The following is a 144179-nucleotide window of genomic DNA, read 5'->3' on the forward strand; positions in this document are numbered from 1 at the left end:
ATGGCAATAAAAAACTGTGAGATCTGCAGTGCGAAAATCTTTAAAGAATTACGCTGGGATTATGAGTTGAAAGTAAACGCGATTGCTTGAGCACAACTGCGGTTTACGCTAGAATGATTACTGTGACCTCAGAGCTCTGGTTAACTGTTTCGCAAAACAAAAAAGTCTCACAAAACACATAAAAAATACATTACAAAGTACTGTTAGACTCATAATAACACTATTTAATAACAAACATCAGAAACAAATATTGTATGTATATATGTGTGTGTATATGTGTGTATATTTGTGTGTATGTATGTATATATGTGTGTATATGTGTGTATATATGTGTGTATGTATGTATATATGTGTGTATGTATGTATATATGTGTGTATGTATGTCTATATTTGTGTATGTGTGTATATATGTGTGTATATGTGTGTATATATATGTGTGTATGTATGTGTATATGTGTGTATGTATGTATATATGTGTGTATGTATGTCTATATGTGTGTATGTATGTATATATGTGTGTGTATGTATGTATATATGTGTGTATGTATGTATATATGTGTGTGTATGTATGTATATATGTGTGTATGTATGTATATATGTGTGTGTATGTATGTATATATGTGTGTATGTATGTATATATGTGTGTATGTATGTATATATGTGTGTATGTATGTCTATATTTGTGTATGTGTGTATATATGTGTGTATATGTGTGTATATATGTGTGTATGTATGTATATATGTGTGTATGTATGTATATATGTGTGTATGTATGTCTATATGTGTGTATGTATGTATATATGTGTGTATATGTGTGTATATATGTGTGTATGTATGTATATATGTGTGTATGTATGTCTACAGGGAGTGCAGAATTATTAGGCAAGTTGTATTTTTGAGGATTAATTTTATTATTGAACAACAACCATGTTCTCAATGAACCCAAAAAACTCATTAATATCAAAGCTGAATAGTTTTGAAAGTAGTTTTTAGTTTGTTTTTAGTTATAGCTATTTTAGGGGGATATCTGTGTGTGCAGGTGACTATTACTGTGCATAATTATTAGGCAACTTAACAAAAAACAAATATATACCCATTTCAATTATTTATTTTTACCAGTGAAACCAATATAACATCTCAACATTCACAAATATACATTTCTGACATTCAAAAACAAAACAAAAACAAATCAGTGACCAATATAGCCACCTTTCTTTGCAAGGACACTCAAAAGCCTGCCATCCATGGATTCTGTCAGTGTTTTGATCTGTTCACCATCAACATTGCGTGCAGCAGCAACCACAGCCTCCCAGACACTGTTCAGAGAGGTGTACTGTTTTCCCTCCTTGTAAATCTCACATTTGATGATGGACCACAGGTTCTCAATGGGGTTCAGATCAGGTGAACAAGGAGGCCATGTCATTAGATTTTCTTCTTTTATACCCTTTCTTGCCAGCCACACTGTGGAGTACTTGGACGCGTGTGATGGAGCATTGTCCTGCATGAAAATCATGTTTTTCTTGAAGGATGCAGACTTCTTCCTGTACCACTGCTTAAAGAAGGTGTCTTCCAGAAACTGGCAGTAGGACTGGGAGTTGAGCTTGACTCCATCCTCAACCCGAAAAGGCCCCACAAGCTCATCTTTTATGATACCAGCCCAAACCAGTACTCCACCTCCACCTTGCTGGCGTCTGAGTCGGACTGGAGCTCTCTGCCCTTTACCAATCCAGCCACGGGCCCATCCATCTGGCCCATCAAGACTCACTCTCATTTCATCAGTCCATAAAACCTTAGAAAAATCAGTCTTGAGATATTTCTTGGCCCAGTCTTGACGTTTCAGCTTGTGTGTCTTGTTCAGTGGTGGTCGTCTTTCAGCCTTTCTTACCTTGGCCATGTCTCTGAGAATTGCACACCTTGTGCTTTTGGGCACTCCAGTGATGTTGCAGCTCTGAAATATGGCCAAACTGGTGGCAAGTGGCATCTTGGCAGCTGCACGCTTGACTTTTCTCAGTTCATGGGCAGTTATTTTGCGCCTTGGTTTTTCCACACGCTTTTTGCGACCCTGTTGACTATTTTGAATGAAACGCTTGATTGCTCGATGATCACGCTTCAGAAGCTTTGCCATTTTAAGAGTGCTGCATCCCTCTGCAAGATATCTCACTATTTTTGACTTTTCTGAGCCTGTCAAGTCCTTCTTTTGACCCATTTTGCCAAAGGAAAGGAAGTTGCCTAATAATTATGCACACCTGATATAGGGTGTTGATGTCATTAGACCACACCCCTTCTCATTACAGAGATGCACATCACCTAATATGCTTAATTGGTAGTAGGCTTTCGAGCCTATACAGCTTGGAGTAAGACAACATGCATAAAGAGGATGATGTGGTCAAAATACTCATTTGCCTAATAATTCTGCATTCCCTGTATATATGTGTATGTATGTATATATGTGTGTATATGTGTGTATATATGTGTGTATATATGTGTGTATATGTGTGTATATATGTGTGTATATGTGTGTATATATGTGTGTATATATGTGTGTATGTATGTATATATGTGTGTATGTATGTCTATATGTGTGTATGTATGTATATATGTGTGTGTATATGTGTGTATATATGTGTGTATGTGTGTGTATATGTGTGTGTATATGTGTATATATATGTGTGTATATATGTGTGTATATGTGTGTATATATGTATGTATATATGTGTGTATATGTGTGTGTATATATGTGTGTATATATGTGTGTATATGTGTGTATATATGTGTGTATATGTGTGTATATATGTATGTATATATGTGTGTATATGTGTGTTAATGTATGTCTATATGTGTGTATGTATGTATATATGTGTGTATATGTGTGTATATATGTGTGTATATGTGTGTATATATGTGTGTGTGTGTGTGTATATGTGTGTATGTGTATATATATATGTGTGTATGTATGTATATATGTGTGTATGTATGTCTATATTTGTGTATGTGTGTATATATGTGTGTATGTATGTATATATGTGTGTATATGTGTGTATATATGTGTGTATGTATGTATATATGTGTGTATATGTGTGTATATATGTGTGTATGTATGTATATATGTGTGTATGTATGTATATATGTGTGTATATATGTGTATATATATGTGTGTATGTGTGTGTATATGTGTGTGTATATGTGTATATATGTGTGTATGTGTGTGTATATGTGTATATATATGTGTGTATGTGTGTGTATATGTGTGTGTATGTGTGTATATATGTGTATATATATATATGTGTGTATGTATGTATATATACTGTATATATATATTACAAACCCAGTTACATTCTCTTCTCATTCAATACAAGTAAAATTACAAACTGAGAAATAAATTTTACGCTGAGCATCTGCATTGTAGACAGAGAATACGGAAGAAGCTTAGAGACAAATTTAGCTGAATAGCCTTGTTCACTGGACTGTGGGAATATTAATCACATGGATGTTACAGCTTAGCGTTTAAACTGAAGGATATTACAGAATTATGTGCTCCTTCTTCATCTTAACATTTGTAAAATACAGCATTAGTCAGTTGCCAATTTTATGAGCTTAAGAATCGGGTAAGCAACTTTCTTTATGGTTCCCAGTAACCCTATAATATGAAATGAAAAAGAACTGGAAGAGATGTCTTCACTTGTGAGTATGATTATCCTTCTGCACCTGCTGAGAGTGATGAGATAGTCTGCAGAGCGTGGCGCACAGTCCTATCAGGTTATAATGCTCAGTACACGCAATAAAGTATGTTTAGGTGTATATTAGCGCTTTATTAAAGCAATGAATTTAAATGGAAGAAGCTACTTTTGTTTTAAGAGCTACGTACTGACGGCTTCAATTGTAAATATTCGGTGCTTGAATCACTTTGAAACGCTGTTTGTGTTTTCAATCTCAGGCCATGTTTATGGAAACATCCACAATGTGGCGATATATTCAAAAGTGTTCCATTGTGGGATCGAGATTGCCGCTGAAATATTCAAAACTACTGATATCCATTTTTGAAGGCGTCTCAACGAGAGGCGGTTTACTTCTCAGTGGGTGGCGATACTGGTGATATATTCAAAGCAGCATTGCTACCTACATTTAACATGCAATTTAAATGAACCCTCTACACAATATTGTATGGCAGTACAATTTACATGAGTCAACAGAAACTTAACCTCTTTACTTACAACAGTCCTTCACTGGCTTCCTCTTGCCTCCAGGATTAAACACAAGATTCTCACTCTGACATACAAAGTCCTCAACTGCACTGCTCCCCCCTATATCTCAGACCTTGTCTCCATATACTCTCCCTCCCGTCCCCTTCGCTCTGCTCATGACCTCCTCCTCTCCTCCTCTCTCGTTACCGATTCACATTCCTGTTTACATGACTTCTCCAGACTGGCCCCTATCTTATGGAAGTCTCTGCCTCGCGCCACAAGACTCTCCCCTGGTTTTGAAAGCTTCAAGCGCTCCCTAAAGTCTCTACTATTCAGGGATGCATACAACCTACACTAACCTTTCTTTATACCAGTTCCTCTCCTCCATTGCTATTTGCCATGAACCCTCTTAGAATGTAAGCCTATGAGCCCAGATCACCTTCTTCAGAGCTGACTACAACAGTGCGACTCTTGGCAGGGCCCTCTACCCGTTTGATCCCTATAAAAGTTTCCTTGTATTTTGCATATGTTTATAGCGTTGCGGAATCTGTTGGCACTCTACAAATAACCGATAATAATAATAATAGTCGAATTATGACATCAATAATACACGTATAGGAGCTGGGGGATTGTGGGTATATGATAGATGTATATAAACACCTAGATTACAAGTTTTGTGTTAGGAGGGGTGCGGTGATGATGAGCAGTTTATGCTCACCGCTCACTTACAGACAATGCTGGTATTACGGATTTTTAGAAACCTGGCGTTAACCGCAAAAAAGAGAGCGAAGAGCAAAATTTTGCTCCACATCTCACCTCAATACCAGCGCTGCTTACGTTAGCGGTGAGCTGATAAAATGTGCTCATGCACGATTTCCCCATAGGAATCAATGGGGAAGAGCCGGCTGAAAAAAAAACCTAACACCTGCAAAAAAGCAGCATTTAGCTCCTAACGCAGCCCCTATGGGGAAATACTTTTATGTCTACACCTAACATTAACCCCGAGTCTAAACCCCCCCACCCCTAATCTTACACTTATTAACCCCTAATCTGCCGCCCCCGAAATCGCCGACACCTGCATTATATTATTAACCCCTAATCTGCCGCTCCGGACACCGCCGCCACCTACATTATATGTATGAACCCCTAATCTGCTGACCCCAACATCGCTGAACCCTACATTATATTTATTAACCCCTAATCTGCCACCCCCAATGTCACTGCAACCTAACTACATTTATTAACCTGCCGCCCACAACTTTATTAACCCCTAAACCTAAGTCTAACCCTAACCCTAACACCCCCTAATTTAAATATAATTAGAATAAATCTAAATAAAATTACTACAACTATCAATAAATTATTTAAATACAATATCTACAAATAAATACAATGAAATAAACTAACTAAAGTACAAAAAATAAAAAAGAACTAAGTTACAAAAAATAAAAAAATATTTACAAACATTAGAAAACAATTACAACAATTTTAAACTAATTACACCTACTCTAAGCCCCCTAATAAAATAACAAAGCCCCCCAAAATAAAAAAATGCCCTACCCTATTCTAAATTAAAAAAGTTCAAAGCTCTTTTACCTTACCAGCCCTGAACAGGGCCCTTTGCGGGGCATGCCCCAAAGAATTCAGCTCTTTTGCCTGTAAAAAAAACACATACAATACCCCCCCAACATTACAACCAACCACCCACATACCCCTAATCTAACCCAAACCCCCCTTAAATAAACCTAACACTAAGCCCCTGAAGATCTTCCTACCTTATCTTCACCATACCAGGTTCACTCATCGGTCCTCAGAAGTGTTGATCCAAGCCCAAGTGGGGGGCTGAAGAGTGACGTCCATCCTCGGGCTGAAGTCTGGATCCAAGCGGCGGCTGAAGAAATCCATCATCGGGCTGAAGTCGGAAGTACATCATCGGGATGAAGTCTTCTATCAAGCCGCATCTTCAATCTTCTTTCTTCTGGAGCGGAGCGGAGCCATCTTCTTCCAAGTCGACGCGGAACATCCTTTTCAACCGACAACTAGACGATGAATGACGGTTCCTTTAAATGACGTCATCCAAGATGGCGTCCCTCGAATTCCGATTGGCTGATAGGATTCTATCAGCCAATCGGAATTAAGGTAGGAATATTCTGATTGGCTGATGGAATCAGCCAATCAGAATCAAGTTCAATCCGATTGGCTGATCCAATCAGCCAATCAGATTGAGCTTGCATTCTATTGGCTGATCGGAACAGCCAATAGAATGTGAGCTCAATCTGATTGGCTGATTGGATCAGCCAATCGGATTGAACTAGATTCTGATTGGCTGATTCCATCAGCCAATCAGAATATTTCTACCTTAATTCCGATTGGCTGATAGAATCCTATCAGCCAATCGGAATTCGAGGGACGCCATCTTGGATGACGTCATTTAAAGGAACCGTCATTCGTCGTCTAGTCGTCGGTTGAAGAGGATGTTCCGCATCGGCTTGGAAAAAGATGGCTCCGCTCTGCTCCAGAAGAAAGAAGATTGAAGATGCGGCTTGATAGAAGACTTCATCCCGATGATGGACTTCCGACTTCAGCCCGATGATGGATTTCTTCAGCCGCCGCTTGGATCCAGACTTCAGCCCGAGGATGGACGTCACTCTTCAGCCCCCCGCTTGGGCTTGGATCAACACTTCCGAGGACCGATCGGTGAACCTGGTATGGTGAAGATAAGGTAGGAAGATCTTCAGGGGCTTAGTGTTAGGTTTATTTAAGGGGGGTTTGGGTTAGATTAGGGGTATGTGGGTGGTGGGTTGTAATGTTGGGGGGGGTATTGTATGTGTTTTTTTTACAGGCAAAAGAGCTGAATTATTTGGGGCATGCCCCGCAAAGTGCCCTGTTCAGGGCTGGTAAGGTAAAAGAGCTTTGAACTTTAGTAATTTAGAATAGGGTAGGGCATTTTTTATTTTGGGGGTCTTTGTTATTTTATTAGGGGGCTTAGAGTAGGTGTAATTAGGTTAAAATTGTTGTAATATTTTTCTGATGTTTGTAAATATTTTTTTATTTTTTGTAACTTAGTTATTTTTTATTTTTTTGTACTTTAGTTAGTTTATTTCATTGTAGTTATTTGTAGGAATTGTATTTAATTAATTTATTGATAGTGTAGTGTTAGGTTTAATTGTAGATAATTGTTGGTATTTTATTTAATTAATTTATTGATAGTGTAGTGTTAGGTTTAATTGTAACTTAGGTTAGGATTTATTTTACAGGTAATTTTGTAATTATTTTAACTATTTTAGCTATTAAATAGTTCTTAACTATTTAATAGCTATTGTACCTGGTTAAAATAAATACAAAGTTGCCTGTAAAATAAATATAAATCCTAAAATAGCTATAATATAATTATAATTTATGTTGTAGCTATATTAGGGTTTATTTTACAGGTAAGTATTTAGATTTAAATAGGAATAATTTATTTAATAAGAGTTAATTAATTTCGTTAGATTTAAATTATATTTAACTTAGGGGGGTGTTAGTGTTAGGGATAGAATTAGCTTTAGGGGTTAATACATTTATTAGAATAGCGGTGAGCTCCAGTCGGCAGATTAGGGGTTAATGTTTGAAGTTAGGTGTTGGCGATGTTAGGGAGGGCAGATTAGGGGTTAATACTATTTATTATAGGGTTAGTGAGGCGGATTAGGGGTTAATAACTTTATTATAATAGCGGTGCGGTCCGCTCGGCAGATTAGGGGTTAATAAGTGTAGGCAGGTGGAGGCGACGTTGTGGGGGGCAGATTAGGGGTTAATAAATATAATATAGGGGTCGGCGGTGTTAGGGGCAGCAGATTAGGGGTACATAGGGATAATGTAAGTAGCGGCGGTTTACGGAGCGGCAGATTAGGGGTTAATAATAATATGCAGGGGTCAGCGATAGCGGGGGCGGCAGAATAGGGGTTAATAAGTGTAAGGTTAGGGGTGTTTAGACTCGGGGTACATGTTAGAGTGTTAGGTGCAGACGTAGGAAGTGTTTCCCCATAGAAAACAATGGGGCTGCGTTAGGAGCTGAACGCGGCTTTTTTGCAGGTGTTAGGTTTTTTTTCAGCTCAAACAGCCCCATTGTTTCCTATGGGGGAATCGTGCACAAGCACGTTTTTGAAGCTGGCCGCGTCTGTAAGCACCGCTGGTATCGAGAGTTGAAGTTGCGTTAAATATGCTCTACGCTCCTTTTTTGGAGCCTAACGCAGCCATTCTGTGAACTCTCAATACCAGCGGTATTTAAAAGGTGCGGCCAGAAAAAAGCCAGCGTTAGTTACGCACCCCTTTGGCCGCAGAACTCTAAATCTAGGCGTAAGATAGCTACAATGTAGTTATATTGTAGCTAGTTTAGGGTTTATTTTATAGGTAAGTATTTAGTTTTAAATAGGACTTATTTAGGTAATTGTAGTAATTTTATTTAGATTTATTGTAATTATTTAGGTTAAGGGGGGTTAGGGTTAGACTTAGGTTTAGGGGTTAATACATTTAATATAGTGGCAGCGACATTGTGGGCGGCAGATTAGGGGTTAATAAATGTATGTAGGTGGCGGCGATCTTAGGGCCCGCAGATTAGGGGTTAATAATATTTAACTAGTGTTTGCGATGCAGAAGTGCAGCGGTTTAGGGGTTAATATACTTATTATAGTGGCGGCTATGTCCGGTTCGGCAGATTAGGGGTTATAATATTTATTTTAGTGCTTGCGATTTGGGGGGTCCTCGGTTTAGGGGTTAAAGGGACAGTCTACACCAGAATTTTTATTGTTTTAAAAGATAGATAATCCCTTTATCACCCATTACCCAGTTTTGCATAACCAACACAGTTATAATAATATACTTTTAACCTCTGTGATTATCTTGTATCAAAGCCTCTGCAAACTGCCCCTTTATTTCAGTTCTTTTGACAGACTTGCAGTTTAGCCAATCAGTGCCTGCTCCCAGATAACTTCACGTGCATGAGCACAGTGTTATCTATATGAAATACGTGAACTAACACTCTCTAGTGGTGAAAAACTGTTAAAATGCATTCTGAAAAGAGGTGGCCTTCAAGGTCTAAGAAATTAGCATATGAACCTCGTAGGTTAAGCTTTCAACTAAGAATACCAAGAGAACAAAGCAAAATTGGTGATAAAAGTAAATTGGAAAATTGTTTAAATTACATGCTCTATCTGAATCATGAAAGTTTATTTTGGCCTAGACTGTCCCTTTATTAGCTAGTTTATGGGTGTTAGTGTACTGTTTAGCACTTTAGTTAAGCGTTTTATGCTACGGCGTTGTAGTGTAAAACTCTTAACTACTGACTTTAAAATGCGGTACCAGTCTTGAGAGGAGAGGGTTTGCCGCTCTCTTTTTGTCAGACTCGTAATACCGGCGCTATGCAAGTCCCATTGAAAATATAGGATATGCAATTGACGTAAGTGGATTTGAGGTATTTCTGAGTCTGACCAGCAAGCGTTAAAATGCAGCGTTGGGACCTCTTAACGCTGCTTTTTAAGGCTAACGCACAACTCGTAATCTAGTCGAAAGTGTTTAAATTATTTAATTGTATAATGTTATAATATAATGTAAAGTAGTGTTGTGATTGTAAAAATTTTATATTTTTTGTTTTTAGTGTGTTTTTTTGTTTTTTTAGGAAGAAGATTTTGCGTTTTGCGTTAATAATATTTGATAGAAACTGTCACTGTTCTGAAAGTTTTATACTTATAATAATTTAATCGCACTGTAACATACGCGTTATGCTTATAATATTCTGACAGCACTGTAACGTACGCGTTATACTTATAATATTGTAACTATACTGTAACATACGTGTTATACTTATAATAATGTCACTGTACTGTAACATACGCATTGTACTTATAATAATGTGTCTGTACTGTAACATACGCGTTATACTTATAATATTGTAACTATACTGTAACATACGTGTTATACTTAAAATATTGTAACTGTACTGTAACATACGTGTTATACTTATAATAATGTCACTGTACTGTAACATACGCGTTGTACTTATAATAATGTGTCTGTACTATAACATACGCGTTATACTTATAATATTGTAACTATACTGTAACATACGCGTTGTATGTCATGATAATGATACACCCATAGGTATATGTCATGATAATGATACACCCATAGGTATATGTCATGAAAATGTATCTATCTGGATCACATTGTCATGATTGATTGGACCATACCAAACACTATTACAAATTATCTAAATATATACATCCATAAAAATGCTTAAAAAAATAGTAATATACAAGCACTTCATTTTGCATTGGTTAGGTGGAAGCCCCATTGAACATAGTAATTATTTTGTTTAATTAGTTTTTTTGTTAGATTGCCATGTATACACTTGACATAGCATCAGGTTATCATGTATAGACTCGATAGCCAAAATCTCTATTTGGCTATTAGTAGCCAAATAACCTATGCTAGATGAACATACTTTTAGATCCGAAGAGACCACTTATAGTTATCGGCGATAACGCTACCATTGCACTCCGATGCCTCCTAGTTACCAATAGTGAGTGTGTAGCTTTCTATCCATTTGCAGACTGAAGGCAGAAGTGTCTCAATGGAGACGGCATCTCCGTATGTCTAGAAGCGACTCCGCCTATTTGACGTCATGCTCCTTGCCTAGAGCGTCATTCCCAAATAAAATACAAAGTGTATTTCATACTGACACGGCCAAGCTATCTGATAGGTTAATATGTTATTGTGTCCCATTGGTGTGTTCACTAGGAACACTCTCTCGTTAAAGTGAAGGTAAACTTTTATAAATGAAAGCCCGTTTTTTAAAGATACTATTAAAAACAGGGGCACTTTCATTTATCAAAGTTTACAAAGCAGCCGTTTTGTTTAAAAGCTTACCTTTTTTTTCTTTTCACAGCCAGAGCAGTTTCCCCCTCCTGGAAATCCTCTCTTCACACGTCAGCAATGAACAATACGGCTTCCTCCAATCAGAGCATGGCCTAAGGCAATGATTACCCTGGGGGGAAAGCCGTAATTGGAGGAAGCTGGATTAGTCATTGCTGACGTGTGAAGAGAGGATTTCCAGGAGGGGGAAGCTGCTCTGGCTGTGAACAGGGCCGGCGCCAGTGTAAGGCAAACTAGGCATCTGCCTTAGGGAGCCCCCAGCAGGGGGGCGTTGGATCTGCTTGCCAGCATTGGCAAATCAGCTTGAGTTTTGTTTGGAAAAATGTATGAACACAAACACAAGCACGCACGGCACACAATGTTCACTGAAAGTGACTATCACTCAGACTCAGCAGGAGTCAGGACACTGTTGCAGGCAGCGAGCCAGCGCAGCATTATGCATGGCTCATGGGCAGGGGTCAGAAGGGCGCTGGGCGTGTGTGGGCACAGTACTGGTCTGTCAGGGCACTGGGCAGTTCAGAGACTCAGAGCTCCAGTCACTTGCGGCATAACGGTGTTGCGCTGCTGCCTGCTGCTCATAGGCACTCCACTGACTCAGGTCACTCAGCGTGTGTAACTGCCACCTATCTGACTGAGAGACTCAGACTGTCACTCACTGCGACTGTGTCACGTGCACAGACTGTCTAAGTCTGTCAGTCATTGACGTGAGAGACTGGAGGTGGCTCAGGCAGTGGAACTGTGACTCCTGTTAAAGAGGGAGGGAAGTACACGTGAGGATGCTGGTGCCTTGTGACTACTCAAGTTGTGTCACATTCTCACACATTATGATTTTTAACTTCACCAAAAGACAGAGACAGACCAGGATTTTTTCAAACGTGGAGTAAAATTTATTGACGTTTCGGGGAGTAAACCTCCCCTTCCTCAGAACATAGAGTGCTTACAAACACATGTGCTTAAATAAGTGAACAACGACACAGTAAACCTCCCATTTCCTGTCTCAAAAAAGGTGCCAATATTACATCATATCCTGTTTACAATTCAGTGACCCAGGAAGTTCCCATCTACAATTATTTCCGGTATCTACTCTATTAAACAAATAACAAAAAATCACTCAAACTTTCTTAATTTTAGTGTGCATCAAAAATAAATACAACATCATTCTGTAATAAACATAAACAAGGTGTAACTACCTAGATCTGATCTCACCACTGTTCCGGCGTACAACCACTACGTGTAAGTCAAATGACTGGAAGTGACATCACTTCCGGTTCCGGTGTACACAGACGTGCGTCCTTTCCACTATAATAACGTGTATATTTTCACCCAACAACATGTTATATTGATTCCATAACAATTAGCCATGATGTAGATTAGCACCTTAGAAGAAACAGGTAATACATATATAAACAGTGTATAAGTGCATTCCTTGGATACTAAAAAACTCAAACTTCGCAAAACTGTGCATTCAGAATATGATACAAATGTAATAAAAAAGCTAGGAGGATGGATATTGTCAGACATAATACATACGTCACTATGGAAACTAGTCATAGTTACCTACTACTAGGAGAAATACCCTTCTTTCTCGTTGGATTATCAAAAAAATATCATACGACCTGTATCGATGATACATATACTGTTAAGGTACAAAATGTGGTTACTATTCAACAGGGGAATAAAGTGCGACCATATGATGCTAAAGAGTGAGTAGTATATATAGCATAGTCATAGTGCACAAGGGTTGAACCAGTAACGACAACACTGTCACCAAGGTTTAGGCCTTTAGGGAGTGCAAAACGTTGGACCACATGAGTCAAAATGATCCATGCCACCCACCACCACACACTATACTGTTAAAGGGTAGGCACCTCGCACAAAGGCAGAAAACCACCCCCACAGTCCCCCTCCACAACCTGCAGGTGCTAGCATACTAGCCGGCCCATATACACACTACCTAACACCACATCATATCAAAGCACCAAAGTCCGGTGGAGAGTTGAGTCCCTTAGGGTGCATTGTCCCTAAATGGAACATCCATTCTGCTTCTCAACTTAGCAGTAGTTTATTCCTATCACCTCCAAGTGTCAACTTTGGAATATGGTCAATAAGGATAAACTTGATAGCAGACACCGCATGCTTCGCTGTCAGCCAGGGGCGTGCCACTGGTTGATCAGATTCCCCTTTCTTAAAGGCTGATCTGATCGCAGCTCGATGGTTAGCCATTCTTTCACGTATCGTCCCTTGAGTCTTTCCTATGTAGTGTAGACCACAAGGACAGATGATCAAGTAAGCTACAAAAGTAGTAGTGCAAGAAATCGGATGGTTGATGGTATATACTTGGTTTCCATGTGGATGATTAAACTTTTTAGTGGCTATGATAGCATTGCAAGTTGTACAATTGGGGCTTTGAAAGCATCCCTTCCGTGTGCCTTGACGTTCTTCCTTGGTATAGCTCTTGACCGGATCTGTAATCACCAAGAGATCCTTGAGGTTAGTACTGCGTCTGTACCCAACCAAAGGGCGAGTATTTTGTACAAATTTAAATTTTGGATTGGAGAATAAAATGTGCCAGTGTTCCCTGATAGACTGTCCCACCCTGGATGTATTGGGCGCAAAAGTAATTAAAAAATGACATTTCTGTCAAGGTCCTGGCTTTGATCTTTCTTCAGCAGAAGTGTTAGGGGTAATATGAACCTGACGGCAGCCATCTTGTTCCCTGCAGCCATCTTGTGATGATTAGCATCCATTTTGTAATGATTAGACTTTTATTATAGTGGTTTATTATGTAGTAAGAGATATGCTGATGTTAGGGAGACTTGCATAGATATAATAGCCCTGAGAATGACCCTGAAGATGTGCATTGTTATCTCTACAAGATGTCAAACGGCTGTGATTTGTGCTGGGCTAGGAGGCCCAGTTACTGTGTATTCCTGTAGAAATGACTCCCTAACACTCCTTTTATTCCAATTATATTTTCTATGAGTTTCTTTGTTCTTATAGAAATACCATGTGAAATGATGTAATTATGAATACGTCACTTGTTAAACCTATATGCTGTAACTCTTATTGTAAGAATATTATAATATCTAGGGAGCATATATATACATTGTATCATTTTATATGTTATGTTTAATTGTAATGTATCTTAATGTATCTTTTCTGTATCCCTTTAATATTCAATTGTAGCTAGACACATAGTGACCTTTATACACACATTTTATATGTACTTTTGAACCATTGGGCTATGTGTGAGAAAACACTGCTGATGTAAGGAATTTTAGTTAGGTCAAAGGTAGCTATACATCAGATTGAAATATTTTGAGATCCTACATTACTCCTTTTTTCCTGTCAGTCATAAATTTACTTAATATCTTCAAGGATATCTGACAAATGTGATGTACAACTTACAGGATGCCAGATGTTTTTCCTCATCGTAGAAATGAGCTAATGACTACAGATTTCAATGTATTCTGAAAGGTATATAAGCTCGCTATCCTGAACAATAAAATTAGAGCTGTTCAACAAACATATTCTTGTGTGTTCTCTGAATGGCTCTCCAAGTACTTGAAAACACTTTGCAGGGTAGATACCAGAGTCCTGAAGCAGAGGAGAACAAGAGGGTCCTGGTCCTAGAGGAGTCTCCTAACAAATGGTGTCTAGAAGTGATAGCTTGTCAAGGGGTGAGTAAAACACTTGTTTTGCACTGTTTTTTGCTTACCCATTGTCAAACTAGAACCCTATAGGACCAGACACTCAGGTTATCTATAAAAACAAAATATAGTGGGGAATGTGTATGTATGTTATGCATATCTGTGTATGTTGTGTATATATGTATATTTAAGGTGTTTTTAAGGTGTTTTTTTTTATGAAAATTTTTGGTAAAAATTGTTTTTGGTTATAAAGTAGTATCTGAGGTTAGAGGCCTCCAAGAGATACATGATTACATGGTATCTGAGGTTAGAGTCCTCTGAATGATACATGTTAATTGTTTTTATTTATTAGATATGGTATCTGAGGTTAGAGTCCTTTGAATGATACATATTTATTGGTTTCGGAGGTTAGAGGCCTCCAGTGACATATGATGAGGTTAGAGGCCTCCAGTGACATATGATGAGGTTAGAGTCCTCTAGAGATATATGTTTTTATTGGTTAAAATATAGTATTTTAAGGTTAAAACGGAGTTCGAGTCTCTGTTGGAATATAAGGATTTAATGTGGTATATAGTGTTGTATGCGGTATATATGTTGTAAAATAAAGGGGTATAATTCGTAAAATTTATTGCATATTATCCATAAACTCTGGTATCAGCCTGGAAATTGTTTTGCTATCTTTGTCTATGCGCAATCTGTTGCTGTATTGCATTTGTTTTTCTGCTTGCACACTTCAAATTGCTGTATTGCCTTTGCATTTTCTAATTGCTTTTAAAGTTTGCTTTTTTTTGCTATATACTTACTGTGCTGTTTTGTGCTTAAAATATATATTAAGTGACTGTGCATTTTATTACTGCTGCTCTTTTTGTGTTGTTAAAGAAGAAGTTTATTTCAGGCAGAAAAGCACCCACTCTAGAGAGGGAGGGGGGATCATAAAAAGATCTGTCAGTGAGCAGCTGTATAGAGTCAGTGAAGAGAAATTTAAAAAAACTGTTCCGTTGTATGTGTGTGCAGTAATGAAAGGGAGATTTAAGTGTAACAGATTTAATTATTTGAAATGTATTTATCTGAATTTGTGAGGAAATGGCCAATCTTTTCAGACTCAGATATATACAAATACATTTTAAAATTGGAGGAAAATTAATAAATATATGTTTTCCTGAAAAAACAAAACAAAAAAAAAACACAAAGAGAGGAGGAGTGAATCTCTGGTATGCGAGATGAAATGAGCTTGTCTGTATAGCTGTATAAGACGTTTTAAGAAAATATGTTGTAATGTTATTTTATATACCTGTATTTTAAAGTCACCAGCATGTTTTAAGTACAGTATGTGGTATTCATGTGCAGTTTTAGTTTTAAGTGATAATTGTGTGGCAAGTAACGGCTTTGAGAGTGGCTTTGAAAGTGCGATGGTGTGTGATTTTTTTTTTGTCACGCTCTGGTAAAAATGAAACTGTTTTTGGAATGATTAATAGGTTGACGTATGTTGTATTTGTAAGGTCTGTGCACAGAGTTGGTGCACCCAATGACATATAGTTATAAGCTGTAATTGAAAGTTTATTTAAAAGTGCGTCCGTTTTTGTTGCAAGTAAATTAATCTGCAGGGCATGCTACAAATACAGAGGTGAAATTTGTGTGGTAAATCATACAAGCAGCCTAAATTATGGTTAGAATATACATATGTAATTTACGTAATGAATGGTTAGTCCTTAAAGGGACAGTGTACTGTAAAATTGTTTTATATTAATGTATTTGTAATGACTTGTGATATAAGCTGAATAGTTTCAAATGTAGGAGAATTTGCATTTGCAAGTTTGTGTATATATAAAGTAAATTGTAATGGGTTGAATTGTTTGTCTGTAAAATCAGAACTCAGTGTGTAGGCAGAGCACTAGAAAATTGTCATTTTATTAGCAGCAATAACACTGTATTAGTAGTTTGCAAAATATATATTTTTTGGGACCTTTCTTTGTATTCTTTTTAAATCTACCATTTAATTAGCAGATATTTCTTTTGCAGTGTAACTGAATTCTCTCTGTAATGCAAACTAATTGATAAGTTGTCTACAATCTTAGTGTTACGATCTGTGAGACTAAAAAAAAAAAAAAATGAAGACAAACAGAGGAGTGAAAATATTTAAAGGGATATAAAATCTGAGATTTTAAGGAAATATTTACAGAGAAGACAATGAGGTTTACTGTAAGCCTAACACTAGTATATTTAACTGTGTCAGCAGTTTCAATTAAAGATAATTTTTAATTTGAGTAAAATGTCCCTTTAACTAGCCTGCATCCCACTGTGTGTTTTTATGCTGGTTATGCTTGCTTAGGCTATTTAATGAATGTCAGTATACATGTTTATTATAAGTAAGGCCAATGACTCATTGGGAATAATTTAAAGGGGAAATTTTTATTATTATTTTTTTTTTGTAGAAAGCTTATTTTATTTTTTGTTATATACATTTGTTACATTTGGCTAGAGAGCTGCAGAATGGTGAATATCAAATTGTAAACAGAGTTAAATCAAGTAATTGTGTTGTTATTGAAATTTTGGTTGTGTAGGAGTATAGCCTGGATTCTAGCAGCTTTTCACAAATTTGTGCCACATCTGATTTACTTAAAGGGACAGTCTACCATATAATTGTTATTGTTTTGAGGATGGATGGTCCCTTTATTGCCCATTCCACAGTGTTGCATGGCCAACACAGTTGTATTGGTATGCTTTTTGCCTCTGTAGTTGCCTTGTGTCTAGGAACCTTCTTCCAGCTCCCTGGTCACATGACTGTAACTGTTTATGGTCTGTTGTCTTAAATTTAGCATTGTTTTGTGCTGAATCTTAAATGACCCCCTGTGCCTGAACACAGTGTTATCTATATGGCCCACGTGTATTTTGTCTCTCTGTGTTGGAAAGAGATTTAAAAAAAGCCTGTGATAAGAGGCAGCTCTCAAAGGCTTAGAGATTAGCATATGAGCCTACCTATGTTTAGTTTAAACTAAGAACACCAAGAAAAAAATTTGATGATAAAAGTAAATTGGAAAGTTGATTAAAATTAAAAGTCCTATCTGAATAATGAAAGTTTAATTTATACTAAAATGTCCCTTTAACAGTGGATTTGCATGGTGCATGCGAGCAGGAGCTATATAGAACAGTGGCTGTATCATTATCATCTAATTATTCCCAAAATTGGATACTTAGGTGTTTGTGTGTTCTTTTGTAAATTTATGGTTAGGGATTTTATTTGTAAATATGCAACTGGAGTTTATTGATCTTCTGAGGTGATTGCATCATTAGTATGATATCATAGAATTGTACATGGTAGAATTTGCAGAACCACGGTATAGATGGTTGTTTGGGAATGGCAGAATTGGTTTTGAATTTCAGGTTAATTTTGGTTGTTAAAAGTTTGTGTCGGCTGTTCATGTTTTGTTTTGTAAAATGGACAATTGGTTTAAGTGTTTTCTAAGAGAATGTTGTGTTTTTATTTTTCGTGAATGCGTGTGGTAAGGTGCTGTATGAATGGAATATTGCATGTGGAGGTGTATTTGATTTTGCTGGCTATTGAGAATTGTATTCTGCATGCATGAGCGGAGTGGATAATTTGTCTTTTTGTTTTTTGTTATGTTGTGTTTGCATGCCACATGGGATGTTTCACGCAAACAAGGGGGAAGTATTGATGTGTATTGATGAGTATCTTTATGTGATAGGGGTGATTGTTTTTAGGTAAGAAGGTGAACCTAAAACGTTTTGAATCTTCTCTTACAATGTTATTGCCTAACCACCAGCTGTGCCCTATATTTTTCTATATTTGGTTCTTAACACTATATTTGTATTTGCAGGATGAGATCATGCAGCTGTATCCAGAAATTCAACAACACTAACGGAATTATTTTTGAGTTTTTTCCATATTTAGGTAAAATCTGTACAGATAAACTTCCATAAGTGCACTCTTCAAAAGATTAAAGATTGAAAGCAAGTAAACCTTTAAAGAAAGAAAAAAAAAGAAAATGAAAGACCTTTTGTCAAGCTTGTTTTAACCACCATACTGCAGTAAAAAAGTTACTGAACTATCTTTGGATCCATTCTTTGCTTTGCATGCTGGTACCAGCCCCAGAACTGGACTCTGGGTAATCCATGACTGTCTCCTCTGATGTGTGTCTTCAGGACATAAAGACTATCCTTCTCTGGACTGTGCCTTATCGCTCGATATGGAGGTCCTGTTATGCTGTTACAGGGTCAACCAATTAAATTAGGGGAGTATTGTTTTAACTTGATTCCTTATACTGCTTGTTTTGTATTCTCTTGTAGTTGTTTTATTTTTATTGAACATATTAGGTATAAGAGGTCATATGCTTCATTGGTATTAATGCACATTGTAGTTTATGTGCTTAACATAGTAATTTTTAGATAAATGTAACTGTGAACTGTGCAGTATTGTACCCTATTGAATGGCCCACTGAGTATAAAAATATGTTTCAGAAAAATGCTGCAATATATCATAATATCTTAGACCCTTCACCCTTTAGAACATAAGGAGGACACGTCTAAGCTAGAAGTTTATAGTAAATATACAGAGAAATGTTTGTTTTAGGGAATAGCATAATTATAGTTTATGAAAGTAAATGTATTTTTCCCTTTTATTAATTAGTATGGTATCTTTTCACTTGCGTAGTATTCATGAAGTATCATTTAAAAGTGTATAGAGAAGTTGTAAATTATTCTTTGAGAAATGTCAATGTATTTAGTTTGTATTGTATATCAACAATGTTTTGTTTGATTTTGAATGACATAGGATGAAAGTGACGTTTTATTTGGTCATAATTGTGATTGTATTGCGGTGTGTACTCATCCTGTACTGTTTCTGTTTGCTTCCTAGACTCCCTGTGACTCGAGTGTTTGCTTGCCATGGGTATCCACTGGTTGCCTTGTCTACCCCATGAACAAACCATCAGATTTCCAGTATCTCCCTGCGGAAGAACCGTGGATAAGCACCCCTACTGCAAATGAACTGTTGGAGAACTGTGTTATAGCAAAGTGTCAAGGTGCAGCGCTCTCAAATGGACAAAGACTGTTCTTAAAGTATTCAGAGGCCACCTAGAGACAGTTGTGCTGTTGCTATGTCATGCTTTAAAAGGAACTGTTGGACATATTGGGGGTGCTAGCAATGCAGGTGGAGAGATAGACGATGCAGCGTTGTTTGGGGGTAGATGGGGGGCTGGTTGGGTCTCTGTGCCGGTGGACCGGTAGTTTTGGGAAGGCTGGAAGATAGATGGAAGGTATTGGAGGGACTGTACCGATATGCAGTGACAATTAGCCTATAAAAGTATATCATAATATAAGGTTTTACTACTTTTCTATGTCAGTCTATTTTTATGTTATTCTGTTAGAATAAAAGGATGGTATGTTAGGGGTAATATGAACCTGACGGCAGCCATCTTGTTCCCTGCAGCCATCTTGTGATGATTAGCATCCATTTTGTAATGATTAGACTTTTATTATAGTGGTTTATTATGTAGTAAGAGATATGCTGATGTTAGGGAGACTTGCATAGATATAATAGCCCTGAGAATGACCCTGAAGATGTGCATTGTTATCTCTACAAGATGTCAAACGGCTGTGATTTGTGCTGGGCTAGGAGGCCCAGTTACTGTGTATTCCTGTAGAAATGACTCCCTAACACTCCTTTTATTCCAATTATATTTTCTATGAGTTTCTTTGTTCTTATAGAAATACCATGTGAAATGATGTAATTATGAATACGTCACTTGTTAAACCTATATGCTGTAACTCTTATTGTAAGAATATTATAATATCTAGGGAGCATATATATACATTGTATCATTTTTATATGTTATGTTTAATTGTAATGTATCTTAATGTATCTTTTCTGTATCCCTTTAATATTCAATTGTAGCTAGACACATAGTGACCTTTATACACACATTTTATATGTACTTTTGAACCATTGGGCTATGTGTGAGAAAACACTGCTGATGTAAGGAATTTTAGTTAGGTCAAAGGTAGCTATACATCAGATTGAAATATTTTGAGATCCTACATTACTCCTTTTTTCCTGTCAGTCATAAATTTACTTAATATCTTCAAGGATATCTGACAAATGTGATGTACAACTTACAGGATGCCAGATGTTTTTCCTCATCGTAGAAATGAGCTAATGACTACAGATTTCAATGTATTCTGAAAGGTATATAAGCTCGCTATCCTGAACAATAAAATTAGAGCTGTTCAACAAACATATTCTTGTGTGTTCTCTGAATGGCTCTCCAAGTACTTGAAAACACTTTGCAGGGTAGATACCAGAGTCCTGAAGCAGAGGAGAACAAGAGGGTCCTGGTCCTAGAGGAGTCTCCTAACAAGAAGTGTGTCCTGTGAGATATCCTTGATCTGTTCTTTAACTGCTTCCAGAACTGCAAAAGGATAGCCTCTTCGGGCAAATCTAGTTTGCATCTCTCGTACCTGTGACTCCCCCTTCTCTCTGCTAGAATTATTTCTAATGGCCCTTATATATTGTGATTTAGTAATCCCTTTCACCAACAATGGTGGATGACAACTCCGGGACATCAATAGGGAGTTGCGATCAGTGGGCTTAGAGTACAATGTGCTCTCCAGCCTTGTCAGTTCCTTAGTGATCATTAAATCCAAAAATTCAATTTGATGATCCCTAAACGACATCTTAAACCTGACCGTAGTGTTAGTGCTATTAAATTCATGGAACCACTCCTGTAAACTCTCAGGGCTCCCTCTCCAGATCATTAAGATGTCATCGATGTACCTCTTGTAGAAAATCACTTGAGGCACATCGTGACACCATAAATAGCGGTTCTCAAAACCTGCCATAAACAAATTGGCATATGATGGGGCCATATTCAACCCCATCGCAGTGCCCGCCACCTGGAGAAAAAAGGATTTCTCGAACTTAAAGTAATTTTTTGTCAGACAGAATTCAGCCAACTGTATAAAAAATTCAATAGGTGGACCAACATATTTATATGACGCTAGTAAGAGTTCCCTCATGGTTTCCAAACCCAACTGGTGTGGAATAATTGTGTACAGACTGTTAACGTCAAGTACTACCAGTAAATCATCTTTCTCCACTTGGATCTCTCTAAGTAATCTTAATAGTTCACTGGAGTCTAATAAAAAATCTCTGGTGTCACGTACCATAGGTTGCAATAAGAAGTCAACGTACTGAGCTATGGGCTGTAACAATGAATCACTTGATGAAACAATTGGGCGGCCCGGTGGATTTATAAGGGTTTTATGTATTTTGGGAATTGTATAAAGAATAGGAATCACGGGAGCAAGAGTAACCATCTGTTTGCCCAATGATTCTGTCAGAAATCCCTGTGTAACCCCTACATCTACCAGGTCCTGCAATTGTTTTTTGAATTTGTCAGTTGGGTCAAATGTCAGTTTAAGATATGTGTTAGGATCATTGAGCTGTGATATTATATCATCACGATAGTCCACATAGTTAAGCAAAACGATAGCACCGCCCTTGTCCGCAGGGCGGATCACTATGGTGCTATCATCCTGCAAACTTTTGATAGCATTACGTTGATTCTGAGTAACATTATCTGTGGGCACAGTACTGGTCTGACAGGACACTGGGCAGTTCAGAGTCAGAGACCAGTCACTTGCAGCGTAACGGCGTTGCGCTGCTGCCTGCTGCTCATAGGCACTCCACTGACTCAGGTCACTCAGCGTGTGTAACTGCCACCTATCTGACTGAGAGACTCAGACTGTCACTCACTGTGACTGTGTCACGTGCACAGACTGTCTAAGTCTGTCAGTCATTGACGTGAGAGACTGGAGGCGGCTCAGGCAGTGGAACTGTGACTCCTGTTAAAGAGGGAGGGAAACACACGGGAGGATGCTGGCGCCTCGTGACTACTCAAGTTGTGTCACATTCACACACTATTATTTTTAAATTGAGGCTGAGGGTGCCACCACGTGAGGGACACCCACCTATATATATATATATATATATATATATATATATATATACACACATACACACACACACACACACATATTTATATATATATATATGGAGTTTTATTATTTTATATATATATATATATATATATATATATATATATATATATATATATATATATATATATATATATATATATATATATATATATACACAGAGAGAGAGAGAGAAGCACACTCACAGGAACGAACAACTGGCTCAATACTATTGTTAGCCTGTTCTATGGCCACCTGGGTGCAGCTTCTTTTAGCCCAGTAATGCTTTTAACAGAGAATTTGATCTGTTTGATCCCGCCTATTATGGTCAGTCCAGCGCCAAAATACCAGGCAATTCCTCTCTGAACAAGGAACACAGCAACCCCAGATGATCGTTTCGTCCTTCATTGGGCCTCACCAGTGAGGTGTAGCCATATTCCTCTAAGCACACTGAGCAAGGAGACCACGTCTGGATTCCCCTTTTTCCCATAGGGAGACTAAATACACACAGAGAGAAGCACACTCACAGGAACGAACAACTGGCTCAATACTATTGTATATATGTGTGTGTATATAAAATTAAATTCCATATATATGAGAAATAAATAAATTGGGGGGGGGTCAAAATGCACTTTTGCCTGTGTAGACAAAAATCCTTGCACCGGCCCTGGCTGTGAAAAGAAAAAAAGGTACGTTTTTAATCAAAACGGCTGCTTTGTAAATTTTGATGAATGAAAGCGCCCCTGTTTTTAATAGTATTCTAAAAAAACGGGCTTTCATTCACCAAAGTTTACCTTCACTTTAATATTCCCTAGCATAAAGGAGGCCAAATGTATTGTACCGTGATATATAAATATATAAATATTTAGTTAGTGTGTCTCTAGTTAATACATGATATGTTCAGCTCACATTAAAAAGCGTTAATGATTAATATACCTCTAATGGATACATAAGTATATATGATACACAATTGTAATCTCTAAACAATACAAGGAATAAAAAATAAAGGATAAAAGCAGATTTCTGAAGGTAATTTCTAATAAAAGTAATAGTGATATAACATATACCTCTATTATAGTGATGTAATGATATAGTCACTTCTAAAATATAATTAAACCCATATATGGTGGATCGATATTAAGGAGTCTATATAAATATGCAACTTATATACAGAAAATAAATGAAATACCAATGTGAAGTATGTCCTAAACTTGATATAAAGTAATACAGAGAGTCTGCAATCAACGTGGTATTTAGTGTGGTAATATTCTTAATCACTAAGTGTGATATTCGTGGAAGTGTAATTTGATATATTAGAGTGATTTTATATTTATAATACTGTAATGTATTAGTAATCCTATATAATAAAAAGTCAAGTGTGTTTGTCCGAAGCTGTCATGTGCAGTAGAGACAGCATGAGGACAAACACACCTGGCCTTTGAGTCCCTAGCTGATCTGCGGCAGAAGTGGGCATGGCCGGGCATGAGCGGGGGGCGGGGGCGTGACGGGCGTGAATGGCCGTGAAGGGTGCGTATCCGGGCGCTGTCGTGCGATAGAGGAGAGAGAGATAGAGAGGGGAAAGAGATAGAGAGGGGGGGAGAGAGGGGGGAAGAGAGAGGGGCGAGAGAGAGGGGGAGAGAGAGGTGGGGAGAGAGAGGGGGGAGAGAGAGGGGGAAGAGAGAGGGGGAGGGAGAGGGGGGAGAGAGAGGGGGGAAGAGAGAGGGGGGAAGAGGGGGGGAGAGGGGGGGAGAGAGGGGAGAGAGAGAGCAAAAAAGAGGGGGAAGAGAGAGCACAAAAGAGAGGGGGAGAGAGAGTGCAAAAGAGAGGGGGGGGAGAGCGCAAAAGAGAGGGGAGAGAGCGCAAAAGAGAGGGGGGAAGAGAGAGCGCAAAAGAGGGGGTAGAGAGAGAGGGCAAAAGAGAGGGGGGAGAGAGCGCAAAAGAGAGGGGTGGAGAGAGAGTGCAAAAGAGAGGGGGAGAGACAGCGCAAAAGGGAGGGGGAGAGAGAGAGCAAAAGAGAGGAGGAGAGAGAGCGCAAAAGAGAGGGGGAGAGAGAGCGCAAAAGAGAAGGGGGAAGAGAGAGCGCAAAAGAGAGGGGAGAGAGAGAGGGAGGGAGATAGAACAAAAGAGATGGAGAAGAGAGAGCGCAAAAGAGATGGGGGAGAGAGAGAGCACAAAAGAGAGGGGAGAGAGAGAGCGCAAAAGAGAGGGGAGAGAGAGAGCGCAAAAGAGAGGGGGGAGAGAGAGAACACAAAAAAGAGGGGTGGAGAGAGAGTGCAAAAGAGAGGGGGCAGAGAGAGCGCAAAAGAGAGGGGGGAGAGAGAGCGCAAAAAAAAGTGTAGAGAGAGCGCAAAAGAGAAGGGGGAGAGAGAGCGCAAAAGAGAGGGGAGAGAGAGAGTCTGCAATCAACGTGGTATTTAGTGTGGTAATATTCTTAATCACTAAGTGTGATATTCGTGGAAGTGTAATTTGATATATTAGAGTGATTTTATATTTATAATACTGTAATGTATTAGTAATCCTATATAATAAAAAGCCAAGTGTGTTTGTCCGAAGCTGTCATGTGCAGTAGAGACAGCATGAGGACAAACACACCTGGCCTTTGAGTCCCTAGCTGATCTGCGGCAGAAGTGGGCATGGCCGGGCATGAGCGGGGGGGCGGGGGCGTGACGGGCGTGAATGGCCGTGAAGGGTGCGTATCCGGGCGCTGTCGTGCGATAGAGGAGAGAGAGATAGAGAGGGGAAAGAGATAGAGAGGGGGGGGGAGAGAGGGGGGAAGAGAGAGGGGCGAGAGAGAGGGGGAGAGAGAGGTGGGGAGAGAGAGGGGGGAGAGAGAGGGGGAAGAGAGAGGGGGAGGGAGAGGGGGGGAGAGAGAGGGGGGGAAGAGGGGGGAAGGGGGGGGAGGGGGGGAGAGAGGGGAGAGAGAGAGCAAAAAAGAGGGGGAAGAGAGAGCACAAAAGAGAGGGGGAGAGAGAGTGCAAAAGAGAGGGGGAGAGCGCAAAAGAGAGGGGAGAGAGAGCGCAAAAGAGAGGGGGGAAGAGAGAGCACAAAAGAGGGGGTAGAGAGAGAGGGCAAAAGAGAGGGGGGAGAGAGCGCAAAAGAGAGGGGTGGAGAGAGAGTGCAAAAGAGAGGGGGAGAGACAGCGCAAAAGGGAGGGGGAGAGAGAGAGCAAAAGAGAGGAGGAGAGAGAGCGCAAAAGAGAGGGGGAGAGAGAGCGCAAAGGAGAAGGGGGAAGAGAGAGCGCAAAAGAGAGGGGAGAGAGAGAGGGAGGGAGATAGAACAAAAGAGATGGAGAAGAGAGAGCGCAAAAGAGATGGGGGAGAGAGAGAGCGCAAAAGAGAGGGGAGAGAGAGAGCGCAAAAGAGAGGGGGAGAGAGAGAGCGCAAAAGAGAGGGGGGAGAGAGAGAGCAAAAGAGAGGGGGGAATGACAGCGCAAAAGAGAGGGGGGAGAGAGAGAACACAAAAAAGAGGGGTGGAGAGAGAGTGCAAAAGAGAGGGGGCAGAGAGAGCGCAAAAGAGAGGGGGGAGAGAGAGCGCAAAAAAAAGTGTAGAGAGAGCGCAAAAGAGAAGGGGGAGAGAGAGCGCAAAAGAGAGGGGAGAGAGAGAGAGTGCAAAAGAGAGGGGAAAGAGAGAGCGCAAAAGAGAGGGGGAAGAGAGAGCGCAAAAGAGAGGGGAGCGAGAGGGGGGAGAGAGCGCAAAAGAGATGGGGAAGAGAGAAAGCGCAAAAGAGATGGGGGAGAGAGAGAGCACAAAAGAGAGGGGAGAGAGAGAGCGCAAAAGAGAGGGGGAGAGAGAGTGCAAAAGAGAGGGGGGAGAGAGAGCACAAAAGAGAGGGGGAGAGAGCGCAAAAGAGAGGGGGAGAGAGCGCAAAAGAGAGGGGTGGAGAGAGAGTGAAAAAGAGAGGGGGAGAGACAGCGCAAAAGAGAGGGGGGAGAGAGAGCGCTAAAGAGAGGGGGGAGAGAGAGTGCAAAAGAGAGGGGGGAGAGAGAGTGCAAAAGAGAGGGGGGAGAGACAGCGCAAAAGAGAGGGGGAGAGAGAGCGCAAAAGAGAGGGGGGAGAGAGAGCACAAAAGAGAAGGGGGAGAGAGAGCGCAAAAGAGAGGGGAGAGAGAGAGTGCAAAAGAGCGGGGAAAAGAGAGAGCACAAAAGAGAGGGAGAAGAGAGAGCGCAAAAGAGAGGGGAGAGAGGGGGAGAGAGCGCAAAAGAGATGGGGAAGAGAGAGAGTGCAAAAGAGATGGGGGAGAGAGAGCGCAAAAGAGAGGGGGAAGAGAGAGCGCAAAAGAGAGGGGGGAGAGAGAGATCAAAAGAGAGGGGGAGAGAGAAAGCTCAAAAGAGAGGGGGAGAGAGAGAGCAAAAGAGAGGGGGGAGAGAGCAAAAGAGAGGGGGATGGAGAGAGCGCAAGGGGTGGGACCGCTGTACTGCAAAAAATGGCCCGTGTGAACGGGCTTTAGGACTAGTAGTTAATAAATTAAAAAGACTATGACACATATTGTGTTAAATAATCATAATGATGCCTAATATGTTGTCAATCGACTACTTGTTGGGGATACCAATAACTCCATTGGAAATATTCTCATCTAGGTTGTACCTACATATAATAAAATCAAATGAATGCTGCCATATCGAGATTTTCATTAAGGCCCTCAGGTTGCAATGTTCTAAATTTAGAAATCCAATAGGATTCTCTACTTCTAAGGGTCATAAATGCCTCACTGTGTGTTCTAGAAATTTGTTTGATAGGCGTAAGCCTTATGGGGCTTTTAAGTCCCTTATGGAATTGTGCACAGTGTCTGGATACACTATGAACCTTGGAATTAGTTTTGATGCTGTATGAGTGTTTGCCCCATCTTTTTTTCACCTTACGGCAGGAGTGACCAATGTACTGGACCCCACACTCACAACTCAAGAGGTATATGACAAATGAAGACTCACAAATTATAAACCCCCTGATACTAAATATTTCACTGGGGACATATACTTACATACACATTAATCTGCCTGCTGTCAGGGGTTTTTCCCTGCTTTGTTTGCCATGTGCTGCTGGCAGCCATTTTACTTACCTCTTACTGAATCTGGTGCAGAGTGTCTGATGCTGCTCATTTCCTGCACTCCCTCTTATGGCCGGACTGGTGTACATCATCCGTGTGAGACAGGTTGCAGTCTCAGTATTGTGATGTCATCACTTATTATTTAAAGGGCCTCTGCTCAGTATGCTTTGCCCTTGTGTTGTCTCAGACCTGTTTGTGAGAGCTCCTGTGTATTACCTGGCTGTCTGACGTCCCTCCTGGTTCCTGATCCCTGGCTTGTTCCTGACTCTGCTGTTCTCTTTGTTCCTGATTCCGGCTCGTCTGACTATTTGCTTTGGCTCCTGACTCGGCTCGTCTGACTATTCGCTTTGGCTACTGACTCGGCTCGTCTGACTAACAGCTCTGGCTCTGACTCCTGGCTTGTTATTTGATTTGGCGACTTTTTATTATTTCTTTGTTATTAATAAAGGTGTGATTATTTTTGCACTTCTCGTCTCAGTCTCATTCCTGGCACCCTGACACCTGCATTAAAAGATTACTTATTGCAAAGTATGCGCACAAGTGGAAAACAAATAGTGCTCCACTTGTAAACTAGCCCATATAGTGTCATTATTAAATGTAGTGACTTCCACTTACAGCTAAATTACATCCAATAGGAAGAGACACATTAGTCCACCATGGAAATGAAAAATACATTCTTGTTTAGAGGTTGTTAACATATTGCGGTAGATTTACCAAGCAGCGGATGTTGCTATCTAACCCCGTACTTTCCAGCTCACCGGAAATTTAAGTTAAGACCGCTGCTTCTTAACTCGTCCACCACCTCTGAGGCGGCGGACAGCAATCTGGATGATTGACACCCCCTGCTAGCGGATGATTGGCCGCGATTGTGCAGGGGGCGGCATTGCACAAGCATTTCACTAGTACTGCTTGCGCAATGATAAATGCCGACAGTGTATGCTGTCGGCATTTATCGATGTGCGGCAGACACGATACACTACAGCGAATCATGTCCGTCCGACATTTAATAAATCGGCCCCATTGTATTTAATGCAAAAGAGATTTTTTTTTTAAGAATTTATTATAGTTTTAAAACATTTTTGTGCCTCTGCTTTGAAAAATCCTTTTGTTCTTTGTTTGTTTTATGCTGCCTCTATCTGCCAATGAGCAATCTATCCCCAGGGATCAGTTGTGCACAAACAGGCACTTCCTGTTGGTTTCAATAACATTTTAAGAGCTGAATTGTAACCTTTTTCCAGGCAAAAATATTGTGATGCTGAAATCGCACTTTATAATTATGTTTTAAGTGTCTTTAAGAAATATTTTTGTAGATTTACAGTATATTAAAGTCGCCTGAATAAAGTCATTTCTGAAATACATTAATAAAATCATTTCCCTGTTTATAAAGATCATAAATGATTCTTACTTATTCTAATTTGTACATTAAAAAAAAGACAAAATGAAAACTTGCAATAGTCTTAACAGCCGAAAAATAAATACTTCTCATGCCAGGCTCCAGGTACTTGCAGCCAACGCAGATGGTTTTAATTTGACTTGATAAAACATCTTTATAGTGTGAGTTTAGCGGTAATCTCTGCTGTCTTCCAGTTATAATGACTTGTTTTTGTCCTTTGGGGTTGTTTTGCTTTAATAAGTGCTAGATTTCTACTGCTACCAAATTCAGATACATAGAGCACATTTCTGTAATACTTTTCTTGGCAGAATTTTTTATGAAAATACCCAGGAGTTGTGCACAGGTGTGTAATGTTGCAGTGACTGTGTCCCCTTCCTGCTGCTGAGGTAGGATTAGAACATGTCAGTAGGTCTTTCTGTTTAAAGGTCTCATGGTAACTATTCTTTGTTGAAGAGTATACCTACATAGGTAGCATGCACTGTCTGATGCACTACATAGCCGCAAACACTACTGCCATCTAGTGATCTTGCAAAGGTATAAAATTGTTAAAAATACAGGTAGCCCTCAGTTTACGCCGGGGTTAGGTTCCAGAAGGAATGGTTGTAAATCGAAACCATTGTAAATTGAAACCCATTTTATAATGTAAGTCAATGGGAAGTGAGGGAGTTAGGTTCCAGGCTCCTCTCAAAATTGTCATAAGTAACACCAAATACATTATTTTTAAAGCTCTGAAATGAAGACTTTAAATGCTAAACATCATTATAAACCTAATAAAATAATCACACAACACAGAATATATAATTAAACTAAGTTAAATGAACAAAAACATTTGCTAAACAGCATTATAAACCTAATAAAATAATCACACAACACAGACTTCACTTGCATTTTTCTGCAAACAGTTCTTTCTATGCATTCCAATCTGGACTGATTTATAGACAGGAAGATCTTGTTCCTTTGAAATCTGCTTGATAGCTCAGGTCTGGTTAAACTGATTAATTTCAGCTTGCTTGGCTTTGCTGCAACACTAGCGGACAGCTCCACCTACTGGCTGTTTTAATAAATGCACTGCTTCTCAATGCTTTTCAATAGCAGTCACATGACTGGAAAAAAGGGTTGTTATTCTGAAACGGTGTAAATTGAACCGTTGTAAAACGAGGGCCACCTGTACTGTATTTGTCTAAAACTACTGCCGTATAATACTCTAGACATAAGCCTAACTACCTGTTTTTCAACAAATTATACCAAGAACACTTAGGCCTAGATTTAGAGTTGGGCGGTAGCCGTCAAAACCAGCGTTAGAGGCTCCTAACGCTGGTTTTTACCGCGTTTGGAGTCAGTCATTAAAGGGTCTAACGCTCACTTTTCAGCCGCGACTTTTCCATACCTCAGATCCCCTTACGTCAATTGCGTATCCTATCTTTTCAATGGGATCTTTCTAACTCCGGTATTTAGAGTCGTGGCTGAAGTGAGCGTTAGAAATCTAACGACAAAACTCCAGCCGCAGAAAAAAGTCAGTAGTTAAGAGCTTTCTGGGCTAACGCCGGTTTATAAAGCTCTTAACTACTGTGCTCTAAAGTACACTAACACCCATAAACTACCTATGAACCCCTAAACCGAGGTCCCCCCACATCGCCGCCACTCGATTACATTTTTTTAACCCCTAATCTGCCGACCTCCACCTACGTTATCCTTATGTACCCCTAATCTGCTGCCCCTAACACCGCCGACCCCTATATTATATTTATTAACCCCTAACCTGCCCCCACAACGTCGCCGCCAGCTACCTACAATAATTAACCCCTAATCTGCCGACCGCCACCTACGTTATCCTTATGTACCCCTAATCTGCTGCCCCTAACACCGCCGACCCCTATATTATATTTATTAGCCCCTAATCTGCCCCCCTCAACGTCGCCTCCACCTGCCTACTCTTATTAACCCCTAATCTGCCGAGCGCACCGCACCGCTATTATAATAAAGTTATTAACCCCTAATCCGCCTCACTAACCCTATAATAAATAGTATTAACCCCTAATCTGCCCTCCCTAACATCGCCGACACCTAACTTCAAACATTAACCCCTAATCTGCCGACTGGAGCTCACCGCTATTCTAATAAATGTATTAACCCCTAAAGCTAAGTCTAACCCTAACACTAACACCCCCCTAAGTTAAATATAATTTAAATCTAACGAAATAAATTAACTCTTATTAAATAAATTATTCCTATTTAAAGCTAAATACTTACCTGTAAAATAAATCCTAATATAGCTACAATATAAATTATAATTATATTATAGCTATTTTAGGATTTATATTTATTTTACAGGTAACTTTGTATTTATTTTAACCAGGTACAATAGCTATTAAATAGTTAAGAACTATTTAATAGCTAAAATAGTTAAAATAATTACAAAATTACCTGTAAAATAAATCCTAACCTAAGTTACAATTAAACCTAACACTACACTATCAATAAATTAATTAAATAAAATATCTACAAATAAATACAATGAAATAAACTAACTAAAGTACAAAAAAAATAAAAAAGAACTAAGTTACAAAAAATAAAAAAATATTTACAAACATCAGAAAAATATTACAACAATTTTAAACTAATTACACCTACTCTAAGCCCCCTAATAAAATAACAAAGACCCCCAAAATAAAAAAATGCCCTACCCTATTCTAAATGACAAAAGTTCAAAGCTCTTTTACCTTACCAGCCCTGAACAGGGCCCTTTGCGGGGCATGCCCCAAAGAATTCAGCTCTTTTGCCTGTAAAAAAAAACACATACAATACCCCCCCCCCAACATTACAACCCACCACTCACATACCCCTAATCTAACCCAAACCCCCTTAAATAAACCTAACACTAAGCCCCTGAAGATCTTCCTACCTTATCTTCACCATACCAGGTTCACCGATCCATCCAGAAGAGCTCCTCCGATGTCTTGATCCAAGCCCAAGCGGGGGGCTGAAGATGTCCATGATCCGGCTGAAGTCTTCATCCAAGCGGGAGCTGAAGAGGTCCATGATCCGGCTGAAGTCTTCATCCAAGCGGGAGCTGAAGAGGTCCATGATCCGGCTGAAGTCTTCTATCAACGGCATCTTCAATCTTCTTTCTTCCGGATCCATGTTCATCCCGCCGACGCGGAACATCCATCTTCACCGACGACTTCCTGACGAATGATGGTTCCTTTAAGGGACGTCATCCAAGATGGCGTCCCTCGAATTCCGATTGGCTGATAGGATTCTAGCAAGTAGTAAGAAGTGAATACAGCGCCAACAAGAGGCCAAGGGATAAATATACTCACAGAGAGATAAAAGAAGATTATTTAATGAACCATGTTAAAAAGCATCAGTAATAAAAGACTATATATAAAAAATGTAAAAAGCACATATAAATAAAATTACAAATACAGGAATATCTTACAGAAGCGGCTCAAAGGGCCAAAGCTGATAATTACAATAAAAACAGAGGTAATAACAGGTGATCAGTGTGAGTGGTACACCAGAATAAGAGTGTATACTAATAAAACAGAATTAGCCTAAGTACAACTGTAGCAAGTGCATCAAGCAAAAAACTAATAAACAATAATACAAACAATAGTGTTCAAAATTAGTGTTACAAAAATAGTGTTCCAAAAAATAGAAAAATGCACTGCAGTGCAAAAAAAGGGGGGTAGCAAAATAATTGTATAGATACAATCAAATAGTGAGTGAGTGCAAATGGATATAAAAATGCTAGCTACTTAATCCAGTGAGGTTAAGATATAATTAAATAAAATACACAATATGCAATAATATAAAAAATAAAATACACAATATGCAATAACATAAAAAATAAAATATAAAATATAATCCAAAAAAGTATTCAAAAAGTTGATCAACAAATGTTAGTGAAGAACAAAAATAAGTCAATCAAAACAAAAAAATGGAAAAAATGGGTGATGAAAAGCAAGGTGAAAGTGAGGAAATTGATTCCTTCCAATGTTAGTTACTTTAACAGATCCAAATTCCTGAGTGTGGTTGCTGAAGTAGCTGATTGGATCCTAGCACCTGTCAGCTGCTCCTATGGTATCCTAAAAAGTGTCCCAATATGTCAACGCGTTTCTGCCCTCAAAAAATGGCCTTTCTCAAGACTAGAGACTAGTCTTGAGAAAGGCCATTTTTTGAGGGCAGAAACGCCCTCAAAAAATCCGTCATCGGTGAAGATGGATGTTCTGCGTCGGCGGGATGAAGATGGATCCGGAAGAAAGAAGATTGAAGATGCCGTTGATAGAAGACTTCAGCCGGATCATGGACCTCTTCAGCTCTCGCTTGGATGAAGACTTCAGCCGGATCATGGACCTCTTCAGCTCCCGCTTGGATGAAGACTTCAGCCGGATCATGGACATCTTCAGCCCCCCGCTTGGGCTTGGATCAAGACATCGGAGGAGCTCTTCTAGATCGATCGGTGAACCTGGTATGGTGAAGATAAGGTAGGAAGATTTTCAGGGGCTTAGTGTTAGGTTTATTTAAGGGTGGTTTGGGTTAGATTAGGGGTATGTGGGTGGTGGGTTGTAATGTTGGGGGGGGTATTGTATGTGTTTTTTTTTACAGGCAAAAGAGCTGAATTCTTTGGGGCATGCCCCGCAAAGGGCCCTGTTCAGGGCTGGTAAGGTAAAAGAGCTTTGAACTTTTGTCATTTAGAATAGGGTAGGGCATTTTTTTATTTTGGGGGTCTTTGTTATTTTATTAGGGGGCTTAGAGTAGGTGTAATTAGTTTAAAATTGTTGTAATATTTTTCTGATGTTTGTAAATATTTTTTTATTTTTTGTAACTTAGTTCTTTTTTATTTTTTGTACTTTAGTTAGTTTATTTCATTGTATTTATTTTTAGATATTGTATTTAATTAATGTATTGATAATGTAGTGTTAGGTTTAATTGTAGGTAATTGTAGGTATTTTATTTAATTAATTTATTGATAGTGTAGTGTTAGGTTTAATTGTAACTTAGGTTAGGATTTATTTTACAGGTAATTTTGTAATTATTTTAACTATTTTAGCTATTAAATAGTTCTTAACTATTTAATAGCTATTGTACCGGGTTAAAATAAATACAAAGTTGCCTGTACAATAAATATAAATCCTAAAATAGCTATAATATAATTATAATTTATATTGTAGCTATATTAGGATTTATTTTACAGGTAAGTATTTAGCTTTAAATAGGAATAATTTATTTAATAAGAGTTAATTTATTTCGTTAGATTTAAATTATATTTAACTTAGGGGGGTGTTAGGGTTAGGGTTAGACTTAGCTTTAGGGGTTAATACATTTATTATATTAGCGGTGAGGTCCGGTCGGCAGATTAGGGGTTAATTATTGTAGGTAGGTGGAGGCGACGTTGTGGGGGGCAGATTAGGGGTTAATAAATATAATATAGGGGTCGGCGGTGTTAGGGACAGCAGATTAGGGGTACATAGGGATAATGTAAGTAGCGGCGGTTTACGGAGCGGCAGATTAGGGGTTAATAATAATATGCAGGGGTCAGCGATAGCGGGGGCGGAAGAATAGGGGTTAATAAGTGTAAGGTTAGGGGTGTTTAGACTCGGGGTACATGTTAGAGTGTTAGGTGCAGACGTAGGAAGTGTTTCCCCATAGCAAACAATGGGGCTGCGTTAGGAGCTGAACACGGCTTTTTTGCAGGTGTTAGGTTTTTTTTCAGCTCAAACAGCCCCATTGTTTTCTATGGGGGAATCGTGCACAAGCACGTTTTTTAAGCTGGCCGCGTCCGTAAGCACCGCTGGTATCGAGAGTTGAAGTTGCGTTAAATATGCTATACGCTCCTTTTTTGGATCCTAACGCAGCCATTCTGTGAACTCTCAATACCAGCGGTATTTAAAAGGTGCGGCCAGAAAAAAGCACGCGTAGCTAACGCACCCCTTTGGCCGCAGAACTCTAAATCTAGGCGAAAGGATGTCTGATAATAGAAGCAAAATTGAAACTTTTTTAAACAACTTGTATGTTCTATGTGAGTAGTGAAAGAAACAGTTTGGAGTTTCCTATCTTTTTAAATCAGGTGTAGACAAACTACGGCACGAGGGCCAACAAAGTTCCTACACCTGATTCTTTTACCGTTTTAAAGACTTAAAGAACATTAAAAGAAGATTAATATTTGGTAACACAGGAAAATGAAATGAAATTCTAATTTAAGTGTCACAAATAAAGTGTATTGAGTCACAGTCACTGTTATTTCTTTATGTACTGTTTGTGGCTGCTTTCATACTACGACAGCTGAGTTGAGGAGTTGCCGCAGAGGCTGTAGGTGACGCTCTCATTTTGTTGCACTGCTAGGAAAGCAAATTTAAATCAAAATATTTGCAGCTGTAATCAAAGTAAGTTTCTAAATGGATTCTTATGGGATTTTGCGATTTCAAAAATGTACAGAAGTACCTTCATAGGGTCAGATTACAAGTGGCGCACTATTTTTAGCGCAAGAATAAGCAATATCGCACTCACGCTAACTGGCACACATATTACAGGTTGGAAGCAAAACGCATTCGTTCCAGTGCAAACAAATTTAGCACATATAGGGACTGTGCGAGTGGAGACCTAGGGGCATATTTAACAATGTGCGAGCTGACTTGATACGATGTAGGGTATCATGTCCGCTGCACATCGATAAATGCCGACTGCGTACGCTGTCGGCATTTATCATTGCACCAACAGTTCTTGTGAACTGCTGGTGCAATGCCGCCCCCTGCAGATTCGTGGCCAATTGGCAGCTAGCAGGGGGTGTCAATCAACCCGATCGTATTCAATCGAGTTGATTTCTGTCTGCCACCTCAGAGCAGCCGGACAGGTTATGGAGGAGCAGTCTTTAGACCCCTGCTTCATAACTCTTGTTTCCTGGCGAGCATGAAGGCTCACCGGAAACAAGGGGTCTCAAGCTCCATACGGAGCTTGATAAATATGCCCCCTAAAGTGTTAGAGTTAAAAAAATGTGCACCAAACACAACATGAATACATTAAAATAGGATTTTTTCACCTTTAATTCCGATTGGCTGATAGAATTCAAGGGATGCCATCTTAGATGATGTCCCTTAAAGGAACCGTCATTCTGGAAGAGTCTATAAGAAAAAGAAGCACAGAGGCGCCAACATGGCCTAGTAATGTCACGGCAGTCGGATACAAAACATCAGCAGGATAGGAAATATACTCACAAGCGTAGCGCACCCAAATGGTGCTATTGTGGCATGTGATAGCCTGAGGAAACAGCCTGTGGTGGCTGAGAAACATGTCACTGTTTTTAAAATAAAAGTTTTTAAATATACACTTGCTTTATCACAATTATTCTGCTCCTGTTTGGGGGCAGAGTGTGTGTGCTAGTCCTATCTTCCAAAGTGGTGATTTTCTGCATCCTGCAAATTGGATTCCACAGTCCACTGGGCGGCTGAGAGGTCCCAGTACTGCTGATATTGCACCTGGTGGTGCTTTGTTTCCTGTAAGTACAACCTTGAATCCTTTTTTATCTGGTGTACAAACGTTACTGGGCTATGTGTGTGCCTTTTTTGCCCTTATAGGCATCATAGGATAGGCCCTCGCCAAGGATCATCTCTATCTGGCTGGAGACACCAGTGAGCTGGACCACTGTTTGATGTTCCAGGCTGCCACAATAGCACCATTTGGGTGCGCTACGCTTGTGAGTATATTTCCTATCCTGCTGATGTTTTGTATCCGACTGCCGTGACATTACTAGGCCATGTTGGCGCCTCTGTGCTTCTTTTTCTTATAGATCACGCCACACCAGGATGACCGTCCTATGACAGAGAGCTGCCTTCTTTCTTTTGGACTATTCTTTGTGCGGACATTTTATTATTTGATTACACCAATATCATCTGTGAGCATATCATCTCTAATAATCTGATATAAGTGTGCTAGGTTTATTGTATATTCTCTTAATTATCTGTATATATTTGCTTTCCTGTTTGCTGCTTATTGTTAGCGCCCCCTAGGAGTGTGGTGTATGTTCTATATGCACCACCCTCCTTATATATTCTGGAAGAGTCGTCGATTGAAAAGGATGCTCCGCGCTGGATGTCTTGAAGATGGAGTCGCTCCGCGCCGGATGGATGAAGATAGAAGATGCCGTCTGGATGAAAATTTCTGCCGGCTTGGATGAAGACTTCAGCCCGCTTGGATGAGGACCTCTGCCACTTCGTTGAGGATGGATGTCGGGTCTTCAAAAACTGTAAGTGGATCTTCAGGGGTTAGTGTTAGGTTTTTTTAAGGGTTTATTGGGTGGGTTTTAATTTTAGATTAGGGGTTTGGGCTGAAAAAGAGCTAAATGCCCTGTTAAGGGCAATGCCCATACAAATGCCCTTTTCAGGGCAATGGGAAGCTTAGGTTTTTATTTGGGGGGTTGGTTGTGTGGGTGGTGGGTTTTACTGTTGGGGGGTATTTGTATTTTTATTTACAGGTAAAAGAGCTGATTTCTTTGGGGCAATGCCCCACAAAAGGCCTTTTTAAGGGCTATTGGCAGTTTACTTTAGGCTAGGGTTTTTTAATTTTTTTTTGGGGGGGGGTTATTTTGATAGGGCTATTAGATTAGGTGTAATTAGTTTAAATAATTGATAATGTATTTTTTATTTTGTGTAATTTAGTGTTTGTTTTTGTAATTTAGTTAATTGTATTTAATTAATGTAATTTGTTTAATTTTATTGTAATGTTAGGTGTTAGTGTAACTCAGGTTAGGTTTTATTTTACAGGTAAATTTGTATTTATTTTAACTAGGTAGTTAGTAAATAGTTAATAACTATTTACTAACTATTCTACCTAGTTAAAATAAATACAAACTTACCTGTGAAATAAAAATAAAACCTAAGATTGCCACACACCCCTCCTTCTCTGTTGTTCTGCGGGAGGTTTTTCACGCCTCCTCTACACTCAGTCACGTAATCAGCCCTGCCTCTCTGTATTGTTTACTACGGAGGTAAATCTCTTTGTTGCGGCTGTGTTTCTGTGTGGAAACTTCAACGCTCATAGCGCTATATGGAGAGGACAGAGCAAGCAGTGGTGGTAAGGAGGCATCTCAGTATACTGAGTTGTGGAGGGAGTCTTTAGTCGGAGCGATAACGCTCACTCAAACATAGCCTGTCTATTAATCTAAAGTAGCGGTTTTATTTTTATTTTTGCCCGCTTTAGTCAGAAATAGAGCTTGAAGCAGGTCATTAACTGTTTACCAGCTCTTTTCTTTTGTTACGACTTTTCATGGGCATTATTCTGACATACGGTTAAGGCCATGGGGATAGTGACAAGCATGTCTGACAAGGATCAGGAGCCTGCTCAATTTAGCCCTTGTTTATTGTGTTTAGAGGCATAAATTGCAGCACCATTGCAATTCTGTTCTTCCTTTGTTAAACTTACATTACATGGTAAAGATAAGTTTTTTAATGTGGAGCCTAATGTCTCTCAGGAGGATGCTGTCCAGGTGTTACCAGGGCCATCTCCAAGCCTCTTTGGCATCTAACACTGTGTCCTGCGGTTCCTCGCTAACTCCCAGTGGAGTGTTTTTAAAGGCAGAGATTGCTGTGCAGGTATTCTCAGTGGTATCTGCAGTATTAGCCGAGTTTCCCAGGTTTTCGGGGAAGCGCAAGAGGAAATCTAAGAATTCAGAGAATAAGGTGTCTGTCCCTGGCGATGAGTCTCCTCATAGATCTGAGGATGAGGAAGGCTCTCATTCTGAGTGTGAGATCTCAGATTCAGACAGTACAATTCCTTCGTCTGATGGTGAAGGAGTTTCCTTCAGGTTTAAGCTTGAACATCTTCGGTTACTATTAAAGGAGGTTTCAGCTACTCTGGATGATTCAGAGATTCAGGCGGTAGTTACGCCTAAGAAGTCTAGTAAACTGAATAGCTTTTTTCATGTCCCTTCCTCCTCTGAGGTGTTTCCTGTACCAGATTAGGATAAGGAAATCATAACTCAGCAATGGGAGAAGCCTGGAGTGCCTTCTACGCCTTCACCGGTGTTTAGAAAAATGTTTCCGGTGAAGACCGCTATCAAGGAGTCTTGGTCTACAGTCCCTAAGGTGGAAGGGGCCATCTCCTTCCTAACTAAGAGAACCACTATTCCCATTGAGGATAGTTGCTCTTTCAAGGATCCAATGGATAAAAAGATGGAAGCATAGTTAAAAAAGATTTATGTACATCTTGGTCTCCAATGGCAACCAGTAGTTTGTATTGCCACAGTGACTAGTACAGCTTCCTATTGATTTGATGCCTTGTCTGATTCTCTTCAGGAGTAGAGGCCCTTAGACAAGATTCAGGATAGGATTAAGGCTCTTAACCAATTCCTATATTGCAGATGCTGTTCTTCAAATTCCTAGACTGGGAGCTAAGGTTTCTAGTTTCGCAGTGTTAGCCAGAAGGGCTTTATGGTTGAAGTCTTGGTCAGCCGATGTTTTGTCTAAGTTCAAACTTATGGCGCTTCCTTACAAGGATAAAACCTTGTTTGGACCGTGACTGGCTGAGATCATTTCTGACATTACAGGTAGAAAGGGATCTTTTCTGCCTCAGGATAAAAAGAACAGACCAAAGGGACGTTAGAGTAATTTTTGGTCCTTTCGGAACTTTAGAGGAAAGTAATCCTCTTCCTTGTTCAAACAGGACAATTGCAAGCCCTCCTGGAAACCAAATCAGTCTTGGAACAAGGGGAAGCAGTCTATAAAACCCACTACTGACTCTAAGTCAGCATGAAGGGGTTGCCCCCGATCCAGGCTTGGATCAGGTTAGGGGCAGGCTCTCTCAGTTCTCTCAAGTCTGGCTAAGAGACGTTCCAGATCCTTGAGCTGTGGAAATTTTCTCCCAGGGTTACAAGTTGGAGTTCAAGAATTGCTCTCCCAGTGGCAGTTTCACCTTTCCAGATTATCTGCAGACCAGATAAAAAGAGAGGCATTCTTGAATTGCATTCAAGATCTCTTGTCACTGGTAGTGATTGTACCTGTTCCAAAGCAGGAACAGGGTCTGGGGTTTTACTCAAATTTGTTTGTGGTACCCAGAAAAGAGGGGACCTTCCAACCCATTCTGGACTTAAAATGTCTAAACAAGTTCCTCAAGTCCTCATCCTTCAAGATGGAAACCATTTGTAAAATTCTTCCTCTGATTCAAGAGGGACAATTCATGACGAACATAGACCTAAAGAATGCATACTTGCATTTTCCCATACACAGGGATCATCACAAGTTCCTGAGCTTTGCCTTCCTCGACCAACACTTCCAGTTTGTGGGCCTACCTTTCGGTCTAGCCACTGCTCCCAGGATATTCTCAAAGGTTCTAGGAGCTCTCTTAGTGGAGTTTGGTCCAAGGGGATTGCAGTGGCTCCCTACCTGGATGACATTCTGGTACAGGTGCCGACTTTTCATCAAGCAACATCTCACACAGAGATGTTTCTGGCTTTCCTCCAATCTCATGGATGGAAAATAAATTGGGGAAAGAGCTCCCTGGTCCCGGCGTCAAGGGTGGTTTTATTAGGAATGATCATAGATTGGGTTCTGATGAAGATCTTTCTGACAGAGGCCAGAATAGCAAAGCTCCTTTCCACTTGTCGAACCTTGCTGGGGACGGCTCTACCTTCAATCGCCCAATGCATAGAAGTAATTGGTCTGATGGTGGCCACCATGGACATCGTTCCATTTGCTCGATTTCATCTGAGAGCTCTGCAGTTGTGCATGCTCAGTCAGTGGAACAGGCACTATGTGGATTTATCTCCAAAGTTAACTCTAGATCAGAAGACGAGGGTCTCTCTTCGGTGGTGGCTGTCTCTGGAACACCTGTCTCAGGGTACCTGCTTTCGGACGCCTTCTTGGGTGATAGTGACCCTGGACGCCAGCCTAGTGGGCTGGGGAGCAGTCTGGAATTCATTAAAGGCGCAGGGGCTTTGGTCTCGAGAGGAGTCTGTGCTGCCGATCAACATCTTAGAGTTAAGAGCAACTTTCAACGCACTGTTGGCTTGGCCTCAGTTGGCCTTGAGCCAGTTCATCAGGTTCCAATTGGACAACATAACTTCAGTGGCTTACATCAACCACCAGGGGGGAGGTGTCTCGGATCATTCAGTGGGCAGAGGCTCACGGTTTTTGTCTTTCTGCTATCCACATACCGGACGTGGACAACTGGGATGCAGATTTCTTAAGTAGACAGATATTCCATCCCGGGGAATGGGACCTTCATTTGGTGGTGTTCTCCAGGTTGGTCTCCAAATGGGGGATACTGGAGTTGGATCTAATGGCGTCTCAACAGAATGCCAAGCTCTGAAGTATGGTTCCAGAACAAGGGATCCTCAGGCCTGCCTAATAGATGCATTGGTAGTCCTTTGGAATTCAGCATGGCCTGTCTGTTTCCTCCATTTGCTCTCCTTCCTCAGGTGATCGCCCGCATAAATCAGGAAAGGGCATCGGTGATCCTAATTGCTCCGGCTTGGCCTCGAAGGATCTGGTATGCGGATCTGGTGGAGATGTCATCTCTACCTCCATGGAGGTTACCTCTGAGGAAGGACCTTCTTCTTTAGGGGCCCTTCTTCTACCCAAATCTCGTTACTCTGAAGCTGACTGCCTGGAGATTGAACGCTTGATTCTATCTAAGCGTGGGTTCTCCGAGTCAGTAATTGAGACTATGATTCAGGCTCATAAGCCTGTTACTAGGAAGATTTACCATAAGATATGGAGGAAATATCTTTATTAATGTGAATCCAAGGGCTACTCATGGAGTAGGGTTAGGATTCCAAAAATGTTGTCTTTTCTTCAGGAGGGTCTGGAGAAAGGGTTATCTGTTAGTACTCTGAAGGGTCAAATTTCGGCCTTATCTGTTCTGTTACACAAGCGTTTGGCAGATGTCCCAGACGTTCAATCCTTTTGTCAGGCCTTGGTCAGAATCAGGCATGTGTTTAAACCTGTTACTCCACCTTGGAGTTTTAATCTTGTTCTTAAAGTTTTGCAGAGGACTTCGTTTGAGCCAATGCCTTCTGTAGACATTATTGTTGTCCTGGAAAGTGCTTTTTCTTTTGGCTATTTCTTCTGCGCGGAGGGTTTCTGAACTCTCCGCATCACAGTTTGATTCCCCTTATCTTATCTTTCGTGTGGATAAGGCGGTTCTTCGCACTAGGTTGGAATTCCTTCCCAAAGTTGTTTCCACTAAGAATATTAATCAGGAGAAGGTTGTTCCATCGATGTGTCTGAAGCCTTCTTCGGATAAAGAACATCTGTTGCACAATTTGGATGTGGTTCGTGCCCTTAAGTTCTATTTGGAAGCGACTAAGGTCTTTTGCAAGTCTTCTGCTCTCTTTGTTTGCTCTGCTGGGAAGCTGTCAGTTTACTTTTGTGTTTAGCCTCTGAATTTAGAATATAGCAGTTTAGAATGAGTTTTATATATATGGGTATGTAACACAAAGTTGGTAACTGGGTCGCCTAAGTGACCAACTGTGTGTGTTAATATTGCCCAAGTAACTTATATCACATATATATGTTTACTTTGTATGTGATGAGAGTTTAGCGGGCATAAATAGAAGTTACAGCACAAAAGATGTATAAATGTAGCGTGGAGAGCGGTACAGCTATTTGACAATTGTAGATTGACTTATAACAGCGAAGAACACTAATAACAAACTTTAGCGTTATTTGGTTATGAGCGTATAATTTGTAACAGTTCACTTTTAAACAACCTGAACCCAAAGTACAGCGTGGAGAAGTTACTGCGGTCGGCAATAGCTGATGACGTCAGCCGAATACACAGTGTGATGCGGGTGAGACAAGGTAGGAGCTGCGTCGCACAGTGTGTAGATGTGACAGGCAGCACAGGCGGCAGAGATTAGGAACTTCGTTGGTGAGACGTAACTCGACCTCCGGTATTAGCTTGCTAAGGAACAGCAAGCAGGCAAGGGAATTTCTGGGCTAGTAAGGAATTTACTAGCAGACACGAAAAATTAACCAAGCAATGATGAGTGGAAGAGGAGGTGCTTAAATACCAGTGGTTAAGAGTGGAAGATGAATCCTTAAAGGGACAGAGGAGGCAAACCCTGACAGAGCCCCCCCCCCCAAGGAAACCACTGCGAGGTTTCATGGCACTGGTCTATCTGGGTTACGACGATGGAATAGGGAGACCAGACGTAGAGCCATGACATTAGTCGCAGGCTCCCAAGAATCTTCAGAGGCATCATAACCCTGCCAGTGAACCAAATATTCAAGACGTCCATTCCTCATACGAGAGTCAACTATGCTCTGCACCTCATACTCTGGATCATCTGAGAGGTCGTAAGAGGCAAGGACATCAGACGAGGAGCTGGTAGATGAATCACAAGGCTTGATGAGTGACACATGAAAAGTCGGGTGGATTTTATAAGAGTCCAGTAATTTCAAAGTTACCGTAACAGGATTGGGCATGGCCAATATCTGAAATGGACCAACAAAGAGTTTAGCAAGTTTCTTTGATGGAACACGAAGCCTGAGGTTTTTTGTAGATAACCAAACCCTTTGTCCAATGCGATAGGTGGGCTGTTGTCGATGGCGGAGATCGTACTGTCTCTTGTGAGATGCCTGGGCATGTTTTATGTTGTCTTTTATGATTGTGAAAGCTTTCGAAATGTCATTGATTGTGTCATTCACAATGGGGCAGGCCGATTCAACTCTGGGTAGCATATGACTTCTGGGATGCAAACCATTATTAATGTAAAATGGACTATACTTAGTAGAAGCATTAGGGGTGTTATTGTACGTGAACTCAGCGAGAGGTAAGAAAGTGTACCAGGATTCTTGTTGATGTGAACAATAACACCTGAGGTATTGTTCCAACCACTGGTTTGTTCTTTCAGTTTTCCCATTACATTGGGGGTGATATGAGGTAGTTAATTTTCGGTCTATACCTAAAGCACTACAGAGTTCTTTCCAAAATCTTGAGGTAAACTGAGTACCCCTGTCGGAGAGTACACTGGTAGGTATGCCATGTAGTCGGATTATCTCTCTGATGAATAACTGAGCTGTAGTCAGAGCAGTAGGTACAGTGGGGGTCAGAATGAAATGTGCCATTTTAGAGAACATATCAACAACGACCATGATACATGTATGAGACGATGATTTGGGGAGATCTACTATGAAGTCGAGACTTACATCAGTCCAAGGGATATTTGGAACTGGATAAGGTTGTAGGAGACCCACGGGTTTCAGATGGGAAGGTTTGGAACTGGAGCAAATGTCACATTTGGAGATGTAATTTCTTACATAGGAACCCATGGAGGGCCACCAATAAGAACGTTTGAGAATTGAATACGTTTTATGGAAACCAAGATGTCCAGCTAGCGGAGAATCATGTACTGTTTCAAGGAATCGGGACCTGAGATCTGTAGGAATATATAGTAATTGGTTGTGATAATACAAACCATCAGGAGCCAGATAGAGGGATGTGGTTGGTTTAGAAGAGTCATTAGCTTGTGAAGTTCTGAGATCTACAGGTACAGTTGTGAGAGAGCCCAATACATTCTCCTTTGGGATAATGGTAGAAGGAGTATTATCAATGTCTGGTCGTTGATATAGGCGTAAGAGGGCATCAGCTTTGCCATTCTTGGATCCAGGCCTGTATGTTATGATGTATTGGAAGCGGGAGAAATAGAGGCTCCATCTGAGTTGCCTTGCTGAGAGAGTCCTGTTGGTTTGGAGATATTGTAAGTTCTTATGATCTGTCAGGATGACGACTGGGAAAACTGATCCCTCGAGGAGATGACGCCAATGGTCAAAAGATACTTTTATAGCAAGCAACTCCTTCTCTCCTACTGGATAATTTAGTTCTGCTGTTGTTAATACCCTTGAAAAAAATGCTACAGGGTGTATAGGCTCTGTAAAAGACTTCCTCTGTGAAAGAATTGCCCCCAAAGCAAAGTCAGAAGCATCGACCTCTAAAATAAATTGTGAATTAGTATCTGGGAACTGAAGGATAGGTGCAGTGGTAAAACGATCCTTTAAGGTATCAAATGCCTCTTGAGTAAGTGGGGTCCAATCAAATTTATTTTGTAACTTTGTTAAATCAGATAAGGGTTTTGACAATGAGGCGAATTTATGGATAAACTTGCGGTAAAAATTGGCGAAACCAAGAAATCTTTGTACGTCCTTCCTATTTTTTGGGATAGGCCATTGCTTAATGCAAGAAACCTTGGTTTCTTCCATCTTAATACCTGTGGGGGTGATGTGGTATCCCAGGAATGATACTTGGGTAACGTGGAACAAACATTTTTCAAGTTTGGCATACAAACTATGTGTACGTAAGCGGGTGAGGACAGTTGTAACATGTTGTATATGTTCTTCAAGATTTTGTGAGAATATGAGTATATCATCTAAATACACCACGATGTATACATCTAATATGTCACGGAAAATATCGTTAATGAAATTTTGAAATGTAGCCGGTGCGTTACACAAACCGAAAGGCATAACAGTATACTCAAACAACCCGTAACGGGTTCTAAATGCTGTTAGCCATTCGTCACCGGCACGGATTCTAATGAGGTTATAGGCCCCTCTTAGGTCCAATTTGGTGAAGACCTGAGCACCACGTAACCTCTCAATTAATTCGGGGATTAAAGGTAATGGGTACCTATTCTTAATTGTTTTCTTGTTGAGTTCCCTATAGTCTATGATAGGCCTGAGTGATCCATCTTTATTCTTTACAAAGAAAATACCAGCACCTGCTGGCGAAGTGGAGGGTCTAATAAAACCCTTATCCAGATTTTCTTGTAAATAAGTTTTTAGATGATCTAACTCTGGTTTGGATAAGGGGTATATGTGTCCATATGGTATACTGGAGCCTGGGAGTAGATCTATAGGGCAATCATATGCTCTGTGTGGAGGTAATGATAATGAGTCTTTCTTACTGAATACATCTCTGAAATTATCATAACATAGAGGGAGTTTAGGTTCTATAAGTACTGCAATGTGTTGTGGTGAAAAACAGTTATTAGTACAATAATTGGAGTTAAGAGCGACAGAAAAATCTTTCCAATGGAGTGTAGGTTGGTGGGTCTTTAGCCAAGACATACCTAAAATGATAGGGAAAATAGGTGAGGTAATCACATTAAATGTTATGATTTCTGTATGACCTGTATCAGTAACCATAAGTAAGGGTGTTGTTTGTTGTCTCACAGGACCTGAGGAGAGAGGTGAACCATCAACAACGTTAAAAGAAAGTGGAACAGGTTTTAATTCAACAGGAATTTTATTGGTTCTCACATACTCTAAATCGACAAAATTACCACATGCACCTGTATCGATTAAGGCTTCAGTTTTGTCGATGCCACTGTAATGAAAGAGGTAGAAAAAAATAAGTGTTGGATTTTTCTTTTACGTTATGATTATATATAATTCTTCTGAACCTACCAGTCTTTTGTTTTAATAGTATTGGGCATGCCTTGACATCATGATCTCTGGCTGCGCAGTAGCTACAGAGACCCAGAAGGCGCCTTCTGTTTTTTTCTTGCTGAGTCAAAGGTCCCTTGATCGCTCCTATCTCCATTGGGACCTCGTGATCCTGTTGTTTTAGCATGGTGGTAGGGGACAGTCTTTTTAAGGTACCTGAGTAGCCAGTTCTCTCGTGGCGGCGTTCCCTGATGCGTCTATCGATGGTAATGCTTAAGGTGTATAATTCCTCCAGTGTGGGAGGTATGCCAATCCTAGACAACTCATCCTTTATGTCATCTGACAAACCAATTCGGAAATGGTTCTTGAGGGACGGCTCATTCCATTGAGAGTCCCTAGCATGTATCTTGAACTGTGCAATATAGTCCTCTACAGGTTGCTTATTTTGTTTTAGGGCTCTAATGGACGCTTCAGCTGAGCTTTGCTTGAAAGGATCGTCATACAGGGATGACATCTCTTTTAAAAATTCATCCAGTGAGTTAAGGATATGATCTTGTGTTTCATAATATGTGTCAGCCCATGCACGGGGCTCAGCCCTGAGAAACGATATAATAGTCAAGACCTTTAATCTATCTGTTCTATAAGTGGTTGGTTTAAGTTCAAAAAGCAATAGACATGAGTTTTTGAACTCTCTGAATTGGGTTCTGTTTCCTGAGAATTTCTCAGGGAGGCTGATCTGTGGTTCAGGCAGCTGCATATTAGAATTAGGTTTTGTGTTGTATAAATCTCTGAGACATGTTTTTACTGTCTCATTATCACTCTGCAAATCTCTGATACTTTGTGTGAGACTATCAATGCGCTGTGAAATATTAGTGAACTGATCTGCTATTTCCTCAGAAGACATTTTTTAGTCTTGGTTAATATGTCAGTTTACTTTTGTGTTTAGCCTCTGAATTTAGAATATAGCAGTTTAGAATGAGTTTTATATATATGGGTATGTAACACAAAGTTGGTAACTGGGTCGCCTAAGTGACCAACTGTGTGTGTTAATATTGCCCAAGTAACTTATATCACATATATATGTTTACTTTGTATGTGATGAGAGTTTAGCGGGCATAAATAGAAGTTACAGCACAAAAGATGTATAAATGTAGCATGGAGAGCGGTACAGCTATTTGACAATTGTAGATTGACTTATAACAGCGAAGAACACTAATAACAAACTTTAGCGTTATTTGGTTATGAGCGTATAACTTGTAACAGTTCACTTTTATACAACCTGAACCCAAAGTACAGCGTGGAGAAGTTACTGCGGTCGGCAATAGCTGATGACGTCAGCCGAATACACAGTGTGATGCGGGTGAGACAAGGTAGGAGCTGCGTCGCACAGTGTGTAGATGTGACAGGCAGCACAGGCGGCAGAGATTAGGAACTTCGTTGGTGAGACGTAACTCGACCTCCGGTATTAGCTTGCTAAGGAACAGCAAGCAGGCAAGGGAATTTCTGGGCTAGTAAGGAATTTACTAGCAGACACGAAAAATTAACCAAGCAATGATGAGTGGAAGAGGAGGTGCTTAAATACCAGTGGTTAAGAGTGGAAGATGAATCCTTAAAGGGACAGAGGAGGCAAACCCTGACAGAAGCATAGGGGTCAGAAAGCTACTGATTCTACTCTTGCCTTTTGGTTGCGAAGTGTGATCCGCCTGGCATATGAGTCTGCTGGGAAGCAACCTCCAGAGAGAATTACATCTCATTCCACCAGAGCTGTGGCCTCTTCTTGGGCTTTCAAAAATGAAGCCTCTATGGAACAAATTTGCAAGGCTGCAACTTGGTCTTCCTTACATACTTTTGCAAAATTTTACAGATTTGATATTTTTGCCTCGGCTGAGGCGGCTTTTAGGAGAAAGGTTCTGCAGGCAGTGGTGCCTTCCGTTTAGGCATGCTTGTTCTTCCCCCCCATTCATCTGTGTCCTCTAGCTTGGGTATTGGTTCCCAACAGTAATTAAGATGAACCTGTGGACTCACCACATCTTTAGAAGAAAACAAAATTTATGCTTGCCTTGTAAATTTATTTCTTCAAGATGTGGCGAGTCCACGGACCCACCCTTTTGTTTTTTTCAAGATTTTTGACTAAACCTCAGACACCTCCGCACCTTGTGTTGCTTTCCTTTCTCCATTTACTTTCAGTCGAATTACTGGGGTTTATGGGTAGCGAAGTGATACTTAACACTTCCCTACCCTAGATTGCCTAGTGGGAGCGCCGGCCCTGCCCAACAGTAATTAAGATGAACCCGTGGACTCACCACATCTTGAAAAAATACATTTATCAGGTAAGCATACATTTTGTTATATATATTAAGGGCCCCCAGTGGTACAGATAATAAGGGCCATTAGTGGTACAGATAGTAAGGGCCCCCATTGGTACAGATAGTAAGGGCCCCAGTAGAACAGATAGTAATTGCCCCCAGTGGTACAGATAGTAAGAGCCCCCAGTGGTACAGGGCCCTAAGGTCCCCTAGTGGTACAGATAGTAAGGGCCACCAGTGTAACAGATAGAAAGGGCCCCCAGAGGTACAGATAGTAAGGGCCCCAGTGGTACAGATAGTAAGGGCCCCCACTGGTACAGATAGTAAGGCCCCCAATGGTACAGATAGTAAGGGCCGCCAGTGGCACAGATAGTAAGGGTCAACAGTGGTACAGATAGTAAGATCCCCCAGTGGTACAAATAGTAAGGGCCCCCGGTGGTACAGATACTAAGGGCCCCCAGTGGTACAGATAGTAATATCCCCCAGTGGTACAAATAGTAAGGGCCCCAGTGGTACAGATAGTAAGCGCCCCCAGTGGTAAATATAGTAAGGCCCCAGTGGTACAGATAGTAAGGGCCCCCAGGGATACAGGTAGTAACGGCCAACAGTGGTACAGATAGTAAGGACCCCAGTGGTACAGATAGTAACGGCCCCCAGTGCTACAGATAGTACGGGCCCCAGTGGTACAGATAGTAAGGGCCCCCAGTGGTACAGATAGTAAGGACCCCCAGTGGTACAGATAGTAAGGGCCCCCAGTGGTACAGATAGTAAGGGCCCCAGTGGTACAGATAGTAAGGGCCCCCAGTGGTACAGATAGTAAGGCCTACAGTGGTACAGATAGTAAGGGCCCCCACTGGTACAGATAGTAAGGCCCCCAATGGTACAGATAGTAAGGGCCGCCAGTGGTACAGATAGTAAGGGTCAACAGTGGTACAGATAGTAAGATCCCCCAGTGGTACAAATAGTAAGGGCCCCCGGTGGTACAGATACTAAGGGCCCCCAGTGGTACAGATAGTAATATCCCCCAGTGGTACAAATAGTAAGGGCCCCAGTGGTACAGATAGTAAGGGCCCCCAGTGGTAAATATAGTAAGGCCCCAGTGGTACAGATAGTAAGGGCCCCCAGGGATACAGGTAGTAACGGCCAACAGTGGTACAGATAGTAAGGACCCCAGTGGTACAGATAGTAACGGCACCCAGTGCTACAGATAGTACGGGCCCCAGTGGTACAGATAGCAAGGGCCCCCAGTGGTACAGATAGTAAGGGCCCCAGGGGTACAGATAGTAAGGACCCCCAGTGGTACAGATAGTAAGGGCCCCCAGTGGTACATATAGTAAGGGCCCCAGTGGTACAGATAGTAAGGGCCCCCAGTGGTACAGATAGTAAGGCCCACAGTGGTACAGATAGTAAGGACCCCCAGTGGTACAGATAGTAAGGGCCCCCAATGGTACAGATAGTAAGGGCCAACAGTGGTACAGATAGTAAGGACCCCCAGTGGTACAGATAGTAAGGGCCCCCAATGGTACAGATAGTAAGGGCCCCAGTAGTACAGATAGTAAGGGCCCCAGTGGTACAGATAGTAAGGGCCCCCAATGGTACAGAAAGTAAGGGCCCCCAATGGTACAGATAGTAAGGACCCCCAGTGGTAAAGATAGTAAGGGCCCCCAATGGTACAGATAAGTAAGGACCCCAGGGGTACAGATAGTAAGGACCCCCAGTGGTACAGATAGTAAGGGCCCCCAATGGTACAGATAGTAAGGGCCCCCAATGGTACAGATAGTAAGGCCCCCAGGGGTACAGATAGTAAGGCCCCCAGTGGTACAGATAGTAAGGGCCCCCAGTGGTACAGATAGTAAGGGCCCCCAGTGGTACAGATAGTAAGGGCCCCAGGGGTACAGATAGTAAGGGCCCCCAATGGTCCGAATATACTTCGCTTCGGTCAAATCCTTCCGAATTAGGGACTGTGACTGTCTGCCCCCGGATACGGACGTCTCCAAGCTAGCTCTGCATAACAACAGTGAGCGACCGTTGATCCGGACCTGACAGGTGAAGTGGCCTGCAATTGGATATCCAGAGATCACGTGTACCGGCTTCTGTGTGTGTCCTTCGGGCGACTCTGAACAGTCCCGACCCACTTCAACAGGCACAGTACGTGTGCCGATGCCTCTTTGAGTATATCCTGCACACAGGGGGGGGCTCTTGGCCCATTATTCTGACGATATTGCTTTATGTTTGGCGCCTCTCTTGTTTTCTCCTTTTCTACCCCCAATGATACAGATAGTAAGGGCCCCAGGGGTACAGATAGTAAGGACCCCCAGTGGTACAGATAGTAAGGGCCCCCAATGGTACAGATAGTAAGGGCCCCAGGGGTACAGATAGTAAGGCCCCCAGTGATACAGATAGTAAGGGCCCCCAATGGTACATATAGTAAGGGCCCCAGGGGTACAGATAGTAAGGCCCCCAGTGGTACAGATAGTAAGGGCCCCCAGTGGTAGAGATAGTAAGGGCCACTTGTAGTGTGTGCAGTACTGTGTCTGGCAGGAGGGAATTACACAAGACCTTGTACTACTCCCCCTGGAACACAAGATGCACGTGTGGGAATCTCATTTACTGTGTAAATTAAAGCGACATGAAAGATAACATTAAAAAAATCTTCATGCATAAGACAGAGAGTGCAATTTTACATTTAGAGATTCTTCAATTAAATAGTATTATCACATTTATGTTGTTCCCCTGGTGTCCTTTGTTGAAAAGCATACCTAGGTAGGCTCAGGGGCAGTAGTGAACTGCAGGTTGGTGGCTGCACATTTATGCCTTTTGTCATTGGCTTACAAGATGTGCTCAGCTAGCTCCCAGTAGGGCTGTGCTGCTCTGGTACTGACCCCTTTGCAGGAGTTAAATTCAGTTATATGTAAACCAGAGTACAACAACACAATAACAGCATTTTCTTGCTACATGTGTATGTCACTTTAATACATATGTGAGCTGATTTCAGGTTCACTTATAATAATATTTTGACTGAATGTGAAATAGATCTCAGCACATAGCATTAGAGAGGGGGCAATATTGGGGGTTTTGTTCACCTCCCACTTAACCGCAGATTTCTGAGACTGCTTTACACTGTCAGTGCTGCGCCAAGCTGATTTTAATGAGCCCGTGCCAGTCTGCTATACAGAATTGTTTGTGAGATGAGGGTCATGGGAACATCAAAGTTCTGTTTAGTTGTAGGGAGAATATTTGCAGAAATCCGTCTGTCGTACAACACAGCTCCCATCTTTATTCATTGTGCGTTTCATTGTCTGTTTTTCAATATAAGGTTCTCTTTTATAAATGCCATGGTTTTATTACTAGTTTAGTTAATACAGCAGGTGCTGTGACATACAAGCTTTCCCAGAATGTCTATAGCTTAATGAGCCTGACGTTTGTGATGTTTGCTTGCAATTCTATGTAAGCACCGTCACTGGCGTCAGCAGAAATCTCTCCAAGGTTAGAGGGGGGCAAAAAACACAATATCCCCAACAACTGGAAGATATATATATTTATATATATATATATATATATATATATATATATATATATATATATATACATATAGGGGCCCATTTATCAAGCTCTGGATGGAGCTTGACGGCCCGTGTTTCTAAAAACCGCTGCTTCATAACCTGTCCGCCTGCTCTGAGCAGGAGGACAGACATCGCTGCAATTCAACCAGATCGAGTACGGGTTGATTGACACCCCCTGCTGGTCTGTAGTGGGCGGCGTTGCACCAGCAGCTCACAAGAGCTGCTGGTGCAATGCTGAATACAGAGGGCGTATTGCTTTCCGCATTCAGCGAGGTCTGGTGGACCTGATATGCACTGTCGGATCAGGTCTGCCAGATCATTGATAAATATCCCCCATAATCTCACACACACCCATATACATACACCCCATATATATATATATATATATATATATATATATATATAACCATACGCATAAACTCACACACACACACATATATATATATATAAAACATACGCATAAACTCACACATATACATACACACATATACTGTATATATATATATATATATATATATATATATATATATATATATATATATATATATATATATATATATATATATATATATAGAAGGATTATGGAACTAGCGCTAAAGGTCCCAAAGATGGTTTTAGTATAAATGAATGATATATTGTAGGTTTATTTAACCTCAACAAAATGTTTTATTTTGTTTGTTATGTTAAAAATGGGAAAATTTAGGAGAATTTAGGAAAAATTAAAAACTTGTTTTAGGTATGTTGGGCTCAGTTACACACTTTACTTCCTTTACTTCAATATATATATATATATATATATATATATATATATATATATATATATATATATATATATATATATATATATATATATATATATATATATATAAAACATACGCATAAACTCACACATATACATACACACATATACTGTATATATATATATATATATATATATATATATATATATATATATATAAAACATACGCATAAACTCACACATATACATACACACATATACTGTATATATATATATATATATATATATAAAACATACGCATAAACTCACACATATACATACACACATATACTGTATATATATATATATATATATATATATATATAAAACATACGCATAAAGTCACACATATACATACACACATATACTATATATATATATATATATATATATATATAAAACATACGCATAAACTCACACATATACATACACACATATACTGTATATATATATATATATATATATATATATATATATATATATATATATATATAAAACATACGCATAAACTCACACATATACATACACACATATACTGTATATATATATATATATATGTATAAAACATACGCATAAACTCACACATATACATACACACATATACTGTATATATATATATATATATATATATATATATATAAAACATACGCATAAACTCACACATATACATACACACATATACTATATATATATATATATTTATATATATATATATATATATAAAACATACGCATAAACTCACACATATACATACACACATATACTGTATATATATATATATATATATATATAAAACATACGCATAAACTCACACATATACATACACACATATACTGTATATATATATATATATATATATATATATATATATATATAAAACATACGCATAAACTCACACATATACATACACACATATACTATATATATATATATATATATATATATAAAACATACGCATAAACTCACACATATACATACACACATATACTGTATATATATATATATATATATATATATATATATATAAAAAACATACGCATAAACTCACACATATACATACACACATATACTATATATATATATATATATATATATATATATAAAACATACGCATAAACTCACACATATACATACACACATATACTATATATATATATATATATATATATATATAAAACATACGCTGTAAACTGCCCTTTGCAAGAAACATGCTAATTTGAAATATATTCCAGCCCCAAACTCCAAGAAAATACAAGGATATTTCACTCAGCTGTAAACTGCCCTTTGCAAGAAACAGGTATCCTTCTGGAAGACAGTTTCCTCCCACCCTGCCCCTCACCCCACCCACCCCAAGCTCATTTGCTCATTTATAGATAGCCTCCCACACAACTTTCATTCTCCTGAAATGACAGGTGCAATCACTGATCAGCACATCCTTACATTTACCTAACCCTATAGAATACATACCCTCTCTCCCTACAAGTAGCTATATATCACAGATTAATATTTACTTTTTTTATTTTTATTTTTTTTTTTTTTTTACTATTTGTGTTTTTGTTTTCATCTACACACCTCATACCAGTAACATGAATCCATACTGTTATTCGTAATAACCCTTTTCTCACTCCAATTTTGCTCACATCACTACCGCCATAAACACACACCTCAAACTGGAAAACAAATTATCATACACCATGGCCTGCTCTGTTGCTATAACTTATCTGCCGAATGCTGGTGGAGAGCTATAAAAAAGAGTCCCCCTACCCCCACCTCACAAAATTATAAAGTATCCCATTCACTTTATGGCCAATCAAAAATGATGTCCAAATTTCTATTCCTTATGTTACTTGCCCTTGCAAATGATGTAGAGTCTAACCCTGGTCCCCCAGCAAATTCCATTCCAAGCCTTCCAGCTAAAAAAGGCCTCAGCCTTTGTGCACTGTAATATCCGCAGCTTACTACCAAAAATCAATGCACTGCAAGCATGGTGTTCACATTACAAGCCCAAAATCATTGTGATCTCTGAATTGTGGCTAACCGCAATAATACCTGACTCTGCCATTACTATACATAGGTATTCTTGCCATAGAAATGACAGAGCAAAAAGAGGAGGCGGCATTGTAATTTATGTTGACAATTCCATAAAGTTCACCCCCTTACAAAAATCTAGCTCTCCTGCCACCTTTGATTTCCTTTCTGGCACAATTGAGATCCCGTGCAGTAAATCAATCATTGTTGCAGGAATCTACCGCCCACCTAGCTCCCCTGTGCATTCCCTTTCTGACATAGCACAGCTCCTTAGTGAAACCATAGCTCTAAACCCAAAAAGTGAAATTTTGGTCTTTGGAGATTTTAATATTGATTGGCTCAATCCAAAAATAATAGTTGTCGCTCGCTGTTTAAATCTTTGCAGCTAACGCAATTAATCTCCTCCCCAACTCGCATAAACATTAAAAGCCATAATCATACCCTGCTCGATTGGATTCTTTCCACTTCCCCTGACCGAATCCAGGAGGCAGGTGTTCTCCCTAACAGTTTCAGTGACCACTGCTTAGTATACTACAAAATTAAGGCTACTAAATCCCCTCCCAAGGTTAAAATCACCAGATCCTTCAAAAAATGTAATCTTCAATCATTTCTAAATGACATCAAGAACCTCCCCTGGCACAGATTAAACCTAATTCCAGATTTAGACTCTGCAGTTGAATTCCTTCAGTCCGAACTCCTACAAGTTTGGAACTTGCATGCCCCGCTGCGTAATGTGAGAATAAAAGGAGCGCATATGAACTGGATCACTGCTGACCTCATTCAAATGTACCAGTTTCGGGATTCATTGTGGTCAAAATTCAAGCATACTGGCTCTATGAACGATCACTGTGTATATAGAAAATGGTGAAATAAATGCACTAAACAAACAAAATTGGCCAAGGCCCAATATTTCTGTGAAAAACGGAACTATAACAAATCAAACCCTAGAAAGTTTTGTAAAGTCATAAATAACTTACACACTCCCCCCCACTCCCAACCCTCCACTGTCAAAGTTGACAACCAAACCCTGCAACTTCGTTTAGAAGTAACAAATCAGGCCCCACTAAATCTACAAAGACCCAATATAGAAAATTTCAATTTTAGACCTGTACCCATCAATGTTGTTAAGAAACACCTTAATAATCTAAAAATGAAAAACCAGTCTGGACCTGATCAAATCCCAGCAATGCTGTTGAAACTCAGTGCGTCAGCAATTGCTAAACCTGTCACAACCCTAATTAACAGATCCTTGGTGTCTGGATACATACCCAAACTTTGGAAGACTGCAAGAGTAGTGCCTATTCATAAAAGTGGTGAGTTAACCTTGGTTAATAATTATCGACCAATATCATTGCTCCCAGTATTGTCAAAAATCTTAGAAAAATGCGTCCATATACAACTATGTGAGTATTACCAACAATCTAACTATCTGACCCCTGATCAATCAGGTTTTCACCCGAATCACTCCACTACAACTGCCCTCCTAAAAGTTTGCAACAACATCCAAACTGGCATGCGACATGCATCACATTCCTAAGTTACTGCCATGTGGCATGCATTACATTCCTAAGCTACTGCCATGCAGCATGCATCACATTCCTAAACTAGTGGCATGCAGCACATTCCTAAGTTACTGCCATGCTGCATGGCAGTAGCTTAGGAATGTGCTGCATGCCACATGGCAGTAACTTAGGAATGTGCTGCATGCCACTAGTTTAGGAATGTGATGCATGCTGCATGGCAGTAGCTTAGGAATGTAATGCATGCAACATGCATCACATTCCTAAGTTACTGTCATGCGACATGCATCACATTCCTAAGTTACTGCCATGCGGCATGCATCACATTCCTAAACTAGTGGCATGCAGCACATTCCTAAGCTACTGTCATGCAGCATCCATCACATTCCTAAGCTACTGCCATGCGGCATGCATCACATTAATAAGCTACTACCATGTGGCATGCAGCACATTCCTAAGCTACTGCCATGCGTCATGCATCACATTCCTAAAATACTGCCATGCGGCATGCATCACATTACTAAGCTACTGCCATACTGCCTGATAATAATAATAACAATAATACTAATAATAATAACAATAATAATAATAATAATAACAATAATAATAATAATAATAACAATGATAATGATAATAGTAATTATAATAATAATAATAATAACAATTATAATGATAATAATAATAATAGTAATAGTAACAATAATAATAATAAACCAACAATAATAATAATAATAATAATAAAACAATAACAATAATAATAACAATAATAATAATAATAATAATGAAAAAAATAACAATAATGATAATAATAATGAAAAAAAAATAACAATAATGATAATAATAATAATAATAATAATAATAATAATAATAATAATAGTAATAATAATAATAATAATAATAATAGTAATAATAACAATAATAATTAATAATGAAAAAAAATAACAATAATAATAATAATAATAATAATAATAATAATGATAATAATAATAATAATAATAATAATAATGATAATAATAATAATAGTAATAATAACAATAATAATAATAATGATAATAATAATAATAATAATAATAGTAATAATAATAATAATGATAATAATAATAATAGTAATAATAACAATAATAATTAATAATGAAAAAAAATAACAATAATAATAATAATAACAATAATAATCGGCTAGATTACGAGTTTTGCGGTATGAGGAGTGCAGTGTTAACTTGCACGTTATTGTCACCGCTCACTTCCCTACAGCGCTGGTATTACAGGTTTTCCTAAACCCGGCGTTATTAGGCAAGAAGTGAGCGTAGAGCAAAATTGTGCTCCATACCGCACTCCAATACCAGTGCTGCTTAAGTCAGGGGTGAGCTGGTTTTACATGCTCGTGCACGATTTCCCCATAGGCATCAATGGGGAGAGCCATCGGAAAAAAGGCCTAACACCTGCAAAAAAGCAGCATAAAGCTCTGTAATGCAGCCCCATTGATTCCTATGGGGAAACTAAATGTATGTTTACACCTAACACCCTAACATGAACCCCGAGTCTAAACACCACTAATCTTATACTTATTAACCCCTAATCTGCCGCCCCCGGCATTGCCGACACCTACATTATATTTATTAACCCCTAATCTGCCGCCCCCAACATCGCAGACACCTACATTATACTTATTAACCGCTAATCTGCCGCCCCCAACATCGCCGACACCTACATTATACTTATTAACCCCTAATCTGATGCCCCCAACATCGCCGACACCTACATTATACTTATTAACCCTTAATCTGCTGCCCCAACATCGCCGACACCTACATTATACTTATTAACCCCTAATCTGCCACCCCCAACATCGCCGACACCTACATTATACTTATTAACCCCTAATCTGCCGCCCCCAACATTGCCGACACCTACATTACACTTATTAACCCCTAATCTGCTGCCCCCAACATCGCCTACACCTACATTATAACTGCTAATCTGCCGCCCCAAACGTCGTTGCCACTATAATAAACATATTAACCCCTAAACCGCCGTACTCCCGCATCGCAAACACTAGTTAAATATTATTAACCCCTAATCTGCCGCCCCTAACATCGCCGCCACCTACCTACATTTATTAACCCCTAATCTGCCGCCCCCAACGTCGCCACTATACTAAATTTATTAACCCCTAAACCTAAGTCTAACCCTAACACCCCCTAACTTAAATATAATTAAGATTAATCTAAATAAAAATTCCTATCATTACCTAAATAATTCCTATTTAAAACTAAATACTTACCTATAAAATAATCCCTAAGATAGCTACAATATAACTAATAGTTACATTGTATCTAGCTTAGGGTTTATTTTTATTTTACAGGCAAGTTTGCATTTATTTTAACTATGTAGAATAGTTACTTAATAGTTATTAACTATTTACTAACTACCTAGTTAAAATAAATACAAATTTACCTGTAAAATAAAACCTAACCTATGTTACACTAACACCTAACCTTACACAACAATTAAATAAATTAAATAAATTAAATACAATTACCTAAATTACAAAAAAAACAAACACTAAATTACACAAAATAAAAATAAAAAAAATAAAAAATAAATGACTAGATATTTAAACGAATTACACCTAATCTAATAGCCCTATCAAAATAAAAAAAGCCCCCCCCCCCAAATTAAAAAAAAAAACCAGCCGTTAAATAGCCGTTAAAATGGCCCTTTGCGGGGCATTGCCCCAAAGAAATCAGCTCTTTTATCTGTAAAAAAAATACAAACAACCACCCCAACAGTAAAACCCACCACCCACACAATCAACCCCCCAAATAAAAACCTAACTAAAAAACCTAAGCTTCCCATTGCCCTGAAAAGGGCATTTGGATGGGCATTGCCCTGAAAAGGGAATTAGCTCTATTGCTGCCCAAAGCCCTAACCTAAAAATAAAACCCACCCAACAAACCCTTAAAAAAACCTAACACTAACCCCTGAAGATCCACTTACAGTTTTGAAGAGCCAACATCCATCCTCAACGAAGCCAGGAGAAGTCCTCAACGAAGCGGCAAGAAGTCCTCAATGAAGCCGGGAGAAGTCTTCATCCAAGCCGGCAGAAGTGGTCATCCAGACGGGCAGAAGTCTTCATCCAGATGGCATCTTCTATCTTCATTCATTCGGCAAGGAGTGGGTCCATCTTCAAGTCATCCGGCGTGGAGCATCCTCTTCTTCCGAAGTCTAACGAAGAATGAAGCTTCCTTTAAATGACGTCATCCAAGATGGAGTCCCTTGAATTCTGATTGGCTGATAGAATTCTATCAACCAATCGGAATTAAAGGTGAAAAATTCCTATTTGCTGATGCAATCAGCCAATAGGATTGAGCTTGCATTCTATTGGCTGTTCCAATCAGACAGGTTAGGTTTTATTTTACAGGTAAATTTGTAATTATTTTAGCTAGGTAGTTAGTAAATAGTTAATAACTATTTAGTAACTCTTCTACCTAGTTAAAATAAATGCAAACTTGCCTGTAATATAAAAATAAACCCTAAGCTAGCTACAATGTAACTATTAGTTATATTGTAGCTAGTTTAGAGTTTATTTTATAGGTATTTAGTTTTAAATAGGAATTATTTAGGTAATGATATGAATTTTTATTTAGATTTATTTTAATTTTATTTAAGTTAGGGGGTGTTAGGGTTAAGGTTAGACTTAGGTTTAGGGGTTAATAACTTTAGTATAGTGGCGGCGACATTGGGGACGGCAGATTAGGGTTTAATAATATTTAACTAGTGTTTGTGAGGCGGGAGTACGGCGGTTTAGGGGTTAATATGTTTATTATAGTGGCGGCGATGTCCAGAGCGGCAGATTAGGGGTTAATAATTTTATTTTAGTGTTTGCGATGCGGGAGGGCCTCAGTTTAGGGGTTAATAGGTAGTTTATGGGTGTTAGTATACTTTTTAACACTTTAGTTATGAGTTTTATGTTACAGCTTTGTAGCGTAAAACTCATTACTACTGACTTTAGAATGCGTTACGAATCTTGCGGTATAGGCTGTACCCCTCACTTTTTGGCCTCCAAAAAAAAAAACTTGGTATACCGGCGCTATGGAAGTCCCATTGAAATAAGACTTTACGCAAATTGCGTAAGTTAATTTGCGGTACGGACAACAAAGTGTGCGGGACAGCTGTACCTACAAGACTCGTAATAGCAGCAGTAGTGAAAAAGCTGCGTTATGAGCTTTAACGCTGCTTTTTTACTCATAACGCAAAACTCGTAATCTAGCCGTATGATAATAATAATAGTAATAATAATAATAATAGTAATAATAATAATAATAATAATAATAATAATAATAAAACCTATTAGACTTTATCAGTATTTTTGTCATTTTCTGCACACTCCTGTTTCTAACTAGTGATGTCGCGAACAGTTCACCGGAGAACAGTTCCCGGCGAACATAGCTTGTTCGCGTTCACCGCGGCGGGCGAACATATGCTATGTTCGATCTGCCCCCTATTCGTCATCATTGAGTAAACTTTGACCCTGTATCTCACAGTCTGCAGAAACATTTCAACCAATCAGCAGCAGACCCTCCCTCCCAGACCCTCCCAGCTCCTGTGCAGCAGCCATTTTAGATTCATTCTGATCCTGCATTCTTAGTGAGAGGAGGGTAAGTGTAGCTGCTGCAGATTTTATAGGGAAATTGATAGCTAGGCTAGTGTATTCAGTGTCCACTACAGTCCTGAAGGACTCATCTAATCTCTGCTGTAAGGACAGCACCCCAAAAAGCCCTTTTTAGGGCTAGAACATCAGTCTTTTTTTTTTTTAATCTAATTGCATTTGTCTGCCTGTCAGCGTGTGTCAGGCTCACAGCATATACTGTGCCTACTTGCTCAGTGCCACCACTCATATCTGGTGTAACATTAGTGTAAATTAAAAAAAAAAAAAAACTTTTACATCAGTCTGCTAGTGTAATCTAATTTCAGTTGCCAGGCCAGCCTGCCACTGCCAGCCTGTGTGTCAGGCTCACAGCATATACTGTGCCTTCTTTCTCAGTGCTACCACCAGTCATATCTGGTGTAACAGTAGTGTAATTTTTTTTAAAAAAAACTTCTACATCAGTCTGCTAGTGTAATCTAATAGCAGTTGCCTGCCTGCCACTGCAAGACTGTGTGTCAGGCTCACAGCATATACTGTGCCAACTTGCTCAGTGCCACCACTCATATCTGGTGTAACATTAGTGTAAATTTAAAAAAAAACTTTTACATCAGTCTGCTAGTGTAATCTAATTTCAGTTGCCAGGCCAGCCTGCCACTGCCAGCCTGTGTGTCAGGCTCACAGCATATACTGTGCCTACTTGCTCAGTGCCACCACTCATATCTGGTGTAACATTAGTGTAAATTTTTTAAAAAAAAACTTTTACATCAGTCTGCTAGTGTAATCTAATAGCAGTTGCTAGCAGGCCAGCCTGCCACTGCCAGCCTGTGTGTCAGGCTCACAACATATACTGTGCCTACTTATTCAGTGCCACCACCAGTCATATCTGGTGTAACAGTAGTGTAAATTTTTTTAAAAAAACTTTTACATCAGTCTGCTAGTGTAATCGAATAGCAGTTGCCTGCCTGCCACTGCCAGCCTGTGTGTCAGGCTCACAGCATATACTGTGCCTACTTGCTCAGTGCCACCACTCATATCTGGTGTAACATTAGTATAAATTAAAAAAAACTAAAACGTTTACATCAGTCTGCTAGTGTAATCTAATTTCAGTTGCCAGGCCAGCCTGCCACTGCCAGCCTGTGTGTCAGGCTCACAGCATATACTGTGCCTACTTGCTCAGTGCCACCACCAGTCATATCCGGTGTAACAGTAGTGTAATTTTTTTAAAAAAAAAAACTTTTACATCAGTCTGCTAGTGTAATCTAATAGCAGTTGCCTGCCTGCCTGCCACTGCCAGCCTGTGTGTAAGGCTCACAGCATATACTGTGCCTACTTGCTCAGTGCCACCACCAGTCATATCTGGTGTAACAGTAGTGTAATTTTTAAAAAAAAAAACTTTTACATCAGTCTGCTAGTGTAATCTAATAGCAGTTGCCTGCCTGCCACTGCAAGACTGTGTGTCAGGCTCACAGCATATGCTGTGCCTACTTGCTCAGTGCCACCACTCATATCTGGTGTAACATTAGTGTAAATGTTTTTAAAAAAAACTTTTACATCAGTCTGCTAGTGTAATCTAATTTCAGTTGCCAGGCCAGCCTGCCACTGCCAGCCTGTGTGTGAGGCTCACAGCATATACTGTGCCTACTTGCTCAGTGCCACCACTCATATCTGGTGTAACATTAGTGTAATTTTTTTTTTAAAAAACTTTTACATCAGTCTGCTAGTGTAATCTAATTTCAGTTGCCAGCAGGCCAGCCTGCCACTGCCAGCCTGTGTGTGCCAGCCTGTGTGTCAGGCTCACAACATATACTGTGCCTACTTGCTCAGTGCCACCACCAGTCATATCTGGTGTAACAGTAGTGTAAATTTTAAAAAAAAAACTTTTACATCAGTCTGCTAGTGTAATCTAATAGCAGTTGCCTGCCTGCCACTGCCAGCCTGTGTGTCAGGCTCACAGAATAGACTGTGCCTACTTGCTCAGTGCCACCACTCATATCTGGTGTAACATTAGTTTAAATTAAAAAAAAAAACTTTTACATCAGTCTGCTAGTGTAATCTAATTTCAGTTACCAGGCCAGCCTTCCACTGCCAGCCTGTGTGTTAGGCTCACAGCATATACTGTGCCTACTTGCTCAGTGCCACCACCAGTCATATCTGGTGTAACAGTAGTGTATTTAAAAAAAAAACAAAAAAACTTTTACATCAGTCTGCTAGTGTAATCTAATAGCAGTTGCCTACCTGCCTGCCTGCCACTGCCAGCCTGTGTGTCAGGCTCACAGCATATACTGTGCCTACTTGCTCAGTGCCACCACTCATATCTGGTGTAACATTAGTGTAAATTTTTAAAAAAAAACTTTTACATCAATCTGCTAGTGTAATCTAATTTCAGTTGCCAGGCCAGCCTGCCACTGCCAGCCTGTGTGTCAGGCTCACAGCATATACTGTGCCTACTTTCTCAGTGCCACCACCAGTCATATCTGGTGTAACAGTAGTGTAAATTTTGGAAAAAAAAACTTTTACATCAGTCTGCTAGTGTAATCTAATAGCAGTTGCCTGCCTGCCTGCCACTGCCAGCCTGTGTGTCTGGCTCACAGCATATACTGTGCCTACTTGCTCAGTGCCACCACTCATATCTGGTGTAACATTAGTGTAAATTTTAAAAAAAAACTTTTACATCAGTCTGCTAGTGTAATCTAATTTCAGTTGCCAGGCCAGCATGCCACTGCCAGCCTGTGTGTCAGGCTCACAGCATATACTGTGCCTACTTGCTCAGTGCCACCACTTATATCTGGTGTAACATTAGTGTAAATTTTTATAAAAAAAACTTTTACATCAGTCTGCTAGTGTAATTTAATTTCAGTTTCCAGGTCAGCCTGCCACTGCCAGCCTGTGTGTCAGGCTCACAGCATATACTGTGCCTTCTTTCTCAGTGCCACCACCAGTCATATCTGGTGTAACAGTAGTGTAAATTTAAAAAAAAAAAAACTTTTACATCAGTCTGCTAGTGTAATCTAATTGCAGTTGCCAGGCCAGCCTGCAACTGCCAGCATGTGTGTTAGGCTCACAGCGTATACTGTGCCCACTTGTCCAGTGCCACCACTCACATTATCTTGTTTAATAATAGTAGTGTAAGTGTACATTTTAAAAATAAAAAAACTATTTTTACTGTGAAACATCATTCTGCTTTTTTGTGTCAGGCTCACAGCGTATACTGTGCCCACTTGCCCAGTGCCACCACTCATATCTTGTTTAATAGTAGTGTAAGTGTACATTTAAAAATCAAAAAAATATTTTGACTGTGAAACATCAGTCTGCTTTTTTGTGTTAGGCTCACAGCGTATACTGTGCCCACTTGTCCAGTGCCACCACTCATATTATCTTGTTTAATAGTAGTGTAAGTGTACATTTTAAAAATAAAAAAACTATTTTGACTTTGAAACATCAGTCTGCTTTTTTGTGTCAGGCTCACAGCGTATACTGTGCCCACTTGCCCAGTGCCACCATTCATATCTTGTTTAATAGTAGTGTAAGTGTACATTTAAAATAAAAAAAATATTTTGACTGTGAAACATCAGTCTGCTTTTTTGTGTCAGGCTCACAGCGTATACTGTGCCCACTTGTCCAGTGCCACCACTCATATTATCTTGTTTAATAGTAGTGTAAGTGTACATTTTAAAAATAAAAAAAATATTTTGACTTTGAAACATCAGTCTGCTGTTTTGTATCAGACTCACAGCGTATACTGTGCCCACTTGCCCAGTGCCACCACTCATATTATCTTGTTTAATAGTAGTACACTGTCAGTGTACATTTAAAAAAAAAAAAAACTCACAGTAGCTTGCACGCATAGTAGCACTAATTGAAAAAAAAAAATGACAGGCAGAGGCAGGCCAACCCGCAGGGGCCGTGGTGCTGTGATTCCCTTTGGCCATAGAATAATGCCCAGTGTTAGGCCACGTACCATGAACACGAAAAGTGTTGAATTTATAACACGGGACACCTAATCTTCTACACTCCGCTCGTAACCTTGACGCACCATCCTCCTCCTCTAGCTTAGCTTCGGGCACCTCTCAACTTAACACTCACCCGCCTGTTGCCACCACCGACACTAGCACCACAGCTGCCTCACTTGATCTGTCAGAGGAGTTATGTACACCTCAGTGTGAAGAAATGAGTGATGCGCAACCATCATTGACAGAGGATGTAGATAACTGTGATATGTCTCAGTCAGGCAGCATTACAGACATGGACAATGCATTGTGTGATGGTGATGATGAATATGTTGTACCCACCGTTGCTTCCATTGTTTAGTTGTCAGATACAAGTGAAGGGGTTGATGATGACGATGCGTCCGTGGATGTCACGTGGGCGCCTGGTAGAAGAGAAGAAGAACAGGTGGAAAGTTCAGATGGGGAGACAGAGAGGAGCAAGAGGAGGAGACGAGTTGAAAGCAGGGGGAGGTCATCGCAAGGAGCTAGTGGCAGAGTCAGACAGCATGCATCGGCACCCGGGGTCAGCCAGACAGCACACCAATCAACGCATGCTGTTGCCACCACCAGAATACTGTCATCACAGAGCTCAGCAGTGTGGCATTTTTTTTAATGTGTCTGCCTCTGATAACAGCAATGACATTTGCAACCTGTGCCAAAAAAAACTGAGTCGTGGGAAGTCCAACACCCACCTAGGTACAACTGCTTTGCGAAGGCACATGATCTCACATCACAAATGCCTATGAGATGAACACATGAGGACAAGCAGCACACAAACTAAAAGCCGCCATCCTCCTCCTGGTCCAGCATCTTCAGCCACGTCAACCACTGCTGTGCTCCTTGCCCCCTCTCAACCATCCGCCAATCCGTCTCTCTTCCGGAGCAGTTCCTGCTCATCTGCGCACAGTCAGGTGTCTGTCAAGGACATGTTTGAGCATAAGAAGCCAATGTCTTCAAGTCACCCCCTTGCCCGGCGCCTGACTGCTGGCTTGTCTGAACTGTTAGCCCGCCAGCTTTTACCATACAAGCTGGTGGAGTCTGAGGCGTTCAAAAAATTTGTAGCTATTGGGACACCGCAGTGGAAGGTACCCGGGCAAAATTTCTTTGCACTAAAGGCAATCCCCAACCTGTACTCAATTGTGCAAAAGGAAGTGATGGCATGTCTGACACACAGTGTTGGGGCAAGGGTCCATCTGACCACTGATAGCTGGTCTGCAAAGCATGGTCAGGGCAGGTATATCACCTACACTGCACATTGGGTAAACCTTCTGACGGCTGCCAAGCATGGAATGCCTGGCTCTGCAGAGGAGTTGGTGACACCGCCACGACTTGCAGGCAGGCCTGCTGCCACCTCCTCTACTCCTCCTACTCCATCCTCTTCCATAACCTCCTCGGCTGAGTCCTCTTCTGCTGCTGCATCTTGCTCCACATCAACGGCACCCCCCCCCCCCAGCTCCCCAGGTACTATTCCACATCCCGGATACGGCAGAGTCACGCCGTCTTGGGGTTGACTTGCCTGAAAGCAGAGAGTCACACCGCAGCAGCACTCCTGTCTGCCCTGAACGCACAGGTGGATCAGTGGCTGACTCCGCACCAACTGGAGATCAGCAAAGTGGTTTCTGATAACGGAAGTAATTTGGTGGCGGCATTGAAATTGAGCAAGTTGACACATGTGCCGTGCATGGCACATGTGTGTAATCTGATTGTACAACGCTTTGTGCATAAGTACCCAGGCTTACAGGATGTCCTGAAGCAGGCCAGGAAGGTGTGTGGCCATTTCAGGCATTCCTACATGGCCATGGCGCACTTGTCAGATATCCAGCGGCGAAACAACCTGCCAGTGAGGCGCTTGATTTGCGACAGCCCGACACGTTGGAATTCAACACTCCTAATGTTCGACTGCCTGCTCCAACAAGAAAAAGCCATTAATGAGTATTTGTATGACCGGGGTGCTAGGACAGCCTCTGGGGAGCTGGGGATTTTTTTGCCACGTTACTGGACGCTCATGCGCAATGCCTGTAGGCTCATGCATCCTTTTGAGGAGGTGACAAACCTAGTCAGTCGCACCGAAGGCACCATCAGCGACATCATACCATTTGTTTTCTTCCTGGAGCGTGCCCTGCGAAGAGTGCTGGATCAGGCCGTAGATGAGCGTGAAGAGGAAGAGTTGTGGTCTCCATCACCACCAGAAACAGCCTTTTCAGCATCGCTTGCTGGACCAGCGGCAATGCAGGAAGAGGATTGTGAGGAAGAGGAGTCAGAGGAGGAATGTGGCTTTGAGGAGGAGGAGGAAGACCAAGCACAACAGGCATCCCAGGGTGCTCGTTGTTGTCACCTATCTGGTACCCGTGGTGTTGTACATGGCTGGGGGGAAGAAGATACCTTCAGTGAGATCAGTGAGGACGAGGAACGGGACATGAGAAGCTCGGCATCCAACCTTGTGCAAATGGGGTCTTTCATGCTGTCGTGCCTGTTGAGGGACACTCGTATAAAAAAGCTGAAGGAGAACGAACTGTACTGGGTGTCCACGCTACTAGACCCCCGGCATAAGCATAAAGTGACTGAAATGTTACCGAATTCCCGCAAGTCAGAAAGGATGGAGCAGTTCAAAAATAAATTAAAAAGTATGCTTTACACAGCGTATAAGGGTGATGTCACAGCACAACGGTAATCTAACAGTGGAAAAGATGAAAGTAATGCTCCTCCTCCCATGACCACACCAGCAAGTACAGGACACTTTCCAGACGTGTTGTTGATGGAGGACATGCAGACCTTTTGAACTCCTATGCATCGCCACAGCCCTTCGGGATCCAGCCTCAGAGAACGACTCAACCAACAGGTAGCAGACTACCTCGCATTAACTGCAGATCTCGACACTCTGAGGAGCGATGAACCCCTTGACTACTGGGTGTGCAGGCTTGACCTGTGGCCTGAGCTATCCCAATTTGCAATCAAACTTCTGGCCTGCCCCGCTTCAAGTGTCCTGTCAGAAAGGACCTTCAGTGCAGCAGGAGGTATTGTCACTGAGAAGAGAAGTCGCCTAGGTCAAAAAAGTCTTGATTATCTCACCTTTATTAAAATGAATGAGAGATGGATCCCGAAGGGACTGACATTGGGCGATACATTCGAGTAAAAAAGGCCTGATGAGATGAGCTGCCTTGGGCTAAAAATGGTCCACACGCTGCTGTATTTTATCTTCGAATGCCGGATGACTTGCGTGACTTATCCGCCTACAACTAGGGTTCAAGCCGCAATGTTTTAGGGCACTTTCTAACTGTCAAACAAACATCAATTTTTCTGTCCGCTGCTGGGTGTCCAAGCATCTTTTTCCATCTCCTGGTTCCTAAAAATGATCTCCGGGTTCCTAAAATCGATGCCATACCTGTACTCGATTGTGCAAAAGGAAGTCATGGCATATGGGGTCTTTCATGCTGTCGTGCCTGTTGAGTGTCGGGGACCCTCGTATAAAAAGGCTGAAGGAGAACGACCTGTACTGGGTGTCCAAGCATCTTTTTCCATCTCCCGGTTCCTAAAAATTATCTCCGGGTTCCTAAAATCAATGCCATACCTGTACTCGATTGTGCAAAAGGAAGTCATGGCATATGGGGTCTTTCATGCTGTCGTGCCTGTTGAGGGTCGGGGACCATCGTATAAAAAGGCTGAAGGAGAATGACCTGTACTGGGTGTCCAAGCATCTTTTTCCATCTCCCGGTTCCTAAAAATTATCTCCGGGTTCCTAAAATCGATGCCATACCTGTACTCGATTGTGCAAAAGGAAGTCATGGCATATGGGGTCTTTCATGCTGTCGTGCCTGTTGAGGGTCGGGGACCCTCGTATAAAAAGGCTGAAGGAGAACGACCTGTACTGGGTGTCCAAGCATCTTTTTCCTTCTCCCGGTTCCTAAAATTATCTCCGGGTTCCTAAAATCAATGCCATACCTGTACTCGATTGTGCAAAAGGAAGTCATGGCATATGGGGTCTTTCATGCTGTCATGCCTGTTGAGGGTCAGGGACCATCGTATAAAAAGGCTGAAGGAGAATGACCTGTACTGGGTGTCCAAGCATATTTTTCCATCTCCCGGTTCCTAAAAATTATCTCCGGGTTCCTAAAATCGATGCCATACCTGTACTCGATTGTGCAAAAGGAAGTCATGGCATATGGGGTCTTTCATGCTGTCGTGCCTGTTGAGGGTCGGGGACCCTCGTATAAAAAGGCTGAAGGAGAACGACCTGTACTGGGTGTCCAAGCATCTTTTTCCTTCTCCCGGTTCCTAAAATCCATGCCATATACACGTCCCCTGATAGGGGACACCGCAGTAGAAGGTACCCGGCCACAATTTCTTTGCACAAAAGGCAATCCCCAACCTGTATTCGATTGTGCAAAAGGAAGTAATCTTACCATGGGTCCCAGAACGCACGTCTTGTAATTCTCTGTCTGGTAAATTATATATCTTTCAAATCTATCTATTTATCTATCGAATCTATCTAACTATCAATCGTATCTATCAAATGTATATTGCATCTATTGATCTATGTAATTCGTATCAATCAAATGTATATTGCATCTATTGATCTATGTAATTCGTATCTATCAAATGTATATTGCATCTATTGATCTATGTAATTCGTATCTATCAAATGTATATTGCATCTATTGATCTATGTAATTTGTATCTATCAAATGTATATTGCATCTATTGATCTATGTAATCTATGTATCTATCTATCAAATCTATCTATCTCGTGGCTGGACTGTTTTGTGACAGCCACTTGTGTTTCGGCCAAATTTGAAGTAGGAGGACCGACCAAGCATCTTTTTCCATCTCCCGGTTTCTAAAATCCATGCCATATACACCTCCCCCAATAGGGGGAGTAACAGGTATTAAACTGATCAGAATAGTATTACTTAACACACCACTCATATCTGGTGGTACAATAGATTGCACGCGCAGTGCCCCAAATTTGATACAGGAGGACCGACCAAGCATCTTTTTCCATCTCCCGGTTCCTAAAATCCATGTCATATACACGTCCCCTGGCGCTGCAACTGCCTCTGGGAAGCTTACCATGGGTCCCAGACCGCACGTCTTGTAATTCTCTGTCTTGGAAATTATATATCTATCAAATCTATCTATTTATCTATCAAATCTATCTATCAATCGTATCTATCAAATGTATATTGCATCTATTGATCTATGTAATTTGTATCTATCAAATGTATATTGCATCTATTGATCTATGTAATTCATATCTATCAAATGTATATTGCATCTATTGATCTATGTAATTCATATCTATCAAATGTATATTGCATCTATTGATCTATGTAATCTATTTATTTATCTATCAAATCTATCTATCTCATGGCCGGACTGTTTTGTGACAGCCACTTGTGTTTCGGCCAAATGTCCGTCGGACAAATGTCCGTCGGACAAATGCCCGTCGGCTAAAAGTCCGACCACGATTGCACGCGCAGTGCCCCAAATTTCAAGTAGGAGGACCAACCAAGCATCTTTTTCCATGTCCCGGTAACTAAAATCAATGCCATATACACCTCCCCCGATAGGGAGAGTAACAGGTATTATCAAAATGTCTCCCAGCGCACAACCTGCTTCCTTATGGCTCCTGGATAATAGGGTATCTAGCTTACCCTAATCAAAGATACAAATACAACAATAGTCCAAGAGCGCCTAAAAGAAGGCAAAGGAAGACTCTGACAAATTAAGTAAAATTAAATAAAAATCTGTTAAAAATAGGTTGAAAATAAGTTAAAAATTATCAAACATTTATTAACAAATCATAATTATTAACATGGATCCATGTGTACTATACATACATACATATACAAATTAGAGAGATTGAATTTTATCTGAATATAAAAACAATATAAATATTACAGAAATATCTTAGGAAGTCTCTCCAAATGGAGAGATCAGCAAATACGGAAATCAACAATGGAAGTTAGAAAACCTGGAGTTGCGCAATGTTGCTTCTAGCAAATGTATCCAATAATTGCATCCAATGGATGTATCCAATACATGTAGAGTAACAGTTATTAAACTGATCAGAATAGTACTACTTAATACACCACTCATATCTGGTGCCACAGTAGATTGCACGCGCAGTGCCCCAAATTTGAAGTAGGAGGACCGACCAAGCATCTTTTTCCATCTCCCGGTTCCTAAAATCCATGCCATATACACCTCCCCTGGCGCCGCAACTGCCTCTGGAAACCTTACCATGGGTCCCAGACCGCACGTCTTGTAATTCTCTGTCTGGGAAATTATATATCTATCAAATCTATCTATTTATCTATCAAATCTATCTAACTATCAATCGTATCTATCAAATGTATATTGCATCTATTGATCTATGTAATCTATGTATCTATCTATCAAATCTATCTATCTTGTGGTTGTGCAAATGGACTGTTTGCGGTTGTTTGCGGTGCGTTACACGGGGAGTTTAGTCTGTCACTGTGAAGCGGGCGTAACCCTTACATTACCTGATCGATACAACATCATACCTGATGTTTTAAAGCACGTTATTCCAAACAATTTAGGAATGTTAGGTGATTTATGCCCTTTATGGCTTAAAAACAGACTCTGCATCAACTATGTAATTTTCTGTGGGAGTTTTGCCATGGATTCCCCTCCGGCATGCCACAGTCCAGGTGTTAGTCCCCTTGAAACAACTTTTCCATCACTATTGTGGCCAGAAAGTTCGCCTGCCTATTGAAGTCAACGGCGGTTCGCCCGGTTCGCGAACAGTTGTGGAAGTTTGAGTCCGCCGTTCGCAAATCGAAATTTTTAGGTTCGCGACATCACTATTTCTAACCTTTTCTATAATAATTCTATTTTTTTGCTGTGATTTTGCAGCCATGTGTGAGTGAACCTCCCTCTATAAGATTATTGTTTTGTGTCATTAATTTGCTTTTTGGAGCAATTTATTTCAAACCAACCATGAACTTTCAAAACAAAAATTTAAATCATTTTAGAGCTTTTCATTCAGAGTATTTTCACCAATATAGAAAAGGTCATTCAGGGTCTTGTCATTAACTTGTCATTTTATGTCACATAAAACCTATTGTCACATTGTTCTTTGTCCCTGAACATTTTACAGTACACAGGTTGTTATGTTCATCACAATAAGGTGACATTATTCTCAAATTACATTTAAATAAGAACATTTGATGAAAATATTTTCTGAACCCATCTATTATAACAGACAGAAAATAGAAGATGTGCTTCAGAATGTGGCTGATGTCAGTGCTGGTGTCAATGCATATGACATTCCTTTAATAGCTTAGCAATGGTTTTTCCTCTTCTGTGCACATGCTAGTGGATATTATTAAAATGTTAAACAAGCAAAGCACAACCATATGTTTGATTTCCATAAATTGAATATACCAGAAAGCGTAACACGTGATATGGGAAATATACATCAAATAGATACAAAAATATGTGTAAAATGAGTTTTACAGCCGTAAGTAATGTTCAATATAGATAGCATTGGAGAGAAATTTTGGCAAATTAATATTTGTTAGACATAGCATTCCCTAAGACCTTGTTGGGATGCCCAGGGCAGAAATATATTGAGAAGCAAGAAAAACAATTTATTCAGTTTCTGTTATCTTCTGTGCCCTCAGCCAACAATATCAGGCTGAGCACAAGAGCCAGCATCTGGATATTAAGCCTTTTCAACTGCTCTCACACAGATATTATTAATATAGTATATGGCACATTGGTCTAGATTACAATTCATTAGAACTGTCAGTTTCTAAACATTGTTTCTAATCCATTTGCAGTTTGAAGAGCTGTCGTTTTAATTTAAAAAAAACACTAGAAAAAGATAATTGCATCACAGTAAAATAAGTGTAACAGATGAATCTAGAATTAGTTCAGTATTAATGGTGATTATGCCTGATATGTTTAAGATATATTTTAACTTTTTATTTAATAGTGATGTTTATTAACATTTGAACTTAGCATACAAAGGTCTTGTATTCAAAATCAATGTTTTAAAAGCATTTAAACTGTCACTGTTGGGTCATTTTCATTGTTTTGAAGTCCAGTGACACAACCCTTGAAAATCCTATTGAGTAAATTGATCTTCTCTGCAAGCTGTGGTCAGTTAGGCAAATATATAAATGAGCCGCAGTGCAGCATTTTGCAGGGTAAATGAAACGGTTACAAAATGTAAAGTTTATTGTAGGGGTGTAAATAAAATATCAAATAAATAATAAAATATAAAATAAACTATTGTGCTTCTATCTCATCATGTACAGGGTTTACTTTATAAATACATTTTGACTGTTTTCTGACCTTTAAGGATTTGACTTAATTCCATATCAGCCATATATGACCATCATATTAAAAGGAAGGTGCAGCTCATATACAAAACTAAATAGCACAATAAGGTAAAAGAAAAAGACTCTGCCCCAAAGAACTTACACTCTATTGGGCTACTAAACTATAGAAACAATTACTTAAAAGTTCAGTATTTTATTCCTCAGGCAAAATATGATCCTAGCACAAAACACTGTTGCTCCACTAATTATTGAATTTATACTGTTTTATGTGTATCTCAAAACTAAAAACATTGTCTTTGTGTTTATTTTGAAAAATGTGTAACAACCAAAAGCAAAGGGAAAACTTGTTGGGTATTGAGGGAATAATTAATGTGACAAAAAAGCATTGAGGGTTAATCAAAGGGAAGAGTAATGTGCTGTAATATATCTGTAAATCACATGTGCTTAAATGTGTTTGTAAACAACGGGTTAAGATTCTCCTCTTTCCAATGAGAGGTCTAATGGATGTATGGGGTGTTTTTTGGCTGTGAAAGTGGATTTTCTTATTTACTACCCTTAAATGGGTCCATCAAAGGTTTAGATACCGCCATGTTTACATCGACCATGGGATTAAACTGAGGTTCAGCTTATGCACTTTGTGAGAGATTCTGTGTGAGACCCCTCTATGCTCAGTTGCACATGCGTTTATGTATGGGTAATTTTGTACCCCCCAGACACGTTTGCACATGCGCTTATGTATGGGTAATTTTGGACCCCCCAGACACGGTTGCACATACGCTTATGTATGGGTAATTGTGTATCCCCAGACACATTTGCACATGCGCTTATGTATGGGTAATTTTGTACCCCCCAGACACGTTTGCACATGCGCTTATGTATGGGTAATTTTGCACCCCCAGACACGGTTGCAGATGCATTTATGTATGGGAAATTTTGTACCCCCCTAACACGGTTGCACATGCGTTTATGTATGGGTAATTTTGTACCCCCCAGACACGGTTGCACATACGCTTATGTATGGGTAATTTTGTACCCCCCAGACACGGTTGCACATAAGCTTATGTATGGGTAATTTTGTACCCCCCAGACACGGTTGCACATAAGCTTATGTATGGGTAATTTTGTACCCCCCAGACACGGTTGCACATGCGCTTATGTATGGGTAATTTTGTACCCCCCAGACACGGTTGCACATACGCTTATGTATGGGTAATTTTGTACCCCCCAGACACGGTTGCACATGCGCTTATGTATGGGTAATTTTGTACCCCCCCAGACATGGTTGCACATACGCTTATGTATGGGTAATTTTGTACCCCCCCAGACATGGTTGCACATGCGCTTATGTATGGGTAATTTTGTACCCCCCAGACATGGTTGCACATACGCTTATGTATGGGTAATTTTGTACCCCCCAGACATGGTTGCACATACGCTTATGTATGGGTAATTTTGTACCCCCCAGACACGGTTGCACATACGCTTATGTATGGGTAATTTTGTACCCCCCCAGACATGGTTGCACATAAGCTTATGTATGGGTAATTTTGTACCCCCCAGACATGGTTGCACATGCGCTTATGTATGGGTAATTTTGTACCCCCCAGACACGTTTGCACATGCGCTTATGTATGGGTAATTTTGCACCCCCAGACACGTTTGCACATGTGCTTATGTATGGGTAATTTTGCACCCCCAGACACGGTTGCACATGCGTTTATGTATGGGTAATTTTGTACCCCCCAGACACGGTTGCACATACGCTTATGTATGGGTAATTTTGTACCCCCCAGACACGGTTGCACATACGCTTATGTATGGGTAATTTTGTACCCCCCAGACACGGTTGCACATAAGCTTATGTATGGGTAATTTTGTACCCCCCAGACATGGTTGCACATAAGCTTATGTATGGGTAATTTTGTACCCCCAGACACGGTTTCACATGCATTTATGTATGGGTAATTTTGTACCGCCAAGACATGGTTGCACGTGCTTTTATGTATGGGTAATTTTGTACCCCCCCCCCCCAGACATGGTTGCACATGCTTTTATGTATGGGTAATTGTGTAACCACAGACACGGTTGCACAAAAGCTTATGCATGGGTGATTTTGTACCCCCCAGACACAATTTCATATGCACTTATGTATGGGTAATTTTGTACCCCCCCCCCCCCCGACGCGGTTGCACATAAGCTTATGTATAGGTAATTTTGTACCCCCCTGAAATGGTTTCACATGCGCTTATGTATGGGTAATCTTGTACCCCCCAGCTTGGCTGCACATGTGCTTTTGTTTGGGTCATTTTACTTATTATTCCCAGTAATCAGTCTCCAAATATATAAAAGCTGTGGGGGGGTCATTTGTTCTCCTCACCACAGACATCCCTGAATATAGCACATAATACACTGTACAGGGAGTGCAGAATTATTAGGCAAGTTGTATTTTTGAGGATTAATTTTATTATTGAACAACAACCATGTTCTCAATGAACCCAAAAAACTCATTAATATCAAAGCTGAATAGTTTTGGAAGTAGTTTTTAGTTTGTTTTTAGTTATAGCTATTTTAAGGGGATATCTGTGTGTGCAGGTGACTATTACTGTGCATAATTATTAGGCAACTTAACAAAAAACAAATATATACCCATTTCAATTATTTATTTTTACCAGTGAAACCAATATAACATCTCAACATTCACAAATATACATTTCTGACATTCAAAAACAAAACAAAAACAAATCAGTGACAATATAGCCACCTTTCTTTGCAAGGACACTCAAAAGCCTGCCATCCATGGATTCTGTCAGTGTTTTGATCTGTTCACCATCAACATTGCGTGCAGCAGCAACCACAGCCTCCCAGACACTGTTCAGAGAGGTGTACTGTTTTCCCTCCTTGTAAATCTCACATTTGATGATGGACCACAGGTTCTCAATGGGGTTCAGATCAGGTGAACAAGGAGGCCATGTCATTAGATTTTCTTCTTTTATACCCTTTCTTGCCAGCCACGCTGTGGAGTACTTGGACGCGTGTGATGGAGCATTGTCCTGCATGAAAATCATGTTTTTCTTGAAGGATGCAGACTTCTTCCTGTACCACTGCTTGAAGAAGGTGTCTTCCAGAAACTGGCAGTAGGACTGGGAGTTGAGCTTGACTCCATCCTCAACCCGAAAAGGCCCCACAAGCTCATCTTTGATGATACCAGCCCAAACCAGTACTCCACCTTCACCTTGCTGGCGTCTGAGTCAGACTGGAGCTCTCTGCCCTTTACCAATCCAGCCACGGGCCCATCCATCTGGCCCATCAAGACTCACTCTCATTTCATCAGTCCATAAAACCTTAGAAAAATCAGTCTTGAGATATTTCTTGGCCCAGTCTTGACGTTTCAGCTTGTGTGTCTTGTTCAGTGGTGGTCGTCTTTCAGCCTTTCTTACCTTGGCCATGTCTCTGAGTATTGCACACCTTGTGCTTTTGGGCACTCCAGTGATGTTGCAGCTCTGAAATATGGCCAAACTGGTGGCAAGTGGCATCTTGGCAGCTGCACGCTTGACTTTTCTCAGTTCATGGGCAGTTATTTTGCGCCTTGGTTTTTCCACACGCTTCTTGCGACCCTGTTGACTATTTTGAATGAAACGCTTGATTGTTCGATGATCACGCTTCAGAAGCTTTGCAATTTTAAGAGTGCTGCATCCCTCTGCAAGATATCTCATTATTTTTGACTTTTCTGAGCCTGTCAAGTCCTTCTTTTGACCCATTTTGCCAAAGGAAAGGAAGGTGCCTAATAATTATGCACACCTGATATAGGGTGTTGATGTCATTAGACCACACTCCTTCTCATTACAGAGATGCACATCACCTAATATGCTTAATTGGTAGTAGGCTTTCGAGCCTATACAGCTTGGAGTAAGACAACATGCATAAAGAGGATGATGTGGTCAAAATACTCATTTGCCTAATAATTCTGCACTCCCTGTATAACATAACAACACATTTTTATCAAGAGATTTAAAGGCTTTTTTAAATTAAATGTAACACTTAACGACATGTACACACCCCGTACATCACGTGTCTTTAAGGTTTTTTACCTGTAATAGTGCGGGTCTTGCAGAAAGTGGTAAAAAGCACTATTACAACATGTCTAATTTCTGGAGACTTTGGGCTATAGCACAGTCTTGGTGCTGTTGGCAAAATACCAAACTGTTTAACCACTTCAAAGGAAAATGACAACTGATGTTCCCTGTCATTAAGGGGTAAAAAAACAATTAAATTCCAATTTACTTATTTCACTTGGTCTCTTTAGATAAAACTTTTCCATTCCAGAAGAGCATACTGAGGTAGGCTATTGAGTGTGCATGTAATTTTAGTGCTTTATGTATAACATTTTCTTTTTACAGAGGAAGAGGTTTCAAGGGCTTTATCAAAAATAAAAGTAAATAAGTCTGTGGGTCCAGATAATATTCCTCCAAGGGTTCTAAGAGAACTTTGATCTGTGAAAGCTACTCCATTTGCTGATTTATTTAATCAATCACTTCTAACAAGAGTTGTTCCAAAAGACTGGAAAATTGCCAATGTAGTCCCTCTTCATAAAAAGGGTAGTAGGGAAGATTCTGCTAACTTTAGGCCAGTCATTTTGACCTCAATTGCAGGTGTCAGGGTTTTTTCCGCTGTTTTGTTTGCCATGTGCTGCTGGCAGCCATTTTACTCACCTCTCTTGCTCACTATGGTGCACTGTGGGGGATGCTGCTCATTTCCTGCACTTCCATTTATTTCCAGACTGGTGTGCATCATCCATGTGAGACAGGATGCAGTCTCAGAATTGTGATGTCATCACTTATTATTTAAAGGGCCTCTGTTCAGTATGCTTTGCCTTTGCGTTGTCTCAGACCTGTTTGTGAGAGTTCCTGTGTATCACCTGGCTGTCTGATGTCCTTCCTGGTTCCTGATCCCTGGCTTGTTCCTGACTCTGCTGTTTTCCTTGTTCCTGATTCTGGCTCGTCTGACTATTCGCTTTGGCTCCTGACTCAGCTCGTCTGAATACCAGCTCTGGTTTTGACTCCTGGCTTGTTTTTTGACTTGTGGACTTTTTATTATTTTTGCTATTAATAAAGGTGTGATTATTTTTGCACTTCTCGTCTCAGTCTGATTCCTGGCACTCTGACATTACGCAAAGGCCATGAATCGTGATGGTGCTAATAATCCACCTTTACCTGCCATCATTTCCAGGATGGATGAACAGGATCACCGCTTGGATCAATTTGCACTAGCCCTGTAAACCCTGCTGACTCGCACTGCACATTTGGACCAATGTGTCCCACAAGTTATGGCTGCTTGTGTTTCCGCTGCTGCACCTAGTCCTACCAGGAGCATGTCCGGTTCTGCACCTCTACCTCAGCGATATGGAGGCGATCCTATTCAGTGCAGAGGGTTTTTGAAACAGGTGGGCATTTACTTTGAGAAGTTATCTCAGGCGTTTCCCTCTGACAGAGCTAAGGTGGTATTTCTCATCTCGTTACTCTCTGACACAGCTCATGCCTGGGCTAATCCCTTGTGGGAGACTAATAAACTTGTGATTTTAAATTACCCTGAATTTGTGGCCTCCTTTCGAATGGTATTTGATGTTCCGGCTTGCTCCTCCTCTGCTGCTAAACGACCTAGTTAAAATAAATACAAACTTACCTGTGAAATAAATATAAAACCTAAGATAGCTATGATATAACTATTAGTTATATTGTAGCTAGCTTAGGTTTTATTTTATAGGTAAGTATGTATTTAGTTTTAAATAGGTATTATTTAGGTAATAATTGTATGTTTTATTTAGATTTATTTTAATTATATTTAAGTTAGGGGGTGTTAGGGTTAGGCTTAGGGTTACGTTAGGGTTAGGTTTAGGGGTTTATATATTTATGTAGTGATGTGGCAGGCCAGAGGTTTAGGGGTTAATAGTTTAATTTAGTATATTTCGTTGTGAGGGGCTTGCGGTTTAGTGGTTAATAGGTTTGTTATAGTGGCGGTGGGGGTGGACGGCAGATTAGAGGTTAATAATATTTAAATAGTTTTTGCGATGCGGGAGCGTGTAGATTTAGCGGTTAATGGGTTTATTATAGTGGCAATGATGTCGGGGAGTGGCAGAATAGGGGTTAATACATTTTTTATGTAGCGGCAATGTCCGGAGCGGAAGGTTAGGGGTTAATAATTTTAGTTTATTGTTTGCGATACGGGAGGGCCTCGGTTTAGGGGTTAATAGGTAGTTTATGGGTGTTTAGTGTACTTTGTGACAGTTCAGTTATTAGTTTTATGGTACAGCTTTGTAATGTAAAAACCTATAACTACTGCCTTTAGATGGCGTTACGGATCTTGTCAGTATAGGGTGTACCGCTCACTTTTTGGCCTCTCAGGCAAACTCGTAAAACCGGCGCTATGGGAGTCCCATTGAAAAAGGACTTTTTTAAAAGTGCGGTACTGACGTTGCCTAAAGGCCAAAAAGGTGTGCGGTACAGCTATACCTACAAGACTTGTAATAGCGGCGTTAGGGAAAAAGCAGCGTTATGAAGCATAACAATGCTTTTTCACTCATAATGCAAAACTCGTAATCTAGCTGATAAATATTTTATTTAAATAAAATAAACTACAATAAAAAAAAAACTAAATTTACAAGATTAAAAAAACCTAACACTTCGAAAAAATAAAAAATAAAAAAAATAAAAATTTTGGATAATTTAGTTTATTATCTTTTGTAATCTCAGTCGGCTAGATTTAGAGTTCTGCGGCCAAAGGGGTGCGTTAGCTACGCGTGCTTTTTTTCCCCCGCACCTTTTAAATACCGCTGGTATTTAGAGTTCACAGAATGGCTGCGTTTTCAGTGCGTTAGGCTCCAAAAAGGGAGCGTAGAGCATAATTTAACGCCACTGCAACTCTAAATTCTAGCGGTGCTTACGGACGCGGCCAGCTTCAAAAACATGCCTGTGCACGATTCCCCCATAGAAAACAATGGGGCCATTTGAGCTGAAAAAAACCTAACACCTGCAAAAAAGCAGTGTTCAGCTCCTAACGCAGCCCCATTGTTTTCTATGAGGAAACACTTCCTAAGTCTGCACCTAACACCCTAACATGTATCCCGAGTCTAAACACTCCTAACCTTACACTTATTAACCCCTATTCTGCTGCCCCCGCTATCGCTGACACCTGCATATTTTTTTTAACCCCTAATCTGCTGCTCCGTAAACCGCCGCTACCTACATTATCCCTATGTACCCCTAATCTGCTGCCCCTAACACCGCCGACCCCTATATTATATTTATTAACCCCTAATCTGCCCCCCACAACGTCGCATCCACCAACCTACAATAATTAACCCCTAATCTGCCGACCGAACCGCACCGCTACTATAATAAATGTATTAACCCCTAATCTGCCTCACTCCCGCCTCAATAACCCTATAATAAATAGTATTAACCCCTAATCTGGCCTCCCTAACATCGCCGACACCTAACTTCAAACATTAACCCCTAATCTGCCGACCGGAGCTCACCGCTATTCTAATAAATTTTTTAACCCCTAAAGCTAAGTCTAACCCTAACACCCCCCTAAGTTAAATATAATTTAAATCTAACGAAATAAATTAACTATTATTAAATAACTTATTCCTATTTAAAGCTAAATACTTACCTGTAAAATAAACCCTAATATAGCTACAATATAAATTATAATTATATTGTAGCTATTTTAGGATTAATATTTATTTTACAGGCAACTTTGTAATTATATTAACCAGGTACAATAGCTATTAAATAGTTAATAACTATTTAATAGTTACCTAGTTAAAATAATTACAAAATTACCTGTAAAATAAATCCTAACCTAAGTTACAATTAAACCTAACACTACACTATCAATAAATTAATTAAATAAAATACCTACAATTATCTACAATTAAACCTAACACTACACTATCAATACATTAATTAAATACAATACCTACAAATAACTACAATTAAATAAACTAACTAAAGTACAAAAAATAAAAAAGAACTAAGTTACAAAAAATAAAAAAATATTTACAAACATTAGAAAAATATTACAACAATTTTAAACTAATTACACCTACTCTAAGCCCCCTAATAAAATAACAAAGACCCCCAAAATAAAAAAATGCCCTACCCTATTCTAAATTAAAAAAGTTCAAAGCTCTTTTACCTTACCAGCCCTGAACAGGGCCCTTTGCGGGGCATGCCCCAAATAATTCAGCTCTTTTGCCTGTAAAAAAAAACATACAATACCTCCCCCCCAACATTACAACCCACCACCCACATACCCCTAATCTAACCCAAACCCCCCTTAAATAAACCTAACACTAAGCCCCTGAAGATCTCCCTACCTTGTCTTCACCTCACCGGGTTCAGCGATCGGTCCAGAAGAGGGTCCGAAGTCTTGATCCAAGCGGCGGCTGAAGAACTCCATCATCAGGCTGAAGTCGGAAGTCCATCATCGGGATGAAGTCTTCTATCAAGCGGCATCTTCAATCTTCTTTCTTCTGGAGTGGAGCGGAGCCATCTTCTTCCAAACCGACGCGGATCCATCCTCTTCAACCGACGCCTACTAGCCGAATGACGGTTCCTTTAAATGACGTCATCCAAGATGGCGTCCCTTGAATTTCCGATTGGCTGATAGGATTCTATCAGCCAATCGGAATTAAGGTAGGAAAATTCTGATTGGCTGATGGAATCAGCCAATCAGAATCAAGTTCAATCGGATTGGCTGATCCAATCAGCCAATCAGATTGAGCTCGCATTCTATTGGCTGTTCCGATCACACACACAATGGAAAATTTTTCAGCGATATAGCTGTACTGCACCATACAGCAAAACTAACATGTAATATGTGTAGACTTGATGGGACTTGCATAAGGTTATCCTAAGGAAACAGTAACATGTAATATGTGTAGACTTGATGGGACATGCATAAGGCTATCCTAAGTAATAAGTAACATGTAATATGTGTAGATTTGATGGGACATGCATAAGGCTATCCTAAGTAATAAGTACCATGTAATATGTGTAGACTTGATGGGACATACATAAGGCTATACTAAGTAATAGGTAAAATGTAATATGTGTAGACTTGATGGGACATACATAAGGTTATACTAAGTAATAAGTAACATGTAATATGTGTAGACTTGATGGGACCTGCATAAGGCTATACTAAGTAATAAGTAATATGTAATATGTGTAGACTTGATGGGACATGCATAAGGTTATCCTAAGTAATAAGTAATATGTAATATGTGTAGACTTGATGTGACATGCATAAGACTATCCTAAGAAAACAGTACATGCAATATGTGTAGACTTCATAGGACATGCATAAGGCTATACTAAGTAATAAGTAACATGTAATATCTGTAGACTTGATGGGACATGCATAAGGTTATCCTAAGTAATAAGTAACATGTAATATGTGTAGACTTGATGAGACATGCATAAGGTTATCCTAAGAAAACAGTAACATGTAATATGTGTAGACTTGATGGGACATGCATAAAGCTATCCTAAGTAATAAGTAACATGTAATATATATAGACTTGATGGGTCATACATAAGGCTATACTAAGTAATAAGTAACATGTAATATGTGTAGACTTGATGGGACATGCATAAGGCTATCCTAAGTAATAAGTAATATGTATAGACTTGATGGGACATGCATAAGGCTATCCTAAGTAATAAGTAACATGTAATATGTGTAGACTTGATGGGACATGTATAAGGCTATACTAAGTAATAAGTAACAGAAATATGTGTAGACTTGATGGGACATGCATAAGGCTATACTAAGTAATAAGTAACATGTAATATGCATAGACTTGATGGGACATGAATAAGGCTATACTAATAAAACAGTAACATGTAATATGTGTAGACTTGATGGGACATGCATAAGGTTATACTAAGTAATAAGTAACATGTAATATGTGTAGACTTGATGTGACATGCATAAGGTTATACTAAGTAATAAGTAACATGTAATATGTGTAGACTTGATAGGACATGCATAAGGTTATACTAAGTAATAAGTAACAGTAATATGTGTAGACTTGATGGGACATGCATAAGGCTATCCTAAGTAATAAGTAATATGTAATATGTGTAGACTTGATGGGACATGCATAAGGTTATCCTAAGTAATAAGTAATATGTAATATGTGTAGATTTGATGTGACATGCATAAGACTATCCTAAGAAAACAGTAACATGTAATATGTGTAGACTTGATAGGACATGCATAAGGCTATACTAATTAATAAGTAACATGTAATATGTGTAGACTTGATGGAACATGCAGAAGGTTATCCTAAGTAATAAGTAACATGTAATATGTGTAGACTTGATGGGACCTGCATAAGGTTATCCTAAGTAATAAGTAACATGTTATATGTGTAGACTTGATGGGACATGCATAAGGCTATCCTAAGTAATAAGTAAAATGTAATATGTGTAGACTTGATGGGACATGTATAAGGCTATACTAAGTAATAAGTAACAGTAATATGTGTAGACTTGATGGGACATGCATAAGGCTATACTAAGTAATAAGTAACATGTAATATGTGTTGACTTGATGGGACATGCATAAGGCTATACTAAGTAATAAGTAACATGTAATATGCATAGACTTGATGGGACATGTATAAGGTTATACTAAGTAATCAGTAACATGTAATATGTGTAGACTTGATGGGACATGCATAAGGTTATCCTAAGTAATAAGTAACATGTAATATGTATAGACTTGATGGAACATGCATAAGGCTATACTAATAAAACAGTAACATGTAATATGTGTAGACTTGATGGGACATGCATAAGGTTATACTAAGTAATAAGTAACATGTAATATGTGTAGACTTGAGGTGACATGCATAAGGTTATACTAAGTAATAAGTAACATGTAATATGTGTAGACTTGATAGGACATGCATAAGGTTATACTAAGTAATAAGTAACATGTAATATGTGTAGACTTGATGGGACATGCATAAGGCTATCCTAAGTAATAAGTAACAGTAATATGTGTAGACTTGATGGGACATGCATAAGGCTATCCTAAGTAATAAGTAATATGTAATATGTGTAGACTTGATGGGACATGCATAAGGTTATCCTAAGTAATAAGTAATATGTAATATGTGTAGACTTGATGTGACATGCATAAGGCTATCCAAAGAAAACAGTAACATGTAATATGTTTAGACTTGATAGGACATGCATAAGGCTATACTAATTAATAAGTAACATGTAATATGTGTAGACTTGATGGAACATGCAGAAGGTTATCCTAAGTAATAAGTAAGATGTAATATGTGTAGACTTGATGGGACATGCATAAGGTTATCCTAAGTAATAAGTAACATGTTATATGTGTAGACTTGATGGGACATGCATAAGGTTATCCTAAGTAATAAGTAACATTTATTATATATAGATTTGAAGGGACATGCATAAGGTTATCCTAAGTAATAAGTAACATGTAATATGTGTAGACTTGATGGGACATGCATAAGGTTATCCTAAGAAAACAGTAACATCTAATATGTGTAGACTTCATAGGACATGCATAAGGCTATACTAAGTAATAAGTAACATGTAATATGTGTAGACTTGATGGGACATGCATAAGGTTATTCTAAGTAATAAGTAACATGTTATATGTGTAGAATTGATGGGACATGCATAAGGTTATCCTAAGTAATAAGTAACGTAATATGTAGACTTGATGTGACAAGCATAAGACTATCCTAAGAAAACAGTAGCATGTAATATGTGTAGACTTGATAGGACATGCATAAGGCTATACTAAGTAATAAGTAACATGTAATATGTGTAGACTTGATGGGACATGCAGAAGGTTATCCTAAGTAATAAGTAACAGTAATATGTGTAGACTTGATGGGACATGCATAAGGCTATCCTAATTAATAAGTAATATGTAATATGTGCAGACTTGATAGGACATGCATAAGACTATCCTAAGAAAACAGTAACATGTAATATGTGTAGACTTGATAGGACATGCATAAGGCTATCCTTAGTAATAAGTAACAGTAATATGTGTAGACTTGATGGGACATGCATAAGGCTATCCTAATTAATAAGTAATATGTAATATGTGCAGACTTGATAGGACATGCATAAGACTATCCTAAGAAAACAGTAACATGTAATATGTGTAGACTTGATAGGACATGCATAAGGCTATACTAAGTAATAAGTAATATGTAATATGTGTAGACTTGATGGGACATGCAGAAGGTTATCCTAAGTAATAAGTAACATGTAATATGTGTAGACTTTATGGGACCTGCATAAGGTTATCCTAAGTAATAAGTAACATGTTATATGTGTAGACTTGATGGGACATGCATAAGGCTATCCTAAGTAATAAGTAAAATGTAATATGTGTAGACTTGATGGGATATGTATAAGGCTATACTAAGTAATAAGTAACAGTAATATGTGTAGACTTGATGGGACATGCATAAGGCTATACTAAGTAATAAGTAACATGTAATATGTGTTGACTTGATGGGACATGCATAAGGCTATACTAAGTAATAAGTAACATGTAATATGCATAGACTTGATGGGACATGTATAAGGTTATACTAAGTAATCAGTAACATGTAATATGTGTAGACTTGATGGGACATGCATAAGGTTATCCTAAGTAATAAGTAACATGTAATATGTATAGACTTGATGGAACATGCATAAGGCTATACTAATAAAACAGTAACATGTAATATGTGTAGACTTGATGGGACATGCATAAGGTTATACTAAGTAATAAGTAACATGTAATATGTGTAGACTTGAGGTGACATGCATAAGGTTATACTAAGTAATAAGTAACATGTAATATGTGTAGACTTGATAGGACATGCATAAGGTTATACTAAGTAATAAGTAACATGTAATATGTGTAGACTTGATGGGACATGCATAAGGCTATCCTAAGTAATAAGTAACAGTAATATGTGTAGACTTGATGGGACATGCATAAGGCTATCCTAAGTAATAAGTAATATGTAATATGTGTAGACTTGATGGGACATGCATAAGGCTATACTAATTAATAAGTAACATGTAATATGTGTAGACTTGATGGAACATGCAGAAGGTTATCCTAAGTAATAAGTAAGATGTAATATGTGTAGACTTGATGGGACATGCATAAGGTTATCCTAAGTAATAAGTAACATGTTATATGTGTAGACTTGATGGGACATGCATAAGGTTATCCTAAGTAATAGGTAACATTTATTATATATAGATTTGATGGGACATGCATAAGGTTATCCTAAGTAATAAGTAACATGTAATATGTGTAGACTTGATGGGACATGCATAAGGTTATCCTAAGAAAACAGTAACATCTAATATGTGTAGACTTCATAGTACATGCATAAGGCTATACTAAGTAATAAGTAACATGTAATACGTGTAGACTTGATGGAACATGCACAAGGTTATCCTAAGTAATAAGTAACATGTAATATGTGTAGACTTGATGGGACATGCATAAGGTTATTCTAAGTAATAAGTAACATGTTATATGTGTAGAATTGATGGGACATGCATAAGGTTATCCTAAGTAATAAGTAACGTAATATGTAGACTTGATGTGACAAGCATAAGACTATCCTAAGAAAACAGTAGCATGTAATATGTGTAGACTTGATAGGACATGCATAAGGCTATACTAAGTAATAAGTAACATGTAATATGTGTAGACTTGATGGGACATGCAGAAGGTTATCCTAAGTAATAAGTAACATGTAATATGTGTAGATTGATGGGACATGCATAAGGTTATCCTAAGTAATAAGTAACATGTAATATGTGTAGACTTGATGGGACATGCATAAGGCTATCCTTAGTAATAAGTAACAGTAATATGTGTAGACTTGATGGGACATGCATAAGGCTATCCTAATTAATAAGTAATATGTAATATGTGCAGACTTGATAGGACATGCATAAGACTATCCTAAGAAAACAGTAACATGTAATATGTGTAGACTTGATAGGACATGCATAAGGCTATACTAAGTAATAAGTAATATGTAATATGTGTAGACTTGATGGGACATGCAGAAGGTTATCCTAAGTAATAAGTAACATGTAATATGGGTAGACTTGATGGGACATGAATAAGGCTATCCTAAGTAATAAGTTACATGTAATATGGGTAGACTTGATGGGACATACATAAGGCTATCCTAAGTAATAAGTAACATGTAATATGTGTAGACTTGATAGGACATGCATAAGGCTATACTAAGTAATAAGTAACATGTAATATGTGTAGACTTGATGGGACATGCATTAGGCTATACTAAGTAATAAGTAACATGTAATATGTGTAGACTTGATGGGACATGCATAAGGCTATCCTAAGTAATAAGTAACAGTAATATGTGTAGACTTGATGGGACATGCATAAGGCTATCCTAATTAATATGTAATATGTAATATGTGTAGACTTGATGGGGCATGCATAAGACTATCCTAAGAAAAAAGTAACATGTTATATGTGTAGACTTTATAGGACATGCATAAGGTTATCCTAAGTAATAAGTAACATGTAATATGTGTAGACTTGATGGGACATGAATAAGGTTATCCTAAGTAATAAGTAACATGTAATATGTGTAAACTTGATGGGACATACATAAGACTATCCTAAGTAATAAGTAACATGTAATATGTGTAGACTTGATGGGACATGCATAAGGTTATCCTAAGAAAACAGTAACATGTAATATGTGTAGACTTAATGGGACATACATAAGACTATCCTAAGTAATAAGTAACATGTAATATGTGTAGACTTGATGGAACATGCATAAGGTTATACTAATAAAACAGTAACATGTAATATGTGTAGACTTGATGGGACATGCATAAGGTTATACTAAGTAATAAGTAACATGTAATATGTGTAGACTTGATGGGACATGCATTAGGCTATACTAAGTAATAAGTAACATGTAATATGTGTAGACTTGATGGGACATGCATAAGGCTATCCTAAGTAATAAGTAACTGTAATATGTGTAGACTTGATGGGACATGCATAAGGCTATCCTAAGTAATAAGTAATATGTAATATGTGTAGACTTGATGGGACATGCATAAGGTTATCCTAAGTAATAAGTAATATGTAATATGTGTAGACTTGATGGGACATGCAGAAGGTTATCCTAAGTAATAAGTAACATGTAATATGTGTAGACTTGATGGGACATGCATAGGGTTATCCTAAGTAATAAGTAACATGTTATATGTGTAGACTTGATGGGACATGCATAAGGTTATCCTAAGTAATAAGTAACATGTAATATGTGTAGACTTGATGGGACATGCATAAGGTTATCCTAAGAAAACAGTAACATGTAGTATGTGTAGACTTGATGGGACATGCATAAGGCTATCCTAAGTAATAAGTGACTTGTAATATGGGTAGACTTCATGGGACATGAATAAGGCTATCCTAAGTAATAAGTTACATGTAATATGGGTAGACTTGATGGGACATGCATTAGGCTATCCTAAGTAATAAGTAACATGTAATATGTGTAGACTTGATGGGACATACATAAGACTATCCTAAGTAATAAGTAACATGTAATATGTGTAGACTTGATTGGACATGCATAAGGTTATCCTAAGTAATAAGTAACATGTAATATGTGTAGACTTGATGTGACAAGCATAAGACTATCCTAAGAAAACAGTAGCATGTAATATGTGTAGACTTGATAGGACATGCATAAGGCTATACTAAGTAATAAGTAACATGTAATATGTGTAGACTTGATGTGACATGCATAAGGCTATCCTTAGTAATAAGTAACAGTAATATGTGTAGACTTGATGGGACATGCATAAGGCTATCCTAATTAATAAGTAATATGTAATATGTGCAGACTTGATAGGACATGCATAAGACTATCCTAAGAAAACAGTAACATGTAATATGTGTAGACTTGATAGGACATGCATAAGGTTATCCTAAGTAATAAGTAACATGTAATATGTGTAGACTTGATGGGACATGCATAAGGTTATCCTAAGTAATAAGTAACATGTAATATGTGTAGACTTGATGGGACATACATAAGACTATCCTAAGTAATAAGTAACATGTAATATGTGTAGACTTGATTGGACATGCATAAGGTTATCCTAAGTAATAAGTAACATGTAATATGTGTAGACTTGATGTGACAAGCATAAGACTATCCTAAGAAAACAGTAGCATGTAACATGTGTAGACTTGATAGGACATGCATAAGGCTATACTAAGTAATAAGTAACATGTAATATGTGTAGACTTGATGGGACATGCAGAAGGTTATCCTAAGTAATAAGTAACATGTAATATGTGTAGATTGATGGGACATGCATAAGGTTATCCTAAGTAATAAGTAACATGTAATATGTGTAGACTTGATGGGACATGCATAAGGTTATCCTAAGTAATAAGTAACATGTAATATGTGTAGACTTGATGGGACATACATATAGCTATCCTAAGTAATAAGTAACATGTAATATGTGTAGACTTGATGGGACATGCATAAGGTTATCCTAAGAAAACAGTAACATGTAATATGTGTAGACTTGATGGGACATGCCTAAGACTATACTAAGTAATAAGTAACAGTATTAATTGTAGACTTGATGGGACATGCATAAAGCTATCCTAAGTAATAAGTAACATGTAATATATATAGACTTGATGGGACATGCATAAGGCTATACTAAGTAATAAGTAACATGTAATATGTGTAGACTTGATGGGACATGCATAAGGTTATCCTAAGAAATGAGTAACGTGTAATATGTGTAGTCTTGATGGGACATGCATAAGGCTATCCTAAGTAATAAGTGACATGTAATATGGGTAGACTTGATGGGACATGAATAAGGCTATCCTAAGTAATAGGTTACATGTAATATGGGTAGACTTGATGGGACATGCATTAGGCTATACTAAGTAATAAGTAACATGTAATATGTGTAGACTTGATGGGACATACATAAGGCTATCCTAAGTAATAAGTAACATGTAATATGTGTAGACTTGATGGGACATGCATAAAGTTATCCTAAGTAATAAGCGACATGTAATTTGTTAGACTTGATGGGACAAGCATAAGGTTATCCTAAGTAATAAGTAACATGTAATATGTGTAGACTTGATAGTACATGCATAAGGTTATCCTAAGAAAACAGTAACATGTAATATGTGTAGACTTGATGGGACATGCAGAAGGCTAAACTAAGTAATAAGTAACAGTACTATGTGTAGACTTGATGGGACATGCATAAAGCTATCCTAAGTAATAAGTAACATGTAATATATATAGACTTGATGGGACATGCATAAGGCTATCCTAAGTAATAAGTAACATGTAATATGTGTAGACTTGATGTGACATGAATAAGACTATCCTAAGAAAACAGTATCATGTAATATGTGTAGACTTGATAGGACATGCATAAGGATATCCTAAGTAATAAGTAACATGTAATATGTGTAGACTTGAAGGGACATGCATAGGGCTATCCTAAGTAATAAGTAACATGTAATATTTGTAGACTTGATGGGACATGCATAAGGCTATCCTAAGTAATAAGTAACATGTAATATTTGTAGACTTGACGGGACATGCATAAGGCTATCCTAAGTAATAAGTAACGTGTAGACTTGATGTGACATGCATAAGGCTATCCTAAGTAATAAGTCACATGTAATATGTGTAGACTTGATGGGACATGCATAAGGCAATCCTAAGTAATAAGTAACATGTTATATGTGTAGACTTGATGGGACATGCATAAGGTTATCCTAAGTAATAAGTAACATGTAATATGTGTAGACTTGATGGGACATGCATACGGTTATCCTAAGAAAACAGTAACATGTAATATGTGTAGACTTGATGGGACATGCCTAAGACTATACTAAGTAATAAGTAACAGTATTATGTGTAGACTTGATGGGACATGCATAAAGCTATCCTAAGTAATAAGTAACATGTAATATATATAGACTTGATGGGACATGCATAAGGCTATACTAAGTAATAAGTAACATGTAATATGTGTAGACTTGATGGGACATGCATAAGGTTATCCTAAGAAATGAGTAACGTGTAATATGTGTAGTCTTGATGGGACATGCATAAGGCTATCCTAAGTAATAAGTGACATGTAATATGGGTAGACTTGATGGGACATGAATAAGGCTATCCTAAGTAATAGGTTACATGTAATATGGGTAGACTTGATGGGACATGCATTAGGCTATCCTAAGTAATAAGTAACATGTAATATGTGTAGACTTGATGGGACATACATAAGGCTATCCTAAGTAATAAGTAACAGTAATATGTGTAGACTTGATGGGACATGCATAAGGCTATCCTAATTAATAAGTAATATGTAATATGTGTAGACTTGATGGGACATGCATAAGACTATCCTAAGAAAACAGTAACATGTAATATGTGTAGACTTGATAGGACATGCATAAGGTTATCCTAAGTAATAAGTAACATGTAATATGTGTAGACTTGATGGGACATGCATAAAGTTATCCTAAGTAATAAGTGACATGTAATATGTGTAGACTTGATGGGACATGCATAAGGCTATCCTAAGTAATAAGTAACGTGTAGACTTGATGTGACATGCATAAGGCTATCCTAAGTAATAAGTAACATGTGATATGTGTAGACTTGATGGGACATGCATAAGGCAATCCTAAGTAATAAGTAGCATGTAATATGTGTAGACTTGTTGGGACATGTATAAGGCTATCCTAAGTAATAAGTAACATGCAATATGTGTAGACTTGATGGGACATGCATAAGGCTATCCTAAGTAATAAGTAACATGTAATATGTGTAGACTTGATGGGAAATGCATAAGACTATCCTAAGTAATAACATAGTAACATAGTAGACAACATAGTAGGTTGAAAAAAGACCAAAGTCTATCGAGTTCAACCTATACAAATCTAAAATACTTACAAAAAGCTCCAGTTAAGCTTAAATAACCCCAGTAAAAGGTGACCCATTTAATACTAGCAATCATATCCATGAATTTTGTTTATATACAGAAATGTATCCAGACTATTTTTAAATGTATCTAGGGTATTGGCATCCACTACCTCCTTTGTTAATGAGTTCCACAAGTTTATTGCTCTTACAGTGAAAAAAAAATGTTTCTGTTGCAGGAGATTAAATCTCCTTTCCTCCAACCTTAAATTGTGACCTCTTGTCAGAAACAATTTTCTTGGAATAAACAGAGCTTCTGCCATTTCTGTATATGGGCCTTGAATAAATTTATATAAAGTAATCATGTCACCTCTCAAGCGCCTTTTTCTAATGAAAACAGACCCAGTTTGGCTAGCCTCTCCTCATAGGTTAAATTCTCCATTCCCCTTATTAGCTTTGTGGCCCTTCTCTGAACTTTTTCTAGTTCTGCAATATCTTTTTTTGCAGATTGGTCCCCAGAACTGCACTCCATACTCAAGGTGAGGTCTTACCAGGGCTTTATATAGTGACAGAATTATGCTTTCCTTCCTTGAATCAATGCCTCTTTTAATACATGCTAGTATCTTATTAGCCTTTGAAGCCGCTGCCCTGGATTGTGCACCCATCTTTAGCTTGTTATCTATTACTACTCCCAAATCCTTTTCCTCCTCTGTATGGCTAAGTATTGTCCCATTTAAAAATTACGTTGCCTACTTATAAGTTATTTTTACTTCGAAAATGTAGAACCTTGCATTTTCCCATATTAAATCTCATTTTTCAATTTACTTGCCCATACTTCTAATTTTTGCAGATCCCTTTGTAACAAAATTTGTCCTGCTCTGACCTAATGACCTTACTTAACTTAGTATCATCTGCAAAAATAGAGATGTCGCTATTTAATCCTTGCTCCAAATCATTTATAAAAATATTAAAAAGAACAGGGCCCAGTACTGATCCCTGGGGGACTCCACTAATTATCTTTGTCCAATCTGAGTATGATCCATTTACTACTACTCGTTGCTCCCTATCTTTTATCCAGTTATTTATCCATGAGATAACATTTTCAGCTATTCCCAGTCCCTTAATTTTGTGCATTAATCTCTCATGTGGCACTGTATCAAATGCCTTTGCAAAATCTAAGTATATCACATCAACTGATTCCCCTTTATCTCTATTTTTACTTACTTGACATGATCTATTTCTCCTAAAACCATGCTGATTAGAACTCATAATCTTGTTTACACGAATATGCTTGTCAATATAATCCCTTATAATACCTTCAAAAATCTTCCCCACTATTGATATCAGACTAACTGGTCCATAGCTTCCTGGATCATCCCTGCTTCCCTTTTTGAAGAGTGTCACCACATCAGCTTTACGGCAATCCTGGGGTACCATGCCTGAGGATAATGAGTGTTGAAAAAGAGTAGTGGTTTGTCTATAACAGTGCTAAGTTCTCTTATGTCAGGGTGCCAGGAATCAGACTGATACGAGAAGTGCAAAAATAATCACACCTTTATTAATAGCAAAAAATAATAAAAAAAAGTCCACAAGTCAAATAACAAGCCAGGAGTCAAAACCAGAGCTGGTAGTCATACGAGCCGAGTCAGGAGCCAAGGCGAATAGTCAGACGAGCCGAGTCAGGAGCCAAAGGGAGTAGTTAGATGAGCTGGAATCAGGAATAAGTCAGGAACAAGCCAGGGATCAGAAACCAGGATGGACGTCAGACAGCCAGGTAATACACAGGAACAGGAAATCTCACAAACAGATCTGAGACAACGTAAGGGCAAAGCATACTGAACAGAAGCCCTTTAAATAATAAGTGATGACATCACAATTCTGAGACTGCAACCTGTATCACATGGATAATGTACACCAGTCTGGCCATAAAAGGGCATGCAGGAAAAGAGCAGCATCAAACACTATGCACCACGGTCAGCAAGAGAGGTGAGTAAAATGGCTGCCAGCAGCACATGGCAAACTCCCCTCAATGACTCCTCCCCCGCGGGAGGACAAAAGGCTTATTGAGGAAACGGGCATGGAAGGCACGGAGGAGGGCAGGAGCATGAACATCAGAGGAGGGTACTCATGAACGCTCCTCCGGACTGTAACCCCTCCAGTGAACCAAATACTGTACACGGCCCCGGGACATATGAGAGTCAATGCTGCTGACCTCATATTCTTCATGGTTGTCAACACAGATAGGATGGGGACGAGGCAACACAGTGGTAAACCGATTACAAACCAATGGTTTCAAGAGGGAGACATGAAAAACATTGGAAATGTGCATTGCAGGAGGAAGGTCAAGAGCGTAGGCCACAGGAGTCGGAGTATTCGAAAAGGACCAAAATAATGGGGAGCCAGTTTATTGGAAGGCACACAAAGGTTCAAGTTGCGGGAGGACAGCCAAACCCTGTCACCAACCTGGTAGGAAGGCACAGGCAGATGCCTACGATCAGCCTGGAACATTTGGCGCTGCATAGAACAATGAAGGCAATCCTGAATCTGCACCCACGTGGAAAGGAGTTGCCGGAGATGCTCCTCCAAAGCCAGAATACCCTGAGACATGAATTAATCTGGCAACAAGAATGGTTGAAACCCATAATTTGCCATGAACAGGGATAACTTGAAGGAAGCATTAATAGCACTATTACAAGCAAACTCTGCCCAAGGTAACCATTCAGACCAATTATTGTGGTGATCTGAGACATAGCAATGGAGGAACTGTTCCAGATCTTGATTTGACTGTTCCGCAGCCCCATTGGATTGGGTGATATGCCGAAGAGAAGGAAAGCTGGATCCCCATTTGAGCACAAAAGCAACGCCAAAATCTGGAAACAAACTGGCTACCCCGGTCCTACATTATCTCCTTGGGTAACCCATGTAAACGGAAGACCTTCTGGGCAAAAATTGAAGCAAGCTCCTGAGCGGTAGGCAGCTTCTTCAAGGGAATGCAATGTGACATTTTAGAAAAACGGTCAACCACCATAAGGATAACAGTATTGCCATAGGAAACAGGGAGCTCGACAATGAAGTCCATAGAAAGATGTGTCCAAGGACGCTCACCATTAGCAGTTGGTTGAAGAAGACCCACAGGAAGACATCGAGGAGTCTTATTCTGTGCACAAACTGAGCAGGAGGAAACAAATGCAGCAACATCAGAACGAAGACCTGGCCACCAGAATTGTCGAGTGACAGACCAAATCATTTGGTACTTGCCTGGGTGACCTCCGGCGTTAGGATAGTGGTAAGTTTGCAAAAGTTTAGTTCGAAGATTCTCAGGAACAAAACACTTACCACTAGGTTTCTCAGGAGGTGCATTTGTTTGTGCAGCCAGGATCTCCTCCCCCAAGGGAGAAGTCAAATTAGTACATATGGTAGCCAAAAATTGTTCAGGAGGTATAACTGGAGTAGGTGCAGACTCCTCCTTGGACAGAGGTGAAAATTGTCGAGAGATGGCATCAGCCCTAACATTCTTACTACCAGGCAGGTAGGAGACCTCATAATTAAACCGAGAAAAAAATAGCGCCCATCTGGCCTGTCGGGGCGACAAACGTTTTGCTTCAGATAGATAAGTCAAATTCTTGTGGTCAGTAAGAATGAGCACTGGCACGCTAGTACCCTCCAGAAGATGCCACCATTCCTTGAGTGCCAAAATTATGGCCAATAAATCCCTGTCGCCAATTTCATAATTGCACTCCGCTGGAGACAATTTCTTAGAGAAGAAACCGAACAGATGCAAGGAACCGTCAGGCGTAGGACATTGAGACAAGAGGGCACCTACTCCAGTCTCAGATGCATCAACCTCAAGAACGAAAGGCAGGGCAGGGTTAGGAGGAGGGACAATCAACACCAACATTTTTCTTATGTAAAAAGATAGATAATCCCTTTATTACCCATTCCCCGTTTTTGCATAACCAACACAGTTATATTAATATACTTTTTTCCTCTGTGATTACCTTGTATCTAAGCCTTTGCAGACAGCCTCCTTATCTAAGTGACTTTGACAGACATGCAGTGTAGTCAATCAGTGAAGACTCCTAAATAACTTCACGGGAGTGAGCACAATGTTATCTATATGACACATGTCAACTAGCACAGTCTAACTGTGAAAAACTTTCAAAATGCTCTGAGCTAGGAGGCAGTTTTCAATGGTTTAGAAATTAGTTTGAGCCTAGCTAGGTTTAGCTTTTCAGAAATACCACCAAGGGAACAAAGCAAATTTGATGATAAAAGTAAATTGGAAAGTTGTTTAAAATTGCATGCCCTATCTGAATCATGAAAGTTTAGTTTTGACTTTACTGTCCCTTAAAGACTATCAAAGGCCTTAATGGGAGTACGTGACCAATGGAGTCGATCATTCTCTTTACGGGTCATGTCTGTGATAGGTTTGACCAAGGAAGAAAAGTTTTTAATAAACTTTCTATAGTAATTGGCAAACCCCAAAAAACGCTGAATAGACTGAAGACCAACTGGGAGAGGCCACTGCAGAACTGCAGATAACTTGTCAGGATCCATGGAGAACCCTGCAACGGAGATAACATAACCTAGGAAGGTTACTTGAGTCTGATGGAACTCACATTTCTCGAGTTTACAAAACAGGCCGTTCTAACGTAGTCTCTGAAGAACCAGTGTAACATCAGAACAATGAGACTCAAGCGTGGGTAAGTGTATGAGGATGTCGTCTAAATACACCACAACACACTGTTGCAACATATCTCATAGGACATCATTAATAAATTCATGGAAAACAGCAGGAGCATTACATAGGCCAAAGGGCATTACACGATACTCATAATGCCCGCTCCTGGTGTTAAATGCTGTTTTCCATTTGTGGCCCTCCTTGATCCTAACGAGATTTACGCTCCTCTCAAATCAAGTTTAGAAAAGACCGTAGCTCCTTTGAGGTGGTCAAAGAATTCCGTAATGAGCGGAATAGGGTAAGCATTCTTAATGGTAAGACGATTAAGACCCCTATAATCGATGCCTGGTCTTAACTCGCCACCCTTTTTCTTCACAAAGAAGAAGCCAGCCTCTGTAGGAGAGCAGGATTTGCGAATTATACCCTGCGACAGAGCATCAGCAACATACTCCTCCATAGCACAATTCTCCGCAACAGACAGAGGGTAAACCTGGCCCCAAGGAGGAATGGCTCCGGGTTGCAGGTCTATGGCACAATCGTAAGACCGGTGAGGAGGTAACGTACCGGCACGCACCTTGTCAAAAACATCTAGGAACTCTCAGTACTCCTTTGGCAATTGAGATACTGAAGAAGTGCACAAGTTTTTAACTGGTTTCCGAAGACAAGTGGAAATACATTGCGGAGACCATGACAAAATTTCGGACCTGCGCCAGTCGAGACTGGGATTGTGCTTTTGGAGCCAGGGATAACCCAGAACAACTGGAAAATGCAGAGAATTTATCACCTGGAACTGGAGGGTTTCAAAAAAGAGAGCCCCAACAGCCATGGATAAGGGAGCGGTATCGTGAGTAACGAGTGCGGGCTGAAAGGGCCTGCCATCAATGGCCTCAATAACAAGTGGAAAAGACTGAGGCAAAACAGGAATGGAGTGCTTTGATGCAAAAGCACTGTCAATGAAATAGCCCGCAGCACCGGAGTCAACAAGAGCCTGGGTGACTATGGAGGAGTCCACCCAGGAAAGGACAACCATGACCAAAGGTTTCTCCTTTAGTGGTTCCGGGGACGAGGATAAACCACCCAAGGTCTGCCCCCAACAGGACCTTAGGTGTGAGCATTTTTCCGGCCGTGTAGGACAAGACTTCAAAAGGTGGCCCTGTAACCCACAATAGAGGCAGAGCCCCTCCCTCATCCTAAAGGTCCACTCCCCCGTGGAGAGATGCCTAAATCCCAGCTGCATTGACTCAGCAGTACCTGGTGACTCAGGACCAGGAGGCATGGGAGGAGAGGGAGGCATGGGTGGGAACGAACACGTAGGACACAACGGAACAGGAGGCTTCCACAAGCGTTCCTTGAAAGAGGGCCACTCTTTGAGTTTGATGTCAATTAGGATCAAAAAAGACACCAAAGCCTTGAGATTCTCTGGTAAATCTCTGGCAGCAACTTTGTCTTTAATCGCATCAGAGAGCCCATGAAAGAAGGCGGCAACAGGGGCTTCATTGTTCCAACCTACCTCTGGGGCAAGCATACGGAACTCAGTGGCATACTGAGCAACAGATCTCGTACCTTGCTGAATGGACATGAGTCGTTTAGCAGCAGAGGAGCGAGCCGGAACATCAAATACCCTTTGAAAGGAGGCCACAAATTCAGGGTAATTTGAAATCACAAGTTTATTAGTCTCCCACAAGGGATTAGCCCAGGCAAGAGCTGTGTCAGAGAGTAACGAGATGAGAAATACCACTTTAGCTCTGTCAGAGGGAAACGCCTGAGGTAACATCTCAAAGTAAATGCCCACCTGGTTCAAAAACCCTCTGCACTGAATAGGATCACCTCCATATCGCTGAGGTAGAGGCGCAGAACCGGACATGCTCCTAGTAGGACTAGGTGCAGCAGCGGAAACAGGAGCAGCCCTAACATGCGGAACACTTTTGTCCAAATGTGCAGTGCGAGTCAGCAGGGTTTACAGGGCTAGTGCAAATTGATCCAAGCGGTGATCCTGTTCATCCATCCTGGAAATGATGGTAGGTAAAGGTGGATTATTCGCACCATCAGGATTCATGGCCCTTGCGTAATGTCAGGGTGCTAGGAATCAGACTGAGACGAGAAGTGTAAAAATAATCACAACTTTATTAATAGCAAAAAATAATAAAAAGTCCACAAGTCAAATAACAAGCCAGGAGTCAAAACCAGAGCTGGTAGTCAGACGAGCCGAGTCAGGAGCCAAAGCAAGTAGTCAGACGAGCCGGAATCAGGAACAAGGAGAGCAGCAGAGTCAGGAACAAGCCAGGGATCAGGAACCAGGATGGACGTCAGGGAGCCAGGTTATACACAGGAACAGGAACTCTCACAAACAGGTCACACCAGTCTGGCTATAAAAGGGCATGCAGGAAATGAGCAGCATCAAACACTATGCACCAGAGTCAGCAAAAGAGGTGAGTAAAATGGCTGCCAGCAGCACATGGCAAACAAAGCAGGGAAAAAACCTTGACACCTTAACACCCTTGGGTGTATTCCATCTGGGCCTGGAGTTTTATTAACCTTAATAATATATCATTTTTTTCCTGATATCCTCTAAACATAACCCAGTTAATGGTATGGACTGACATGTTCTATTTTGTTCCAAAGTATCATCCAACGGTTCCTCTCTTGTGTATACTGAAGAAAAAAACTGGTTTAGTACCTCAGCTTTCTCCCTGTCACTGTTAATCATGCTACCCTCCATGCATTTTAATATACCTATATTGTCCTTCTTAGATTTTTTGCTATTTATGTACAGTCCTTATAAATATGGAATGTTGAGGATGTACTATTTTCTTTAATAATTTAATTAATAATTTAAATGCCCTACGTTTTTTCCTAATTTCTCTTAACACATTTTTATTTAGCCACATTAATTTTTAATTTTATAACCATATATTTGTTGATATGTATATTTATTTAACAAAGTTTTAAATATTACCATTTATCCTCTGTATTTTTATTAGAGAATACATTGTCCCAATTTATATTATTTAATGATTTCCTTAAATCGTTGAATTTTGCTTTCTTAAAATTAAAAGTCTTGGTTAAACCTTTAAGACACTGCTTATGATCACTGTTACCCAAATGTTCTTTGACTTCTATGTTTGATATTGTGAGGCATATTTAAGAAATGTCTTGTGGACCTGATCCGACAGTGCGGATCAGGTCCGCAAGACATCGCTGAATGCAGAGAACAATACGCTCTCCGCATTCAACATTGAACCAGCAGCTCACAACAGCTGCTGGTGCAACGCCGCCCCCTGCAGACTCGTAGCCAATGGGCCACCAGCAGGGAGCTGTCAATCAACCCGATCGTACTCGATCCGGGTTGATTTCCGGTGATGTCTGTCTGCCTGCTCAGAGCAGGCGGACAGGTTATGGAGCAGCGATCTTTGTGACCGCTGCTTCATAACTGCTGTTTCTGGCGAGTCTAAAGACTCGCCAGAAACACGGACCGTCAAGCTCCTTTCGGAGCTTGATAGATAGGCCCCTATATCTGTATTGTTTGATAGCACTAAATCCAATATAGCTTTACTCCTAGTTGGCTCCTCTATTAATTGTGACAAGAAGTTATCCCTGAGAACATTTAAAAATCTATCCCCCTTAGCTGAATTACTAGTTTCATTGGCCCAGTTTATATCAGGGTAGTTAAAATCTCCAATAATTATAGCACTGATATTAGCAGCCTTACTATTTGGATAAGTAGTTGAGTTTCATCTGGGTCACTAATGTTGGGGGGCTTGTAGCATGTTCCTAGTAATATTTTTTTTAGGATTTCCCCCCCACTATTTATTTCAACCCACAGGGTCTCTACATTGTCACTTGTATCATAAATATCTTCCCTTATTGTAGGTTTAAGATTAGGTTTAATATGCATGCAGATTCCTCCACCCCTTTTATTATTCCTGTCCCTCCTAAATAATGTATACCCCTCTAAGTTAACTGCCCAGTCATGTGAATCATCCCACCAAGTTTCAGTTATACTGATAACATCATAGTCCTCTTCTGCAACTAAGAGCGTCAGCTCCCCCATTTTACCGGTCATGCTTCTTGCATTTGTTGTCATATATTTAATTTTCATGTGCTTTCTGCTGCTACTTGGTGTGCTTTCCTCTATACTTTCTAATGTGAGATTTCTTAAGTCATCTCTTCCTTGAGATATTAAGGGACTGACAGATTCACAGACTGATCTCTCTGTTCTATTGTGTTCTAACTGACCCTCCCCCCTTTGCCTAGTTTAAAAGATTCTCTAAACGTGCTACCATCCTTTCCCCCAACACACCAGCACCCATGTCATTCAGGTGCAATCCATCCTTACTGTACAAATTGTACCCAAGTGAAAAATCAGCCCAGTGCTCTAAAAAGTCAAACCCCTCGTTTTTACACCATGTTTTTAACCATGAATTAACAGACCTTAGCTCCTTCTGCCTTACTGAGTTAGCACATAGCACTGGTAATATCTCAGAAAATATTACTTTGGAGGTCCTTGCTTTAAGCTTGCTACCTAACTCCCTGAAGTCATTTTTAGGACTCTCCATCTCCCGCTGATTCCTTCATTAGTACCAATATGTACCATGACTGCAGAATCAGACCCACATCCGTCTAACAATCTATCAATACGCTCCACAATATGCCTAACACGAGCCCCTGGAAGACAGCAAACTGTTCTATATAAAGGGTCTGGATGACAAATTACCCTATCAACCTTCCTAATAATAGAGTCTCCTACCACCAACATCTGTCTCAGGCCCTGACTTGTAAGCCCCTCTTCCATGACTGAAGGACTGTTAACTATAGTATGCCCCTCTACCATGTCTCAAGAACTGCCCACCATAGTATGCTCCTCTTCCACGACTAAAAGACTGTTCACTATACTAGGCAAAACAGCCCTCTCTGACACTGCCACCCCTGAACTGATATCCCCAACATCTTCACTTAATCTGGCAAATCTGTTGGGGTGTACCAGCTCAGAACTGGCCTGTCTCTTCCGCTTACCTTTACTTCGCCCTCTAACTGTGATCCAGCTACATCCTGGAGTCTCCTCATCTGAATCCTCCACATTCCCACTGCTAGAACCATTAACAACCAGCTCAGTCCTATCCATTTCCCTTTTAAGTGTCTGAATTTCATGCAGTGTTGCAATTCATTCCTCCAAAACTCCAATATGAGGCCTAGATTTAGAGTTCGGCGGTAGCCGTCAAAACCAGCGTTAGAGGCTCCTAACGCTGGTTTTGGCCGCCCGCTGGTATTTGGAGTCAGTGATTAAAGGGTCTAACGCTCACTTTTCAGCCGCGACTTTTCCATACCGCAGATCCCCCTACGCCATTTGCGTAGCCTATCTTTTCAATGGGATCTTTCTAACGCTGGTATTTAGAGTCGTTTCTGCAGTGAGCGTTAGAGCTCTAACGACAAGATTCCAGCCGCCTGAAAATAGCAGGAGTTAAGAGCTTTCTGGCTAACGCCGGTTTATAAAGCTCTTAACTACTGTACCCTAAAGTACACTAACACCCATAAACTACCTATGTACCCCTAAACCGAGGTCCCCCCACATCGCCGCCACTCGATTAAAATTTTTAACCCCTAATCTGCCGACCGCCACCTACGTTATACTTATGTACCCCTAATCTGCTGCCCCTAACACCGCCGACCCCTGTATTATATCTATTAACCCCTAACTTGCCCCCCACAACGTCGCCGCAAGCTACTTAAAATAATTGACCCCTAATCTTCCGACCGCAAATCGCCGCCACCTACGTTATCCCTATGTACCCCTAATCTGCTACCCCTAACATCGCCGACCCCTATGTTATATTTATTAACCCCTAATCTGCCCCCCTCAACGTCGCCGACACCTACCTACACTTATTAACCCCTAATCTGCCGAGCGGACCTGAGCGCTACTATAATAAAGTTATTAACCCCTAATCCGCCTCACTAACCCTATCATAAATAGTATTAACCCCTAATCTGCCCTCCCTAACATCGCCGACACCTACCTTCAATTATTAACCCCTAATCTGCCGACCGGAGCTCACCGCTATTCTAATAAATGTATTAACCCCTAAAGCTAAGTCTAACCCTAACACTAACACCCCCCTAAGTTAAATATAATTTTTATCTAACTAAATAAATTAACTCTTATTAAATAAATAATTCCTATTTAAAGCTAAATACTTACCTGTAAAATACATCCTAATATAGCTACAATATAAATTATAATTATATTATAGCTATTTTAGGATTAATATTTATTTTACAGGCAACTTTGTAATTATTTTAACCAGGTACAATAGCTATTAAATAGTTAAGAACTATTTAATAGTTACCTAGTTAAAATAATAACAAATTTACCTGTAAAATAAATCCTAACCTAAGATATAATTAAACCTAACACTACCCTATCAATAAAATAATTAAATAAACTACCTACAATTACCTACAATTAACCTAACACTACACTATCAATAAATTAATTAAACACAATTGCTACAAATAAATAAAATTAAATAAACTATCTAAAGTACAAAAAATAAAAAAGAACTAAGTTACAGAAAATAATAAAATATTTACAAACATAAGAAAAATATTACAACAATTTTAAACTAATTACACCTACTCTAAGCCCCCTAATAAAATAACAAAGCCCCCCAAAATAAAAAATTCCCTACCCTATTCTAAAATACAAATATTACAAGCTCTTTTACCTTACCAGCCCTGAACAGGGCCCTTTGCGGGGCATGCCCCAAGAATTTCAGCTCTTTTGCCTGTAAAAAAAAACATACAATACCCCCCCCCCCAACATTACAACCCACCACCCACATACCCCTAATCTAACCCAAACCCCCCTTAAATAAACCTAACACTACCCCCCTGATGATCTTCCTACCTTGTCTTCACCATGCCAGGTTCACCGATCCGTCCTGGCTCCAAGATCTTCATCCAACCCAAGCGGGGGCTAGACATCCACTGAAGAAGTCCAGAAGAGGGTCCAAAGTCTTCCTCCTATCCGGCAAGAAGAGGACATCCGGACCGGCAAACATCTTCTCCAAGCGGCATCTTCTATCTTCTTCCATCCGATGACGACCGGCTCCATCTTGAAGACCTCCAGCGCGGATCCATCCTCTTCTTCCGACGACTAGACGACGAATGACGGTTCCTTTAAGGGACGTCATCCAAGATGGCGTCCCTCGAATTCCGATTGGCTGATAGGATTCTATCAGCCAATCGGAATTAAGGTAGGAATTTTCTGATTGGCTGATGGAATCAGCCAATCAGAATATAGTTCAATCCGATTGGCTGATCCAATCAGCCAATCAGATTGAGCTCGCATTCTATTGGCTGATCGGAACAGCCAATAGAATGCGAGCTCAATCTGATTGGCTGATTGGATCAGCCAATCGGATTGAACTATATTCTGATTGGCTGATTCCATCAGCCAATCAGAAAATTCCTACCTTAATTCCGATTGGCTGATAGAATCCTATCAGCCAATCGGAATTCGAGGGACGCCATCTTGGATGACGTCCCTTAAAGGAACCGTCATTCGTCGTCTAGTCGTCGGAAGAAGAGGATGGATCCGCGCTGGAGGTCTTCAAGATGGAGCCGGTCGTCATCGGATGGAAGAAGATAGAAGATGCCGCTTGGAGAAGATGTTTGCCGGTCCGGATGTCCTCTTCTTGCCGGATAGGAGGAAGACTTTGGACCCTCTTCTGGACTTCTTCAGTGGATGTCTAGCCCCCGCTTGGGTTGGATGAAGATCTTGGAGCCAGGACGGATCGGTGAACCTGGCATGGTGAAGACAAGGTAGGAAGATCATCAGGGGGGTAGTGTTAGGTTTATTTAAGGGGGGTTTGGGTTAGTTTAGGGGTATGTGGGTGGTGGGTTGTAATGTTGGGGGGGGGGTATTGTATGTTTTTTTTTACAGGCAAAAGAGCTGAAATTCTTGGGGCATGCCCCGCAAAGGGCCCTGTTCAGGGCTGGTAAGGTAAAAGAGCTTGTAATATTTGTATTTTAGAATAGGGTAGGGAATTTTTTATTTTGGGGGGCTTTGTTATTTTATTAGGGGGCTTAGAGTAGGTGTAATTAGTTTAAAATTGTTGTAATATTTTTCTTATGTTTGTAAATATTTTATTATTTTCTGTAACTTAGTTCTTTTTTATTTTTTGTACTTTAGATAGTTTATTTAATTTTATTTATTTGTAGCAATTGTGTTTAATTAATTTATTGATAGTGTAGTGTTAGGTTAATTGTAGGTAATTGTAGGTAGTTTATTTAATTATTTTATTGATAGGGTAGTGTTAGGTTTAATTATATCTTAGGTTAGGATTTATTTTACAGGTAAATTTGTTATTATTTTAACTAGGTAACTATTAAATAGTTCTTAACTATTTAATAGCTATTGTACCTGGTTAAAAAAATTACAAAGTTGCCTGTAAAATAAATATTAATCCTAAAATAGCTATAATATAATTATAATTTATATTGTAGCTATATTAGGATTTATTTTACAGGTAACTATTTAGCTTTAAATAGGAATCATTTATTTAATAAGAGTTAATTTATTTCGTTAGATAAAAATTATATTTAACTTAGGGGGGTGTTAGTGTTAGGGTTAGACTTAGCTTTAGGGGTTAATACATTTATTAGAATAGCGGTGAGCTCCGGTCGGCAGATTAGGGGTTAATAATTGAAGGTAGGTGTCGGCGATGTTAGGGAGGGCAGATTAGGGGTTAATACTATTTATGATAGGGTTAGTGAGGCGGATTAGGGGTTAATAACTTTATTATAGTAGCGCTCAGGTCCGCTCGGCAGATTAGGGGTTAATAAGTGTAGGCAGGTGTCGGCGACGTTGTGGGGGGCAGATTAGGGGTTAATAAATATAACATAGGGGTCGGCGATGTTAGGGCAGCAGATTAGGGGTACATAGGGATAACGTAGGTGGCGGCGGTTTACGGAGCGGCAGATTAGGGGTTAAAAGTGTAATGCAGGGGTCAGCGATAGCGGGGGCGGCAGATTAGGGGTTAATAAGTGTAAGGTTAGGGGTGTTTAGACTCGGGGTACATGTTAGAGTGTTAGGTGCAGACGTAGGAAGTGTTTCCCCATAGGAAACAATGGGGCTGCGTTAAGAGCTGAACGCTGCTTTTTTGCAGGTGTAAGGTTTTTTTTCAGCTCAAACTGCCCCATTGTTTCCTATGGGAGAATCGTGCACGAGCACGTTTTTGATGCCGGCCGCGTCCGTAAGCAACTCTGGTATCGAGAGTTGCATTTGCGGTAAATATGCTCTACGCTCCTTTTTTGGAGCCTAACGCAGCATTTGTTTGAACTCTCGATACCAGAGTTAAATTTATGGTGCGGCCAGAAAAAAGCCCGCGGAGCGTTAACAGCCCTTCTACCGCCAAACTCCAAATCTAGGCCTGAGTTTCTAAAGAGACAATATGCTCACACTTGCCACAAACATATAATCCCTATATAAGTAACATGTAATATGTGTAGACTTGATGGGACTTGTGTAAGGCTATCCTAAGTAATAAGTAACATGTAATATGTGTAGACTTGATGGGACTTGTGTAAGGCTATCCTAAGTAATAAGTAACCTGTAATATGTGTAGACTTGATGGGACTTGTGTAAGGCTATCCTAAGTAATAAGTAACATGTAATATGTGTAGACTTGATGGGAATTGTGTAAGGCTATCCTAAGTAATAAGTAACATGTAATATGTGTAGACTTGATGGAACATGCATAAGGCTATCCTAAGTAATAAGTAGCATGTAATATGCGTAGACTTGATGGGACATGCATAAGGTTATCCTAAGTAATAAGTAACATGTAATATGTGTAGACTTGATGGGACATGCATAAGGCTATCCTAAGTAATAAGTAACATGTAATGTGGGTAGATTTGATGGGACATACATAAGGCTTATCCTAAGTAATAAGTAACATGTAATATGTGTAGACTTGATGGGACATTCATAAGGCTATCCTAAGTAATAAGTAACATGTAATATGGGTAGATTTGATGGGACATGCATAAGGCTATACTAAGTAATAAGTAACATGTAATATGTGTAGACTTGATGGGACATGCATAAGGCTATACTAAGTAATAAGTAACATGTAATATGTGTAGACTTGATGGGACATGCATAAGGTTATACTAAGTAATAAGTAACATGTAATATGTGTAGACTTGATGGGACATGCATAAGGCTATCCTAAGAAAACAGTAACATGTAATATGTGTAGACTTGATGGGACATGCATAAGGTTATCCTAAGTAATAAGTAACATGTAATATGTGTAGACTTGATAGGACATGCATAAGGTTATCCTAAGAAAACAGTAACATGTAATATGTGTAGACTTGATGGGACATACATAAGGCTATACTAAGTAATATGTAACTTGTAATATGTGTAGACTTCATGGGGCATATATAAGGCTATACAAAGAAAACAGTAACATGTAATATGTGTAGACTTGATGAGACATGCATAAGGCTATCCTAAGGAAACAGTAACATGTAATATGTATAGACTTGATGGGGCATGCATAAGGCTATCATAAGGAAATAGTAACATGTAATAAGTGTAGACTTGATGGGACATGTATAAGGTTATACTAAGTAATAAGTAATATGTGTAGACTTGATGGGACATACATAAGGCTATCCTAAGTAATAAGTAACATGAAATATGCGTAGACTTGATGTGACATGCATAAGACTATACTAAGTAATAAGTAACATGTGATATGTGTAGACTTGATGGAACATGCATAAGGCTATCCTAAGTAATAAGTAACATGTAATATGTGTAGACTTGATGGAACATGCACAAGACTATCCTAAGTAATAATTACCATGTCATATGCGTAGACTTGATGGGACATGCATAAGGTTATCCTAAGTAATAAGTAACATGTAATATGTGTAGACTTGATTAGAAATGCATAAGGTTATCCTAAGAAAACAGTAACATGTTATATGTGTAGACTTGATGGGACATGCATAAGGCTATACTAAGTAATAAGTAATATGTAATATGTGTAGACTTGATGGGACATACATAAGGCTATCCTAAGTAATAAGTAACATGTAATATGTGTAGACTTGATGGAACATACATAAGGCTATCCTAAGTAATAAGTAATATGTAATATGTGTAGACTTGATGGGACATACATAGGGCTATACTAAGTAATAAGTAACATGTGATATGTGTAGACTTGATGGGACATGCATAAGGCTATTCTAAGTAATAAGTAACCTGTAATATGTGTAGACTTGATGGGACATACATAAGGCTATCCTAAGTAATAAGTAACATGTAATATGTGTAGACTTGATGGGACATACATAAGGCTATCCTAAGTAATAAGTAACATGTAATATGTGTAGACTTGATGGGACATACATAAGGTTATACTAAGTAATAAGTAACCTGTAATATGTGTAGACTTGATGGGACATACATAAGGCTATCCTAAGTAATAAGTAACATGTAATATGTGTAGACTTGATGGGACATACATAAGGTTATACTAAGAAATAAGTAACATGTAATATGTGTAGACTTGATGGGACATACATAAGGTTATACTAAGTAATAAGTAACATGTAATATGTGTAGACTTGATGGGACATGCATAAGGTTATACTAATTAATAAGTAATATGTAATATGTGTAGACTTGATGGGACATACATAAGGTTATACTAAGTAATAAGTAACCTGTAATATGTGTAGACTTGATGGGACATGCATAAGGTTATACTAATTAATAAGTAATATGTAATATGTGTAGACTTGATGGGACATGCATAAGGTTATACTAAGAAATAAGTAACATGCAATATGTGTAGACTTGATGGGCCTTTTTGGTTCTTATCTACCGTCAAATTCTGTGTTTCTATTTTTGCAAACACTGCAGCCATATACAGCTTATGCTTTGATTACAGAAAAAAAATGATTTTTTTTTTTAACTGTGTATTTTACTCGAATCCTGAAAGATTAATTCTGATTTTCATGCCACTTTAATCTATCACAACGTTATCAGTTTGACACTTCAAAGATGGATAAATTATATATTGTTTTACAAAATAACTAAATAATTTACGGCTAGATTACGAGTTTTGCGTTAACAGGTGTGCGGTGCTAACGAGCAGTTTATGCTCACCGCTCACTTACAGACAGCGCTGGTATTACAGGTTTTTACAAACCCGGCGTTAAAAGACAAGAAGTGAGCGTAGAGCAAAATTTTGCTCCAAATCTCACTCCAATACCAGTGCTGCTTAAGTCAGCGATGAGCTGGTGTAACGTACTTGTGCACGATTTCTCCATAGGAATCAACGGGGAGAGCTGGCTGAAAAAAAGTCTAACACCTGCAAAAAAGCAGTGTTAAGCTCTTAACGCAGCCCCATTGATTCCTATGGGGAAACACATTTTATGTTTGCACCTAACACCCTGACATGAACCCCGAGTCTAAACACCCCTAATCTTACACTTATTAACCCCTAATCTGCCGCCCCTGACATCACCGACACCTGCATTATATTATTAACCCCTAATCTGCCGCTCCGGACCCCGCCGCCACCTACATTATATTTATGAACCCTTAATCTGCTGCCCCCAACATCGCCGACACCTACATTATATTTATTAACCCCTAATCTGCCACCCCCAAATGATGCCGCAACCTACCTACACTTGTTAACCCCTAAACTTAAGTCTAACCCTAACACCCACTAATTTAAATATAATTTAAATAAATCTAAATAAAATTACTATCATTAACTAAATTATTCCTATTTAAAACTAAATACTTACCTATAAAATAAACCCTAAGCTATCTACAATATAACTAATAGTTACATTGTATCTATCTTAGGGTTTATTTTTATTTTACAGGAAAGTTTGTATTTATTTTAACTAGGTAGAATAGCTATTAAATAGTTATTAACTATTAACTAGCTACCTAGCTAAAATAAATACAAAAGTACCTGTAAAATAAAACCTAACCTAAGTTACAATTACACCTAACACTATACTATAATTAAATTAATTCCCTAAATTAAATACAATTAAATAAAATTATCTAAAGTACAAAACCCCCCCACTAAATTACAGAAAATAATTAACAAATTACAAGATTTTTAAACTAATTACACCTAATCTAATCCCCCTAACAAAAGAAAAAAGCCCCCCCAAAATAAAAAAAACCCTACCCTACACTAAATTACAAATAGCCCTTAAAAGGGCCTTTTGCGGGCATTGCCCCAAAGTAATCAGCTCTTTTACCTGTAAAAAAAATTACAAATCCCCCCAACATTAAAATCCACCACCCACATAACCAACCCTATTCTAAAACCCACCCAATACCCCCTTAAAAAACCTAACACTAACCCCTTGAAGATCACCTTACCGGGAGAAGTCTTCATCGAACCGGACCGAAGTCCTCAAAGAATCCGGCAGCAGTGGTCCTCCAGATGGGCAGAAGTGGTCCTCCAGACGCACAGAAGTCTTCATCCAGCATCTTCTATCTTCATCCATCCGGCGCGGAGCGGGTCCATCTTCAAGACATCCGACGCGGAGCATCCTCTTCTTTCCATGACGACTGAAGAATGAAGGTTCCTTTAAGTGACGTCATCCAAGATGGCGTCCCTTCAATTCCGAATGGCTGATAGAATTTAATCAGCCAATCGGAATTAAGGTAGGAAAAATCCTATTGGCTGATGCATTCAGCCAATAGGATTGAAGTTCAATCCTATTGGCTGATCCAATCAGCCAATATGATTGAGCTGGCATTCTATTGGCTGTTCCAATCAGCCAATAGAATGCCAGGTCAATCCTATTGGCTGATTGCATCAGCCAATAGGATTTTTCCTACCTTAATTCCGATTGGCTGATAGAATTCTGTCAGCCAATCGGAATTGAAGGGACGCCATCTTGGATGACGTCACTTTAAGGGACAGTCTAGGCCAAAATAAACTTTCATGATTCAGATAGAGCATGTAATTTTAAACAATTTTCCAATTTACTTTTATCACCAATTTTGCTTTGTTTTCTTGGTATTCTTAGTTGAAAGCTTAACCTTGGAGGTTCATATGTTAATTTCTTAGACTTTGAAGGCCACCTCTTTTCTGAATGCATTTTAACAGTTTTTCACCACTAGAGGGTGTTAGTTCATGTGTTTCATATAGATAACAATGTGCTCGTACACGGGAAGTTATCTGGGAGCAGGCACTGATTGGCTAAACTGCAAGTCTGTCAAAAGAACTGAAATAAAGGGGCAGTTTGCAGAGGCTTAGATACAAGATAATCACAGAGGTTAAAAGTATATTAATATAACTGTGTTGGTTATGCAAAACTGGGGAATGGGTAATAAAGGGATTATCTATCTTTTAAAACAATAAAAATTCTGGTGTAGACTGTCCCTTTAAAGGAACCTTCATTCTTCAGTCGCCGTGGAAAGAAGAGGATGCTCCGCGTCGGATGTGTTGAAGATAGAGCCGCTCCGCGCCGGATGGATGAAGATAGAAGATGCCGTCTGGATGAAGACTTCTGCCCATCTGGAGGACCACTTCTGCCCATCTGGAGGACCACTTCTGCCGGATTCGTTGAGGACTTCAGCCCGGTTGGATGAAGACTTCTCCCAGTAAGGTGATCTTCAAGGGGTTAGTGTTAGGTTGTAAGGGTGTATTGGGTGGGTTTTAGAGTAGGGTTGGTTGTGTGGGTGGTGGGTTTTAATGTTGGAGGGGATTTGTAAAAATTTTTACATGCTGATTACTTTGGGGCAATGCCCCGCAAAAGGCCCTTTTAAGGGCTATTTGTAATTTAGTGTAGGGTAGGGCTTTTTTTATTTTGTTTTGTTTTTTTATTTTGTTAGGGGATTAGATTAGGTGTAATTAGTTTAAAAATCTTGTAATTTGTTTATTATTTTCTGTAATTTAGTGGGGGGGTTTTGTACTTTAGATAATTTTATTTAATTGTATTTAATTTAGGGAATTAATTTAATTATAGTGTAGTGTTAGGTGTAGTTGTAACTTAGGTTAGGTTTTATTTTACAGATACTTTTGTATTTATTTTAACTAGGTAGTTATTAAATAGTTAATAACTATTTAGCAACTATTATGCCTAGTTAAAATAAATACAAACTTGCCTGTAAAATAAAAATAAACCCTAAGCTAGATACAATGTAACTATTAGTTATATTGTAGCTAGCTTAGGGTTTATTTTACGGGTAAGTATTTAGTTTTAAACAGGAATAATTTAGTTAATGATAGTTATATTTATTTTGATTTATTTAAATTATATTTACATTAGGGGGGGTTAGGGTTAGGGTGAGACTTAGGGGTTAATAACTTTAATATAGTGGCGTCGACGTTGGGGGCGGCAGATTAGGGGTTATAAATGTAGGTAGGTGTCGGCGATGTTAGGGACGGCAGATAAGGGGTTAATAATATTCAACTAGTATTTGCAATGCGGGAGTGCGGAGGTTTAGGGGTTAATATATTTATTATAGTGGTGGCGATGTCCGGTTCAGCAGATTAGGGGTTAAAAAAAAATTGTGTTTGCGATGCGGGAGGGCCTCGGTTTAGGGGTTAATAGGTCGTTTATGGGTGTTAGTGTATTTTTTAGCACTTTAGTTAAGAGTTTTATGCTACGGTGTTGTACCATAAAACTGTTAACTACTGACTTTAAAATGCGGTACCAGTGTTGACAGGAGAGGGTCTACCTCTCACTTTTTGACAGACTCGTAATACCGGCGCTATGCAAGTCCCATTGAAAAAGAGGATACGCAATTTACGTAAGTGGATTTGCGGTATTTCCAAGTCTGGCAAAAAAAGTGAGCGGTACACCTGTACCTGCAAGACTCGTAATACCAGCAGGCGTTAAAAAGCAGCATTAGGACCACTTAACCCTGCATTTTCAGTTACCGCAAAACTCGTAATCTAGCCGAATGGATGTTCTTATTATCTGTTATTTGTAAGATCTTTTTATTTCTATTTAAAGTTTCAGCTCAAGAATCTTCTTTTCTTGTAATCCTTGAAATTTCTGAAAGGAAAAATCCTTAACATTTATCTGAGACTTAGCTTTTGCGTTCTGTTCTCTTTATAAAACCCATTCAGATTGTGTACTCCAGATGGAGCGTTTTTACCCTGTCAGTTATTGTAGTCGCTGCGATAAAATGCTTTGCAAGTGCTAATCCCTAATTCACTGACATTTTATTTAGAACTATGAGAAGATTACTGTACTGAAAATAAGTCACAGCTTTCCAAATATTCAAGTATTTCAGTTGTTTTCAAGCAATTTAAAGATCTGTAATTCCTGTTTAATTGTATCAAAATCTAAATTATTTATAAAGATTAAAACATATTTCAAAACCTGGCAGTTTAAATTTGAATAATGAATGGTTTTATGTGTTTTTTTTTGTGTGTAAATGTTTTAAAAAACATTTTCTGTAATTTTTTTTAACATTTTGGCCAAATTACAAGTGAAGTGCAAATTAACGCTTCCGCTCTAGCGTTAATTGCGCTAGAAGTAAGCTTTTTGTGCTTGTCGGTTGCGCTCAAAGGGCGAGCTTACTTATGCGGTGCAAGCTTCAGTGTAACTGCTGAAACCCGCGTCACCCGTAATTTCCCTTTGCACATCGGGGAATCACATAAACCTTGCCGGCAGTTCATATACTGCCATAAGTCGGATAAACTGGCGATGTCCAGAAATGTGTGTAAATACGCATTTGTCGCCAGTGACTTACAGCAGTTTAGAAACTGCCGGCGCATATGAAAAAAAAAAAGAAGTTAAATTGCACGTAACAGTCAAACCTGCCTCTCAAAAATAAACCTGACACATCAAAACCCCTATATCCGCCATCACACCACAACTAATAATAAAAGCATTAACCACTAAACCACCAATCCCCCACAACGCAATCTACCTTATTAAACTATTAACCACTAATACACCATCCCCCCACATGGCAATCTACCTAATAAATGTATTAACCCCTAATCCCCCATTCACCCACATCGCAATATAACTAATATATTTATTAACCCCTAAACCACCATTCCCCCACAATGCATCAAACCTAATTACACTATTAACCCTTAAACCGCCAACCCCCCACATCGCATTAAACCTAATTAACCTATAAACTCCTAAACTGCCAAATAACAGCCAAACTAATTTAATTTCTAAGCCCCCTAACCTAACACCCCTAAATTTACCCCAATTACATAAAATTAAAAAATACTAAGTTAAAATTAAAATAAAAAAACCTAACATTACTTAAAAAAAAACTAAGATTAAATTAAATAAATCTAAAATTACAAAAAATAAAAAAGTCTAAAATTACAGAAAAAAATAAACAAAATTATCAAGATTAAGAAAATTAAACCTAATCTAATACCCCTATAAAAATAAAAAGCCCCCCAAAATAAAAAACACTTAACTACCAACAGCCCTTCAAAGGGCCTTTTGTAGGGCATTGCCCTAAAGCGATTAGCTCTTTTACATAAAAAATATACTAAGTCCCCCCCTAACAGTAACCCCCCCCACACACCAAACCCCCAAAATAAAAAAACCTAACACTAAAAAAAACTAAACTACCCATTGCCCCTAAAGGGGCATTTGTATGGGCATTGCCCTTAAAAGGGCAATCAGCTCTTTTGCAGCCCAAAAAATCCCTAATCTAAAAAATAAAGCCACCCCAAAATATAAAAAAAAACCTAAGTCTAACCCCCAAATAGGTACTCACCATTCCTGAAGTCCGGCAGAGGCCTTATTCCAGGCGGTGATGATCTTCTTCCAGTGCAGGGGCCTCTTCTATCTTCATCCAGGACCAAGGCAACGCAGAGCGGACGTCACTGCAGAGGATCCTCTTCGTTACGATCACCTTTTTTCTGTAATTTTAGATTTTTTTATTTTTTGTAATTTTAGATTTATTTAATTTAATCTTAGGGTTCTTTTTAAAGAAATGATAGTTTTTTATTTTAATTGCAACTTAGTATTTTTTAATTTTATTTAATTGGGGTTAATTTAGGGGTGCTAGGTTAGGGGGCTTAGTAATTGAATTAGTTATTTGCGTTGTGGGCAGTTGGCTGTTTAGGAGTTAATAGCTTAATTAGGTTTATAGCGATGTGGGTGGTTGGTGGTTTAGGGGTTAATAGTGTAATTTGGTTTAATGCATTGTGGGGGAATGGCAATTTAGGGGTTAATACATTTATTAGGTAGATTTGTGATGTGGGTGAATGGCGGATTACAGGTTAATACATTTATTAGGTAGTTTGCGATGTGGGGGTTGGCAGATTAGGGGTTAATATATTTTATTAGTTATTGTGGTGGGGGGTGGCGGTTGACAGGTAGATATTGCGCATGCGTTAGGTGTTAGTTAATATTTTCAGGGCGTTATGGTGATCACATATTCGGTGCAAGGCTTGCTGAGCCTGCCTATGTGTGACAAGGTGAAAATGGAGTAAAATGTCTCCATTTTTGCAGCGTAAGTCCTTGCAATGAATATGTGATACCGACTTGCGACGGAGTTCTATGTTAGTTTATGGGAGTAAAATTAGGTGGGCGACGGGTGAAATATACGAGCCGCATTTATATACTGCGCCGTATATGTGATATCAATACCGGACTAAAAACCAGTGTCGCCGGCTTTTGCGGGCAACACCACAAATGTAATCTCGCCCATATTTGTTAAAATTACAAGTTGTGCAGTATGGTGCGGTACGGCTATACTAGCTGAACAATTGGTAATTTTGCGCATAATATTCAGGTCTCCTGTATTACAAGTTGCGCCGGTACAGCTATACCGCTAGCATTTTACTCTTTCTCCATTCTACACTCAAAAAAATTACTTTTGAGTGCGGGCTTTTGATTGTGCCTGTATTACAGGTTGTGCGGTCTGGCTATAATGCTAGTGTTATAGTCTATACCGCCCTGATCCAGTCCGCTATCTGAGACCAGTAGTTATGGATTTTGTGAAACAAAAATGTTTTACAAAACTCATAACTAAAATGTTACAAAGTACACCCATAAACTACCTTATAACCCCTAAACTGCCACCCGCCCACATCGCAAATACTATAATAAACCTATTAACCCCTAAACCACTGCCCACCCACATAGCCAACACTAAATAAACCTATTAACCCCTAAACCTTTGGCTCCCCACATCGCCAACACTAAAAAAACCTATTACCCCTAACCCACCAGCCCCCACATTGCTACTAATAAAATAAATGTATTAACCCCTAAACCTCCCCCCAAACATCGCAACTACTAAACTAAACCTATTAACCCATAAACCGCTGGGCCCCCACATCGCAAAACAATTAATTAAACTATTAACCCCTAAACCTAAAACCCCCTAACTTTAAATTAAAATTAGAATATAATAATCTTAAAATAAATAAAAACTTACCTGTACAATAAAGATTAAACTAAGATTAAACTATAAATTAACCTAACATTACTATATTTAAAAAACAAATAAACGAAAAATAAAAAACCTACAAAATTAAAATATCCCAACACTACAAAAAAAGTTAAAAACTAACATTACAAGAAAAATACACTAAAATTGCAAAAAATAACAAATAAATAACATTACCAAAAATAACAAACACTAAAATTACAACAAATTCAAAATCACTAAGATTACAAAAATAATAAATGAAATTATTCAAAATAATAAAAATTAAACCTAATCTAATAGCCCTATAAAAACAAAAAAGCCCCCCCAAAATAAAAAAAGCTAATCTAAACTAAACTACTATTAGCCCTTAAAAGGGCCTTTTATAGGGCCTTGTCCTAAGTTAAATAGCTCTTTTACCTACAAAAATTATAAAATTCCCCCTAAAAGTAAACCCCCCCACATCCAACCAACCCCCCAAAATAAAAAAACCTAAGTCTAAAAAAAACCTAAGCTACCCATTGCCCCTTAAAGGGGCATTTTTATGGGCATTGCCCTTAAAAGGGCATTCAGCTCTTGTGCCCATTAAAATAAAAAAAATCCCTAATCTAAAAAAAAACCCACCCAAAAAAATAAATAAAACCTAAGTCTAACCCCCAAATAGGTACTCACACTTCCTAAAGTCTGACAGAGAAGGTCTTCTTCCAGGCAGTGAAGGTCTTCTTCCAGGCAGCAACATCTTCATCCAGCGTGGAGACCTCTTCTATCTTCACCAGGGCAAAGGAGAAGTGGAGCGGAGGTAACCGCAGAACAGGACCGGCAACTGAGAAGTCATCCAACGTGGAGGATCCTCTTCATGCGATCGTCAACGCACACTGAGGATTGAATGCAAGGTACCCCTTTTATATTGGGGTACCGTTGCATTCCTATTCGCTGAAAAATTTGAACATCTATTAGGATTTAAGCAGCTCTCATCCTATTGGCTGATTTGAATTCTTCAGCCAATAGGAATGCAACGATACCCCAATATAAAAGGGATACCTTGCATTCAATCCTCAGTGTGCAGCAACGATCGCATGAAGAGGATCCTTCATGCTGGATGGCTCTGCGGTCGCCAGTCCTGTTCCACGGTCACCTCCGCTCCGGTCCGCCTTTGCCCTGGGTGAAGATAGAGGACGTCCCCAAGCTGGATGAAGATGTCGCCACCTGGAAGAAGAAGTTCACCACCTGGAAGAAGACCTTCACAGCCTGGAAGAAGAATTTCTCCGCCGGACTATTTGGAGGTTAGACTTGGTGGTTTTTCTTATGTTTTTTGGGGGGGTTTTTTTTTTTAGATTAGTGATTTTTTTATTTTAATGGGCACAAAAGAGCTGAATGCCCTTTTAAGGGCAATGTCCATACAAATGCCCCTTTATGTGCAACGAATAGCTTAGGTTTTTTTTTTTTAACTAAGGTTTTTTTATTTTGGGGGGTTGGTTGGGTGGGGGGTTCTACTTTTAGGGGGGAATTTGTAATTTTTGTAGGTAAAAGAGCTGTTTAACTTAGGGCAATGCCCTTCAAAATTCCCTTTTAAGTGCTATTGGTAGTTTATTTATAGTTTAAGGGGTGTTTTTATTTTGGGGGGGCTTTTTTGTTTTTAAGGGCTATTAGATTAGTTTTAATTTGTATTATTTTTGATAATTGCGTTTATTATTTTTGTAATCTTGGTGTTTTTTTATTTTTCGTAATTTTAGTGATTGTTATTTTTGGTAATGTTAGGTTTTTTGTTATTTTTTCGTAATTTTAGTGTATTTCTTTTTGTAATGTTAGGTTTTTTTATTTTTTTTGTAGTATTAGGATTTTATAATTTTGTAACTTAGGTTTTTTATTTTTTGTTTATTTTATTTTTATATATAGTAATGTTAGGTTAATTTATAATTTAATCTTAGGGTTTTTTATTTCACAGGTTAGTTTTTATTTATTTTAAGAGTTATATTGTACATTTAATTTAAAGTATAGGGGATAGTTAGGTGTAGGGGTTAATAGTTTAATTAAGTGTGTTGTGATGTGAGGGGCCAGCTGTTTAGGTGTTAATAACTTTATTATAGTTGTAGCGATGTGGGGGGCGAAGGTTTAGGGGTTAATAACTTTATTATAGTAGTAGCGATGTGGGAGTGGCAGTTTAGGGGTTATTAGGTTTATTATAGTAGTAGCGATGTGGGGGGCCGGCAGTTTAGGGGTTAATAACCTTATTATAGTAGTAACGATGTGGGGGCGGCGGTTTAGGGGTTAAAAGGTTTATTTAGTGTCGGCAATGTCGAGGGGAGGCGGATTAGTGGTATTTAGACTAGAGGTTTATGTTTGAGTGTTAGGTTTTAACATAACTTTATTTTACTATAGACATCAATGGGGATTGCGTTACGGCGATCGCAATTCCACGATTGCAGGTGTTAGGTTTTTTCTCCCCGTTGATGTTTATGGGGGAAATGTGCACAAGCACGTCAAGTCAGGCCTTGGGTTTTTGTGCGGTATGAAGCTAAGCGTATCCATACCGCACAACAAAAGAAGGTTTTTCAGTAACGTGTAATGGTAGCGCTATGGAGAGTGCGTTACGGCTCATTTTTTTACGTTATTTACGCACCCGGTTTAGCACACAACTTATAATCTTGGTGATTATGAGTTGAACGTAAACTTTTTTCGGTCTTGCGCTATATCACCTGCTCATTCACGTATTTCCCCATAGAACTCAATAGAGAAAAAAAAAAGTAGAAAAAAAACACCCCACCTCACTTCACTCTCACGCAAACCCGATCACATATTCTAATTTGTGCTAACCCAACAAGAAAATCTGACTATTTCACATTACAATGTACTTCACATAGAAGAATATGTTCTATTTATTCATAAACATTTATTCCTATATATATCTGATGATATTTTGATACAATATATTTCTATATCTATGGATAGATAGATAGATAATTATATATAGGTATAGATATATACAGATACATATAGGAGTATCTATTTATAAATACATAGAACATATTCTGCTATGTGCAGAACAATTGAATGTGAAAAATTTGCAGTAAATACACAGTATAACCTTTTATTAAATATGAATATTTCATAAATATGTTTTTCCATATTTACATCTAATTGACTGGGCTTCAATGCACTACTATAAATGACTATATATGTGTACATACGTATTTATCTGTTTATATGTGTAAATATGTCTGTAAATACATATACACTGTGTGCAGAATTATTAGGCAAATGAGTATTTTGACCACATCATCCTCTTTATGCATGTTGTCTTACTCCAAGCTGTATAGGCTCGAAAGCCTACTACCAATTAAGCATATTAGGTGATGTGCATCTCTGTAATGAGAAGGGGTGTGGTCTAATGACATCAACACCCTATATCAGGTGTGCGTAATTATTAGGCAACTTCCTTTCCTTTGGCAAAATGGGTCAAAAGAAGGACTTGACAGGCTCAGAAAAGTCAAAAATAGTGAGATATCTTGCAGAGGGATGCAGCACTCTTAAAATTGCAAAGCTTCTGAAGCGTGATCATCGAAAAATCAAGCGTTCCATTCAAAATAGTCAACAGGGTCGCAAGAAGCGTGTGGAAAAACCAAGGCGCAAAATAACTGCCCATGAACTGAGAAAAGTCAAGCGTGCAGCTGCCAAGATGCCACTTGCCACCAGTTTGGCCATATTTCAGAGCTGCAACATCACTGGAGTGCCCAAAAGCACAAGGTGTGCAATACTCAGAGACATGGCCAAGGTAAGAAAGGCTGAAAGACGACAACCACTGAACAAGACACACAAGCTGAAACGTCAAGACTGGGCCAAGAAATATCTCAAGACTGATTTTTCTAAGGTTTTATGGACTGATGAAATGAGAGTGAGTCTTGATGGGCCAGATGGATGGGCCCGTGGCTGGATTGGTAAAGGGCAGAGAGCTCCAGTCCGACTCAGACGCCAGCAAGGTGGAGGTGGAGTACTGGTTTGGGCTGGTATCATCAAAGATGAGCTTGTGGGGCCTTTTCGGGTTGAGGATGGAGTCAAGCTCAACTCCCAGTCCTACTGCCAGTTTCTGGAAGACACCTTCTTCAAGCAGTGGTACTAGAAGAAGTCTGCATCCTTCAAGAAAAACATGATTTTCATGCAGGATAATACTCCATCACACGTGTCCAAGTACTCCACAGCGTGGCTGGCAAGAAAGGGTATAAAAGAAGAAAATCTAATGACATGGCCTCCTTGTTCACCTGATCTGAACCCCATTGAGAACCTGTGGTCCATCATCAAATGTGAGATTTACAAGGAGGGAAAACAGTACACCTCTCTGAACAGTGTCTGGGAGGCTGTGGTTGCTGCTGCACGCAATGTTGATGGTGAACAGATCAAAACACTGACAGAATCCATGGATGGCAGGCTTTTGAGTGTCCTTGCAAAGAAAGGTGGCTATATTGGTCACTGATTTGTTTTTGTTTTGTTTTTGAATGTCAGAAATGTATATTAATGAATGTTGAGATGTTATATTGGTTTCACTGGTAAAAATAAATAATTGAAATGGGTATATATTTGTTTTTTGTTAAGTTGCCTAATAATTATGCACAGTAATATTCACCTGCACACACAGATATCCCCCTAAAATAGCTATAACTAAAAACAAACTAAAAACTACTTCCAAAAATATTCAGCTTTGATATTAATGGGTTTTTTGGGTTCATTGAGAACATGGTTGTTGTTCAATAATAAAATTAATCCTCAAAAATACAACTTGCCTAATAATTCTGCACTCCCTGTATACATATATCAATTCTTAAATACATCTGTACACACATATAGACAATCATTAACTTTCAACTTGTAATACGAGCTCTACATCTGACACACACAAACACCTGTGATAAACCCCTTTTCACTAGCGCATAACTGTTAGTGCACCACTCGTAATCGGGTGTTTGTATGTAGGCTTTAGGTGTACTAAGTGTGTATTGGGGGCTTTAGCTGTAAAGAGAATGTATTGAGTGGGATTTTTGTTGGGGTTAGGGATATATTGGGTTTGGTATTTAGAGTTATATTTGGCTCAGAGTTACATTAGGGTGTGGTTAGTGTTATGTTAGGAGGTGGGAGTTAGGGTTACGTTGGAAGTTGGAGTTAGAGTTATTTTGGTTTAGAGTACACTGGAATTGGGATTAGTGTTATATGGGGGTTATAATACATTGCAATTGGGGGATGGGGGGTTAGGGTTATATTGGGTTTATGGTACACTGGAATTTGGGTCTGGGTTATATTGGGGTTAGGGTACATTGGGATTGGGGGATTAGGATTATATTGGGGTTATGATACATTGCAATTGGGGGTTAGGGTTATATTGGGGTTATGATGCATTGGAATTGGGATTAGGGTTATGTTGGAGTTAGGGTACATTGTAATTGGGGTTGTGGTTATATTGGAGGTAGAGTACATTGGAATTGGGGTGTTAGGGTTATGTTGGAGTTAGGGTACATTGGGATTTGGGTGATAGGGCTCTATTGGGGATAGGACACATTGGGATGGGGAGTTAGGGTTATATAGAAGTTATGGTATACTGAAATTGGGATTAGGGTTATATTAGGGTTAGGGTACACTGGAATTGGAGTTAGAGTTATATTGGGGATAGGACACATTGGAAATGGGGTGTTAGAGTTATTTAAATATATTATTTTAAAATATATTTTTCTTGATTAATTTTCCAAAATTATACAAACAGTACAGAATTGAGAGATGAGCATATAGTTTGGTGCCGATATACCTATACATATCTTTTACACCCTTTTCATTAGCTCTTAGAGTTTCTTAAATTCTTTGTACAGGCTTGTGCTTCTTACAATTAATTTTTTAACATATAAGTTCATATCTCCTTAGTGAGTCTGTACTGTCATAAACAAAGTATATTGTCTTACAACATCACATTTCTAACAGCATTTGAACAAAAAAGAAAAACAAGTAATAACAATGTCATTGCAATTTTTTTTTAATATCTAAAATATAGATGTGTCCCACTTAGGGCAAATCAAAAACCCTAAAGAAAGGAAAAACAAGACATAAACACTAGATTATTCTTACCATAACACTTTGCGTATAAGATTCCCACTATAAGACCTTGGGGCCTATTTATGAAATGTCTGTCCGACAGAGATCTCTGAATGCGGAGAGCAATATGCTCTCCACATTCAGCATTGCACCAGCAGCTCTTGCGATCATATTGGATTGGGTTGATTTCACGGAATCTCTGTCCGCCTTCTCAGAGCAGGTGGACAGGTTATGGAGCAGCGCTGCTTCATAACTGGTGTTTCTGGCAAGCCAGAAACACGGGCCCTCAAGCTCCATACAGTGCTTGATAAATGGGCCCCCATATCTCTGTAAATATTTATTTTTCCCATTTTCCAATATCTCTCTAGTGTGAGAGTTGTTTCGACTAATGAATGCCAATCCTTCAAGGTGAGTACATTTGGTGAGTTCCAATTTCTCGGAATTAACTGTTTTGCTGCATTGAAGGGCAACAAAAAATATTTTTTTTTTATTTTGCAGGTAATTTCTGGGCTACTGAATAATAATGTTAGTTTGGGTGTAAGTTTCAATTTAATATTCAAGGTATTTTTCTTTACATTCCCACCATATATGTAACATATCTCTCCTATGTCCACAGCCTCTCCAGCATCTATCATTAGCTGACGGGAATAAGTGTTTAATTTTTGTTGGTGTTAAGTACCATCTTGTCATCACTTTGATGCTAGTTTCTAGGGCCTTGGCTGAGTGTGCTGATTTTGCTAGGGATTTAAAACTACTTCTCCAAGTTTTTTTTATATATTTGTCTCTTAGTTATCTTTCCCATCCTTTGACATAGTTTGGGAGGAATGGAGATTGACATTTCAGGATCAATTTAATTAATTTTTTTAATTGGTTCATATTTTGTACATATGGTTTCAAAGGCTGTTTGTGACCTAATCAGATCTTTTTTTTAATTTATGTGTAAATATATAATGTGAAATCTGATGGCACCAAATCCGTGATTGTAAACATTTTTTTGCCTATTTGGTCTAATTGATCTTTAGGTAGGAGTTTACCTTCATGGATTAGATGGAATATAGGGAGTGTTTTTTGGAAGTCGGTTATGTCTGCTGGGTTGAACTTTCTACCAACTAGGATTTCGTTATTATTAATTAGCAGGTTGAGAGGTGAATATTTAGTTGTTATGGATGGGTATTTGTTGCGGATTTTAATCTAGTCTGTCCAAGTTATGTTGATAACAGAGGAAGGGATAGAAAGTATTTCCTTGGAATCTGGATCTGGGTTCCAAATAGCCAATCCTAGTTGTGGTAAACCTGATAGATGGGTCTCCAATTGTACCCATCTTTTACATGATTATTCGCTATATTTATACCATTCGACTATTCTCTGCAAGGTGATAGCCTGTTTATACGCCATCAGGTTAGGAACACCCAACCCTCCGTTCTCTGTGGCTTGTGTTAGTGTCTGTTTTGACAGCCTAGGGGGCCTACGTCTCCAAATATAGTCATTTATTGTTTGCTGTAGGGAGATAATTTCCTTAGTTACATTTGATATAGGAAGTGTTTGGAAAATATAAAGGGCTTTGGGTAATAGCATCATCTTCACCGCATGTATTCTTCCCAGCCATGTAAGATTTTTTGGGAGCCAAGTATTTATTATGTGGCAACATTCTTCTAATAACTTCCCATAATTATACTTGTGTAGAATTATTGGGTCAGTAGATATGTGTATGCCAAGATATTTCAAATGGCTTTTTGTGTTAAATTAGAGAGTTCTATAGGGGGGATGCTGATTGGTAAGATTTCTGATTTGGAGATATTTACTAAGAAGTTAGATGCTAAACCGTATGTTGCAAGTTCGTCTTGTACCGCTGGGAGAGATTCAAGTGGGTTAGAGAGTGCTAGTAGGATATCGTCGGCGAATATTGCCAATTTGTATATCTGATGTCTAATTTGTATTCCTTGAATTTTAGGGTTAAGTCTAAGTTTGATGGCAAGAGGTTTAACTGCTAATATGAATAGAAGGGGCGATAGAGGGCATCCCTGGGGCGATCCATTTCTAATTTTGAATGATTCTGAGAGATATCCATTAACCTTTATACATGCTAAGGGGTTATCATATAAAGCAAATATTTTTTTAATAAACGTGATAGGGAATCCAAAGTGTGTTAAGGTGGTGTGTAGAAAGGTCCAATCTAGATGATGGAACGCCTTCTCTGTGTCAGTTGATAAGTATATTGCTGGGGGGTCTAAGAGATCTAATACCTTAATGGTATTATCTTTTGCTTCCCTTTGTGGAACAAATCCCACCTGGTCATGGTGTATAATGTGTGGTAAGATCAGGCTTAATCTATTTACAATGATTTTGGCATATATTTTCAAGTCAACATTAAGTAGAGAAATTGGCCGAACGTTGGCTGGGGCATCCGGTTGTTTACCCAGTTTGGGCAGTACTGACACATGTGCCTGCAACATAGTATCTGAAATTGAGTTTGATCTGGGATTTGGTTAAACAGGTGTGTGAGATGGGGTACTAAAAGGTTATTGAAGGATTTATAGTATAGTCCGGAGAATCCGTCAGGTCCTGGAGCTTTGTTAGCTTTCAGATTTGCTATAACTTTACTAACTTCACCTTCCTGAATTGGTTGATCTAAGGTGTCTTTGAGGTCTAGAGGGATATTGGGGACTGGTACATTACGTAGGCACTCTGTACAGATCTGTTTGTGTGCTTCTTCTTGTCTGTTTGGGGTCAAGTTATATAATATGTGGTAGAATTGTTTAAATTCATCCGCTATGTTAGTTGTGTCTTCTATATGCTGTCCTTTACTATTTTTAAGAGAGTGCCCATAAGTTTTAAGTTGCCATTTTTTTAAAGTTTTCGCTAAGAGCTTTCCTGCTTAATTACTTTTACAATGAAAACGCTGTTGCAAAAATAGCAATTGCCGTTGTGTTTTAATATGGAGAAATGTATTCATGTTTGATCTGTAATTGTTCAATTGGGCTAAAAGTGTAGCATCTGCGGGATTTTTTTTATGTAAGTAATCTGTTTCAGTAATTTTTTGAGCTAGGGTATTATATTCCTCTCTGTTTTTTTTTTATTTATTTGTGCTTTTATTTTAATGAGTTACCCTCTAATGTAGCTCTGTGTTTCCCATACAATCCCTGAATTTATTTCTTGTGTGGAATTGGTAGATAAGAAGATTTCTAGATGTTGTTCTAAATGGGTTTTATGTTTGGGGTCTAAGATGATGGATTCATCTAGTCTCCAGTTGTAAGGTCTTAAAGGTATTGAGGGCCACTGTATCTGGCACATGGCCATGGAATGGTCCGACCATTTTGTGTGAGAGATGTTAGCTTTGGAAATACATGATAGGGCCAGGTGGTCTACTAAAATATAGTCCAGCCGGGAATAAATCTTTTGGGGGTTGGAAAAGAAGATATAGTCTCTCTTTTGTGGGTGTAGAAACCTCCAGGTATCATGTAACATGAGGATTTTCAGATTCTCCCATATTGATTGTAATGTATTCTGTGGGACCCTAGAGCAAGAGATTGAGTAGTCTATCAACGGATTTAACGAGGCATTCAAATCTCCAGCTACTAATAGGGGACCCTTGATTAGGGGGATAATTGTATTTTTTCATAAAAACATCTTGGTTCTTGTTTGGAGCATATAGATTGACTATTGTAATTGGTTTTCCAAAAATTAGCCATGTGATACTCAAATATCTGCCCTCTTTATCTCTATCCAAATTTAAGAGTGAGAAAGGAATGTTTTTGTTAAAGGGATATTAAACACACATTTTTTCTTTCATGATTCAGATAGAGCATGCAATTTTAAGCAACTTTCTAATTTACTTCTATTATAATTCTTTCTTCATTCTCTTGGCATCTTTATTTGAAAAAGCAATAATTTAAGCTTAGGAGCCAGACCATGTTTGGTTCAGACCCTGGTTAGCGCTTGCTGATTAGTGGCTATATTGGCTACTCCAATCAGCAAGCGTTACCATGGTGCTGAACCAAAATGGGCTGTCTCCTAAGCTTAAATTATTGCTTTTCAAATAAAGATACCAAGAGAACAAAGAAAAATTGTTAATAGAAGTAAAATTGAAAGTTGCTTAAAATGGCATGCTCTCTCTAGGCTCTGAGATCCGGAGGAGGAGCTCAGGTGTTTGGTCAGGTGAGACACCTGTGCAGCACTACCTCCACTGCAAGCTGTTGGCGAACTCTTCGCGCCTAAACCCTCTGACCCTGGGTGGCCTGCTCAGCAAGTTTATCGCTGCTGGATCTGATACTCTGCCATACCACCGCACAAGAACTTTATGCTGCTTCAGCCATAAGATTTACCTTCTGTCCTAGCTGTGTAATTCTCACTGTAATAAGAGTGAAAGACGGACTCTGATTACACATAGGAGTCTTTTCCTCCAAAGCCCCTGCCGGGGCTAAAACCGGCTTCCTTGCCAAGCCTGATAGGACGATCTGCCTGCTCCACTTTGGCATTAATAAATCAAGCTTACCAACTATCTGCCCCCGCTTGCAAGTCCAGCTACACCGATTAAAAGCTGAGGTTTTCCAACGATATTACCTGCAGCTGACTCATCAGGATTCCTGCCGCTGGCCACTGGGAGGCGCTCTGACCCGCTGCTGCTCTCGGACCGTTGATCCCTCCCACCGGTGCTGCGTGGGGGACACGGACCGCTACCTGCGCTTGGATTGCGTTCTCAGGATCTGGCCTGCCTCTTTCCCTGCCGCTTGTCATCCCAGCGTTTGCTGTCCTCGGCGGCTGTTGCTGGGCGCACTCCCCTCCCACCGGTGCTGCGTGAGGGGAGTCGTGCTGAAGAGGAGACCTTTCTTTGGAGACATCTGGACCCTAGCAGTGGGTAATGTAGCGGTAGCTCTCTACTGAAAAACAGCTTCTCTGGCCCCCCTCTTGTCTTCCCTCCGATAGAACTATATCTGTACAGACCAGGGGGAAGGGGCTGTCACGGGGAGAAGAGAAGGGGGAAACAAAGAGCCTGAGCAGACACTCTGTACCTGGGCTTGCCTAGATAAGGCAGGATAAAGCCAAAAGACAATTCTACCTGTCATCTTGCTAGAACAGTGACTCTCTCCTATAGCCTGCATTTGAACTCAAAAACTGCCTAAAGATAAACTAGGCTCAGTAAACCAGGCTGCTGAACTTTTTTTTCTTTCTTCCTTTTTTTTTTATTATATGTACATATTACCCTAGCTCAGGTAAATTAAGTGGAGGACAATTGGGGTAAATTAAGCCCATAAACTAGCTCTGGGGAAGTAGTGCATCTAGGCTTCTCTTTATCGATACAAATACCCTGAGCCTTTGTTTTGAACCTTACCCCCCCCTAGCAAAGTATAATAAAATTACAGTGCCCTCCTTTAAGCTTAACTATAGAACTAAGCAAACTTGACCCTTTTTTTTCATAAAAGAAATTTGCTATCTGTCATTGTATAAGTGATCTTTATATCAGTTTTTACCTACTAATAGAAATGTTGCAATTAATTTGTAGTAGAAAACTGGTTTTAGATATTGCTACTTAGTTTGAGTTTTCTCTGTGTTAAGGGATATTTGTTAAACTAAGCTGTTTAGGGTTCCCTGCTCAGTCATATCCAACAACTGATAAGAATTAACTACTGTATATTGTTTACATTAGATTACTTGCCATAAATTGTACAATCCTTGTCCCCTGTCCCCTCCCTCCTCTCTGTTTTTCCTCCTGGCCCTTTATTTAATCCAAACTTGTTGACTCACTGTTCATAGCGAGATTAGAACATACACTATTGGTTTTCCCTTAGCTTGTCCCTACGAGTGAGGGGAGAGGGGGCATAAGGAAAAATCTTGCAAGACTATTTGAACACTCATACTCTATACCTTCGGCCATAACCCTATCCCTGCCTAAATCAGAATAACTGTTCTTTCTGGGTCCCTGTGACACTTTACACAGGTTTTTTTTTTTTTGGTTTTTTTTACACCTTCTCCACACTGACACTCTCTCACCTTTTAGCTAACTAGCTATCCATCACATCATATCACATACTCACATAACTCCCTTTTTTTTTTTTTTTTTTTCTTCTCCCCTATTTTTCGCACATTTTGCTACACTTAAGCACCTAGCACCAAACTGAGTTCACTTTTTTACTCTGGAAACGTTTTATTAAACGTTTCCCTTTTCACTACTATAACTACTCACACGGCACATGGATAAATTTCTTTCCAATCCTTCTAAGACTCCTTCTCCAATTATGGCAGCCAGGCACAGGGATAGGAAACCTAAGAACACACAGGATCTCATTACTGAGACCCAAACTAATCCTATTAATACCTTAATAACACCGGAACTCACTAATATACAGTCCTTAGTAACCAGTATCTCAGATGCTCTTGAACCTAAATTTGAGGCACTTAAATCAGAAATCAAGCAAGACATTACCTCTCTAGCCCAAGAGGTTAGACAGTTCTCGAATAGGATGCAAGAAGTGGAGCAGAGGGTCTCTGACCTAGAAGACATAGCAACATCACATAGTGCCAAATTTGAGTCCTCTACTAAGAACTTGCAAAAAATATTTGATAGACTGGAAGATATGGAAAACCGCTCCAGACGAAACAACATAAGAATAATAGGCCTCCCAGAGGCCAAACAATTTGAAAACCTTAATCTTTTTATTTCAGATACACTCACTAAAGCTTTAAAGATTCCACCCACATATCACCCAATTATAGTCGAGAGAGCTCATAGAATAGGTGCCCCTCGTTTAGACAGTAGGAACGGAAACAGACCTAGACCTGTTATCGCAAGATTACTCAATTATCAAGATAAGAACACACTATTGCAACATTTCCGTAAAAAACAGCCAATTCTTATAGAGGACAACAAGATCTTGATTTTTCAAGATTTTTCGTCTGACACAGCCTCTAAAAGAAGAGAGCTGGCTCCGATTTGCTCTAAGTTTATCCAACATGGGTATAGAGCTGCCTTAATCTATCCCTCTAAACTTAGAGTGGTAGTAAAGGAGACAACACATATCTTTGTAGAGGCTCAAATAGCGGAAAATTTCTTTAAGACATTGGACATGTAATTACATGACCTAACTCTTTTTAGCTAAATATTCAGAGGATACAACTTATGGCAAAAGTAGCCAGGAGACTGAGGTCTCTCTTCTTCTTTTCTTTTTCCCCCTTTTTTTTTTTTTTTTTTTTTCTTTTTTTCTTCTTCTTTTCTTCTTCTTTTCTCTCTTCTTTCCACCTCCCTCACCCTTCGCCCTCCTCTCCCTGTCCCTCTCCCATCCCTCTCTACCTCCCAGAGATAAACAATGCAAAAATTAGATAAACTCAAATTAATATCCTGGAATGTAGGAGGAATCTCATCTCCCATTAAAAGGAAGGCAATCTTAACATATCTGCAGAAAGCTCAGGCTGATATTGGGTTCATACAGGAAACCCATTTAAATTTAGAGGAATCATTAAAACTGAAGACCTCATGGGTAAGGGAAGCCTTTGTGGCCTCAAGTATTGGAAAAAAGTGGGGGGTCGCTATACTTATAGGTAAAAGAGCTCAAGTGGAGACCTTATACTCTGAGGCCGACCCTGGGGGGAGGTATGTCCTGGTCAAAATGAAAGCAGACCAAGCGTTATATACACTTTGCAATGTCTATGGCCCGAATACAACTGACCCAGAATTCTGGGATCTCTTACAGGCCAAACTCCTTTTAATTAGTGAAGGTTACTTAATTTTAGGAGGAGATTTTAATATGGCTCCACAATGCCCCATAGACAGACTTAGAAGAAACACTAAGCTCTTAAAACAGAAAAAGATAGTCTTGACTCTAAAATCTTTAATAAAATTAAACAGAACCTTGCAATACGCGACATTTGGAGAACTCAGAATCCTGATACTCAGGATTTTACCTGTCTCTCCAAGGCCCATAAAACGCTATCTCGGATTGACCTATTCTTAACCGATGAACGGCTAAGCATGACAAGGATAAAAGCAAAGATAATGCCAATATTTTTGTCTGACCACGGGCCTATCTCTCTTGAGCTCTATTGTAGTCAACCGAAGCCCAAGACATTACGATTCTTCTTTCCCTATTATCTTGTCACCGACTTAAAATTCAAAGAATGGCTCAGGAACAAGTTTAAGGAATACGTCCATTTTAACAGCAATTACATAGGGCGCCCAGATATCTTCTGGGAAACTGCTAAAGCAGTTTTTAGAGGGGAAATTACTGCATATACTGCTATGCAAAATAAGAGAAGGAAGGTAAGAGAGAAGGAAGTGAATAACTGTGATTAATTCTTACAATCTCTTTTTACTGGAAAGAACCCCTCTAAACTGGGCTAGATATGTACGTGCCAAAGCCGCAAGAGACACTTTTTTTATAACCCAAGAAGCCCATAATGAACTTAGACTGCAAGCAAAAATGTATCGATTTGGTAACAAATCTGGTAAAATGCTTGCCAAATTAATTAAGAATGAAAATAAAAAACCTATTATAGATAAAATTCAGCACATGGGGAAACAGCTATTAAAATCTGAAGAAATTTCAGACTTATTTTTCCAATACTTCCAGGAACTATATACTAGCAAAGGCTATGATTCAGAAAAAGCTACTGAATTCTGGAATAAAATTACTTATCCTATAGCATCCCCTGAAGCAATTGACAGCCTCAACTCCCCTATTACAAGGGAAGAGATTGAAAAAGTGATCACTAAACTCTCTCTTAAAGCTGCTGGCCCGGATGGATTACCTAATGAGTTTTATAAAGTCCTCTCAGTAGAAATAGCCCCATACCTCGGTAATCTTTATAATGATATCTTTATCAATGATAAACAGGTCACCCCCTCTTTTTCTTCCTCATTTACCACCTTGATCTTAAAAGAGGGGAAAGACCCTACCTGCAAAGAATCTTATAGACCAATTGCTTTATTAAATTCGGACTACAAAATCCTGACCTCAATCTTAGCAACGAGGCTTCAGACTATCCTTTCAAAAATAATCCATCCGGACCAAGCTGGCTTTCTCAATAACCGCAACTCCACAGCAAAAATTAGGGAATTACTCGTTACCACAGATTATATTCAGAGGATATCTGTGCAGAGGGTGGGGGGAGAGGACCTTCCGGATCTGGCCATTCTGTCAATTGACGCAGAAAAAGCTTTTGACTCAGTATCTCATAAACATATAAAAACCTCTCTAATAAAGTTTGGGATTAAGGGCAATCTCCCCAAATTTATAGAGAATATATATAATCAATCTTACACAAGCCTCATAATCAATAATGATATCTCCCCCTCAATTGCATTGAACAGGGGCACGTGTCAGGGCTGTCCTCTCTCCCCACTCCTTTTTGATATAGCTATAGAACCTCTTGCAATTATGATAAGGAAATCCTTGGATGGCATAAAAGTCCGAAAACATGAAATGAAAATCGGACTGTATGCAGACGACCTACTTGTATATCTGTCTAATACTGATTCAAATATAACAAAACTTCTGCGAATTACCGATCATTTCGGCACCTTTTCTGGGTATAAAGTAAATCCTTCAAAATCTGAGTTGTTTTGGCTCAGGAAAAGTGCTAGGAGTAGTTCAGATCTCCCTTTTAGGGTGGTAACAGAATCCTTTAAATATTTAGGGATTAATATTCCAACTAACATTGGAGATTTATATAAATTAAATATAACTCAGATGCTTGTTTATATAAAAGAAAGACTTAAAGTTTGGCAGAATTTACCACTGTCAATATCGGGTCGGTCAGCATTATTTAAGATGGTCCTCCTCCCTAAGCTGCTTTATGTTCTCCAGAATGTCCCAGTAATGTTACTAGAGAAAGATGTTCGGTCAATGAACTCTTCAATCAGGCAATTCATTTGGCAAGGGAAAAGACCTAAAATATATTTCTCTAAATTGGCTGCGCCAAGGGAGTTTGGAGGCATAGCATTACCAAACTTGAGATTCTATAATCTATGTTTCCTAGCCCGCACAGTAGCGGATTGGATCTTCTCCAAGAATTACGTTCTAAATAACGAACTCGAATTAAGTATATGTGACCCGTTCTTACCAACAGCTTTAGTACATTCTGAGCCAAAAGATCTGCCAATAGGCATTAAAGAGCTTAAAACCATAATGACCCCTCTTAAAGCATGGTATAAGCTAACTAAATCTCTCTCTATAAACAGCACAGCTTCAAAATACCTTCCTGTGATTGGAAACCCTAACTTCCAACCAGGGTTAGACTCGATGGTTTTTAATAGGTGGCATAATAATGGTCTGGATAGGGCTATATATGTATTGGATCAGGATAGAAAGTGTGTTAAATCCTTTGAAGAGCTGAAGACCGAATTCAATCTGCCAAATAAAGATCTCTATGCCTATCTGCAGATAAGGCACTATGTCCTTGAGCTTACCAAAAAGGTTGGCTGGAACTGGACTCTTGGCAAACTGGAAAACTGGCTAACAATAATCAAAATCGGCTCCATGTCCATCGCCCCTGGCTATTATATTCTGAGCACCAATAAAGGCACTCCCATCATGGAGAGTCTGGCCTTGGCTTGGAACACCTCAATCCCACACAATAATATTGAGATGAAAACCCTTCAATTATCAGTGAACAAAGTAGCAGGGACCACCCTCTCTACCACCTGGCGCGATGCACATTTAAAACTTTTGCACAGGGCATACTTCACCCCAGAAAGAGGCCTCAGAGTTCGAAATCAGGAATTTAACAAATGCCCCAAATGTTCTTACCCGGCTGCAGATTTGATCCACATGTTTTGGAAATGCCCTAAGATAAGAAATTTTTGGAGTAAGCTAGAATACTGGCTTAAAAACAAATTAAAAATTGAAATATTAGCTTTTTCATTGTACCAGATTATACTATGTTTAAAACCTGAGGACAGGCATCAGCCTGACGAGAAATTAGTAAATCTCTCTATTTTAGCCACCAGATACTTGATCTGCAAGAAATGGAAATCGAGATCATTACCAACTATCCCTGAAATTAGGAATAATTTAAAGAAACAATGTGTATTGGAACAAAGAAACACAAACATAGATAAGGAATCTGACATACGGAACTTTTTTGATAAATGGGCACCATTTATTAAGATTTTCCCTGAGGGAGAAATTGACTATTTGATCTTTCCATTTAAGAACTCAGAGATAGTTTTGCTCGGCATCTGGTAATTCGGTGGGAGGTAGAGAGATCTGGGACATCCCCCCCCCCTTTTTCTTTTTTTTTTTTTTTTTTTTTCTCCTTTCCTTCTTCTTCCTTTTTTTTTCTCCTCTTCCTCTTCTTATTTTCTTTCCCTCTTTTTTTATATAAAAAAATAAAAAAAAAACAACAATGAGTAGTAAGCAAAATGGTAAATATTTGTGCTTCAGATCAATTAACTATGCATATGACTTGTTTTATATACCTTATGTTTGCCTGCTATGCTGGTTTTTTGTTCTTGGTCTTGAAATAATATGTACAATATCAAAATATTTTTCTTTTTTTTCTCTTTATTATTATGGAACTTGTACTCACTGCTGGTTATAAATAAATGATATAAAAAAAATGGCATGCTCTATCTGAATCATGAAAGAAAAAATGTGGGTTTAATATCCCTTTAATAAGAATACTGTCTCCATTTGCTTTTCTGTTTTTTGTTGGATTAGTACTATGATAGTGTTGAGTGAAAGTAGAAGAGAAATATTTTGGTATGTTCTTTGATTTAAAATGTGTCTCTTGTAAAAGGATTTTGTCTCCACCCCTTTGTTTGATGTTGAATAGTGCCATTCTCCTCTTTGAAGGGCAGTTCAATCCCCTTACATTTTGAGATATCATATTAAGTGTTTGAAACTTGTTAGCTGTCATTTAGGTGCAATATAATTGTGAGTACGCTTTATTATGATTATGTTGATCCCAAGACAAGTACATAGTGGTCCCAACAATTTGCATAACCAGCAATGACATAAAAAAATACAAAACTGTAGAAAGAAAAATAGCATATATAATTTTAAGCATTAACAATAGTGTACAAGGATACCATGTAAGTGACCATTCAGATACAGTATATATATATATATATATATATATATATATATATATATATATATATATGTAATTTTGTCAGAAAAAGAACATAAAGATATATTCCAAGATGAGCATAAACTACTCATTGCATAACTTAAAAACATATTTTTATAACACACTCAAGAACAAATTTAAACTGTGGACTTACACTGTACAAGGCTCATAACTCATTCATTTGAACAAGAGGGGACAGGTTTTCAGTCTATCGCTATCTCCCTACCAGGCAGGGTAGATTTACAGAAAACTAATTAAGAATAAATGTTAGAATAGAACATGTCAGGTTGTTTCTTTTGGTGATGAGAGTTTTTCCACTTGTTTCCTGGCCCTCCTGGATTGTGACTTCTGCCGATCAGATCTCTGGGGTAATGGTGGAAGTTTTCCCTGGGCTGTTAAGTCCTCTTGATCACGTTGGGTGTCCTCCATTGCTGGTTCCAGGATGTTTAGTTTCTTGCAAGTGTCCGAGATGTCATCCTGGGATTTGCAAATTATTCTTCTGCCTTTCCAGGTGAAAAGGAAAACCCCCAGCTGTATGGAATGTTATGACTTCTCAGTATTATGGTGAGAGGACCCAACTCCTTTCTTTTTTGAAGGGTTCTGATTGATAAATCAGTGTATATTTGTAATTCCACATTATCGTAGGTGATGGATCTTTTCTGTCTGGCCTGTCTCATGATCTCCTCCTCTTCTGAGTAGTTAGCTATCTTGGCTATGACGTCCCTAGGAGGCTGAGATTCTAGAGGCTTCTGACGCAAGGCCCTGTGAACTCTATCTATTTGGATATGTTGCAAGTTTTCCTCTCCTTTCAGATATTTGAATAAACCCTGAAGGCAATGATCCAATTCCGAGGATTCAATCTTTTCCGGGATTCCCCTAATACTGATGTTATGTCTTCTACTCCAATTTTCTACATCATCGAGTTTATCTTCCAGTTCTTGGATTGTTTCATCTTGTCTGTGGATTCGGGTATGTACAGCCGCCATAGCTGCAGAGCAAGTTTCTTGTTCGGTTTTTACTTTATCCACTCTGTGACCTAAATCAGTTAGGACTTTTTTAATTTCTGAGATTTCTTCTCTTATACACTGTTTGACTTGAACTATCAAAGAAGAAAAATCTTTTTTAGATGGGAGTGAGTGAAATAAGGCTTTAGGAATTGTAATTGCCTTTGTTGCAGAATCATCTTCAGATTCTGATGACAGTCTATTATCTCTAGCTTTGGCACCTGCTTTTTTAGTGTTTGTGGAGGTAGATGATTCCAGGGATTTAAAATAGTTATTCACTGAGGGTGTAGAAGAAGGCGTATCTTTCACCTGTGTCTTGGGTTCTTTTTAGGGGACATTTTGATTGCTTTATGCAGTTTTATCTTAGATCTTGCTGTCACAGAGTTTATAATATGCTGAGAGGATTGGTATAGATTCTTTACCCAACTTAATAGTATGCAGGAAAGTCTCTTTATAGGATCTTTGAACTGCTTGTGCAATGCCGCCCCCTTCAGATTTGCGGCCGCTAGCAGGGGGTGTCAATTAGCCCAATCGTATAGGATCGGGCAGATTGATGTCCGCAGCTTTAGAGCAGATGGACCCGTTATGGAGCAGCGGTCTTTAGCCTCTGTTTCATAGCTGCTGTTTCCGGCGAGCTTTGAAACAGGGGCCCCTAAGTGATCATATATGTAAAAATGCTGCTAAACTCCCCGTGAATGTGCCATTGCACAGCGCTAAACTCAGCAGTTCCAGCCGGCCACGGCACATCGCTCTTTTGTCAACGAGGTGACGCTTGCACCTCTAACCCAATAGCTGTGCGTGCATACAAAACACTGTCAGTTGACATGTACAGCTATTGGTTTAGAGGTGCAAACGCCACCTCATTGAAGGAGAGCGATGGGCCGTGGGCGACCGGAGCCCCTGAGTTTAGCGCTGTGCAACGGCACATTCAGGGTGAGTTTAGCGCTGTGCAACGGCACATTCAGGGTGAGTTTAGCGCTGTGCAACGGCACATTCAGGGTGAGTTTAGCACCATTTTTTACATATCTGATCACTTAAACTCCACTTGATTTTTAGTGATGGTAAATCCTAGCGTTTGTTATAACATTTCACCTGTATCTTCGAAACTTTTACATTAATTTAATGAAAACAAATGTAAATGTCTAACGAAAATTTGATTTTAGTTTTGTTTTAAACTCACCGAAAACAGAATAGAGCAACAAATATTAGGGAAATTCATTTCCTTGAATATCTAAAATGAAAGGAAATGTTCTGACCTGCTCATGTCTATAATAAGCAGAAGAAACCACTTCACTCACCATTTCCCCTTTTAACCCCTTGGCAATAATACATTGCAAAATATTGTATTGCTGCCCTGTCAAGGGTTAATTAATTTTCTTGTGCTTTTTATCAATCATTTCTTCCTTATCCACCTGTCCTGGTAACATTTCTGATGTCCTGTGTGAGATGGATGTTGTTGCAGGCGTAAGCCATATATCTCAAGCAGCAGCGAATGGCAGAGGAACTGCGACCTAAATCAAATGAGATTACCCTCTGTTGTGTCTACAAAATAGGATCTATTTTCATTTCAGATTTTACATAAAAAAAGGACGTAGGAAGTGAAGGAAGAAATTGATATCGATGGTTTGAGGCACAGAAAAAATCTGTTTTATTCTAGTTTTCTGTGTACAATTGAAATCTTTATAGAAAGCTTATTACAGGGATTTAAATTCGGTTATTGTTCTTAACCTGGGGTTTGTGAAATGCATTGCCAGAAAATAGGAAAACATATAAAAAAAGAAATGATTTGATAGAGCTGTTCCTGGTTCTGTGGTCAGTGTCATAAATAAAATAATTATTAGTAAATTCACATTTAATTCAACTTTACAATAAACTTACACTATCACATACTTTAATGTTATTTTGCATGCAGGTACAAGATTAACATTTTACATGACAAAATGGCATAAAAACTATTGTGGTAAACCAAAGCTCCTGATACCAAACCCCCCAAAAATATTTTGTGATTCATACAGAACATACGATTAAAAAAATCGTTTACTTCTATCAAATTTGCTTCGTTCCCATGATATTGTGTTGAAGAGATACCTGGGTAGGCGTCAGTAGCACTACATGACAGGAAATAATGCTGCCCTCTAGTGCTCTTGAAAATGGATAACAATCTGGCAAAACTGCTGCCATATAGTTCTCCAGACATGTGCACGCTCCTGAGATTACAGTACAGATTTTCTACAAAAGATACCAAGAGGACGAAGAAAAGTTAATAATAGAAGTAAATTACAAAGTTTTTTAAAAATCACTGCTGTATCTGAATCAATAAAATAAAATGAATATAGAGAAAACAAGAAAAGAAGGTGCTCCAATGGCAAAGTAACTCAGGGTGGGAACCCCACAGGTGTTCAATCCCCCCTAATGTGCAGAATACTCACAATCTTGTAGCACTTATTGCAAAGTGCAAAATAGTGCAGTCTGGGTTCCTAGGAGGCGGAGCTCCCCAGCTAACTTAACAACTGGTTACAATCGGCAGCCGAAAACTGACAAACCCCACAGCAAATAACATTCAGCATACAGGATTCAAAAGGCTGAAAATACTTCACAAGCTGGTAAATTGGAAGAAGGTTTATTAAAAACAGATGAAAACAATTGCTGGACGCAATAAGTGGGGCTCTTGTAAACAGTGACCACAAACTACCTTTCATGTTTAGCTGATGAATTAATTTATAATAGGACTACAGTAATTAATCAGAATAAAAGTGCAACAAGTGAAATGCAGAACGAATCCCTCTCTTAGAAATGAGGATTAAAGGGACATCCAACTCTATTTCACACACACACATTAGACTGCTGCCTGAATACATATTACATCCTACAGTCTCTATTTCGGGCTAGGTTACGAGGGGAGCGCAATTTATCGATCCCACTCTAACGTTAACTCCGCTACGAATAAACTTTTTTAGCGTGTAAGGTAGTGCTTGTATTACAAGTTGAAAGTAAAAAGTTTTTGCTTGGGCACAAACCCGAGGAGCACAAAAGCCAAAGCTACAATATTGCAACAGCGTTCACATATTCCCTATTAGACCTCAATAGAGCGTGAAAAGCGGAAAAAACGACTAACACCCAACAAGTGGCACAAACCTGATTGTATTTTCGCTAGTGCGCTACCCGACATGAAAATATTAATATTTCCCATTGCAAAGCTCTTCACATGAATATGTTTTATTTATTCACAAATGCATGTATATATATAATATATATTATTTATTAGATAGTGTTATTATGTGTGTGTGTGTAACTGCACTTATAAATGGATTTTTGATGCGTTTCACACTATCCCAACGCGTGTTAAATTCCCTTGCGCTCAAGCGAACATCTTTACTTTCAACTTGTTTGAAACTCCTACGATAAGCCCTTTTTCGCTTGTGCACAAGTTAGTTCGCCACTCGTAATGTAGCCCTTTATAGGGGAGTGAGACCCACAATTTTCCTTTCATGATTCCCACAGAGCTTAGTGTCTCAACCTCTGGTCCACTTACCCCTGCCTGGGGGTACTTGGCGCAATACCAAGCAGTAATCCATGGATTGTCCTCATTTTCCCGCTGCTGTAGCTATGGTAAACACACAAAATTAGAGAATGGTGAATCAGTGAGGGAGCAAATACAATCTGCCCTGTTAGAGGGGGGGGAAATGAGACACACCACTTTCTGTGATATCTGTTACCCATAGCTACATCAGGGCAATCCCTAAAGTACCCCCAAGGTGCACGTACTACAGACTGAGAATTCAGGCTCTGAGTGATAAGTGTGCACCTTACAATTGTATTTGTACAGAACTGAGCGCTAGTCAGCGTCCATAAGTATTTTGTATTATAATAATCATGTGATGTACAGCTCAGTTGTATAAATAACCAGTAATAAATACATGCACCAGGTACGGTTACTGCAGTGTGACACTCAGATCATGAAATACACAGAATTATTCACATGGTTTTTTTCTTTAACCAAGGCTCTATTTCTATGTAAATGACTCCTATACAAAAAGACTATAAATTAAAACACAATCCTATTTTATTGCTACAGGTATAACATATAAACAAATACGTTGCTTTCTGTTTGTATAAAAGAAAACACACAAACTACACAATCATATGTAACCTAAATCTTTTGCTCATAGTTCAACAACAAAAAAATACACATCTATTAATTCAAAAATGTTTTTATAGTAACCATGTCATTTATTAACCCTTCAGCTGCTTTGCAATGTGTAACTCATCAAGTGCTTAACACATAACAAAAACTGTTTCTGAAAGTCCTTAATTAGCAGAGTATAAACACTTCTTAAAGGGACACTGAACCCAAATTTTTTCTTTTGTGATTCAGATAGAGCATGAAATTTTAAGCAACTTTCTAATTTACTCCTATTATCAAATTTTCTTCATTCTCTTGGTATCTTTATTTGAAATGCAAGAATGTAAGTTTAGATGCTGGCCCATTTTTGGTGAATAACCTGGGTTATTCTTGCTGATTGGTGGATAAATTCATCCACCAATAAAAAAGTGCTGTGCAGTGTTCTGAACCAAAAAAGAAGCTTAGATGCCTTATTTTCAAATAAAGATAGCAAGTGAACGAAGAAAATTTGATAATAGGAGTAAATTAGAAAGTTGCCTAAAATTGCTGCTCTATCTGAATCACAAAAGATTTTTTTTGGGTTCAGTGTCCCTTTAATTCAATTAGGTATTATTACAGGCACATCATTTAGTCATGTTTATTATGCCATCTAAAAAGCTTGTTTCCTTAGAGTTGGCAAAATGGAGCCGTAAGCTACAGAAGCGGCCAACAGCTAAAAGTAGTTTATGGCTCCATTATAGTACCAGGTTTCTATTGAAAAAATATTGTGCAGTGCGTGCAGTCGCTCTTTTTTGTAGGTACAAGTTAGAATTGTGTAAATGCTTCCATCCAACATTGTATTTCTCGAAAATCGTGCCATACAATACTATGGTATCCCGACCTTACGCTTAACGTCTGCACTCCTTATCTGTGATCACATCTAGAGAAAATCTAAAACAAAGATACATTGAATTCATTAAACAAATTAAATGAAAAATGTTGTGGTAGTGATGTGGGAGGCCAGAGGTTTAGGGGTTTTACATTTATTTAGTGGCGGCGGGGTCTGGGAGCAGCGGAATAGGGGTTAATAACTTTATTTAGGTTGCGGCGGGGTCCAGGAGCGGCAGGATAAGGGTTAATAACATTATGTAGGTGGTGGCGATGTCAGGGCGGCAGATTAGGGGTGTTTAGACTCAGGGCTTATGTTAGGGTGTTAGGTGTAAACGTTACTGGTTTTCAACCATATACAGTAAATCAATGGGATATCTGGCAGCATCAAACATAAGCTTTATCTGCTTTCAGACTCCCATTGATTTCTATGGCATCCAAAATTAATTTGAAGGCAAACAGGCACATGCTTAGTAGTAGTGGGTCAGGCTTAGAGCTGTAGCGCTGTCTGTTAGTGGTTTTGGTTATGAAATTAAGCTTTAAGATTGATTGGGTGCATTTTACTTTGTGCTGTGTCAACTCAGTTAAAATAAAACAGCCAATCAAAAGAGAGTTTTAAAGACTCCCTTAATAAGTCAGTCAAACTTGGCTGTTTCTAGGCTCAAGTTTTGAGACAGTCTTTTTTTTTTTTTTTGCATTGTTTTTTTTTTTTTAATAGATTTTTTATTGAGGTATTTCAGGTTAGGCTTACAAACAGTATAAACATACAAGAGAACTAGTCATGCATTAGATTGTCATGCAATATCTTAAAAAAAAAAGTATAGTCCAGCTCAGTTCAATAATATACAATAGGCCATATACACAACTTCATGCATTAGATTGTCATGCAATATCTTAAAGAGATGTATAGTCCAGCTCAGTTCAATAATATACAATAGGCCTTATACACAACTTAGTAAACAGTTATAGGTATCAAGGCTGATACATGGTGCCTATACATAAGGGAACCTTCCATAACCAACTCGAAAGGTCACTCATGGACCTAAAATAAAGGAACATATCTGAAATTAAAGAAAGGCATAATGGACTGGCGAGACCACTTTTGGATCTCACTTTGATAACCTCAGTTTTTGAATTTTCTTTTTCTGTAATGATAATATAAAACTGCATAAAACTTGGAAATTACAGCTATGTATATATATATATATTTTAAAGGTTGGGAGATAATAAGTTAACAAGGTGGTATAACTTCAAAAGAGTTACAAATAGGGCTCTGCCTTACATGTAGCCAAGACATACCATCTAAATACTGAGTAAAATGTTAGGCTACACTGAAACTTGGAGATTACCACTATGCGTTAATATATTAAAAGGGTTGGGAGATAGTAGGTAAATACTTGTGAACATTTAACAGGGTAGTAGGACGGTATAGCAGTGAGAAAATACGTAGATAGGACTCCACCTTGCCCGAACTCAAAATATGCTGTTTAGATACTAATGGAAATATAAAGCAACTCTGGAACTTAGGGATTACAACTATGTAATGATATATTGCAAGGATAGGTAGGTAAAAGGAGGCTATATATAAATCAAGAAGAGCTGCTCCATATGGTAATTCCCTAGACCCAATCCACAAATACATAGCATGCACATATAATAAATGAAGATCCCATTAGAGCATATTGGGAAAAAGATGATCTGTCCCCAATTACCAAATGTATATTTTACAACAATATGCCAACCAAAAACTTTACAAAAAAGCTGATGGAAGTTAATAAAAAATGAAAAGAAAGTAAACAAATAAGAAGGTGGGATACCCGTCGCCACGGCCGCTGGCAACAAGACCCCCCTTTAGACTAATATATTACACCATTGGAGGTAAAGGTAGGCATAAAGGCTATGGGACAATTGAGGGAATAGGTTCAGAGATGGCTGAGTATGCTATCTATGGGCATCTAGGGAAAAGGACTAGTGTAAACACTCTTAAGAGAAGGGTGAACCTAAGTGCATATTATGGAGCAGTAAATAATACCCAAATAGACATTGCAGTGGATCTGCAAACCTTCAGCAAATGATCATTAATTGGATATATGTATGTTACAAATGTGCATTGCTAAAATGGGGCTGCGACTATGACTTACAAAGAGTAGGGTACCGTGTTGTGAGAATTAGCATCTGTATGTACACAGTAAAGGGTAATGCGATAATACACAGTACATTGATAAACATCAGATGGATCATAAACATTGTAGGGGATCAGCAATCTGTGAGCGGATCGTGTGGAAATAGAGAGACAGACAAAATATTCCAGCTGGGCTCCAGCAGACACATGCTGATACTGACGCTAGATCCTCTGAGCTTATGCTACAATAACCAGTCCTATATGTAAGGAGAAAGAGAATACCAAAGTCTCGCATGGACTTAGTAAATCTGTACTGGTAGTGATATCGGGTCTCCCCTACTCGTACTGCAATAGTCTCCAGGAGCAGTCCTGTGCCACAAACATCTTGGGGATCAATTAAGTGTTGCCCTCCGGGATCCCAATTTAGGCTCAGCAGAGCTTTGTAAAAGCAGGCACCTGAGAGGCAGGAGGTTTGTAAGGTGTGCGCTGCTTTCAATTGTGTGGGGTTGTTGGTCTGAGTACAGTTCCCTGCTAATGGCCCTTTGGTATCCTATTTTACGGATAACTGTTGTGCAGCAAGGTTTGAGCCTATTATACCGTCCTCCATTCTTACCGCAGGGAGTATGTCATGGGTCTGCCAGGGTGCAATTGTTTGTCCCGTTCCATCAGTGGGGATCGCATATGAATCCCCTTTAAAAGTGTTCCAAGGCTGTGATAGATTTGAATCATGCTTTACGGTTGTAGCCTCCTTTGTCGGGGGTAGAGCAGGGGGGTCTCCGTGTAGTTCCCAAAGCGATTTGCCAGCTCTGTAGACCCTGCAATCACTTCTTCCGTAGTGGTACCGGGGGGCGAGAGGTAGGCTTAGGGTGCAATAATTGTCGGACCGGGCCACTACCACAAACAAATGTTAGGCTGTTTAGCGTGTCTGCTAGAGCAGCGTAGTGACCATCAATCAGATTGCGTATCTCCCCTAATAAATAGTAGGGTATCTCCATAGTGTATATGTGGTGGTGCTCCTTTGGCAGACGATTGATACACAATAAATCCAG

This window comes from Bombina bombina, chromosome 11 (assembly GCF_027579735.1).
Source record: "Bombina bombina isolate aBomBom1 chromosome 11, aBomBom1.pri, whole genome shotgun sequence".
NCBI lineage: Eukaryota > Metazoa > Chordata > Amphibia > Anura > Bombinatoridae > Bombina > Bombina bombina.